At 38.1% G+C, this 144,179-nt stretch overlaps 9 protein-coding genes and 3 pseudogenes across 9 annotated transcripts; 5 read left to right on the top strand and 7 right to left on the bottom strand.

Annotated features, from left to right (window-relative positions):
* Positions 1–3,307: 3,307 nt before the first annotated feature.
* Positions 3,308–4,240, bottom strand: OR10D5 (olfactory receptor family 10 subfamily D member 5). Its single transcript, NM_001388794.1, has one exon. It carries the CDS (start codon positions 4,238–4,240, stop codon positions 3,308–3,310), a length of 933 nt encoding a protein of 310 aa, NP_001375723.1.
* A 9,537-nt stretch (positions 4,241–13,777) lies between these two features.
* OR10D5B (olfactory receptor family 10 subfamily D member 5B) lies at positions 13,778–14,710 on the bottom strand. The gene has a single exon (NM_001388795.1). The coding sequence runs from the start codon at positions 14,708–14,710 to the stop codon at positions 13,778–13,780; it is 933 nt and encodes a 310-aa protein (NP_001375724.1).
* On the top strand, positions 28,683–29,614 carry OR10G7BP (olfactory receptor family 10 subfamily G member 7B, pseudogene; annotated as a pseudogene).
* OR10G9 (olfactory receptor family 10 subfamily G member 9) lies at positions 39,196–40,131 on the bottom strand. The gene has a single exon (NM_001388796.1). It carries the CDS (start codon positions 40,129–40,131, stop codon positions 39,196–39,198), a length of 936 nt encoding a protein of 311 aa, NP_001375725.1.
* A 17,405-nt stretch (positions 40,132–57,536) lies between these two features.
* Positions 57,537–58,472, top strand: OR10G9C (olfactory receptor family 10 subfamily G member 9C). Its single transcript, NM_001388797.1, has one exon. It carries the CDS (start codon positions 57,537–57,539, stop codon positions 58,470–58,472), a length of 936 nt encoding a protein of 311 aa, NP_001375726.1.
* Positions 58,473–68,041: 9,569 nt separating this feature from the next.
* On the bottom strand, positions 68,042–68,977 carry LOC489342 (olfactory receptor 10G7). The gene has a single exon (XM_038535497.1). It carries the CDS (start codon positions 68,975–68,977, stop codon positions 68,042–68,044), a length of 936 nt encoding a protein of 311 aa, XP_038391425.1.
* Positions 68,978–83,455: 14,478 nt separating this feature from the next.
* On the top strand, positions 83,456–84,391 carry OR10G6 (olfactory receptor family 10 subfamily G member 6). The gene has a single exon (NM_001388798.1). It carries the CDS (start codon positions 83,456–83,458, stop codon positions 84,389–84,391), a length of 936 nt encoding a protein of 311 aa, NP_001375727.1.
* Positions 84,392–91,343: 6,952 nt separating this feature from the next.
* Positions 91,344–92,700, bottom strand: LOC610151 (annotated as a pseudogene).
* Positions 92,701–97,511: 4,811 nt separating this feature from the next.
* Positions 97,512–98,540, top strand: OR10S1 (olfactory receptor family 10 subfamily S member 1). Its single transcript, XM_038535568.1, has one exon. The coding sequence runs from the start codon at positions 97,512–97,514 to the stop codon at positions 98,538–98,540; it is 1,029 nt and encodes a 342-aa protein (XP_038391496.1).
* A 15,457-nt stretch (positions 98,541–113,997) lies between these two features.
* On the bottom strand, positions 113,998–114,930 carry OR8B58 (olfactory receptor family 8 subfamily B member 58). The gene is given in 1 exon segment (NM_001388799.1): positions 113,998–114,930. A coding segment is annotated over 1 exon segment (933 nt).
* OR6T1P (olfactory receptor family 6 subfamily T member 1, pseudogene) lies at positions 128,420–129,346 on the top strand (annotated as a pseudogene).
* Positions 134,348–135,293, bottom strand: OR4D5 (olfactory receptor family 4 subfamily D member 5). The gene is given in 2 exon segments (XM_038535498.1): positions 134,348–134,773; positions 134,775–135,293. Coding segments are annotated over 2 exon segments (945 nt in total).
* Positions 135,294–144,179: the final 8,886 nt, after the last annotated feature.

Below are 144,179 nucleotides of genomic sequence, written 5' to 3' on the forward strand. Positions count from 1 at the left end.
CTATGTTTGCCAATAACAGCAAAAGTATAGAGTTAGAGCAAAGCTGTATTGAGGTAAGGAAATGGCTGCAGTTAGTAATTCAAATTCACAGAAACAAATTAAGAGAACAAAAATGACAAGTAAGAAGGTAATTACAACAAAGGCTATAAATATAATATTTGCTTTACTTTCTTCTAGCTTCTTTAAAAGATATGAAATTATATAAAGTAATAATGATAAGGCATTGTTAGATTTGTAACATTCATAAATGTAATATGAATGCTACAATAGTAGCATGAAATGAGGGGAAAGGACTACAACTACATAGAAGTAGTAGTGCTGCTCTGGAATTGTGTATAAATTGTGTATAAATTGAAGCTGATTGTGGCAAATTACCATGTAAGATGGTAAATCCTAGAGCAACCTCTAAGATAACAACTCAAAAAATATAATGAAAAACTCATTAAAGGAATTAAAATGAACATTAGAAATTAATCCAAAAGAAAAAGCAAAGGAGGAATAGAGAAACAAAAACAGACATGACATGAGACCTACAGAAAACTAAAAGTAAAATAGCCCATGTAAATCCAACTGTATCAATGTCAACATTAAAATGTGAATGGATTAAAAATTCAATCAAAAGACAGAAATTGTCAAACTGTGTATGTGTGTGTGTGTGTATCTCCAAATACTCACTATCTATGGGAAACACACTTTAGATTCAAAGATACAAATCAAATGAAAGTAAAGGTGTGGAAAAAGATATTTCACGCAAACAACAACTACAGGAACCTTGAAGTGACTAGACCAACGCACACAAAAAGGACTTTAAAACAAAATGTTGCTAGACATAAAGACATTTTATAATGATAGATGAGTCAATCTATCAAGAAGACATAACAATTACAAGCAAAAATGTGTCTAATAACAATATCAAAATACATGAAGCAAAAACCGGGGGAATGAAGAGAACAGAAAATTCAATGTCTCGCTTTCAATAATGAACAAAATAATTAGGCAGAAGATCAACAAGGAAATAAATGATTTTAGCAACTCTGTATCAACTAGACCCAACAGACATCTATGGAATGCCATCCAACAACGGCAGTTGCTCTCTAGTTCGCATGGAACAGTTTCCAAAATAGACCACATGCTACTCGATAAAATAAAACTCAGTAAATTTAAAAGAATTGAAACATCCAAAATATGTTCTCTAACTGCAATGAAATAAACTTAGAAAACAGCGACAGAAGGAAATTTGGGAAATTCACAAATAAGTGGAAATTAAACAATACACTAAAATAACCAGTATATCAAAGGAAAAAATCAAAATCTAAATTAGAAAATACTTTTGAGATGAATAGAAACAAAAATTCCATATAACAAAACTTATGTGATGCTGCTAAAATAGTACTTAGAGGAAAATTTGTACTTTGAATGCCTATCATAAGACAATTATAAAATCAATAACCTAACTTTTCACCTTAGAATCTGAAAAAGAGCACACTAACTCTAAAAGTAGCGAAATGAAGAAAAATAATACCAATTATGGTGGAAACTGATGAGATAGAGAATAAAAAACAATGAGAAAATCAGTAAAACCAATAGCTGGTTCTTTGAAAGGATCAACAAAATTGACAAACCTTTAGCTGGATTGATTAATTAAATGAAAAGAGAGGACTCAGATTACTAGAATCAGAGCTGAAAGATGGAACATTATTACCAACCTTACAGAAATAGAAAGGATTATAAAAGAATAATAGCAATAACTGTATACCAATAACTTAGATAATTTAGAAGAACAAATTCCTATAAAGATAATAAGCCATCCAAACAGACTCATGAAGAAACTGTATAATCCTATTAAGAAATAAATATTTGAATTAGTAAACAAAAGCCTACCCCAGATAAAAGCCCAGGCTCACATGGCTTCATTACTGAAATCCATGACACATTAAAGGAAGAATTAATTCTAATTCTTCACAAATGCTTCCAAAAATTAGAATAAGGAGAAACTCTTCCTAACTTATTCTGTGAAGCCTGGATGACCCTGATACCAAAACCCAAAGATATCACAAGAAAACAAAACTACAAGACAACATTTCTTATAAATGTGCATATAAAAATCCTCAACAAAATAGTCACCAGCCAAATCCATTAATATACCAAAAGAATTATACAGCGTAACCAAATGGGGATTTATTGCAGGTATGCAAGTGTGCACTGACATCTGAAAACCAATTTGTTTAACACACCGTATTAGAAGAACAAGACAAAAAAACACACACAGAAATCACATAATCATGTCAATAGATGCAGAAAAATCACTTGACAAAAGCAGCACATTTCCATAATAAAAACACTCAACAAGCTAAGAATTGAAGGAAACTTCTCCAATGTGATAAGTGGCATGTATGAAAAACCCACAGCCAACAGTATACTTCATGATAAAATACTAGATACTTCCCCCCCACCCCGTTTGATGAACAAGACAAAGATGCTTACTCTTAGCATTTCTATTCAACATTGTACTAGAATTTCTAGCCAGAGAAATTAGGCAAAAAAAAGAACTAAAACGCATCCATATGAGAAAGGAAAAAGTAAGAGTATCTCTATTTGCAGATGACATGATTGTATAGAAAATACAACAGAATCCACTAAAAACCTATTAGAACTAATAAAAAAGTTCAGTGAGATTGCAGGATAGATCAATATCCAAAATCAACTGTATTTCTATATACTGGCAATGAAAATTCTCAAATGGATATAGAATAAACAATCCTACTTATAATAGCATCCAAAAGAATAAAATACCTTATCATTAATTTAGCCATGGAAGTGAAAGACCTGTATGATGAAAACTAATTGACAAGAAGTTCCTGGAAGAAGTATGTATTTATGCTATAATCCTTTCAATACTGGGCCAGCATTAGCCCAGATTAAGACCATTCCATTCACATCCTAGCTCAGCATAAGTGTCTTAACTTCTCAATGCCTTCATATCCTCTTCAGTCAATGGGGTCATGTTATCTATTCTGAGTGATAATTGTGGTAATTACACATGCCAGTGTTTGGAAAGTGCAAAGAATACTGCTTGACACTTACTAAGCCTCGTAAAACATTTTGTTGAATAATTAATTATTTAAATATATACACACAAATCACACCAGAATCTATCCAACCTCACCTACTTGTGAGGAAAATTTGTACTCTAAATGCCTATCATAAGACATCAAACCCCTACTTGGCAGTCACACCAACTCTAAGGGACTCGTTGTCCCAGATAAAGACAAGGCAATGTTGAAGGGACAGATGATGCCCTAAGAATTTACACCCCACAAGTATGTACTCCTTGGATCAGTGCTTTCCTCAGAGCCAACTTCACATCCTTGTTTCTCAAGGTGTATATCAAAGGATTCAGGGAAGGGGTGACAATATTATTCAACACCTGAACCACAGAATCCAACCAGGGGCTGGAGGCAGGCCGGAGATAAATGAGGACCACCGGTCCATAGAAGAGCAGGATGGAAGTCAGGTGGGCACTGCAGGTTGAAAAAGCTCTTCGCCGGCCTTCTGAGGAGCTAATTTTCAATACAGAGACAACAATGCGAATATAAGAAGTGAGGATAAGAAGAAAACAGATGAGTGCAACAATACCTACATTGGTAAAACTCACTGTCTGAGCTAGAGAGGTGTCTGCACAGGCCAGGGGTAACACCACTGGGATATCACAGAAGAAATTGTCCACCTCATTGGGGCCGCAGAAGGGTAAGTGAAAGATGAGGAATGTGAGTACAGCTGCATGCAGACAGCTCCCCACCCAGGTGCCTAGCGTCATGATGGTGCACACTCTGCGATTCATGATGACTGTGTACTGCAGAGGGTGACAGATGGCCGCAAAGCGGTCATAGGCCATCACGGTGTACAGGAAACACTCAGTGCAGCCCAGGAAGTGGTAAAAGAAGAGCTGACAGGCACAGCCCGGGTAAGAGATGGTCCGGCTTTGCCCCACTAGGGAGAGCATCATTTTGGGGGAGCTCACTGAAGGGAAAAATATATCGAACACAGACAGGTTTCCCAGGAAGAAATACATGGGGGTGTGCAGGTTGGAGGAAGTGAGGATGGCCAGAAGAATGAGCAGGTTCCCCAGAAGAGTGAGAAAGTAGAAGGCCAGAAATAAGACGAAGAGCATGTTTTCCAGCCCTTTTGTGTAAGGGATTCCCATCAGGAGGAACTCGGTTACAGGAGTGTGATTCTTCATCGCCACGTCTAATTAGTCCTGGAAGATCAAAGAATGGCCTTGCTGAGATGAACTTTTCCCAAAATACTGATGTCTTCAGAGAACCCGCTGGAAACTGACAATGCCTCTATAAAGTTCCATAAAGAACTTTATAAAGTTTATAAACTTTTTATAAAGTTTTTTAAAAAATAAAAGTTTTTATAAAGTTTTTATAACTTTTTTATAAGTTCTTTATAAGTTTTTAAAAGTTCTATAAAGAACTCCTGAATAGGAGTCTTTCCAATTTGGTCATTAATTGGTGTGTGACTTTAAGTCATTTGTTTATTTTTCCTCTTTCTTTAGAAAGAAAATAAAGAGATTACACAAGAGGTAGAATGGAATAGAGGGTGGAGCATATAGCTGACAGTTAAGTCTGAGTTTAAATGTCAAATCCACTGCCTGCTCTGTGCCTGTGGATAACTGGAAAAAAAAATTTCTAAATCTCCTGTGTATCTGTATACATAGCATAATGTCTTGCAATTCTTGTGAGGATTCATTCTTTCATATATATAAAATCTCTGTCCTGACCCTACCCACCCTTGTTGAAAAAATTCATTCCAAATAGTAATATTCTGGTTTTAATGAGTCTTTATTCCACATACTCTATCTGTTCAGTTGACTTGCAGAAGTTCTGGGATGACCTTTTGCTGTAAATGATTTACAAAATGCTTTCTCCATCATCAGCCAGACAGCCGAAAACAGAATTGTGTAGTGGGAACACAGTAAAATGGGATGGAAAAGATAATGCTTAATGTAGGGAAAAGTAATAGACTACAAAAAATATTAACAACAACCGTCTTCTTTCAATATGAAATTTAATCTCTGAAAAGCGATTATATCTGCAATATGACAATAATGCAATCACCATTAAGGTTTTAAGGTTGAGCTTCATTAGTCAGGGACTATCTTAAGAAAGTACCATGAAGTCAGCTAAGGCAGTATTAGCCCCAACACCAATAAAGCCAATTCCCACATTCCCACCTTCCTCTGGTGTGTACACCCCAGTAGATGAGAAAAAAAAAAGCACTCTAGAGAGAAAGCACTTACAGACCAGACTGAAGGGAAATAGCCAACTTGAGCTGAAAGCCAGGCCCCACATCCACCCTCTGTTTCGTTGCTTTTAGATGCTGTAGAACATGAGGCCCAGGCTCTGAGGCCAGAAAAGCCAAACTCTCCTCTTTCTCAGCCTTATTCGCTCAGGTGTGAAAATCTAGATGCAATAGCACCTCTGTTCTCTGAGTAAAGGAACAGCATTCACACCCTCCACAGAGAATAAATGTCTCCCATGTTCCTTTGGGACCCTCTTCCCAGTGGGCACTGACTAGAACATCTGTAGGGCAGAGGGAACCATTAAAGTGGGGACTCCTTTCCTCCCTCCCTTTGCTTCTACCTCATTACTTCTTAGATGAGAATGTAATTAGGTAGCGGTGTTTAGTTATATTCTGTTTTTAAATCTCTGATTGGCAGCAGCTCTTGGGTGTATTTTTTCCTCTGGCAGAGAGCCCTCCATTGGGGTCAGAGATTTGAGTTGCCCAGTGACCTTGGGCTTGGAAGATATGAGTTTGAAGAAGGGGCTGTGGGTTAACCAAGGAGCCGCTCAAAGAAAAGAGGCAATAACCCCATTCGGTGTTAAAACAAACACATCCACTGTTTTTTTTCTACATTTAGCTTTTTAATGCCTCATTATTACTTCCTCAACTGCCTGAATTTATAGCTTAACATTTTCTAACAACTCTTCTCTTCATTGTCCTTTAAGACTGCTACCAATGTTAATCTTAGCATACTTTAATTACTGTAGCTTGGTTCAAATAATATATTTTAACCAGGATGTATAAGCTTAATGTAGAACTCCTTAGAATCTTAATTTCCATTAATATTTATTTATTTGTTTGTTTGTTTTAAAATATTTTATTTTTTGTTTGGGAGAGAGAGAGAGAGCATCAGCAGGGGGAGCGGCAAAGGGAGTAGAAGAAGCAGACTCCCCACTGAGAATGGATCTTGACACAGGGCTCCATCCCAGGACCCTGAGATCATGACCTGAACCAAAGGCAGACATTTCACCATCCAGGTGCCCCTCCATGAATTTTTTTTCTTTTCAAAATCTACTTCTCTTGATTTTATTTCTTTTTATTATACATAATAAATATATAATGTATAAATAATTCAATGAATTAATTCTTCAAGGGGTTTATACATCTCATAATTACTATCACTACAACTCATTAAAACAAACACACATAAGGAACATTAGGTTCCTTCTTTTTTTTTTTTTTTAAGTAGTCTCCACATCCAGCATGGATCCCAGTGTGGGCTTCAATACACAACCCTGAGATCAAGACCTGAGCTGATATCAAGAGTTGGACGTGAAACTGACTGAGCCACCCAAACACCCCAAAATATATCCACATTAGGAAAAGATACAACATAATGAGCTTCTGTGTATACCGTCTCATTTTGATTTTGTTTTGACAAAATCTTAAGAGTCATCAAGTAACAAGTAACAAAATAGCCCAAGATTATATCATTCCTTATATTGAAATGTTTTTCCTAAGCTTCCTATATCATTAATTCATTCAACAAGTATCTGTTGCAGAAATTCACTTGTCACCCAGCCAGTCAATGTCATAGGACATTCTCTTTCAAAAGACCACCATACATGTGGCTGATACATGAGTTTATGGATATATGATTTACACATTATATATAAATGTCAATGTATAAATTTACAAGGAGAAATAAAACCCCACGTTTATTGGAAAGTATGTGTTTATGGGTCAGCATATTTGTTTCCAAAGGGTAAAATTTTACATTCAAAACAAAATACTCTCTCAGGAGGATGTTACTAAGTGTAGAGTTAAGTCAGAGTGAACAGGATGATTATAATCAAGTGTTCTGCTAGAGTAATTTGACAAACTTTTATTTACCATATCAGTATGCTTGTCAAGCAGGTGGAAATGTCCCTGTCAGCTGCTTTTTCCTCTCTGCTGGACACAAGAAATATATGATCCATTTGTTCAACATTTACTTCTGCCTTATTTTCAACAGCTTTACCAAGGTTTAATTTATATATTAGAAAATTCAACAGTTTTAAGTGTATGATTTAAATAGTTTTAGTAAATTTATAGAGTTATGCAAATGTCAAAATTTGGAATACTTATATCACCCCCCAAATTTCCCTGGAACCAATGTGCAATCAATTTCTACTCCTATTCCTCTCCCCAGGAAATTAACCACCAATCTGGTTTTTGTTTCTGTAAATTTGTCTTGTTTAGGCCTTTCATGTAAATGGAATGAAATAATAGGTAGCCTCTTGAAGTTGGTTGCTTTTATTAGCCTAATATTGTTAAAGTTCATCCATGATGTAACATGTAAAAATAGTTTGTCCTTTTTATTGCCAAATAATATGCCAGAGTATGAAGATACTACATTTTGTTTATCTTTTCACTAGATGATGGGCCTTTAGGATGTTACCAGAGGTCTTGGTTTTTGTTTTTATTTTTGTTTTTGTTTTAGATTCCAGTTAGTTAGCATACAGTGTAATATTAGTTTCAGGTTTACAATATGGTGATTCAACACCTTCCTTACATCACCCAGTACTCATCACAACAGGTGCACTCCTGAATCCCCATCACCTATTTCAACCCTCTCTCCACCCACCTCCCCTCTGGTAATGATCAGTTTGTTCTCTGTAGTTAAGACTTCTGTTAGTCTGTTTCTTGGTTTTCCTCTCTCTTTTATTCCTCTATGATCATTTGTTTTGTTTCTTAAATTCCATATTTGAGTGAAATCATATGGTATTTGTCTTTCTCTGACTGACTTATTTTGCTTAGCTCTATCTATATCATATATATACATATATATGATGTGATATAAGTTGTGTATATATATACATATATATATGTGTATATGTATATATATATGTATGTATATATACATATATATATATATATACACACTGTGTATATATACACCTTCCTTATCCATTCATCAGTCAATGGACATTTAGGTTCTTTCCATAGTTTGACTATTGTTGATACTGCTGCTAAAACATCAAGGTGCATATATCCCTATGAATTAGTATTTTTGTATCCTTTGTGTAAATACCCAGTAATGCAATTGCTGGATCATAGGATTGTTCTATTTTTAACTTTTTGAGGATCCTCCATACTGTTTTTCAGAATGGCTGCACCGGTTTGCATTCCCAGCAACAGCACAAGAGGGTTCCCCTTTCTCTGCATCCTTGCCAACATCTGTTGTTTCCTGTGTTGTTAATGTTTTGAATACTATGAATAATATCCCTATGGCCAATCCCATACAAATCTTTTTGTGTATCCATTCCCTTTTCATCTATCACCAAAGACTTTAAAACATGTTTTGACATTTTGTTAAAATTATCACAATATCTTCGTTCTGATATTAGTGATAATCCTCATAAAATCACACTAAATTATAGAATAATTTTGATAGACACCCAATCTCACACTCATGTGTTTATTCTTACAGCTTCCTGTTTCAAAGAGGTCTCTTTTCCTGATCCTTCGGATCAGCCTTGTGCAGTATGTTATATACATAGGGCACATATTAGGACTGTCTAATATCTTTCAGACATAAGTTATTTCAAAATAGCTTGAAGCCACAACAGTTTTGGAAGTTGAAATACTTCACTTTGAAATGTTAGCTGTCACTGTGTTGAAATTTGGGGTCTTCTTTGCTCTTCTGCTTGTTTCCTCACACCACAGCAGCAGATGGAGAAGGATGCCTCTGTGCCTCCCTTACTAGTTAATGGTTGAGCTATCATGCCACCACATGTCATAGAAACTGATAATCCCGCTAACAGCTACAGAGGGATGCTTTGCCCATGTCAACATGTAAGGAAATGGGAAACATAAACTAAATTCTCTGAGAAAGATTCCTGAGACAGAAAAAAAAGGGAAACCAAATGCATTCACTGGGGAAAAGATTAAGAAACATATTTGGCCACAGATCTGGGCCATATTTCTTTTTTTATTTTAAGATTTATTTATTTGAGAGAGAGAACATGCACACACATGTGCACATGCACATGGTGGGGGGCAGAAGGAGAGGGAGAAGCAGCCTCCCTACTGGGTTGAGAGCCCTAGGCAGGGCTCAATCCCAGGACCCTAGGATCATGACCTGAGCTGAAGGTATATGCTTAACCGACTGAGCCACTCAGATGCCCTGAGCCATGTTTCTTAATTTGGTAATATAACTTAATTATCAGTAATCAGGTTGCTATTTTGATGTAGTTTAACACCTTCGTCTTTTATCTCAATTGTTTCTGGACTTGGAAGGGAAGTTGAGAGTGTTATAAGTTGGTCCCACCACACATTAATAAGTAGATTACATTCCAGGTTGACAATTGCATAAGAAATGGATAAAAAAAAAAGAAATGGATTAAATTGTGGGTGGTTCAGGGGGAAAAAAATCAATGAGGGTATAAGATGAATTTATGAAAACTTTTGGGTGGCAGTGAGTTGACTATATTGGGCTGATATAAAAGATCATGATTGAGGTGGCAAAAAATGAATGGAGTCTCTAGTCCAGCAGTTGCAGAGGCACCTGTGACATACTTATCCCTTACGGGTTTAAGTGAGCTGAATTTTCCCAAGGGTAAGGGAAATGGTTTTCTAAACTTTGATTCAGAGATAGTAGCTGCTAGCTTTTTCACTGGTTTGAATAGGGATAGAATTTCTAAAGTCTAAAACAGATTGTAGAAAGTACCTACCATGCAAAGAGCACTGTGCAAGGCACAGTAGAGAGATGGAGAAATATTAGGTATAAATTTTTATCTCAGAAAGGTTGGAGACTAGTTGAAAAGGTAGATCATTCATTTAAACTGTTTATTTTCTTTTTTAAAATAATATTTGTTACAAGGAAGTTCCCTGTCAGTGGAGAGCCTTCTTTTTCCTGGAAAACAGGTGCTCCAAGTTACTGATCACCTTGGTACGTAAGGCATTTTGAAAATATTTTGAACAATATTCATAAGACTTCATTTTTTAAAGTGCCATTCCATTCATTGTAAGGGTGCCATTTCAATTTATTTCACAGTGCCAGCTAGGAAGAGCGATAGTGTTCAAGATAGCTAAGTTCAGCATTACAGAAACAGAAATTGGATAATATATAATAATAAAGTTGATGCTCCTTGTCTCCAGGCAAGTGCTGTGGGTTCCCTTTTTTGTTGAATTTTCTATTTTTCTTTCTTCCTTGGTCCTGGTACTTTCATCAAGATCTGAGTTTTCAGTCTCTTCTATTTTTATTAAGAACATTTATTCCAATCATATATTGAGTATTTGCTCCATGTCTGACTTGCCCAATATGTCTTCTGCTCTGTAAGGAAAGAGATCATACCTATCTTGCTAACTACTCCATCCTCTTTGGATAGCACTACATAAATACATACATAGTAAACAGACAATAAATATTTGATGTTACCCTGAGGCCTGTCCTTCTGACTTAATTGTATTCTGGGCTAGTCACTAATTGAAATGTTAAATAATAACTTGTGAATCATGTAACTACCCAAAATGATGATATAAGAACTCTTATAATTTGTATTTCTTAATGACAAGTAAATAATTTCAGCAATAAGTATCAACATCTGGTAAAAAAAAAAAATCATTGCAGAATGGGATGTTTGGAAAGAGTATTATGGAAAGGTTAAGGATGAACAAAAATCCAAAAGATACATGGTTCTCCTAAAGGCAGAAAAAATTATAATGGACATTCTAAACCAAGAAAACTATGTAAAGAAATATATAATGCAGGATATGTCTTCAGCATATGAAGTCATTCTAAGTGAAGAATTACAATAGGAAAAAAAAATTTAAATAAGGTGGACATGTATCTGTGATGGGGTAGATCTTTTGACATTCACTTCAAAAGGTGGCACCCGATTTCTTTCACACTAAGGATGGGCTAAATGTAGTAACTCACTTCTAACAGAAAGAAAATAAAAGCAGGAATGATGGTATATGACTTTGGAGGGTTGGTCGCAAAAGGCTTTGCAACTTCCTGTTTAGACTTTCTCTTGAATTGCTCACTTTGGTAGAAGCCAGTTGCCATGTTGTGAAGACGTGTAGGTGACTATATGTATGACTATATGTAAGAGAGGCCCAGGTACTGAATGAGACTGAGCCTTCTGCCAACAGCCATGTAATGAGCCATCTTGGAAGCATGTCCTGCAGCCCCAATCGTGCCTTCAGATGAAGGCAGCCCTGGCCAAGAGCATGCCTACAACCTCATGAGAGATCCCAAGCCAAGACCACAGACCTAAGCTACTCCAGGATTCTTGACCCTCAGAAACTGTGTGAGACAATAAATAATTTTGTTTTAAACTGCTAAGTGTCAGTTTTTTGTTGTACTATAACACAAATGAATACAATACCAGAGATAGTGCCAAGGATCAAAGACCATTCAAATAAGGTAAATAAGGTGGCCCTTGAATGATAAAGTAGTTATATTAGCAACTATTATAGAAAATCAGCTAGTTGTATATAAATGCTTGATTTATATTATAGGCAGGTAGATGTTGCTCTCACAAATATTCCCTCCCTTTTACTTTTTTGTATAGATAATTTAGTGGATATTGTTCTGATCCCATCTGACAGTAGTCAGATAAACAGTTTTAAGTTAGTCTGTGACTAACTGGCTGAATGGATTATGGTAGAGTTGAAAAGAGTTGAAGTTCTTATTTCCCATCATTTATTTCTTCTTTCTTTCTTCCTTTCTTTTAATTTATTTATGACAGACAGGGAGAGAGAGAGAGAGAGAGAGAGGCAGAGACACATGCAGAGGGAGAAGCAGACTCCGTGCAGGGAGCCCGAGGTGGGACTCGATTCCGGATCACACCATGGGCCGAAGGCAGCGCCAAACCGCTGGACCACCGGGGCTGCCCTCCCATCATTTCTTATTTCAACTTATGTCACCGAGAGTGCTCCTGTTGTTACATCCAATGTCTCACTGTTTTCCTATCCTGAAATTATTTAACATAACTTCCTTGTGTCTCCGTTTTCTCACATATAACTGAAGAGAGTAATTGTTTCCACCTAATAGAGATGCTATTTAGATTACGTTAGTTAATAGGTCCAAAATATTCTATGTCAATGTGCAAATTATTAGAACTGTCGGGCAGCCCAGGGGATTCGGTGGCTTAGCACCGCCTTCAGCCCAGGGTGAGGTCCTGGAGACCCTGGATCGAGTCCCACCTCAGGCTCCCTGCGTGGAGCCTTCTTCTCCCTCTGTCTGTGTCTGTGCCTCTCTCTCTGTGTGTGTCTCTCATGAATAAATAAATAAAATCTTAGGGGAAAAAAAAAGAACTGTCAATGATATATTAAAAGCAAGATATAGGGATAGCTATGATAATACAGAATTTATGATTTTTTAGTTCTTCTTATAAGGCAGTAAAAGTTTAACTCTGGATTCAATTTCCCTCATGTGAATATATCTCTGCCCATAATTCATCTATAAAAGAAGGATATCACGGTATTTACCTCTTAGGATTTTGTGAGTTAATTTAGTCAATACATGCAAAGGGTTAGGATACCATCATACACATAATAAGAAGATTTTAAATGTTAACTATTGTTCTAAGTTGAACTGGATGACTGAGCAGATAGGTGATCAGCCTGAAATTTATTTGACTAAATGTTAAAATGTAAATGTTAAAAGATTACAAAATAAATAGTAAATATTTTTACTGGTTCAATTTCAATTAATTACAGATATATTAGAAACAGAAAATATCTACAGTGTATAGAGAATTCTAGCTCAAAAAGGCTCTCCTCTAAAATTTGCAGGAATCTACTCTCTTGTCTTATAAGAATAGATTAATAGCCAGCTTCTCACTTGAGATATAATGAATAAAGACTAATGCCAGACATCTCTGAAGGCCAAAGGAATAAAGCTCCAAATGGAATTATTCTTTAATAGGAAGATATGATTAAAGCCAAAGTTATAAATTAAGTTTAAACTTAAGCAAACTGTACCACCATCATGCTTTTAAATTTTATAGCGTGTTGACCATGAAAACCAGCTTTGTTAAATGGCCAGAGAGATATTGTAGTAGAATTGAGTAAGGCACACATTTTGGAAGGAAGGAAGGGAAGAAAAGAGGGAGGAGAGAAGGAAGGAAGGAAGAGAAGAACGGGGGGAGAGGAAAGGAAGACAGTCCATGGCTTCTAGAAACTTGAAGCTTTATGGTAATTGGTCAAAACATAGTTCCAACAAGTACAGACTGTGTGAGGCAGAAAAGATACATTGTTTTGGCAAATTAAAAACAGAAAAGGCTGGGTTAATCTGGAAATTTTTCCTGATTAACCCAGTCCTTTCCATGTAGGACTAAATCAGTGGCTCAGCTGACACTTACCACGAGACTATCAGTATTCCTAAGAAACTACTGGTAGTTTGCCCAGCTCACTATTTGGCAACAATCTCATTATAAGAATAGTGGATCTGAAGCAACTCCCCCAAAGAATTTCAGAGAGGAATTGCCCCTATACCTTATACCCCAGAAATGTGGACCATTTGAGTGAATACTTTCCTCAAAGCCAATTTCACATCCTTGTTTCTTAAGGTGTAAATCAAAGGGTTGAGAGAAGGAGTGACAATATTATTCAACACTTGAATAACAGAATCTAGCCAGGGGCTGGAAGCAGGCCTGAGATAGATGAGCATCACCGGCCCATAGAACAAGAAGATTGACATCAGGTGGGCACTGCAGGTTGAAAAAGCTCGGCGCCTGCCTTCCGCAGTGCTGATTTTCAATATAGAAAGGACGATGTGACCATAGGAAGTAAGGATAAGGAAAAAGCATGTAAGCGTCACAACATCCACGTTAGTAAAACTCACTGTCTGAGCTAGAGAGGTGTCTGCACAGGCCAGGGGTAACACCACTGGGATATCACAGAAGAAATTGTCCACCTCATTGGAGCCACAGTAGGGTAACTTAAAGACCAGAAAGGTGAGGATACTTCCATGGAGACAGCCGCCCAGCCAAGTGCCCAATGTCAAGCCAGTGCACACCCTGCGGTTCATGATGACTGTGTATCGCAAAGGGTGACAAATAGCCACAAATCGGTCGTAGGCCATCACGGTGTACAGGAAACACTCAGTGCCACCCAGGAAGTGGTAAAAGAAGAGTTGGCAGGCACAGCCCTGGTATGAGATGGTCCGGCTTTGCCCCATTAGGTAGAGCATCATTTTGGGGGAGCTCACAGAAGGGAAAAATATATCAAAGACAGACAGGTTTCCCAAGAAGAAATACATGGGGGTGTGCAGGTTGGAGGAGACCAGAATGGTGAGGAAAATGAGCAGGTTTCCCAACAAGGTGAAGAGATAGAAGGCCAAAAATAAGACAAACAGCATGTTCTCCAGCCCTTCGGTATTGGGAATTCCCAATAGGATGAACTCCATCACAGAAGTGTAGTTCTGCATGTTCACGCATCAGAGGGTCCCGGAGAAGTAAAGCAATAATCATGATATAAGACCACAAATAACTGCAAAAATATCTTCCAAGTCAAATTATTTATGAGGCACTGGCTACAGGCAGAAGGAGACCAAAAAAAGAGAAAGGAGACCAACACTACATCTGGTCCTGGAGCTAAGTCATGTGTCACATTTGGCTTCCTTTTTCATGTGTTAAATTAAGTAGCAGAGGAATGTTATCTTTATAGTTGGCAAACCTCTTGCAGGAATCAACTCTTATTACCAGTTTTTTGTAGTTTCTCCCAATATGATTTATTGTCACACAAACTGGCACATTTCAGAATCATCTTCTCCATGGAAGATTTGTCATCAGGTGGCAATCTTATTTTAATATCAGCCAAGTCATAATCAGTCGGTGGTAAATAGGCCAACTACCCAAACATATACACATAAAAACGTGAACCTACATAGAAATGATATACACTTAACTACTCATTTTTACTTTCAACAATATTATTTCCATTCTCCAGTGTTTATATTTAACAAATAAGTGTACAATTTATATTTATAACCTACCCACACACTTACAGAAATGGGACTGAACCTAGAAGAAGGCACTAGGTGATAGAAGGTAATAGAAATACTATATCCCACTAGAAACATATCTCTCTACAGATAGATTTTATTTCTATACTATAGAGCTCCAAATCTAAATTCCAATGACATTAATATCATTTAGCTTTATTAATGTACGTTGGTCGATAAACCATAAATAAAACCTCAATTATATTTTCAGAAGGACAATACCTTCTTCTGTTCATTTGTATCCCATTTTATGTTAGCCTTCCATATAAATATTTGTCATCGAATATAACTCTGTGATCAATATTTGTTCATAGGAAATCATCTGATAAATATTTTCATACCAGCTTTAAATGGCTGATCTGTTACTATTTCCTGCATTATTTCCATTTCACAAGGTTAAAGAACTTTGTTATGGATAAAAATCTCAATAAGTAGAATTTCTAGCAAGAATTAAGAAGTAGAGAAAACAGGAGTTTTCAGACCATTCTTGAAATCAATCCATACATGACGTATCAGATAAAGGGCTAGTTTCCAAGATCTATAAAGAACTTATTAAACTCAACACCAAAGATACAAACAATCCAATCATGAAATGGGCAAAAGACATGAAGAGAAATCTCACAGAGGAAGACACAGACATGGCCAACACGCACATGAGAAAATGCTCCACATCACTTGCCATCAGGGAAATACAAATCAAAACCACAATGAGATACCACCTCACACCAGTGAGAATGGGGAAAATTAACAAGGCAGGAAACCACAAATGTTGGAGAGGATGCAGAGAAAAGGGAACCCTCTTGCACTGTTGGTGGGAATGTGAACTGGAGCAGCCTCTCTGGAAAACTGTGTGGAGGTTCCTCAAAGAGTTAAAAATAGACCTGCCCTACGAACCAGCAATTGCACTGTTGGGGATTTACCCCAAAGATACAGATGCAATGAAACGCTGGGATACCTGCACCCCGATGTTTCTAGCAGCAATGTCCACAATAGCCAAACTGTGGAAGGAGCCTTAGTGTCCATCGAAAGATGAATGGATAAAGATGTGGCACATGTATACAATGGAATATTCCTCAGCCATTAGAAACGACAAATACCCACCATTTGCTTCAACGTGGATGGAACTGGAGTGTATTATGCTGAGTGAAATAAGTCAGAGAAGGACAAACATCATATGTTCTCATTCATTTGGGGAATATAAATAATAGTGAAAGGGAATAGAAGGGAAGGGAGAATAAATGGGTAGGAAATATCAGAAAGGGAGACAGAACATGAAGTCTCCTAACTCTGGGAAATGAACTAGGGTGGTAGAAAGGGAGGAGGGCGAGGGGTGGGGGGTGAATGGGTGATGGGCACTGAGGGAGGCACGTGACGGGATGAGCACTGGGTGTTATTCTGTATGTTGGCAAATTGAACACCAATAAAAAATAAATTTATTATAAAAAAAATCATCCATACAACCACACCCCTATATAAAGCTGGCCTTGTTCAAAATGTTTGAATAGACTTTTATCCAAGCAAAGATAGACAGGAAGACAAAAAGACTCTTTTCCAGCCCAAAATATAATTTAAGCATTGAGTTTAGGCCATAGCAAGCAATTTAATCTCACAAATATTTATTTTTTAATCTAACTGATAGAAATATAAAGATGAATAAAATGAAATATTCTTTCTGTAAAACCTAGCTCTAGAGTTATATAAAATGGGTTTATAACCCTGGCCCTATCTCTAATGCTGGAGCCATAAGCAATATACTTAATGTCTCTGGGCCTCATCTTCTGGAAAAAGAGTAATGGGTCATAGTACTATCTGCCTCAGAAGGTCTTTGTGAGGTTTGAGTGAGATAATCAACATGAAATGTTTAGCTCAGTGCTTGGCACTTAGTAGTAAATGTTCAATATTAATTTAGCAACTAACCTCATGCATATAAGACTGTGATAGTGTAGGTGATAACGTAGTAACAACAAAAGAGATGTGATGGAGTTATAATTAGAAATGGATTTGAAAAAGATCTGTGAGATTTGAAAAAGCAGAGAAAGCATAAATATGATCAAATGATCTTTGAAAAAAGAGCAAAGGCAATACAATGGAGAAAAGATAGTCTTCTTAACAAATGTGTTTGAAAAAACAGTACACCCATATGAAAACGAAAAAATCTAGACACAAACTTTACACCCTTCACAAAAATTAACTCAGAATGAATCATGGACATAAATGTGAAATGCAAAAGTATAAAATTCTTAGAAGGTATCATAGGAGAAAAGCTAGATGACCTTAAGTATGTCAATGACCTCTTAGATACAACACCACAGGCACCATCCAGAAAGAAAAAGTTGATAAGCTGAACTTCATTATAATTTTTAAAAATTCTGCTTTGCAAAAGATAGTCAAGAGAATTAGAAGACAAGGCATAGAGTGGGAGAAAATACTTTATAAAAGAATACCAGATAAAGTACCATTATAACTCTTGAAACTCAATAATAAGAAATCAAACAACCCAATTAAAAATTGGGCCAAAGACCTTAACAGACACCTCACCAAAGGAGATGTGCAGATGTCAAATAAGCATATGAAAAGATGTTTTCCATCATTTGCTATCAGGGAAATGCAAAGTAAAACAATGAAATATGCTACAAACCTATCAGGATTGGCTAGAATCCAGAGCACTGGCAACACCAAATACTGGTGAGAATGTGAAGCAATGGGAACTCTCATTCATTTCTGGTGGAGTCACTTTGGAAGACAGTTTGGCGGTTTCTTAAAAATTAAACATATTCTTACCATATGATCCAGCAATCATGCTCTTGGTATTTCCTCAAAGGAGTTGAAAACTTACATCTCTACATAAGACCCTGCACATGGAAGTTTATAGAAGCTTTAGTCATAATTGCCAAAACTTGGAAAGAACTAAGATATCCTTCAGTACATGTATGAGTAAATAAGCTATGGTATATCCAGAAATAGAATATTATTCACCACTAGCAAGAAATGAGCTATCAAGCCATGCAAAGATATGGAGGAAACTTAAATGTGTGTTACTAAGTGAAGGAATCCAATCTGAAAAGGCTACATATATAATTCCAAGTATATGACATTCTGGAGACAGTAAAAAAAAAAATAGTGTTTGCTAGGGTTTGAGGGCAGGGGCAGGATGAATAAGTAGAGCATGGATTTTTAGGGCAGTGAAAATACTCTGTGTGATACTATACTGGTGGATATATGTCATTATATATTTTCCAAACCCATAGAATGTGCAACACTGAGGGTGGACCTTAATATAAACTATGGACTTTGAGTAATTATGATATGTCAATAGAGATTCATCATTTAACAAAGAACCACCTGGTTGGGGGGAATGTTTAATAATGGGGCAGGCCGTACATGTGCAGGCAACTGTGATATAAGGGAAATCTCTATACTCTTTGTTCAATTGTGCTGTGAACTTAAAATTCTTCTTAAAAAAAAAAAATAAAGTCTTTCCTTAAGAAAGAAGAGAGAAAAATACTCAGGTTAGGAAAATGTTATTTTCATTAGACCCACAAGAAAGTATTAAGAAAGTATTAGGTAAATATACCAGCAGAATTAAAAGATCTCTGCATAAACTCTCCCGTTAATCTGAACCTTTCTGTTTCTAGCTCAGCAACCAAATTCACAAAGGTGTCTGGTCCAAGCTTTGCCCTAGGCAAAAGTGTAAATTTCACAAATTACCTTAGATCCAATTTCAAAATATTTCTCAGTCCTCCCCTGCAGTCTGCATTCAATGACTCATCTCCATCCAAACCTATTCTCAAGAAAGAATGTGACATCAGTCCAAAAAAAAAAAAAAAAAAAAGTTTTTCTAAGAACAGATGTTGCATAATCACAAAGTTATTTGGAAAAGTACTGAATTTCCATCGCAGAAGATTTTCAAGCAGAATCTATAGGCTCATGTCTTGGGGAAATGAATGAAGGAATTATCCTCCTGCAAAGGAAGGTAGATGAGATGTTTTCCTCGAACTGGAAATTCTAAAATTTTATATTATTAGCTTTTTATAAATTTTGTGTTTCACTATCACCCCATTCACTAAAATTTGCATTTTAAAGCCTTAGTCTTCAATGAAGGAATGAAAACATGCCTGTAAAAGGAGATTCTCATATTGATAAGAGTGGATTGATACTGATAAGATGTTAAGAGCAGAGATAATTTCTAAATTTTATACCATCCGCAAGACAGAATTCATAAATAAAGACTATCCCCTTCAATTTCACCATCTTCCCCCTACCAGCCACTCTCCTGCTACACAAGCACACTTTAATCCCCTTCATTTCTTTCTGGGTGGAGACTTACTATGGGTCGCTGAACTCAGCCACATATAAGAATTTTCTAAAGTTCCAGGATTTTCCTTCTTCAGTCAGTTGAGCAGGGAAAATGACCAGGACAAATACAAAGAAGAAATAGGGTAGAGAGAGAGGAAGGAGTCATATAAGCAGAACAAAAGTTAAAGAGAAGCAGACAAAGTTTTAGATGGATACCAGCTAATGGAAAACACATCTAACATGAGAGATTTTTCTAGTTTCTAGGCAAGAAGAATGTGTTCTTAAAAATAAAATCTTATTTTGGTGTAAGATGCCATACATAGAGCCAAGGTTTTGCACCATCTGCTCTTAAACCCAAGACACTTAGATTCTACACTCAGCTCTGCTGTGTAGTCTGATCCTGAAATTCAGGATTTATGTTTTCGAATTGGAGAGTTTCTTTTGAGACAATATCCCCAGTGGCCTAATACTCAGACTTATGGATCATGAATGAACAAAGGGAATAATTAAAGGACTTCCTCTCTTCCCTCATACCCCTCTTCCATTATATATCTCATTATTTCATAACAACATATATTCATTAAAAAGTAGCATTGCAACTTTATATGCTATTTGGTAAATTTCCCAAAGGCAAGAAAATATACAGTTGTTCTTCTACCTTAACATTACCAATGTTAACAGTATAGTAGTTTCTTTCCAATCACTGAGCAACATGGTTATGGTATATTTTTAACAACTTACAATCATACCACATATGTAATTTTGTATATTTGTCTTTTAATTTCAATTTTTAAGTTAACAGTTATCTTTATATCCTTATCTTTCCCAAAATAAATAAAGTAGATAGGTAGGTAGATAGATAGGTATATACGTAAAGCACACTGTGATAAACCTCTTAACTCATACAGTTATCCATACTTGAGACCTTATTAAAAATAAGCTAACCTATGGGGTGCCTGCATGGCTCAGTCAGTTAAATGACTGACTATTGGTTTCAGCTCAGGTCACGGTCCCAGGGTTGTAGGATTAAGATCCACACTCAGCTCAGAGTCTGCTTAGGATGGGATTTCTCTTTCTCCTTCTCCCTCTGCCCGGACCCCTGTTTGCACACACTCTCTCTCTCTCTCTGAATAAATAGATAAATTCTCTAGAAAAAAAAGCTAACCTAAATAGAAATGTCATTTATGAATACTTTGGGGGTTTTTTTTGAATACTTTTTTTTTAAGATTATTATCAAATTATTTTATTTTGTTGGGAGTAATGCTTAGGAGAGCCAGTTTCACCAGCATTTTGCAATAACATTTAGAAGTTGCAAAAGATGTATCATAAGCAATTGACAACCCACTGTTTATTAATATTCATTTTTGGTAACTCCTAACACTCAAGGGTAACAAATTAAGAATGTAGATTGGTCAGTAAATACTTTTTATGCACATTTTTAAAATTTAAATTAAATTAATTAACATATAACATATTATTGGTTTCCGAGGTAGAGCTCAGTGATTCATCAGGCTTATGTAATACCCAGTGCTCATTACATCATGTGCCCTCCTTAATGACCATCAACCAGTTACCTCATCTCTCCACCACTTCCCCTCCAATGACCCTCAGTTTCCTTCCTGTGATTAAGAGTCTCTTACGGTTTGTCTCCCTCTCTGATTTCATCTTGTTTTATTTTTTCCTCTCTTCCCTTATGATTCTCTCTTTTGTTTCCTAAATTCCACATTTGAGTGAGATCATATGATAATGGCCGTTCTCTGATCAACTTATTTCACTTGGCATAATATCCTCTAGTTCCATCCATGTTATGGCAAATGGCAAGATTTCATTTTTTGTAATGGCTGAGCAGAATTCCATTGTATGTATATAATACAGTTTCTGTTTTCATTCCTCTGTTGATGGATATCTAGACTCTTTCCATGGTCTGGCTATTGTGGACATTGCTCCTATAAACATTGGGGTGCAGATGTCCCTTTGGATCACTACATTTGTATCTTTGGGGCAAATACCCAGTAGTGCAATTGCTGGGTAGCTCTATCTTCAATTTTTTGAGGAACCACCATACTATTTTCCAAAGTGGCTGCACCAGCTTGCATTCTTGCCAACAGTGATGAGGGTTCTCCTTTCTCCACATCCTTGTCAACATCTGTTGTTTCCTGACTTGTTCATTTTTAGCCATTCTGACTGGTGTGAGATGGTATCTCACTGCCATTTTGATTTGTATTTCCCTAATGTCAAATGATGTTGAGCATATTTTCATGTGTCCGTTGGCCATTTGTATGTCTTCTTTGGAGAAATGTCTGTTCATGTCTTCAGTCCATTTCTTTTTTTTTTTTTAATTTATTTTTTATTGGTGTTCAATTTACTAACATACAGAATAACCCCCAGTGCCCGTCATTATTTGTTATTTGGGTGTTGAGTTTGATAAGTTCTTTACAGATTTTGGATGCTAACCCTTTATCTGATGTGTCATTTGCAAATATCTTCTCCCATTCTGTCGGTTGCCTTTTGGTTTTGTTGCCTGTTTGGCTATGCAAAAGCTTTTTATCTTGATGAAGTCCCAACAGTTCATTTTTGCCTTTGTTTCCCTTGCCTTTGGAGATGTGTCTAGCAAGAAATTGCTGCTGTTGAGGTCACAGAGGTTGCTGCCTGTGTTCTCCTCTAGGATTCTGATGGATTCCTGTCTCACATTTAGGTCTTTCATCCATTCTGAGTCTATTTTTTGTGTCTGATGTGAGGAAATTGTCCAATTTTATTCTTCTGCATGTGACTGTTCGATTTTCCCAACACCATTTATTGAAGAGATTGTCTTTTTTTCCATTGGATACTTTTTCCTGGTTTGTCAAAGATTAGGTGGCCATAGTAAGTATATTTTAAAAACAAGAAATCCAACTTTAAAACAGGTAAATGACTTGACCAGTCTTCACTAAAGAAGAAATACAAATAACCAATAAACAACAAAATATCTGCTCCATCACCTGAAGAAATAGGAAATGAAAATTAAAATTGTAATAAAATTTGCTTAAACTAGATGCCCAAATCATCAAGTACTAGAACTTTCACATTGCTAAAGGGAGTATAAATTTATAAAACCACTTTAGAAAATAGTTATCATTTTTGTATAAAGTGGAAGATATTTTACCTATAATACAGAAATTTCTCTGTAGAAACCCAAGCACATGTGGATCAAAATAATGCATGAGTATTCAAGGCAGAATTTTTGCTATAGCTAAAATTTAAACACACAAATATCTACCAAGAGTATGTTTTACAATGGAATAATACACATTAATATAAAGAATGAATTTACAGCTATGCATATCAAAATGTACATTTCATTCAAACACAATTTTAAATAATAGAAACTAGAAATTAAGTAGTAGTACATGATCCCATGAATATGAATTTTAAAAAGACAAAGTTATGCAACTGTCTAGTTGTAACTTCAAAATTAATAAGAAATTAGAATTCCTGTAAAAATCATGATAGTTGAATGGAGTGGATTGGCTTCAAGGAAGGGATATGTGAGGGCTTCTAGGTTGCGACCAACAGTTAATTTCTTAATTTGGGTTGTGGTGACATAGTGTTTGCTTTACAATAAATTCTAACTGTACATTTATGCCTATGTGCCTTTATATATGTAAGTCATATTTCACAACACTAGCAAATGACTAAATTAGAAATTAAATAAAATTTTTTAATTTTATAAAATTTTAAATAAATTAAAAATAAAAACTGTTGAACTAGGATTTTCTATTCTGGCCTATGATAAGATAATAGGGGCTGTATTTATTCTTCAGCAATAAATATAAAGCTAAATCAAAAAATATGAAAACAGGTATTTTCACCTATTAGACAACAGTCAATAAGACTGTAACTCCTGACAGAGGAAAAACAAATGCAATGAGCACTTCTGCTAGGAGACACCTACCGGACCACGATACATGAAGGGGATACTCACATTGAATGCCAATTGTCTTTCAGAAAATTGATTAAGTGACAAACTTTCCGACACATCCTATGATTCCAGCATTACCTTGATACAAAAACTAGTCAAAGACATTGCAAGAGGGCAGCCTGGGTGGCTCAGCGGTTTAGCGCCTGCCTTCGGCCCAGGGCGAGATCCTGGAGACCCGCGATCAAGTCCCACATCAGGCTCCCTGCGTGGGGCCTGCTTCTCTCTCTGCCTGTGTCTCTGCCTCTCCCATTCTCTCTTTCTCTCTCTCTCTGTCTGTGTGTCTCTCATGAATAAATAAATAAAATCTTAAAAAAAAGACATTGCAAGAATAAAGGTACTAATTAATATCCTTTATAAGCATAGATACAAAAATTCTTTTTTTTTAAAGATTTTATTTATTTATTCATGAGAAACACACACACAGAGAGGCAGAGACATAGGCAGATGGAGAAGCAGGCTCCCTGCAAGGAGCCCAACTTGGGACTCCATCTTGGGCTGAGCCACCCAGCCGTTCCTAGATACAAAAATTCTTAACAAAATTTTATCAAATTAAGTCCTTTATATATGAAAAACAACCATACATCATGATCAAGTAGGGTTGATTCCAGGAACATAGGCTTGGTTTTACATTTAAAACTCAAGCAATATAATTCACCATATTAACTTGTGATCATCACAATAGTTGCAGAAAATACATTTGACAAATTCTAAAATACATCCTTGATTTAAAAAAAAAAAACCTGTAGCTAATTAAGAATAGAAGGTATCATTTTCAACTTATTAAAGAGAAAAAACTGAAAAACTACATAAACTCACACCTTCCATCATACTCCATGTTTAAAAAAAACATTTTATGCTTAAGATCAGGAGCAAGACAAGGACGTTCACACTCACCATTTCTATTCAACATTATATTAGAGTTTCTAGATGGAACAATTAGGCAAGAAAGAGAAATAAATGTCATCCAGATTATAAAGGAGAAGTAAACAGTCTTACATGTGTAGACAACAGGATCATCTATATACTAAACCTGATGGAATATCTGAAAAAGGTACAAGAACAAATAAATGAGTTCAGACAAGTTGTAGGATATAAATATTATACAGAATCAACTGTATTTTTATTTGTTAGCAATGAATAATTAGACATTGGAAGTGTTAAAACCATTGAAAATAGCATCAAAATAGAATATAGTGATAAGTCTGACAAAAGATGTACTAGACCCAGAACAGGAAGGTGATATGACTTGAGAGAAAGGGAAGAGATACCCAGTATTCATGGTCAGATACTGCTAAGATGTCAATTCTCTCAAATTGATCTATAGATTCAATGCAATTCAAATGAAAATGTCAGTGGGCTTTATATGTACACATTGATAAGATTATTCTAAAATTTATACAGACATACAAAAGACCTTGAACAGCAAAGACATTTTTTTATAAATAATGATGTTGGAGAAGTAGTTCATTGGCAGCACAGGCCCAGTGAAGAAGAGGGGTGGCAAACACAAGTGCATGGGGCTCCGCCTTTTCCTAGTCTTTGTTAAAATATTAACAGAAGTCCCAAGAATGTGTGGGTGGTCTCAGCTGTGAATTTTCCTGTGTGCAAAAGACTATCAGTGCAGAATTTTCAATGATATTGGAAGTTCTGGCTCATTTATCACCTAGAACACTATTGGGTTTCAGTGAAATATAATCCAGAAAGGTAGATCACTCCTTTCTCATTCCTGAAGAAGGTAAAAGTCAACAAATGTCATTACTTCCTGAAGGAATAGGGACTGAACAAATTGTACAGTTACACATCTAGTTTAGCACATCTAGCTAAGTAATACCTGAGCAATAAAAGCTGGGCAACAATAGTGGTTTTGACCAATGCAGTAAGATAGAAAAAAATTAATGGGTGTCTACTTTTGGAAAGGAAAAGAAAATTCATATTTTATAAAAATATGATTGTATGTCCATATAGCTAGAGAGAATCAAATAGAAATTAATAGCTTTCATAAAAACATATAAAAGAAATTGATGAGTTTAAAGTAATAAAATTATTGGTATGTATTTTATAAGGTGACTGTAGAATATATTAACTGGAGCTAAATTGCAAATAATTCTTGAAGTAGCCATTCAAGATAGCATTGTGACTTCACGGTGATTATATATGCCTCATACAAAGTGATTAATCAATATGAGAAAATTGTGTAATGTGATAGGCTACCTGATAGAAATATTAATTTGGAGGACTTCAATTCTTCAAAATCCATCCTACGAAGGGTGATATCCTCTACACATGGGTGAGCTATTCTAGCAACAAAAGGCTAGCAAAGCTACAACTTTCTTTCTCCAAAACCAGCAGTGCTTTGGGCTTCTGCTGCATTAGATCAGGTTTTCTTTGTTTCATAAAGCCCTTTTCCTGCGAGGACATACATTAATTGTAGAAGAAAAGTGTATTTCCCCCTCTTCAGTTATATTGATTCAAGTTTAAAAACATCAACTTTCACAGAGAATCTAAACATGTTCTAAGAAGGAACAAAGGCAGGAGTCCCTGAAAAAAGAAAATCTCTGAATCAGACAAGATGAAGTGGCATATATTCCTGATTAGAAACTTGCACTGTCTCAAGGCCTGGAGGGAGAAAGTTTAATTAGTAAAATGTTTATCTAGGAGGAGTAATACTCTGATCATCCCTGGAGCAAAAAAGCTCCAGAGCTCTGGTTCATACTGGCCACAATCACCAGAAAGTAAAGATTCATCAAGGAGACTATGAACCTCATTAGAGAATTGTCCCTTTGGGGATGAAGGCCCATATTTTCTACCTTGAATTTAAAGAAGAAATGTTCTTCCTTAAATGTTCTTCTGTTCTTTACTCTGAAAGAAAAACAACAACAACAACAAAAAACCGTAATTGTATCATCATCAGGATAAGGCATTTTGGTTAGAAAATGTGTCAGGGTCACAGAGTGTCAGGGTTTTTTATTTAGGAATTAATTTTTGGCTAAATAAAATGTTTTCTGGAATGGTGGCCCATCATATATAAAATCAAGTTAAACAAAGGCATTTGGAAAAAATTCTGAGTATTTATCATGATAGGGAAGCATTATCCTCATCCATGAAGACTCAGGGGTCAAGGCAGTATCTTCTGAAACATTAAATCAATTTTAAGCTCTGTTATTTAAAATGTTTGTCTCTATCGATTATTCTTCCTGAGGTTTTATCTATGCAAGAAAAAGAAGCATCCTACTCATCAAAGACTGAGAGTTGCTTTAAATTTTGAATTTTGGCTTATGATCCAAAACTTAGTTGTACAATTGCTATGTAGCAAAAATTGCTAACCTTAAACCAAAAATTGGCTAACCCTCAGCACTTTTTATTGTTGAGAATTTTGTGGTAATTATGATGCATTTATATTCATAATTTTGCTCTTAAAAATTTTTTTGCTTTTCTTTTTCTGTTTTGGCTTATATTGCTTGGTTGTGGTGGCAGGACCAGGTTTGCAGTTTAATAAAACACGCAAAATTCTCTAAAATCATGGTCAATAGAGTGCTTTCTCTATAAAACAGCATTACATCTGTGAAAAAGTTGTAATTACAACATTACAACAGGAAAAGTCTGTTTTTATCAGATGCACCAGAATGGAGACATGTTTCTGACTTGACTTTGTATGGCAGAAGCACCTTAAAAATTAGTAAACAAATGCTCTTTTGGGACGTCTGAGTGGCTCAGCGGTTGAGTGTCTGCCTTCGGCTCAGGGCGTGATCCTGGAGTCTTGGGATCAAGTCCCACATCGGGCTCCCTGCAGGAAGCAGGGAAAAAATCCCTCTGCCTGTGTCTCTGTCTCTGTCTCTGTCTCTCTCTCTGTCTCTCTCTCTCTCTCTCTCTGTGTCTGTGTGTGTGTCTCATGAATAAATAAATAAAATCTTTAAAAAAATGCTCTTTTGCTATCAGAGAGTTCCAAGTGTGGAATCAGATTTCTCTTCACTTCTTCATCCCTCTTTGTTTTCTCTTTGGACATATAATTTCAAGGACTTTCAGATCACTCAAAAGAAAGAAACTATGGAAGAAATAAAGGAAGGAAGGAAGGAAGGAAGGAAGGAAGGAAGGAAGGAAGGAAGGAAGGAAGGAAGGAAGGAAGGAAAGAAGGAAGGAAGGAAGGAAGGAAGGAAGGGAGGGAGGGAGGAAACCTGCAGTCTGAGCTGTGGAATAACACTACATACTTTTCCTTTATTTTTGAAAGAACATTGGTGTCTGTCTTACAGTAAACATAAATATTTGGTCTTGGAATTCAAAACTCAAATATGCGGTGTGGTCCTCTTTACTAATTAAGCAGACCTAATGCTTCATGGACACCTCAAAATATACTCTGAGAAGATCTGATGACACTCCAGAAGGAGGATGATTGATTGCTTAAAGATCTGGAGAGAGAAATAATAAAAATTTATAAATAGAAATAAACATAGGATAAGAGGAGGTGGGGAAGGTGATGGTACTCTGACCGCTACTGCATCAAGTAGGGGTCAGACTTCACAACTAATTAGGGGGTTATGATCATGGCTCAGCGTAGGACTGATGAACCTGTGATGCTAAAACCTTGCTAGGGTCCTGCCCTGACACATCTGCTGCTGACCAGAGAGCTTTAGGAGGGAAGTTTTCTCAGCCACTATGGATGAAGCTTTCTTTAGAAATCTGTACTTATAGTGGAAATTCTCTGATGAGAAGAGATTAAATCTGTATATATGCCAGTGTGTGTACATGTTCACGTGTGTATTTATGTGTATTTTCTAGCGGGGGGTGCTGATGGTTAGAAAGGAAAAGAGAGAGAGAGAGAGAGAGACACCTGGATAAAGACTTATCCATGAGAGAGCATGCCAACTCTGGAAAGTTGTTGGTTTGGGTATAGCTTTTCTAATTCTACAGAAAATAAAAAACACAATTTACCTCTCTTTTCTATTTGGCTGATTTGGGTACCGTAATAAGGAAGTGACCAAATCTCCTCAAAGCCCCATGTAAAGTAAAAATGCCATATAACACATAAATGACAATACATCTTGTGTTTTTCCATCAGCAAAAATGTAGTTGCCATAAAATATGATCTCAGTAAATGTTGAATTTGCTTTCCTTCCAATAGGGACAGAACTCCATATGTGAGAAGAAATGACAAACATGAGTGTAGTGACAATGTTCATCCTCATGGGCCTTCCCCATGCACCAGCCCTGGACATCCCCTTCTTCACAATCTTCTTAGTGATTTATGTACTCACCGTGATGGGGAACCTCCTCATCCTGCTGGTGATCAGGGTGGATTCTCACCTCCACACCCCCATGTACTACTTCCTGACCAACCTGTCCTTCATTGACATGTGGTTCTCCACAGTCACTGTGCCCAAAATGCTGATGACCTTGGGGTCTCCAGGAGGCAGGATGATCTCCTTTCACAGCTGCATGGCCCAGCTCTACTGCTTCCACTTCCTGGGCAGCACCGAGTGTTTCCTCTACACAGTCATGTCCTATGACCGCTACCTGGCCATCAGTCACCCACTCAGGTACGCCAGCATGATGAGGGGGAGAACGTGTGCCCTCCTGGCCACCGGCACGTGGCTCAGTGGCTCTCTGCACTCTGCTGTCCAGACCACGCTGACATTCCGTTTGCCCTACTGTGGTCCCGGCCAGATCCAGCATTACTTCTGTGATGCCCCTCCCATCCTCAGGCTGGCCTGTGCAGACACCTCTGTGAACGAGATGGTGATCTTTGTCAACATTGGGGTGGTGGCCTCGGGCTGCTTCCTCCTCATAGTGTTGTCCTATGTGTCCATCGTCTGTTCCATCCTGAAATCCGCACCTCAGAGGAGAGGCATAGAGCCTCTCAGACCTGTGCCTCCCACTGCATTGTGGTCCTTTGTTTCTTTGGCCCTGGTCTTTTCATTTACCTGAGGCCAGGCTCCAGGGATGCTGTGGATGGGGTTGTGGTCTTCTACACGGTGCTGACACCCCTTCTAATCCCTGTGGTGTACACCCTGAGGAACAAGGAAGTGAAGAAAGCTGTGCTCAAGGTGGGCAGAAAGTCAGTGTTGGGTCAATGTGAATAAAGAAGAAAGGCCAGATATGACTAGCTTCTCTTTTATTTATTTAGAATTAAATTGAACCACCAACCTGAACATTATACTTGTAAGGAACATTTCAATTATCCAATCTTAATTTTTTAATTAAAATTTAATGCATGTTTAATTTTTACTTCTGCATTGCTTGCCAGAACTCCAGTAGAAGCAGCCATTTATGGTGATAGGTAAAGACTCTGAACAGTTCCAAGACTGTAAGGATGTCTGATGTGAGGATGTTTAGCTAATATATATATTGGCCACTCAATAAAGCTATCAAATATTAGTAGTTTAATTGATAGAGGGTTGGATAAAACAACTTTGGATTTGTTTTAACCAGACCACTAACATTTTTTATGTTCTTTTTTTCTCTCTCCTGCTGAAATCCACCTACTTATCCATTCAACATATAAATATGTGTTAAGTCCTACACACCACAGATACAAAGATTACAGAGACAAAGACATCCCTTCAAGGAGCTTATAGCCCCAATATAAAAGATGCATAGGGGCATAAGAAAAGGAGTCAGAAAAATTAGACAATAAGAAAAGGACTTTCATCTTGCACATTCTGGAAAGTTATTAAAATACACAAATGTGACAGCAATATGATGGCATTTCCATTTAGAGACATAATAGCAACAAGGAAGATAGTTTAGAGGAAGGCAAGCTCTAGGGGAGAAACATTGAGAGAGCCTTTCCAGCTGCATCTCAGAAAAGAAGAAACACACACTCATGATGATCCAGGTGAGGCAGTAGCAGCAGACATTGAGAGTGGTGCAGCAGGTGGCATGTGGTAGCCAAGTGTGTGAGGAGGTCGAGTTGGTGGGGAAGTTAGTATGCTCTGACAGCTGTGACATAACTCGAGAGTAGAGAAAGTAACAAAGGTGAGTTCTGGGGGTAGAATGAAAGTCTCATTTTGGAACTGTTTGGGCTAAGTACCTGAACGGGCTTCAGGTGAAATTATCTGGCTGACAGTGTAACTTAGGAGACAAGACAGGTAAAGCCCATGAGGTTAAGTAAGCAAGAGGACTGGTCACTACATTCTCTGGTCTGTTCTGGCCTTAAACATCTGTTTCCTCCTCCCATTCAATGAGTGGCATGAGGAGGGTCCGTATAAGGAAAGGGTAACCTCCAGCTTTCTTACTTTTCCAAGTAAGCCCAAGAAGCACAGTCTTTGGGAGATTTGCTCAAATCTGTTGCTGAACCTTACAGAACTGTTTGTCACAATAACACCCAAAGACTTTTATAGAGACTGTAAATTTAAAGAGCCCCAGAGATAGTGCTTCTAGGAGCATCTACGTCTTGATAACATGGCCCTGTGAGATACCAAGGGATGGAAGGCCCAAACTTCAACCCCAAAAGGTGTAAAGATATCCCACAAGTCAATAACCAAAAACAAATGACTCATGAGAAACAGGCATAAAACTTGGCCACACACTTCACAAAGAAAATATGTGAGTGGCCAACAGGAAGATGAATAAGTACTCAACGTTATTAATAAACAGTGAAATCTAAAGTAAACTGTAGTAAGATACTACCACACATAATCAAGGGGCTAAAATTTAAAAATTGACAACATCAAATATGCATAAAATGCAGAGCAGTTGGAACTCTTGTCTTGCTAGTGGAGATATAGAAGGTACAATCAATTTGCAGAACAATCAGATAGTTTCTTAAGGAATTAAACATGCACTTGTAACTTGACTTATCATTTCACTTAGCAGTTCCACCATCTGATATTTACTCAAGAGAATTGAAAACATATGTCCACACAAATTTTGCAAATGATTCTACATAACATCTTTATAAATAATATGCCCAGACTGGAAACAAGACAAATGTTAAGCAATGGGTGATAAATTGTGACATATTTACACCATAGACTACATTCAATGAGAAATGAATTATTGATAGGCACAAACACAGATGAGGGAGAAGAAGATGGATGAGTGAAAGAAGCTGGTCACAGAAGTGTAAGTACTCTCTGATTCTATTGTTGGAAACTCCAAAAACACAGGTATCATCTGCAGTGAGAGAAAGTAGATCAGTCTGCATCTCAGACTGGTGAAGAACAACAGAAAGGACACAGGGATTCCATTGGGATGATGGAAAGATTTTTATCTTGATTGTGGAAGTAACCAACATTTGTTAAAGCATCAAAGTGGGCACCTACAATGGGTACTTTCAGCATATGCAAATTATACCTTTGTAAGGTTGCTTTTTCAAAGCAGGCAAGCAAATAAGTCAATTTCTAAATTAAGGGACACCTGGGTGGCTCAATGGTTGGGAACCTGTTTCTGGCTCAGGTCATGATCTAGGGGTCCTGTGATGGAGTCCCACATCGGGCTCCCTGCAAGGAGCCTGCTTCAACCTCTGCCTCTCTCTCTGTTTCTCATGAATAAATAAATAAAATCTTTAAAAAAAATTCCAAATTAAAAACAAAAAGAAAGCCATTATTTTTATACAAGCGTAACAAAGTAGCTGTCAGATATAACCTACCTCTGAAAAAGAATGAACTGCATAATAAAATATATCCCTGAACTATAAAAATTACTAAAAGAAATTCCAAAATTGAATAAAATGATCCTAGATCAGGGTACAAGAAGGAATAAACAGGATCAGAAGGGAAATTATAGGTAAATATAAAAACATTATTGCACATTAATAATAAAAATGAATTAAATAATAAAGCACCAATAATAATGTCCTTTGAGGTTTATAAGATAATTAGAAATAAAATACAGGACAAAATATAAAAATATTTAAGATATTACATGGAGTTAAATGATTGTAAGTGTCTTGGATTATTTAGGATTTGATGAAAGTACTAATGTAAGTAAGTTATAATATTAAAAATTATATTGAATATCATAAAAAGATAATGGAATCATGAGAATAGTTAAATAACAACAAAATAAAATGATGAACTCTTGTTTAATATTAAATACTTTATTAATACACGGCAAACAGAAAAAGCACAGGAATAAAGAAAAGAGAATTTTTAATGTATTTTTTTATTGGAGTTCAATTTGCCAACATATAGCATAACACCCAGTGCTCATCCCATCAAGTGCCCCCCTCAATGACCCGTCACCCAGTCACCCCCACCCCCCGCCCACCCTCATTTCCACCACCCCTAGTTCATTTCCCAGAGTTAGGAGTCTCTCATGTTCTGTCTCCCTTTCTGATATTTCCCACTCATTTAAGAAAAAAGAATTTAAGGTAGAATGAAAACAAGTAGCAAAATATTCAATTTAAATCTAACTGTATCAGCAATTACAGATGCAGTAATCACCTCAAATAAAATAAAAGTATTACAGACAGACTTAAAAATTCCTAATTATCTATCGCTTCTCGGCCTTTTGGCTAAGATCAAGTGTAAAATTCTTAATTATCTACTTGAAAAGAAACTGTATTAGATACAAAGAATGGAAACTTGGAAACTTAAAAATGGAAACTAACAGTGGAAAACATATGTCACAAAAACACCAGGAGAAAACCCAAGTCTATATACATCAAATAAAGTGATTTTTAAGGTTGGAAGTAAGAAGCATAAAGTTATTTTTTTTATTTTTATTGAAGTCTAATTGACCTACAATATTATATTAGTTATAGTAATGTGACAATAGTCTGCATTAGGAAATGTAGGATAGGTGTAGTCACCATCTGTCACTACAGAAAATTATGTATTTGCTGTATTTTAATCCCCATGACTTATTATTTGAGAACAGGAAGTTTTTATCTCTTTATTTCTTTCACCTACTTTGCTCATCCTCTTTTGACACCATTAGTTAGTTCTCTATTTAAGCCAATTTGCTCTTTGTAGAGCCTGCTTCTCTTTTATTATTTGCTTGTTTGTTCTTTTGTTGTTTAGATTCCACATGTAAGTGAAATCATATAGTATTTGTCTTCCTCTGTCTGACTTAGCATAATGCCCTCTAGGTCCATCTATGTTGTTACAAATGCAAAATTTCATTTGTTTTGTGGCTGAGTATAAGGCGCATTTTATAAAGATAAAAGAGTCAACTTAAGAGGAAGATATTAAATTCCCAAACTCTACTGTATTAGCAGAACAGCTTCAAAATATATGACTTGTGAAAATTGCTATTAGTAAGTTATTCTTCAGTGAAATATTTTAACAGCTGACAGAGCCTCAGCAATGATACAAATTGACAAATATTGACATAAAGTGCAAAGAGTGTGAGAAGATAAATGTCAATCAAGAATGTTCTGCTAATAAATACAGAGAACAAACTGGAGTCTGCCAGAGGGGCAGGGCTGGGAAGGGGGTGAAGTGAGCAAAGGGGACCCGGAGGTTCAGGCTTCCAGGTATGGAATGAATGAGCCATGGGAGGAAAGGCACAGCATAGGAGGTACAGTCAGTGATATTGTAACAGGGTTGTAGGCGACAGAGGAAGCTACACTTGTGGTGAGCAGAACATAATGCATAGACTTGTGGAATAATATATGTTGTACATCTGAAATTATTATACATTGTGTGTCAACTATACTTCAATAAACATAAATACAATTCAGTGTTGAGCAACTATCAAATATGAGTGAAATAATGATATTTGGAGACGTTAAAAAATGGAAAGATTTTACCACTACTACAACCATATCTAGTAACTTAAATATATATAACATAATAATAAAATTAATCCTGAAAGGAGTATTTGAGCTATAGGAAGGATCAGAAAGTTTAAAAACTCAGACATATAAACAAATCTGCATAAATACTACATTGTTAAAAATGTTCAGTTGTTGAGCTTAAGAAGTTATGATTTGTGACTTCTAGTTTTATCTCTAGTATTAGAAAAGGCTTGGAAGCTGTCCCTTGCCTTCTTAAAACAAGACAAATTGGGACATATTGAACATCAAGGCTTTCCTTGGACCCAGCAGAGAGCTGAGGTCACAGGGCAAATTGGCCCATGTCAGTGATGGATTAATTAACGTGGCAGGCTGCCCATTGTACTAATTACTCTTCTGTGTTGATTTTACAGTTTGTTCACCTATGAATGGTTGGTCACATTTCATTAATGATTTTAAATACTTTCATATCACATCGACACATGTGTGAATATACAGCCTGCAGGCACCTTTTAGAGGACAACTAATTAGAAATTCTTGCATGTCTTACCTAATAATATCTCACTCCACAAGAGCCCTTGCCATCTACTTGTATCTAATGATCATTAGTGCTATCATTAGGGCATCTGACTCCCTGAGACTCGCTGCACAAATTTCCATATTTTCAAAATTCTACTATGGCTTTCCACAGCCCCTGCTCTGACTATGGGTGGACTGGAGGAATAGAGTGATACCGAATCTGTAAGGTTTCACCAATGTCTTTTCTGATCTAATATGTACATCCCCCAGTCACTTCGATAGTATGAGTATCCAAATATGAGAACAAGGTCTTTGAAAATACTTGATAGTGACAACTTTTGAATAAGGATATGACCCTCCCATTCCACCAAGGAGGATAAGATATGCATTTGTCTTAATTTTACCCACAGTGAGAAGAATAGGATCAGACTGCAAATATTTGAATTAGACCTTAGTCTTGCTTAGTGAAGCCCACCTAACACATCCTTGTCTCTACCACAGGGACATGGCAGGATTATACATTCTGGCCTTCCTGTGGTTGAGAGCGGGCAGGTCGTGGTCAATACATGAGCATGGTCTGGATGTAAAGATTGTCAGGCAATAAAAATAAATGTGAAATGCCTTGGGTTTAATCTCTTGGGTCCCAATTCTCTACTTGTTAGAACTAAAAGAGTCAACATGCATTATGACTTGGCCTGGAAAACAGAAGCTCTGTGAATGTGGAGCAGACTCCAAAACACATAGACTGAAATCATTTTTGTATTACTCATACTCTGTATGGACTAATTATTATGAGTTATGTGGTTGAAGTAAGCATTAGTTATCTGTAAATATTATTTTCTTTATTTTCAGGGAGTAATTCACTGTACTACCTCATCTCTGTTAGATGTCATGATGTTTTCTGTAGCACCCCATATATACTCTAGGACGCTAGTAGATTCTTTTGTCTATTTATGTGTCTCCAATTGGGATCTGGAGGTCTGGAGCACAGATAATATCCTGACGCCCTGTGTTCCTTGTATATTAAATAGGGGTCACCTAATTTAAATTGTTGAAAGGATTATTGCATTGATGATTATTTCGGATAGCATGAGTGAATGAACAAGTATCAGCATTGGGATCATTATAAATTTCCCTTGTCATTCTGGTTTTGAGCCTGATTTTTCCCATATTAGTCATCTACTTCTTATAATTCAGCCACTACCATTTTCAACCACTAGTGAACTCAGAAGATAAAGCTTCAAGAAATCAATCAGACACATCATGCTATTACCAAACAATATTTTAAAAGTTCAGGTTAAAGTGGAATAGCACCACTAATAACGAGCCTCAGGGGACAAGTTCAATACTCCAGGTCTGCTATTTTGAGGAGAAACCCAGGAGAATACATCAAAATGTGGCACAATGTGATGAGACATTTGCTCAGATTTCACCGTTCCTTACGTGGGATGCAAACATCAGTTCTCCACTATTTTATTTCTTTTTATTTTCCTCTTCTGAAAAACTTCTAATGGCTCTGGAAACATACCAACAACACAATGGAGTATTTACAAAATAAGCTTTTCCCAACCATTATTTGATAGTGTAAAACATTTATTATTGAAGAATTAAAATTATCCAACATTTTTCTTTATTTTCTGGAATTTCTTCATGCCATCTTGCCTCTGTCCTCTTTCCCTATTTCTTCTCTTAACCCTTTTTAATTGCACAAAGAAGAAATATGTGAGCTGAGACTATAGGAAGACCTTCGGAGTTTCAGAGTAAATTTTGTCAGGCCAATCATATCCCTAGAGAGACAAATGTGGAAGAAGAAGGAAAAAAAGTTTTGGTTTAGACGAAGTTTGATGTGATAGCTTTATCTTCAAATGGAAATATCAAAAGAACTCAAGTCATCAGGGACTTGAACAAAGAAGATAAGAGCAGCATGGAGAAAAAAAAAAGATGGCCTCTGTGTAGGAATGATATCTAATATTATTGAGTGTGGATTAGAAGTTGAGTCCCTCAAAAAGTAAATATTTGGAAATATAAAAGGTCTGTAGCAGGGAGAACATTCTAAATACATCAGACCAATATAAATGTAGTGGATTAGTACAGCCCTATGACAGTATTTTTCCCAGAGGAACCACAGTTTAATGTGGAACACATAAGTAAACAGATGGGATGATACTGTGTGATGACACATTTGCAATATCAGTTAGTGGAGGTAGAGAAGGCACTTTTCATAATCTATGGGGAGAATATGTAGTTTCTAAAAAAATCCTACATTTTGTTTATAAAATACACATAACTATTCAAAAACCTATGTTTTTGTTACTGCAATAGTTAGTGATATCCATTGATACTGCTCTGCTTCCTCCAAAATGAAACTTTCTTGAAATTAGTGATGATAATGTACAGTAGGTTTTAAAACCATGGGCTTTGGTGTCACATAGCCTGAAATTAAACCTTGATCATATTCCTTACTCTTGCATAAATTTTTCAAGTTATCTAACCTGCCTTCATTTTCTAATTTTTTTATAACAACAGAAACTATCTTATAGGGTTCTTGCAATGATTAAATTATAAATTGCCTAGCATATCCCAAGCTTAATAATGTAACTTTTTGTCTCATAATTAATCTATAATAATTTAATTCATAATAATTTTAATGTTCCAGGTATTTTCTTATAGTTAAATTCCTTGAAAGCTAGGAAATACAAGGGTAGCAAATATATTAAAATATTTAATGAATCAGGATGATTTCAATGTCCATAATAAACTAGAGTGATTTATTATCTATAATTTAAGGTGATTTTTTTTAAAAAAGCACACATTCATGCATCTTCAAAAATGCAGTTCAGTTGCTGGGAATCATTGACATAATGTGCGAAGGGAAGGATTCGGAGAATCAGGCTAATGACTGGTGGCCCCAGGATTGAACTTTAAAACTTAATTAAGAATTTATTATAGGGACACCGAGGTGGCTCAGTGGTTGAGTGCCTGTCTTGCGCTCAGAACATGATCTCGGGGTCTGGGGATCCAGTCCCACATCGGAATCCCTCCAGGGAGCCTGCTTCTCCCTCTACCTATGTATCTGCTTCTCCTTCTCTGTCTCTCATGAATAAATAAATAAAATATTTTTAAAAAAGAATTCATTGTGATTCAAACCACTTGTATACATCCTTTTGATCCTCATAACAGTATTTTGAGAGAGGGTAATTTTTTGAGATGGAAAATTGAGGTACTGAGTATAAAATTATTATCAAAGGATTTGAGCCAATATTTGTTTTGTTTGGATGCAAGTATAGCATTTCATCCATTACATGTGGGTGCCCACAAGTATGAGCAAGGTAGTCATTACATAGGTATTTTCAGGGTGTTTTGTCCTGGCTAGGGTTTTTTTCTGATTTGCAAAAGAAATATGTGGAAATCTCATGTTGACACATTACTTAAATATCTTTTCAATTTTTATCTTTCACGTAGGAAACATCATTGGTCCCAGCCTGCAATGTGGGGTGCTCTTGTCCCAGAGCAGGTTGTAGTTTGGGGCAGCTGAATTTCTAAGACCCTAAGATGGTGGGAGCAGGGGGACCTGGCCAGATGACCAGCTGCCACCAGCTGTGGCACAGCATCCAGCATGGAAAGGTTTGGTACCAACCGGGGACATCTGTCAGGTAGCACAGGAGACCCAGGTCAGAATATGTGATGGAGACTAGTGGTTTCTGCCCTTACCTTCCTGCTGCTCCGCCTCACCCAACCTGGGAACCTACAGGGCTCTGGCAAGATGGCGGATGTTGGCAGTTCCTGAGAGGAACGTGTCAGCACCACAGCCTGTCTTGGCTGACCCCCCAGAGCAATAAGGAGCTGCTCACAGCTTAGAACTCATTCAGTGTGGGAGCAATGAACATGATCACGATGTGCCATGAAGACGAGTGGTCACACGGGGACCCAAACACACACACACACACACATACACACACAAAGCCATACACTGCCATTGATAAACTGAGAAGGTAGTCACATAGTTACAATCATGAGTAAGTGACACTGATATTTGCTGTTGTCCTTGGACACTATGACTAGGAGTGTAAATTCCCAAGTTGTGTACATAAGCTTTAAGAAAAACTTAGCTATTAAAACTTAGCTATATGAAAAATACAACCCTTGTGTCAGAGATCCAACCAGAATACTTATTTTTAAGAAGGCAAAACAATGGTATATGTCAATTGTAGCTCCATAAGGTGGAAAAAATTAAAATAAAACTTTCACAAAGAAATAATTTATAGATCAAAATATAAGCAAGCTCAACATCAATAAAACTTTACTTCTGGTGTAAAAATTCCTAAGACCAATATGTGAAACAAATATTCATGAGTGGATGGTTGTGGACAACATTACCACGGAGAACTACACATGTAATATATTGCATGTTGATGACTGAATATATCACTTTTTTTAATGAGCACATCTACTTTCCAGTGTTTATTTGCTCTGAGACTGTGTTATTTTGTCTTTAAGCTTCAACAGAGCTTTCTTCACTTCCTTGTTCCTCAGGGTATACACCACAGGGTTTAGAAGGGGTGTCAGCACCGTGTAGAAGACTGCCACGACCCCATCCACAGCATCCCTGGAGCCTGGCCTCAGGTAGATGAAAACACAGGGAACAAAGAAACAAAGGACCACAATGCAGTGGGAGGCACAGGTCTGAAAGGCTCTGTGCCTCCCCTCTGAGGTGCGGATCTTCAGGATGGAACAGACAATGGACACATAGGACAACACTATGAGGAGGAAGCAGCCCGAGGCCACCACCCCAATGTTGACAAAGATCACTATCTCATTCACGGAGGTGTCTGCACAGGCCAGCCTGAGGATGGGAGGGGCATCACAGAAGTAATGCTGGATCTGGCTGGGCCCACAGTAGGGCAAACGGAACGTCAGCGTGGTCTGGACAGCAGAGTGCAGAGAGCCACTGAGCCACGTGCTGGTGGCCAGGAGGGCACACGTTCTCCCCCTCATCATGCTGGCGTACCTGAGTGGGTGACTGATGGCCAGGTAGCGGTCATAAGACATGACTGTGTAGAGGAAACACTCGGTGCTGCCCAGGAAGTGGAAGCAGTAGAGCTGGGCCATGCAGCTGTGAAAGGAGATCATTCTGCCTCCTGGAGACCCCAAGGTCATCAGCATTTTGGGCACAGTGACTGTGGAGAACCACATGTCAATGAAGGACAGGTTGGTCAGGAAGTAGTACATGGGGGTGTGGAGGTGAGAATCTACCATGATCACCAGCAGGATGAGGAGGTTCCCCATCACGGTGAGTACATAAATCACTAAGAAGATTGTGAAGAGGGGGATGTCCAGGGCTGGTGCATGGGGAAGGCCTATGAGGATGAATGTTGTTACGAGGCTCCTGTTTGTCATTTTCCACAGCTTTGGTGTCTCTCCCTATGGGAATAGAGAGGGTACTCAGCATTTAACTGAAAACTTAAAATCCATTTTCATGTGGCAAGTACATCATCCATGGTAGATAATTCTAGAATTTAACTCAATTGTCTTCATCATCATCCTCTCTCTCTCTTCCTCTCTCTCTTTTTCTCTCTTTGCACACAGAGAAACACAGGCACACACAAATATATGCACACACAGCTACATGTAGAAGAAAGTTTGAAATCCATTATATTAATCTCTGGTATATATCATGAATGAACACAAGCTTAGCAGCATAAAACAACACAAATTTCCATTCTTACAGTGTTGAGTCAGGTAAACTGGGTGTTCTGCTCAAGGTTCAAATCAAGATGTCAACTGTGTCTGGAATCCCATCTGAGGTCTGGAATCTTCTTCTAAGTCTCTGGATATCATTAGCAGAATTCAGTTCCTTGCAACTTAGGACAGAGGTGTCTGACTGTCTTGCTGGCTCGTAGCAGGGTTCATTAGTCAGCTTTAGAGCCCACCTTCAAGTCCTAACCATCTGGCCACCCGATTAAGTGGCAGTAAGCTCCTTCAAAACCAATAGGAGAACCTCTCTCCAGTTTGCTGTGACAAATTGTGATGTAAGAGAATACATCAAGAGTGTTATGCCAGGACAGTCTCAAGGGGAGACGATTCAGCCAGGAGTGTACACTAAGGGGCAGCAATGGGGTGGGGGTGGGGGGCTTTTGCAATCATCTTTTCTTTCCAGTTCATGGGGAAATTAAAAAAAAAATCAAGAATTTAATGGTTGATAGCACTGCACATTTCAAAAGTCTACAGTACTCCTGAATAATGTTCTCGGGTCCTCATATGCAATTCAGCAGTAGTAATGCCAGCTGAGATATAAGTTAAATAAGACAGTAGTTGTAAAATCCTTAATAAAGTCTGGTACTTGAGAGATACTCAAGAAATGATAATGAATCATACAAAATTGTTGCCTTGTGATACAGATCTACCTGCCTATCTATATCTACCAATCTGTCTATCTACCAATCTATCAGACTGGGAATGGATGGGAGAATAAATTTTCTTTGTGCTGTAGAGGCTTCTCAGTTTCAAAGCTAGATGTTTGAGGAGCCCTTCATCACTGTATTGGGACCGGTATCACACTACAATCACTAATTGGTTAAAAAGGAACTTCTATCAAAAGAGGTTGAGAAACTCAACTCCATGACATGATCCTTGTAATCTTCCATATGATCCAGAAAATTCCAAGCCTTGTACATTGCTGGCTCCGTGCTTCTCTTACACTAGGCTATCCTTTCTGAGGCTCCAGGAACATAAAATTCATATGTGTCCTCCCAAACACAATCCACTGGCAGTTTTCTACTTATATCCTTCCATCCTAAATATCTGGATATTTTCTAATTTGCCATATCTTGAGATAATATCCGTCTATCCACCGTCCACTCCTCATATTCATAAATTCAGGCAATGCCCTTCTAAAAGAAGACCTCTCCATCAAGTGTATGGCTCTTATTTATAACCTACTACCTGAGACAGGAAAAACAGAACCAACTCCAGAGGAAAGGATGCATGTCAGCTTGATGGCAAGAAATGTTGGGACTCTGTACAATGAAAGGTCAGACAATATTGATATTTTTATTTAATCCAAATTTGTCTTGAGTGCAGGATTCTTATTATTATTGCTGTTATTGTTATTATTTTTTGAAGGAAGACTATGTAACTGGCTCCACAATATGAGAGAAGCCATGACCTCTGTTTTCAGCAAAGCTTAGGCAAAATATCTCCTGTGTTTAGACAATGTGGCTTAAGCTACATCAAAGCTACAATTTTCGTGGGTGAAAAAGAGTGGGAGATTCAGGCTTCCAGGTGTGGAATGAAGAAGTCATGGGAATAAAAGGCACAGCATAGAAAGTACAGTTGATGGTATTGCAACAGCTTTGTATGGTAACCCATGATAGTTATGTTTGTGGTGAGCATAGCATAAAGTACAGAGAAGTTGAATCACTATCTTGTATACCTAAGAATAGTGTAATATGGTATCAATTATACACATGAAAACATTTTGAAACCAGATATTTCAAATCAGAGAATAACAGAGCCAGAATTATCATAATCACCCATATGGATATCAGAATTCAAAAAATGGTGCAAATGTATCTGAAATTTCTTCTTTACCAGTGGGATCCCCTACTCAGGATAACTTCACAATCAGATTAGATGAAATAGGAAACTTTTCATTGGGTAAATTGCAAAGTAGCCTAAAACTTAACACAGACTTTCAATCACATGTGTCAATGTGCGTGTGTGTGTGTGTGTGTGCGTGTGTATGAAGACAGAGAGGGAAACACACAGAGAAAGGGAAAGAGAAACTCAGTAACCCACTGTGGAAGGAGGTCTAACAATGCCCAAGCATCTTATCTCTCAGTGGAAGTTCAGAAGGGAAAGTAGGAAGACTAAGAGAAATCTACTATTTTAAGAACTCACCTTACAGTATATGATTCATTTCTGTATAAAACTCATCTGTGTTTTTTCTTTCTTTCTTTCAATTTTTCACTGTCAAGGCAGTAGGTCACAAGTTATTACTCAAAGAACCAGTACACCTATGATTCTTTGGTGAGAAAGAATGGCTCATATCTATTCAAGATTCAGCTAGTAGAAGTGCAAGGAATGGAAACTAAGATGGCTAGATAGGCGGGAACTTAACTTCATTTAGTGTCTAAGGGAATGGATTCCTCTTGGGTCTTCAGATTCCCTTGATGAGCAGAAAAACAACAAGAAGAGACTAATGAAAGGTTTCTGATAATCATGAATATTTTACCCACTGTGTTTGCTTTTTGAACCCTCCTGAGAAGAGTTCATTTCTTTCTGAAACTGATATTTATACCTAAGTAGAGGGAAGGAGGGCCTTTTCCCCCAACAGGGATACAGATAAACACATAAGTGGTGTCTCTCAACTTAATATTGTCCAGAATCCATAAAAGGTCATCATCTGTTCCCAAGCTCCATTTCAATGCAACTCTCTCTTCCACCATCTTTTTAAGGTGTGATAAAACATCTAAATTTCCAAACTTGTTTTTTGTTGTTTAGAGTTTTAGAGTGTGTTCACTGAAGGAAATACCTAAGGACACATAACTATTTCCCAGTTGTATAAGTAATAGAGTGCATTGATGTCTCAACTTTTATGTTCTTATAAGCATGTGTAAACACTTGATATATTAAAGTAGTTCTTAATTTGTAAGTAAGCTTTTTATGAACTTTATTGATTTCTTTGTTTTGAGGCAACAGTCTTTTTCTTATCGGTTTGTCAGAACTTTTACAAAAAATATAACTAATTTAAGTTACTAATATCAACGCTGTTGCTGGCTTGGATACAGTGAAAAGCTTCATCCTACTAATATTGGTACAAATCTATACAGTTACAGAGCCTTCTTTAGGAAAGCAATATGACAGTAGTTATTGATGTTTAGAGTTCATATGCTCTTAATTCCAATAATTCAACTTTAGGAATCTATTCATTGGTAAAAAAAAAACAAAACACTAATCAGAAGTGGCCTATTTCAAACAATTGTGTTGGATATCCTTGCTGGCTCAATCAGAAAAGCCTCGGACTCAACCTGGGGTCATGAGTTCAAGCCCCACTTTGGATGTAGAGATTACTTAAAAAAATAAAAAATTTAAAAGTGTGTGTTCATACATGATTTCTAGTGATGAAACAACTGAAAACCAAGTGAATATCCTTAAAGAGAAATTGCTGAATAAAGTGTGGTACTGCTACATCATAAATATTAAGCAGTACCTGAAAGATTATAACTACACCAGTTAACTCTGTGTGGCTTTCATGAGATATTTTCAATAATGCACAGTAGTGTTGTTAGCACTGTACCATCTTTTTAAGGAAAACAATGACAATTTGTATATCGTAGGAGATAGATAAAGGAGCAGAAGGATAAAAATGAGATTATTGATCTGCAGTTAAGAGGTGATGTTGAAAAAAAAAAGACAAAAGGATTTTAAAGATGGGAGCAATAATATATCATATATGATACAATCTAATTAATTTAAATTAGGTACATTGTTATGTGCCTAAAGACACCAGAAAATTAAAGATTTGGAAATTGATCAGTTGACTTGCAGTGATGGTCACAATATATATTTTAAGTGTAAAAAGTAAGCTAAACTAAAATTTATACTTCACTTGAAATACATTCTTTCCCTCTCCCCACGACCCACACACACTCATGTAACAAACCCCTAGAAAAGCCAAGTTTGATTAAACTTGGAAAAGGAACAGGAAACAGGAAAACCAGGAAGAATTATTTCAGAATTGTGCCTAATAAGTTTGTGGTGATGGTCCACTGACATTTCCATGGAGAGTTCCTGTCCACGGGGGCTTACCCCCACCACAAGCATGAACATGCTGCAGGATGTTGTCACCCTGCCTTTCAAATCTCTATGCTGCTAATCCTGTCATGGTCATCACCCAAATCATCCTCTCTTGCATGTGCCTTTAATTGCCCTTTCTTCTGACCCAAAATTTAGGTTAATATATCTTATTGGTCAGTCCAGATCCCATGACCATGTTCCATATTTAGTAGAGGGAATGGGAAAGTATCTGGTATTGCTGTTTCTGTAGCAAAATGCAGGCCCACTTACTGCAAGAGTGTTTAAATGATACATAGCCAAAGTGTATGAACAAATAAGTGTGCCAATAAAGATCCATGCCTGACCATGGCACTGACTGCACACCATCTGTATACATCCTCTCCTGCCTACTTACATGCACACAATGTCAACACCTGCTACAAAGCAGTTGTATTCCTCACATCATTCCCTTCACATAGGGAGCCATTCTGATACATCACCATTTATTCCATCCAGATCCAGATCTGAGTGATGTCAATTCCATCTCTAGTCTGAAACAACTCTAACTCAACACGGTGTGCCTTATGGACAAACTAGTAAAATTTCTGTGAACACATCTTAGATAAAATAATGGACTGCATAGAGAAGAGGAATGAAGCTCTGTAAACACATACATGCCAAAGTAATGTAGAAATATATGTAGAAGTACAAGACTTATTTTGCAACTGGTTATGAGGAAATAGCTAACATTAAGGACATCTGTCTTCTTCAACACATCCTCTTATAAGGAAACTCAGCATGTCAATGTTGCCGATGGGGTGAATCATGCCATTGTTTCTGCAAGACACAACCATGTTTTGATCTTGCCAATTTATGCTGCAGTCATTTATGATTAACTTTTACGTCTGGATGTAGTTATATGCAGGGGCTTCCCATGGAATTACCTAGCTTCACTGCCCGCGTCAGGAAGAAAGCAAAGTAGACAAATTACTGCCTTACATGTTTGCCCAAATATTTTTTCAGCCGGGGGATAAATGCCAGCAATTCTACATTTTATGTCAGATGACAGGGCAGATATTTTTCATCATGTAATGGGCCAAGAAAATGAAACCTTGGAGAGCCCCGCCATGTGGAAATAGGAATAGCAAGGGAAGTCGTGTCCTTCATCCTACGTCAGTACATCACATAGATCCTTGAAACTACGTATTTGGTATTTCAGGAGTAAAATGAAATAGAAGAAACTGGAGCATAGTACAAGCTGACATTGCTGAACATTATCAAACTGGACCGGATATTGTGGACTAGCCTAACTCATCCCAAGACAACTAGATGACCCCAACTGTCATTGAGGTGGCAGTTTGTTTCTGTAGGTTTTACTCCCTCAAAGCAGTACAGATATGAATTTGCAGGTCATCTTGGTTATCTTCTATTTCCTGCACACCAGCTCCTATTAGTGTTATGTCACCAGTATAGTTAACTGACATAATATTCTGTGTGTCCATAAGTGCATGAGTCACTACAGCTAAATCTTTACCCAACATAACCAAAACTGTACCTGCCATATATGTGATAAAATCCATTCTCCAGTCAACGGACGTTTGGGCCCTTTCCATAATTTGGCTATTGTTGATAGTTCTTCTATAAACATGGGGTACATGTGCCCCTTTGAACTAGTATTGTTGAATCCCTTGGGTAAATACCTAGTAGAGTGATTGCTGGAACGTAAGGTGGTGAGTATTCAGGTGTGCACTTTTGATGAGCCCCAGGTGTTGTATTTAATGCTGAATCACTAAATTGTACACTTGAAACTAATATTACACTGTATGTTAACTAACTGGAATTTAGATAACAACTTTTAAAAAGACACACAAAAAGTTAAGTAGGAATTCTTAATTTTGATAAGGATGAATTATCAAAAACATTCTAAAGATAGAGCAAGGGGTAAGTTACACCTTGAGAGAACATGCTTACTACACATAAACTAAAGAGAAAAGAAAAAGTATTAGTTGTAATATAGAAAAATATTTAAATCAAGAAGTAAAAGAAAAACAAATATAATAGGCAAAAGTCACATATAGACTTTACAGAGAAATAGGAAATAAGAAAGGTTGAAAAAGCAAAGAAATCATGCTCAACTTCCTTAGTAATCATATAAATGCATATTAAAACTACAATAATAGAGTCACCTCGGTGGCACAGTCAGTTAAGCATCCAACTCTTGGTTTTGACTCAGGTCATGATCTCAGGGTCATGAGATCAAGGCCCTCATCAAGCCCCATGCTCATTGTGGAGTCTGCTTGAGTTTCTATCCCTCCCTCTGCTCTGGTCCTCCTCTCTACCCTCTCTCTTTCTCAAATAAGTAAATAAATCTTTTTAAAAACCTACAACAATATGTAAATCTATGCTTTTAAGATTGGTGGAAAAAAATGTGTCATCTGCGAATATACCAAGTACTAGCAAGAATGTGGACCACAAGAGCTTATATATAGATATATACATATATCTATATATATGTATATATATGAATATTGCTCAGCAATTAAAAAAAGAATGAAATCTTGCTGTTTGCTATGATGTGAATGCAACTAGAGGATATTATGCTAAGTGAAATAAGTCAGTCAGAGAAAAATAAATACCATATGATTTCACTCTTATGTAGAATTTAAGAAACTAACAAAAGCAAAGGGGAAAAAGAGGGAGAGAGAGAGAGAAACCAAGAAACAGATGCTTAACTGTAGAGAACAAACTGATGGTTACTAGAGGAGAGGTCAGTAAGGGGATGAGTTAAATGGGTGATGGGAATGAAGGGGTGCACTTGTTGTGATGAGCATGGTGTGATGAATAGAATTGCTGAATCACTATATTGTACACCTGACACTAATATTCCAGTTAACTAACTGGAATTTAAATAAAAATCTTTAAAAAAATAGTCCCTCCTTACCCCAGCATCAGGAAGCCTATCTGGAGATTCTCTCAGTTGCTGAGAACACCAATTCCACCCTCACACTTGTGAACAAGGAAATAATTGCAGGGTAATTTCACATTCTGCTAAGGTGGACTTGATTCAGATCAATGTTTTTATATATTATAATGTCCCTCACATTACTTGTAGATATGTATCCTTGATATTTCAACCAATTCAGTTTAGATCTCTCTTCACATCTAGTGAAAATTGTTTTTTTTTTTAAAGAACAAGCAGTAACAGGTGTTATCAGATGTAGAGAAACTTAAATCTCTTTACATTGCTTCTAAAAAAGCAAAAACGTATAGCCACTTTGGAAAAAAATTTGGCACTGTCTCAAATAATTTCACTTGAATTTACCATATGATCTAGTATTTCCATTTTTACAAATCTTCACAAGAGAAATGAAAATTTATGTCCATAGAAACATGAATTCATAGCAGAATTATTCATAATAGCCAAAGCATGGAAACAATTAAGTCTGTTATTCATTGACTGGTAAATGGATTTAAAAAGAGAGCATATTCAAACCTTGAAATAGCATTCAGCAATAAAAAAAGAAAAAAAAAAAAACACTAATGCAGTTTATAAAATGGATGGAACTCAAAAACAGTGTGCTAAGTGAAAGAAGCAGACAGAAGCCAGACACAAAAAGTCACATATTGTATGCTTCCTTTATGATGACAATCTATAAAGAGAAAATGTAGATTACTGGGTGCCTGGGACCCAGCTAAGACAGGAAATGACTACAAATGGTCAAACAGTTCTTCCTGAAGTGATGGAAATGTTCTAAAATTCAACTGTGGTAATAGTTGCACAACTTTGTAAATTCACTAAGCATCATTGAATTGTATACTTAAACAAGCAAATTTTATGGTATGCAATATATACTTTAATAAGCTGCTGAAAAGAAAGAAATCTAAAGAAGGAAAGTCAACGGAGTGACAAAAAACAGCATTTAAGTAAATGGAAAGATAATGTTTGCTCAAGAATGAGTATAATAAAACATTTAAATTTCTCCTGAGTTTTACAAATTTTTATTTTGAAATGTTAAATTTACAAGAAAGTTTTAAAAATACATGTCATGAAAATAAAAGGCACAGCATAGGGAATATAGTCAGTGGTACTGTAATAGTGTTTATGGTGACAGATGGTAGGTATACTTGTGAGCATAGCATCACGGGTAAACTTGTAGAATCACTATGGTGTACACATGAAACTAATGTAACATATTATGTCCACTATATTCAAATAAAATTTTTCAAAAAGAGTAGAATCACATATAGTTGGAGCCACCTTCCTCTAATGTTAACAATTTATAAGCCAGAATAAAAGTACAAAAATCAGGAAATTGACAGTATCATATTATAAACTCAACTACACACCATGTTGAAACATTACGAGTTTTCCCCCAATATTCTTCTTCTACTCCAGAGTCAAGCACAGGATCTTAGTCATTTCCAATCTGTGACAGTCCTCATTCATCCATTGTAGTTAATGAGCTTTACCATTGTTTCTTTTGTTTTGTTTTGTTTTGTTTTGTTTTGTTTATAGCTTTACCATTTTGATGAGTACGGGTCAATTATTTTATACAACGTCTCTCATGTTGGGTATGCATGATGCTTTTTCCTGGGTAGATTGAGCCTATGCATTTGGGGCAATAATACCACAGAAATAATTTTATATCCCTTCTAGGGCATCATTTCAGGGCATACATGATGTCAATATGTCGTATTATTGGTTATGTGAAATGTCTTGGGGTGAGATACTTTGAGGCTATGCTTAAATTCCATGTCCTGCCAAACTATCACTCACTGATTTTAGAATTCATTCCTGTATTTTGCCTAAAAATATTATTACTTTGTTGATTTGTCTAGTGGTGACTTTAAAGAAATTTTCATTTGATCTTCTACATTATTAATTGGAATTTTTGTATGGAATAACTGGTTCTTGTTCCCCAGTTATTTATTCAATTATTTATATAGGTAAGGATTCATGCATATTTGATTCTGAGATTAAATAAAATCCAATATGATAATTATTTATGTTGTTATTCAATTGTACTCACTTTGGTTATTTGGAGATCCTCAGTTTGTCACCTCTATCTTCTTGACATGTTCCATTTTTTTCAAAGACTTCCTTATTTCCTAACACAACAAGATATTCCAGGATCCTCTTGTAATAAAAAATATATATATATATATTGGACATCTGGGTGGCTTAATTGGTTAAGCATCCAACTCTTGATTTTGGCTCAGATCATGATCTCGGGTCATGAGATCAAGCTCTACATTGGGCAATGTGCTGGCATGGAGCCTGCTTGAGATTCTCCCTCCCGCTGCCCCACTTCCTCCCCTGAATGCTGTCACTCCCTCATTCTCTTTTTTTTTAAAAAAAAAAAAACTACAAATATTGGAAAAAATGGTGGAGAAAATGGAGCTTTCATAGATTGTGGGTGTAACTGTAAAATGGTGCAGATACTTGGGAAAACAGTTTGGAATCTCTCCAACAAGTTACCATAAGGCCATTAAGGAGGGCACTTGAAGTAATGAGCACTGAGTGTTGTATGCAATTGATGAAATACTGAATTCCACCTCTGAAAGTAATATACAGTATATGTTAATTAAATTTAAATTTAAAAAAAATTAAATTACCATATGACATGGCAATTCCTCTCCTAGTTAGATACCAGTATTCTCATGAAACATGTTCCAGGGCAGCCCCGGTGGCGCAGCGGTTGAGTGCTGCCTGCAGCCCAGAGCGTGATCCTGGAGACTCTGGATCGAGTCCCACATCAGGCTCTCTGCATGGAGCCTGCTCCTCCCTCTGCCTGTTTCTCTGCCTCTCTCTCTCTGTCTCTATGAATAAATAAATAAAATCTTTAAAAAAGTTCCATTGAAACGTATCTATGATGGGACGCCTGGGTGGCTCAGTGGTTTAGCCTCTGCCTGTAGCTCAGGGCATGATCCGGAGATCCTAGGATTGAGTCCCACATCAGGCGCCCCGCAGGGAGTTAGCTGGACTTGGGTTTACAACCTATCATCATCATCACGGTAGCCTTTACTCTATGACATGTGACATAGCACAATACCCTCACTTTTTCTGAACTGGTTCCCCAACCCAACAATTTCTCCATGACCCTTTCCATATGAGATATTACTACTTCAGAGAAAAACCTATTACACAACTGGACAGTTCATATATATTAGAATATTCTTTACATGCAGTTTAAATCAAGATACCTCATTTCCATCATTTGGTTCTATCATGGCCCTTTGCATATCAAACTATGCAATAAATGCAAACAGAAACCAATTTTTTATAAAATTGTCCATAGTATATTTTATCACTTCTGGCATATGAAGAAATCTGGCTAGTAACTGTCAATCTCTCATATTTCTATGTGATTCCTCTTTTCCTATCTCTCGTCAAGGAACATTGCCTGCATATGCCAATTTTCATGAGCAATTAATAGAAGCCCTGGGAATAGAGGAATGATAGACCTTTCGAATATCAAAATAAAGAATAGCATAGAGATCGTGTTGCTTAACTTTATTTTACAGGTAATAAAAATGAGTTCTAGAGAGATTAAGTGAAAGAGGGGTAAAGTGAAATGTTCTCTAGGAACTTAGAAGTAAGGATAATCAATTTCTTGCTGAATATTAAAATTAAGAAATCATGGGGATCCCTGGGTGGCTCAGTGGTTTAGCTTCTGTCTTTGGCCCAGGTCATGATCCTGGAGTCCCGGGATCGAGTCCCACGTCAGGCTCCCTGCATGGAGCCTGCTTCTCCCTCTGCCTGCGTCTCTGCCTCTCTTTCTCTCTCTCTCTCTCTTTCTCTCTCTGTTTCTCATGAATAAATAAATCTTTTTAAAAAATTTAAAAATTACTACATAAGTGATAAACAGAAATATAGAAACATAACTTAGTTAAAATGACTATTAGGTCATGACAGCAAAACATATAAGTCAATGCATTTACAATAACATAATATACACTATAAAACACAAGATATAAATAACATATTTAATAATACAGAATATTTGTATATCCACTGAAATAAATCTGAGAAAATGCTGGAAGTATTCTAAGCATGAATAGAAAACAGTTCTACTAGATATTTAAAAGTATTTTTTAAATGCAGCTATTTAGGGATCCCTGGGTGGCGCAGCGGTTTGGCGCCTGCCTTAAGCCCAGGGTGCGATCCTGGAGACCCGGATCGAGTCCCGCGTCGGGCCCCTGGTGCATGGAGCCTGCTTCTCCCTCTGCCTGTGTCTCTGCCCCTCTCTCTCTCTCTCTCTCTCTGTGACTATCATAAATAAATAAAAATTTAAAAAATAAATAAATGCAGCTATTTAAAAGTTTGTGCTAACAGACATATATTAATGAAATTTGTATTTATTCGTACCTATATATAAAGGATATGCATATATAGTACATATTATATAAAGGATATCTGAAATAAGATTAGATACATGTATGAATTTAGTACGTTTGGAAGGTAGCATATTCAGCAAGCATACGTGTGTGTGACAAGTATTTAATAAGGGAATGTGACAATTAGTCATTTGGGATAAAAGTTAAATTCCCAATCTGCTTCGTTCTCTAATATAAAATTCTAATTGGATCAATTATTTAAATTTTAAAATATGAAGCCAGAGAGTTACTTGAATTTTAAAATATGAAGTCAAAGGTAGAAGGAAGCCAAAGCATAATGAATATTCAAACTCTAAGCAGTGGTATGTTCTGAGTTTCCATTTTTAACGCTGGAGAAACATTCAGGCTGGTACTTTCCCTCCACTTTATTTATTCCCACTCCCAAGCCTAGATAACCTCAAAACAAACTTGAAAACAAAACACCCTCCCAAGAGGTGAAGTTCCATAGGAAACATTACTCCCCGTGGTTCCTTCTAGTGAAGAGTTCAAACTCTAGACTCAGACTTAGGTTCACCCATCAGCTCTGCTGCGGCTGTAACTGTGGTTGGAGGCTACAGTAAAATTTGTTGTGTTATGTTTTTAGATGTCTTTTTTTAAATTGAAGAAACATATATTTCTCTGTTAAAAGTCAAACAACAAATGGAATTTTTGATGTAAGCCTTCAGTTTTGTGGATGATGTGTCATCAGCCTTAGTGGGAAGAGAAGTCCTTATGTTTGCTTTCATCCAACTTTTGGTGGTCTGTTCTGGCCCAGAGGCTTATTCAATTCAGCCTCCTCTTGGACTGTGGGATGTTGAGGTGCCCATGACACCCGAGTTTGTTTGTGTGCCAAGTAGAGTTTGTAACTGCTTTTTCCTAGCCCCAGGGCTTCTCCTCCTAAAATAGTTAACTAGACTTTTCTAGAACAATTCTCTTAGGATTATCCTTAGGGGATTTTTGTTTTTCCCTTCACACAAAAACTTCTATCTATTCTTTTCTTCTGAGTAGATCTTTCAAGACCTTCAAACCATAATGCCTGCTTTACAAAATCTAGACCCAATGCCCTTTCTTTGTCCCCTTTTCCTGAACTACTACGTACTTATTGTACATCTCTGCCCCCTTTTCCTGAACTGTACCAGTTGTTTCTTACTCATTATCTTGTCATAAATTTTATCTCTATGCTCAGATACAAATGCATTTCCTTCTCATAAGACTATAAACTCATTTGAAACAACAATGTCACACTTTGTAAGTTACACTGAATACATTTCTGTTGAGTTGAACTGGCTTGCCTCCTCACGCATAGTTAGGTGTGCAAGCTTGCATCCCTGCTCTTACAGCAGACAGCAAGAAAAGCCACTGACCATAGAAATTTCATCTCTGAGAGTTTCTGCTCCATAGTTCTTACTCATTATCATAGTTTTTTTTTTTAAACAATTGGAATTGGTTTTAGAGACTATAGTGATCCTTTCTGGATTGCACTCTCTCACCACATACATCCGAAACAATGAAACCATGTCTTGCAGCCTGTAACCCATAACATAGGAATGAAGGGCTTCCACTACATACTAGCAATATTGTCACAAGGAAAACCAACAGGACTGGCTTCAGATCATCATCTCGCAACCAGGTCTATGCCCCACGCCATCCTGCTCCTCATTCATGCTCAACAGTTGTGGGAAAATGCCGGAATGCGGTAGCACATACATTCTCACACCACCTCATATGATCTGTTTCACTGCTGTCCATGGAAACACCAGGGGATCTGGTCTATGTTTGTGGAGAGATAAGCTTATCCTTGACATACTTCCCTCAGTTTTACCAAAGTGGAGCCCTGTACAACCCACGAAGGCTAGAACTGGTGAGGTAGTGATGCAGTGCACACAAATGGCTCCCTCACAGTGTGGTGGAATTGCCTCCTCAAGTTTAAGTTCATCAACCACTTTTGTTAAGGTAACAGGTTGAGAACAGGAAATATGAAAAAACCACTCCATCCCCTGGCTTCAGTTTCCCGCAGCTACGCAGCTACGTTACAAAATAAGATACACTTCAATATGTCATGTGTTCATACATGCTTATAAGACCATAAGAGTTATGACAGCAATGCAATCTAATATTATACAACTAGGGATAATTATGTATCCTTAGATATTTCCTTCAGCAAAGATATTCTAAATCTCTAAACGACAAAAACAAGTTTGGAAATTTAGATATTTTAAACAAACTTTAAAAGATGGTGGAAGAGAGAGTTGCTTTAAAATGGAACTTGGGAACAGGTGGTGACCATTTATGGATTCTGGAAAATTTTAAGTTGAGAGTCACCAGTTGTATGTTTATCTGCATTAACATTGAAGAAAAAGGGTTACTGGGTCCTACTTTCTTTTTCTTACATATAAACATTAGTTTCAGAAAGACATGAGCTCTTCTCAGGAGGGTTCAAAAAGCAAACACGGTGGGTAATATATGCATGATTATCAAAAACCTGTCATTAGTCTCTTCTTGTTTTTCTGCTCATCAAGGGAATCTGAAGACCCAAGAGGAATTCCATCTCCTGAGACACTTTATCAAGTTAAACTCCTGTCTATCTAGCCATCTTAGTTTCCATTCCTTGCACTTCAACTAGCTGAGTCTTGAATAGAAAAGAGTCATTCTTTTTCACCAAAGAATCATAGGCGTACTGGTTTTTTGAGTAATAACTTGTGAACTACTTCCTTGACAGTGAAAAATTGAAAGAAAAAACTAAGCTGAGTTTTATGCAGAAATGAATCATATACTGTAAGGTGAGTTCTTAAAATAGTAGATTTCTCTTAGTCTTCCTACTTTCCCTTCTGAACTTCTACTGAGATAAAAGATGCTTGGGCATTGTTAGACCTCCTTCCACATTGAGTACCAAGTCTCACTTTGCCACTGTCTCTGTCTGTATCTCTCTGTTCTCTCTCTGTCTCCTCTCTTTGTCTTCTCTTTGGCTCTCTCTCTCTCTCTCTCTCTCTCTCTCTTTCTCCCCCCACACACTCAAAACTATTAAATAAAAACCTACAGATAGAGATTAAATTGCTGCATCATGGGCAAACAAGTCAAACGCTGATAGCTCTAATTGATACTCCTGCCTTAAATCTGAGGCTATTTGCCATTCACATGATGAAAGGTTCCTATGTGATCTAATCTGAATATGGTGTTATCTTGGGAATGGGATACTACAAGTCAAGTAGAAATGTCAGATACATTTATACAAGTTTTTGAATTCTGATATCCATTAGGTGATTATAATAATTTTGACTCTTATTTACTCTCTGATTTAAAAAATATGCGTTTAAAAACTTTTTTGTATATATACTTCACATAATGTCACACTAGATTTAGATGTACAACATAGTGATTCAACTTCTCTGTGCTTTATGCTATGCTCACCACAAACGTCGCTACCATGAGTCACCATACAACGCTATTGCAATACCATCAACTGTACTTCCTATGCTGTGCCTTTTATTCCCATGACTTCTTCATTCCACACCTGGAAGCCTGAATCTCCCACTCTTTTTCACCCATGAAAATTGTAGCTTTGATTAGCTTAAGCCACATTGTCTAAACACAGGATGCATTTTTTCTAAGCTTTGCTGAGAACAGAAATCATGGCTTCTCTCATATTGTGGAGCCAGTTACATAGTCTTCCCTCAAAAAAATAATAACAATGACAGCAATAATAATAAGAATCCTGCACTCAAGACAAGTTTGTATTAAATAAAAAATATCAGTATTGTCTGACCTTTCATTGTACAGAGTCCCAGCATTTCTTGACATCAAGCTGGCATACATCCATTCCTCTGGAATTGGTTCTGTTCCTCCTGTCTCAGGTAGTAGGTTATAAATAAAAGCCATACACTTGATGGAGAGGTCTTCTTTTACAAGGGCATTGCCTAGGGGGGATCCCTGGGTGGCTCAGGGGTTTAGCACCACCTTGGGCCTGGGGCGTGATCCTGGAGACACGGGATGGGGTCCCATGTCGGGCTCCCTGCGTGAAGCCTGCTTCTCCCTCTGCTTGTGTCTCTGCCTCTCTTTCTCTCTGTATCTCTCTCATGAATAAATAAATAATCTTTAAAAAGTAGAAGGGCATTGCCTGAATTTATGAATATGAGGAGTGGACGGTGGATAGAGGGATATTATCTCAAGAGATGGCAAATTAGAAAATATCCAGATATTTAGGATGGAAGGATATAAGTAGAAAACTGCCAGTGGATTGTGTTTGGGAGGACACATATGAATTTTATGTTCCTGGAGCCTCAGAAAGGATAGCCTAGTGTAAGAGAAGCACGGAGCCAGCAATGTACAAGGCTTGGAATTTTCTGGATCATATGGAAGATTACAAGGATCATGTCATGGAGTTGAGTTTCTCAACCTCTTCTGATAGAATTTCCTTTTTAACCAATTGGTGATTGTAGTGTGATACTAGTCCCAATACCAGTGATGAAGGGCTCCTCAAAGATCTAGCTTTGAAACTGAGAACTCCTTACATACAAAGAAAATTTATCCTCTCACGCATTTCCCCAATCTGATAGATGGTTAGATATAGATAGGCAGGCAGATCTGTATCACAAGGCTCAATTTTCTATGATTCATTATCATTTCTTGAGCAGTTCTCAAGTGCCAGACATTGTACTAAGGATTTTACAGCTACTATCCTATTTAACTTACCATTTCTCAGCTGGTATTACTACTGCTGAATTACATATGAGGACCCGAGATAAAATTCAGTACTGTAGACTTTTGAAGTGTGTAGTGCTATCAACATTAAATTCTTGGTTTTTTAAATTGAACACCAATAAAAAATAAATTTATTTAAAAAATAAATAAATAAATTCTTGGTTTTTCAAGTTATCACATGAACTTAGGAGAGAAAATAGAATTCTAATAGCCCCCCTGATAGTTACCCACTTATGTCTAATTCTTGTTGAATGTCTTAATCATGGGTAACATCTGAGACTGTGATGGGTTAACACTCTTGATGCATCTGCTACATCACACTTTTTCAGAACAAACTGGAGAGAGGTTCTACTGGCTTTGAAGGAGATAGTCAAGCGGTTAGGACTTGAGGGTGGGTTCTAAACCTGAGAATGATGATCCCTACTAACAGTCAGCAAGACAGACACCTCAGTCCTAAACTGCAAGGAACTAAATTCTGCCAATGATCTCCGCAGGCTTGGAAGAGGATCCCAGCTTCAGATGAAATTCCATTCTCAGCTGTCATCTGGTTTTCAGCCTTGAGCAGAGCATCCAGCTCACCTGACTCCAACACTGTAAGAATGGAAATTTGCATTGTTTTATGTTGCTACATTTGCGGTCACTTATAATGCATAACAGAAGACTAATACAGTGGATACCTAGCATTTTCTACTGCATAGATCTGTGTGTTCCTCAGATTGTGTGTGCATGCTGTTGTGTGTGTGTGCAAGACGGAGACAGTACATGCAGGAGAATGATGATGATAATTCTATCATCTTTACCAAAAACTTTTGTAAGAAACAAAGTTGAATTAACTCTAGAATTATCTACCAAGGATGATGTACTTGCCACATGAAAATGGATTTCAGGTTTTCAATTAATGCTGGGTGCCCTCTCTATTCCCATAGGAAGAGACACCAAAGCTGTGGAAAATGACAAACAGGAGCTTTGTAACTACATTCATCCTCATGGGCCTTCCCCATGCACCAGCCCTGGACATCCCCCTCTTCACAATCTTCTTAGTGATTTATGTACTCACCGTGATGGGGAACCTCCTCATCCTGCTGGTGATCAGGGTGGATTCTCACCTCCACACCCCCATGTACTACTTCCTGACCAACCTGTCCTTCATTGACATGTGGTTCTCCACAGTCACTGTGCCCAAAATGCTGATGACCTTGGGGTCTCCAGGAGGCAGGATGATCTCCTTTCACAGCTGCATGGCTCAGCTCTACTGCTTCCACTTCCTGGGCAGCACCGAGTGTTTCCTCTACACAGTCATGTCCTATGACCGCTACCTGGCCATCAGTCACCCACTCAGGTACACCAGCATGATGAGGGGGAGAACGTGTGCCCTCCTGGCCACCGGCACGTGGCTCAGTGGCTCTCTGCACTCTGCTGTCCAGACCACGCTGACATTCCGTTTGCCCTACTGTGGGCCCAGCCAGATCCAGCATTACTTCTGTGATGGACCTCCCATCCTCAGGCTGGCCTGTGCAGACACCTCCGTGAACGAGATGGTGATCTTTGTCAACATTGGGGTGGTGGCCTCGGGCTGCTTCCTCCTCATAGTGTTGTCCTATGTGTCCATCGTCTGTTCCATCCTGAAGATCCGCACCTCAGAGGGGAGGCATAGAGCCTTTCAGACCTGCACCTCCCACTGCATTGTGGTCCTTTGCTTCTTTGTTCCCTGTGTTTTCATCTACCTGAGGCCAGGCTCCAGGGATGCTGTGGATGGGGTCGTGGCAGTCTTCTACACGGTGCTGACACCCCTTCTAAACCCTGTGGTGTACACCCTGAGGAACAAGGAAGTGAAGAAAGCTCTGTTGAAGCTTAAAGACAAAATAACACAGTCCCAGAGCAAATAAACACTGGAAAGTAGATGTGCTCATAAAATAAAAAAGTGATATATTCAGTTATCAACATGCAATATTATTACATGTATAGTTCTACATGGTAATGTTGTTCAAAATCAGCCACTCACGAATATTTGTTGCACAAAGTGGTTTGAGGATTTTTTATATCAGAAGTAAAGCTTTTGGGGCAGCCTGGGGTGGCTCAGCAGTTTAGTGCCACCTTCAGCCCAGGGTCCAAACCTGGAGTCCCAGGATTAAGTCCCACGTCTGGCTCCCTGCATGGAGCCTGCTTCTCTCTCTGCCTGTGTCTCTGCCTCTCTCTCTCTCTCTCTCTCTCTCTCCCCCTCTGTCTCTCTGTGTGTCTCATAAATAAATAAATAAAATCTTAAAAAAAAGAAGTAAAGTTTTAGTGATGTTGAGCTTGCTTATATTCTGATTTATCTATTGCTCTATGAATGGTTTATTTTGTTTTCTTCCACCTTATTGAGCTACAATTGACATATACCATTGTTTTGCCTTCTTAAAAATAAGTATTCTGGTTGGAGCTCCGACACAAAGGGTTGTATTTTTCATATAGCTAAGTTTATAATATATCTTTTTTTTCTTAAAGCGTATCTACCCAACTTGGGAATTTACACTCCTAGTCACAGTGTCCAAGGACAACAGCAGATATCAGTGTCGCTTACTCATGATTGTAACTGTGTGACTACCTTCTCAGTTTATCAATGGCAGTGTATGGCTTTGTGTGTGTGTGTGTGTGTGTGTGTGTCCCCGTGTGACCACTCGTCTTCATGGCACATCCTGATCATGTTCATTGCTCCCACACTGAATGAGTTCTAAGCTGTGAGCAGCTCCTTATTGCTCTGGGGGGTCAGCCAAGACAGGCTGTGGTGCTGACACGTTCCTCTCAGGAACTGCCAACATCCACCATCTTGCCAGAGCCCTGCAGGTTCCCAGGTTGGGTGAGGCGGAGCAGCAGGAAGGTAAGGGCAGAAACCACTAGTCTCCATCACATATTCTGACCTGGGTCTCCTGTGCTACCTGACAGATGTCCCCGGTTGGTACCAAACCTTTCCATGCTGGATGCTGTGCCACAGCTGGTGGCGGCTGGTCATCTGGCCAGGTCCCCCTGCTCTCACCATCTTAGGGTCTTAGAAATTCAGTTGCCCCAAACTACAACCTGCTCTGGGACAAGAGCACCCCACATTGCAGGCTGGGACCAATGATGTTTCCTACGTGAAAGATAAAAATTGAAAAGATATTTAAGTAATGTGTCAACATGAGATTTCCACATATTTCTTTTGCAAATCAGAAAAAAACCCTAGCCAGGACAAAACACCCTGAAAATACCGCCACCGTGCAGTCTGCCTGCACAGTACCAACAGATGTGGATAAGTGGTTCCATCACCAGAAAAACTAAGGAATCTTCTCTGGAATACAAGCTGATATTCCTCCATCCTATTCATCTGGAGAATTAGATGCAAAAGTAGTAGCTTTTCAGAATTCATAGAACTAATCTAACTAAAGCAAATTCTGCTGTGACCAATATATTCAGGATGTTATATATCTAAAAGCATTTTTCATATCTCATCTAAGATAACTGTTGGTACACTCTTCAATATCAAAGCAGTTGTAATTTGGAAGTCATTTGTGAATAAATGTGCAAGATGAGTGCATATTGGATGTATATGTTTACCATGTGTTAGAAAATAAAATTATTTTGCTGAAATTGCAAAAAAAAAAAGCTATTTAGTAGCTACCTTGCCCCTACTTGCGGGCATCCACATGTAATAGATGAAATGCTATACTTGCATCCAAACAAAACAAATATTGGCTCAAATCCTTTGATAATAATTTTATACTCAGTACCTCAATTTTCCATCTCAAAAAATGACCCTCTCTCAAAAAACTGTTATGAGGATCAGATGGATGTATACAATTGTTTTGAGTGATACTGATTCATTATAAATTCTTAATTAAACTTCTAAAGTTCAAACCTGGGGCCATCTGTCAGGTAGCCTGATTCTCAGAATATTTGCCTTCAAACATTATGTCAATGATTCCCAGTAACCAAAAATAGCATTTTGAATGCATGATTGTTGCTTTTTTAAAAATCATCTTAAATTATAGATAATAAATTACTCTAGCTAATTATAGGCAATGTAATCATTCTGGTTCATTAATTATTTTGATAAATTTGCTACATCTATATTTACTGGTTTTCAAGGAATTTCACCTTAAAAAATACCTGAAGCATTAAAATTATAATGAATTAAATAATTGTAGAATAATTCAGAGGCAAAATAATAACATTATTGAGCTTGGAACATGCCAAACACTTCCTAAATTAATCATTATAAGAGCCCTATAAAATAGCTTTTGCTATTATAAAACATGAGAAAATGAAGGCATTCCACATAGGGAACGATGAAATCTGAGCAAATGTCTCATCACATAGTGCAAGATTTTGATGTATTCTCCTGGGTTTCTTCTCAAAATAGCAGCCCTGGTGTATTGAACTTGTCCCCTGAGGCTTGTTATTACTGGTGCCATTCCATTTTTAAGCTGAACTTTAAAATATTGTCTGGTAATACTATGATGCATCTGATCGGCTCCTTGAAGCTTTATCTTCTGAGTTCACTAGTAGTTAACAATGGTCTGTTTTATAAAAGTAGTAAGTGAATTATAAGGAGTAAATAACTAATTTAGGAAAAATCAGGCTCAAATCCAGAATGAAGAGGGGGACTTTATAATGATCCCAATGCTGATACTTGTTCATTGACTCCTGCTACCTCAAATAAATCATCAATGCAATAATACCTTCAACAACTGAAATTAGATGACCCCTCTATTTAAGATACAGGAAACACAGGGCATGAAGACAGTATATGTTCTCCAGACCTCCAGACTCCAATGGGAGACACATAAGTAGATAAAAAGAATCTTCTAGTGTCCTAGAGTATATATTGGGTGCTACAGAAAACATCATGACATCTAACATAGATGAGGTAGTACAGTGAATTACACCCAGAAATAAAGAAAATAGCATATACAGATAACTAACGCTTGCTTCAACCACATAACTCATAATAATTAGTCCATACAGAGTATGAGTAATACAAAGATGATTTCAGTCTATGTGTTTTGGAGTCTGCTCCACATTCACAGAGCTTCTGTTTTCCAGGCCAAGTCATAATGCATGTTGATTCTTTTAGTTCTAACAAGTAGAGAATTGGGACCCAAGAGATTAAACCCAAGGCATTTCACATTTATTTTTATTGCTTGACAATCTTTACATCCAGACCATGCACATGTATTGACCACAACCTGCCCACTCTCAACCACAGGAAGGCCAGAAGGTATATTCCTGCCATGTCCCTCTGGTAGAGATGAGGATGTGTTAGGTGGACTTCATTAAGCAAGACTAAGGTCTAACTCAAATATTTGCAGTCTGATCCTATTCTTCTCACTGTGGGTAAAATTAAGACAAATTCATATCTTTTCCTCCTTAGTGGAATGAGAGGGTCATATCCTTAATCAAAGTTGTCAGTATCAAGTATTTTCAGAGACCTTGTTCTCATATTTGGATATTCATACTATCGAAGTGACCAGGGAGGGGGTGTACATATTAGATCAGAAAAGACATTGGTGAAACCTTACAGATTCGGTATCACTCTATTCCTCCAGTCCACCCATAGTCAGAGCAGGGGCTGTGGAAAGCCATAGTAGAATTTTGAAAATATGGAAATTTGTGCAGCGAGTCTCAGGGAGTCAGATGCCCTAATGATAGCACTAATGATCATTAGATACAAGTAGATGGCAAGGGCTCTTGTGGAGTGAGATATTATTAGGTAAGACATGCAAGAATTTCTAGTTAGTTGTCCTCTAAAAGGTGCCTGCAGGCTGTATATTCACACATGTGTCGATGTGATATGAAAGTATTTAAAATCATTAATGAAATGTGACCAACCATTCATAGGTGAACAAACCATAAAATCAACACAGAAGAGTAATGTACAATGGGCAGCCTGCCACGTTAATTAATCCATCACTGACATGGGCCAATTTGCCCTGTGACCTCAGCTTTCTGCTGGGTCCAAGGAAAGCCTTGATTTTCAATATGTCCCAATTTGTCTTGTTTTAAGGAAGGCAAGGGACAGCTTCCAAGCCTTTTCTAATACTAGAGATAAAACCAGAAGTCACTAATCACAACTTCTTAAGCTCAACAACTGAACATTTTTAATGATATAATATTTATTCAGATTTGTTTATATGTCTGAGTTTTTAAACTTTCTGATCCTTCCTATAGCTCAAATACTCCTTTCAGGATTAATTTTATTATTATGTTATATATATTTAAGTTACTAGATATGGTTGTAGTAGTGGTAAAAACTTTCCATTTTTTTAACATCTCCAAATATCATTATTTCACACATAGTTTATAGTTGCTCAACCCTGAATTGTATCTATGTTTATTGAAGTATAGTTGACACATAATGTATAATAATTCAGATGTCCAATATATATTATTCCACAAGTCTATGCATTACGCTCTGCTCACCACAAGTGTAGCTTCCTCTGTCGCCTACAACCCTGTTACAATATCACTGACTGTACCTCCTATGCTGTGCCTTTCCTCCCATGACTCACTCAGTCCATACCTGGAAGCCTGAACCTCCAGGTCCCCTTCGCTCACTTCGCCCCCTTCCCAGCCCTGCCCCTCTGGCAGCCACCAGTTTGTTCTCTGTATTTATTAGCATAAAATTCTTGATTGGCATTTATCTTCTCACACTCTTTGCACTTTATGTCAATATTTGTCAATTTGTATCATTGCTAAGGCTCTGTCAGCTGTTAAAATATTTCACTGAAGAATAACTTACTAATAGCAATTTTCACAAGTCATATATTTTTAAACTGTTTTGCTACTACAAAAAATCTGGGATTTTAATATCTTCCTGTTAAATTGATTCTTTTTTTTTGAGAGAGAGAGAGAGAGAAAGGGTGTATGCTGGGGAAGGGGCAGTGGGAGAAAGGGACAATCCAAAGTAGGCTTCACTTTGTGCAGGGCCCTATGCAGAGCTAGACCTCATGCCCTGAAATCGTGACCTGATTAGAAATCATGAGTGGATACTTAACTGACTGAATCATCCTACCACAGCAAATTGATTCTGTTATCTTTATAAAATAAGCTTAATACTCACCGACAAAAACAAAGGTAATCTTGCATTCGTGACAACATGGTTGGACCTCGAAAGTGATAACAAGTGTAGTTAAGTGATATAAGTCACAGAAAGAAAAATAGCATATGATTTCACTTACACATAGAATCTAAACAACAAACAAACAAATAAGCAAACAATAAAACAGAAACAGGCTTAACAAATACAGAACCAAGGGCAGTGCCAAATTAGGTGCAAGAAATAAAGGTAAAATTTTCCAGTTATCAAATAATAAGTCACAGGAATTAGAAGTACAGAAAATACATAATTTTTTGTGATGAGAGATGGTGACTACACTTATCCTACATTTCCTCATGTAGATCATTGTCGAATCACCATGACTAATATAATACTGTAAATCAACTAGACTTCAATAGAAAAAAATTTAAATATGTCTACACTTCTTACCTCCTACCTTAAAGTTCACTTTTTTTTTATATGAATATAGACTTGGGTTTTTTCCTGGTGTTTTTGCATATATTTTCCACTCTGTTTCCATTTGTAAGTTTCCATTCTTTGTATTTAATGAAGCTCCTTATAAACTAGATAATTAAGAATTTTTATGTCTGTTTGCAACATTTTAATGTTATTTGAGATGGTTAATATATCTGATTTGCTGATATAGTTGGATTTAAATTGAACATTTTGCTATTTGTTTTCAATGCATACCTTAAACTTTTTTTCTTTATTCCTGTGCTTCTTCTGTCTGCCTTGTATTAATCAAAGTATTTAATGTATAAAACAAGAGTCCATCATTATATTTTTTGTTATTTAACTTATCTCATTATTCCATTATCTTTTTATGATATTCAATATAATTTTTAGTATTATAACTTACTTACATTAGTACTTTTACCAAATCCTAAAAATCCAAGACTCTTACAATCATTTAACTCCATGTAACAGCTAATATATTTTTATATTTTGTCCTATATTTTATTTCTATGTATGTTATAAACCTCAAAGGATATTATTATTGGTGCTTTAAATGGTCAACACTGCTAAAAAGTGAACAGTGTTTTATATTTACCTATAATTTCCCTTTCCAGTCCTATTTATTCCTTCTTGTACTTAGATCCTTCTCACCTGCTTTAGATATGCTTATGATGCTATTTACATGTAATCTCTATAGCAGAATAGTTCAATAGCATTAGCAAACTGGAAGAACAGCAATTTGGGACCTTCAATGCCTTGGTATCTCCCAGGACCATGCTATTAAGAAGTAGCTGCTCTTAGAAGCACTGTCTCTGGGGCTCTTTAAATTTACAATCTCTATAAAAGTCTTTGGGTGTTATTGTGACAAACAGTTCTGTAAGGTTCAGCAACAGATTTGAGCAAATCCCCCAAAGACTGTGCTTCTTGGGCTTACTTGGAAAAGTAAGAAAGCTGGAGGTTACCCTTTCCTTATACGGACCCTCCTTATGCCACTCATTGAATGGGAGGAGGAAACAGATGTTTAAGGCCAGAACAGACCAGAGAATGTAGTGACCAGTCCTCTTGCTTACTTAACCTCATGGGCTTTACTTGTCTTTTCTCCTAAGTTACACTGTCAGCCAGATAATTTCACCTGAAGCCCCTTCAGGTACTTAGCCCAAACAGTTCCAAAATGAGACTTTCATTCTACCCCCAGAACTCACCTTTGTTACTTTCTCTACTCTCGAGTTATGTCACAGCTGTCAGAGCATACTAACTTCCCCACCAACTCGACCTCCTCACACACTTGGCTACCACATGCCACCTGCTACACCACTCTCAGTGTCTGCTGTTATTGCCTCACCTGGATCATCATGAGTGTGTGTTTCTTCTTTTCTGAGATGCAGTTGAAAAGGCTCTCTCGATGTTTCTCCCCTAAAGCTTGCCTTCCTCTAAACTATCTTCCTTGTTGCTATTATGTCTCAAAATGGAAATGCCATCATATTGTTGTCACATTTGTGTATTTTAATAACTTTCCAGAATGTGCAAGATGAAAGTCCTTTTCTTATTGTCTAATTTTTCCTACTCCTCTTCTTATGCCTCTATGCATTTTTATATTGGGGCTATAAGCTCCTTGAAGGGATGTGTGTGACTCTGTAATCTTTATGCCTATGGTGTCTAGGATTTAATACATATTTGTATATTGAATGGATAAGTGGGTGGATTTAGGCAGGAAAGAGGAAAAAGAGAACAAAAAATGTTAGAGGGTGGTAAAACAACTTTTGATTTGTTTATCTAGCCCTTCAACAATTAAACGACTAATAATTGATAGCTTTGTTCAGAGGTAATATTTATGTTAGCTAAAAATCCTCACAGAAGACATCCTTACAGTCTTGCAACTGTTCAGAATCTTTACTGTGGTGATGGATACCCAAAACCACACAGGTATTAATACACACCTATGCACACATACAACACATGTACAAATAAAATTGGGCAAATTTGAATACAAATTGTGTATCAAATCAATACCAATATCTACTATAGTTTTACAAATTGTTGCCATTGGGGGAAACTCCATGTATTTATGCAGTGGATGTCTTCACTTTATTGGTTAAACTTTATATGATTCTACAATTATTTTAATAATATTTTCAACCAAAAAATGACACTGATATTTATCTTACATATCTTCATTAAACATTTAATTACTTTCAACATGGTTTGTTTAACATATATTATTACAGAATTTTTAATCGTTTACCATATTTCCACTTTAAAACTATTAATAGGTCTCTCCTTAGGCACTATACTTACCACAACGTACCCTGGATGATACTATACTTGTTTTTCTCCCTCTCCAGGTAACAACCTTCGTGAATACAGAATCCATCTATTCTTTTGGTATATCTATTGCTTATCACATGACTTAACATTCAGTAAATGTCCCATAATATTTTGTGCTAGTATGAATAAGTAAAATAGTAGGATGTTACAAGAAACTTGGAAGAATCTAAGTGACCCCAGTGGCTAAGTAATTTTGTTCTAACTTGTCCTCAATTTTCTCCTTTATAAATTGAATAAGGTTATAGACAAGGCCATATCAGTCTGGTTTATTGAAATGAACACCGTAACTGACCTCTTAAATGGATCACGGTATCATGGTTTATATTGATCATGCCTTTATAGATGGTGCAATTTTCTCCCTAGCTTAGTTTCATAACTTACTTAGAGCAAGATATACATCCTAGCACAGATGGGTTGTCTTGCTAATGGGTCCCTGGAAGGCAGATGCTGTAAGTCTGAGGAGTCTGACAAGTAATCTCCAGTTCTAACAGGAATCTGCCAGGTTTCTCTTCTTTCTTGGTACGCTAGGTGGCATTGGCATTTATTGCATTAACAGGATACAGGTGAGACTCAAACCATTTGTTTTCTGAAAAATTACTTTAAGCACTAACAGTATAGGTACATATTTGAATGACTTCTTTGAGGTTCATGGCCGAAACCTTATCTCCCAATTATGGGATCCAAGTCCATTTTACATTTTAAGTCAAACAAACATGACCCACAGACAACAATAAGTCCATGTAAGTAACACTTAGAATCTGCTTCTAAAATTGGTAGAGACTTTCAATATTTATTGGTAGCATATTTTTGTATCTAAGATTATTTTCTTATTTTTCATATATTTTCTATTCATCCCTTATTTACTCACAAAACTAATTTTGAGATTGCAGAAATTAGGAACTTTGCATTTAAGATAAAAGGAGCTCTTTAAATATTTAACAACAATCTAAATAGTCATTTCTGTGACCAATTCAGTACAAATATTGCATAAAGTACAAAGGTAGACAAATATGTACTTTAAAAAATCTTGGAAAAAAAATCTTGGAAGTCAAAGTGAAAAAATTAAAGAGTTCTACTTTGTAATTATCTCATAAATTTGAATAAAGCCATTCTTGACAATCAAGTATTTTTGGTGTGATATTGTATAATGTAAAATTTCATCTTTTAGGTACTATATTATAAAGTGAATTGCAATTATTACATGTGATGTTTTACAATATAAAGATTTAAAAATTGAAAGAGATTTTTAGATTGTTTAATTTAAATTGACAAAATAAAATATAGATATATTGTACTGAAGAGTAATTCTGGAAAATACTCATCAGAGTATAGGAGCAACCACTTTTCTGATGATTTACTTGGTAGAACATAAAAGGGAAGAAATAAGTCATCATCCTTTCTTAGATTGTCACCATAAATGACTGCTTATACTGGGGTTCTGGCAAGCAGTTAAGAGGGAAAATTAAATATGTATTAAATTTTAATTTAAAAATTAAGACTGGATAATTGAAATGTTCCTTACAAGTATAATGTTCAAGGTTGGTGGTTCAATTTAGTTCTAAATAAGTAAAAGAGAAGCTAGCCACATCTGGTCTTTCTTCTTTATTTACATTGGGTGAATATTGACTTACTGCCCACGTTGAGCAGAGCTTTCTTCACTTCCTTGTTCCTCAGGGTGTACACCACAGGGTTTAGAAGGGGTGTCAGCACCGTGTAGAAGACTGCCACGACCCCATCCACAGCATCCCTGGAGCCTGGCCTCAGGTAGATGAAAAGACCAGGGCCAAAGAAACAAAGGACCACAATGCAGTGGGAGGCACAGGTCTGAAAGGCTCTGTGCCTCCCCTCTGAGGTGCGGATCTTCAGGATGGAACAGACGATGGACACGTAGGACAACACTATGAGGAGGAAGCAGCCCGAGGCCACCACCCTGATGTTGACAAAGATCACCATCTCGTTCACGGAGGTGTCTGCACAGGCCAGCCTGAGGATGGGAGGGGCATCACAGAAGTAATGCTGGATCTGGCTGGGCCCACAGTAGGGCAAACGGAACGTCAGCGTGGTCTGGACAGCAGAGTGCAGAGAGCCACTGAGCCACGTGCTGGTGGCCAGGAGGGCACACGTTCTCCCCCTCATCATGCTGGCATACCTGAGTGGGTGACTGATGGCCAGGTAGCGGTCATAGGACATGACTGTGTAGAGGAAACACTCGGTGCTGCCCAGGAAGTGGAAGCAGTAGAGCTGGGCCATGCAGCTGTGAAAGGAGATCATCCTGCCTCCTGGAGACCCGAAGGTCATCAGCATTTTGGGCACAGTGACTGTGGAGAACCACATGTCAATGAAGGACAGGTTGGTCAGGAAGTAGTACATGGGGGTGTGGAGGTGAGAATCCACCCTGATCACCAGCAGGATGAGGAGGTTCCCCATCATGGTGAGTACATAAATCACTAAGAAGATTGTGAAGAGGGGGATGTCCAGGGCTGGTGCATGGGGAATGCCCATGAGGATGAATGTACTTACAAAGCTCATGTTTGTCATTTTCCAGGGCCTTGATGTCTCTCCCTATGGGAATTGAGAGGACACCCAGCATTAATTAAAAACTTGAAATCCATTTTCATGTGGCAAGTGCATCATCCTTGGTAGATAATTCTAGACTCAACTTTGCTTCTTACAAAAGTTTTTGGTAAAGATGATAGAATTATCATCATCATTCTCCCGCATGTACTGTCTCTGTCTTGCACATACACACAAAGGCATGCACACAGAAACTGAGGAACACTCAGATCTATGTGGTAGAAAATCCTAGGTATCCACTGTTTTAATCTCCTGTTATGCATTATAAGTGACCACAAATGTAGCAACATAAAACAATGCAAATTTCCATTCTTACAGTATTTGAGTCAGGTGAGCTCGGTGTTCTGCTCAAGGCTGAAACCAGATGTCAGCTGAGTCTGGAATCTCATGGGAGACTTGGGGTCTGCTTCCAAGCCTGTGGAGATCATTGGCAGAATTCAGTTCCTTGCAGTTTAGGACTGAGGTGTCTGTATGTCTTGCTGACTGTTAGCAGGGATCATCATTCTCAGCTTTAGAACCCACCCTCAAGTCCTAACCACTTGACCATCTGATAACACAGCAGCGTACTGCTTCAAAGCCAGTAGGAGAACCTCTCTTCAGTTTGCTGTACAAAGTGTGATGTAAAAGAATGCCTCCCGAGTGTTTTCCCATCATATTCTCAGGTCTCACCTGAATTCAAGGGGAGAAGATTTAACAGAGTGTACACTACAGGGTAGCGGCAGGGGTGGGGGGGGGTGGAGGGACTTTTGGAATTCTGTTGTCTCTCCAAAATTCATATGGTAACTTAAAGAATCAAGAATTTAATTGTGATACCACTGCACACTTTAAATGTACAGTACACCTGAATAATTTTGGGTGGTCGTCATATATAACTTGGCAGCAGTAATACAGGTTAAAAAAAACTATAAGTATTAAATAAGGCAAGAGATGGGTCCTTAATAAAGGGTCTGGCACTTGAGAACTGCTTGAGAAATTATAATGAATCATACAAAATTGTTGCCTTGTGATATAAAATTCCCTCTCTATATACTTACCTATCTAGTCTCCTATATACCAATCTATCTATAGAGAGGGAGGAATGAGAGGAGAATAAATTCTCTTTGTGCTGTAGAGATTTCTCAGTTTCAAAGCTAGATCTTTGAGGAGCCCTTCATCACTGGTATTGGGACTTGTGTCTCACTATAATCACCAGCTACTTATAAAGGGACCTCCTTTAGAGGAAGTTGAGAAACTCAACTCCATGACATGGTCCCTGTAATCTTCCATATGATCCAGAAAATTCCAAGACTTGTATACTGCTGGCTCCATGCTTATCCATGCTTATCCTTCCTAGGTTCTAAGAACGTAAAATTCATGTGTTCTCCCGAACACAATCCACTGGCAGTTTTCTACTTATATCTTTCCATCCTAAATATCTGGATATTTTCTAATTTGCCATATCTTGAGATAATATCCCTCCATCCACCGTCCACTCCTCATATTCATAAATTCAGGCAATGTCCTTCTAAAAGAAGACCTCCCCATCAAATGTATGGCTTTTATTTATGACCTACTACCTGAGACAGGAAGAACAGAACCAACTCCAGAGGAAAGAATGTGTGCCAGATTGATGTCAAGAAATGTTGGGACTCTGTATAATAAAAAGTGAGGCAGAATTGATATTTTTTATTTAACCCAAATTAGTCTTGAGTTAAGGATTGTTATTATTGTTATTGTTATTGTTATTATTATTTGAGGGAAGACTATGTAACTGGCTCCACAGTATGAGAGAACATGAGGATCTCTGTTCTCGGCAAAGCTTAGACAAAATGTATCCCGTGTCTAGACAATGTGGCTCAAGCTACACCAAGCTATAATTTTCATGGGTAAAGGGAGTGGGAGGCTCAGGCTTCCAGGTATGGAATGAATAAGTCATGGGAATAAAAGCACGACAGAGAGGGGCACCTGGGTGGCTCAGGAAATTGTGCATCTGCCTTTGGTTCAGGTCAAGATCCCAAGGTCTTAGGATCAAGCCCTGAGTCTAGCTCCCTGCTCAGCAGGAGTCTGTTTCTGTCTCTCTCTCTCTCTCTCTCTGTAAAATAAATAAACAAATAAAATCTTTAAAAAAAAAAGCACAGCATAGGAAGTACAGTTTGTATTGCAACAGCATTGTATGGTGACCCATGGTAGCTATGCTTGTGGTGAGCAGGGCATAAAGTACAGAGAAATTGAGTCACTATGTTGTACACCTAAACCTAGTGTAGCATTGTGTCAACTATACACCCAAAAAGATTTTGGAAGCATATTTTTCAAATCAGAGAATATATAACAGAGACAAAATTATTATAATCACCTATATTGATATCAGAATTCAAAAACTTGAATAAATGCATCTGACATTTCTACTTGACCAGGAGTATCCCATACCCAGGATAACTTCATATTCAGATTAGATCAAATAGGAACCTTTCATAATATGAATTGCAAATAGCTTGAGATTTAAGGCAGGACTATCAATTAGAGCTGTCAGTTGTCAGCTGTCAGTTCTTTGCCCATGATGCAGCAACTTAGTCTCTATTTGTAGGCCTTTAATTAATAATTTTGAGTGTATGTGTGTGGAGAGAGAGAGAAAAAAAAAGGGAGAAAGAGGAGACAGACAAAGAGAGGAGACAGAGAGAACAGAGAGAATAGACAGAGACAGTGGCAAAGTGAGACTTGGTATCCAAGGTGAAAGGAGGTCTGACAGTGCCCAAGCATCCTATCTCTCAGTGGAAGTTCAAGAGGGAGAGCAAGGACACTAAGAGAAATCTACCATTTTACGAACTCACCTTACAGTATGTGCTTCATTTTGGTATAAAACTCATCTGTGTTTTCTTTCTTCCAGTTTTTCACTATCATTATTGAGACTGTACTTTGCATTTACTATGATTCTTTGGTGATTCAAGACCCAACTCGTTGAACTGCAGGGAATGGAAACTAATGTAGGCTAGATGAATAGGAACTTAACTTGATTTAGTGTCTCAGGGGATGGGATTCCTCTTGGGTCTTCAGATTCCCTTGATAAGCAGAAAAACAGGAAGAAGAGACTGATCAAAGGTTTTTAATAATGCATATATTTCCCACTGTATTTGCTTTTTGAACCCTCTTGAGAAGAAGTCACATCTTTCTGAAAGTAGTATTTATACCTTGGAGGAAGGAGTGCTCGCTTCGAGCATTATACTATATACTATATAGTATACTATACCTAGTGTATACCATATACTATACCTAGGAGGAAGGAAAGAGGACCCAGTCACCATTTTCCCTCAACAGTAATGTATATAAACACATAACCAGGACTCTTAACTCAAAATTGTCCAGAATCCATAAATGGTCTCAACTGGTCCCACTCTCTATCTCATGCCACTCTCTTGCCTACTATCTTTTTAAGGTGTGTTTAAAACATAAGTCTTAAATTTTTTAGGTTGTTCAGAGTCTTAGAGCAGCTTTTCTGAAAGAAGTACCTAAGGATACTTAACTATTTCCCAGTTGTATATGTAGTAGATTGCATTGCTGTCATAATTTTTATGCTCTGTGTGTAAACACTTGACATATAGAAGTGGATCTTCATTTGTAAATAAGCTTTTCATGAATTGTATTGATTTCTTGATTTAAGGTAATAGTCTTTTGCTTATTAGCATTTTGAACTTTTACATATTAAGATAACTAATTCAAGTTACTAATATCAACATCTATTGCTGGCTTGGATGAAGGAAAAAGCTTCATCATCCCACAGAGTGTTGGTACAAATCTGTATAGTTACAGCACCTTCTTTAGAAAAGCAATATAACAGTAGTTATTGGGTTTAAATTATGTACACTTTATTTCCAGTAATTCCATTCCAGGAACATATTCACATTTATAAAAAGCACCAGGGTAAAGGGTCTTTATTCAAATATGTGTTGACACGTGGTTTTTAGTGGCAACACAATTGAAAACCAAGTGAATAACCCTAGAGAAAATAAATTATGCAGTTGGAACATCATGAAATCTTAAGCAGCTACTAAAAGATTGAATTATAACCACACCAGTTACCTCTGAGAGACTTTCATGGGATATTGTCAATGGGGAGACAGAAGTATGGTCAGCATTGTGCCATTTTTATAAAGCAAATAATCACAAACTCTATATTACAGGAATATAAGAAAGGAGTAGAAGGATATAGATGAGGTTATTAATCTGGAGTGGAAAAGTGGTGGTGAGAAAAACAGACAAAATATATTTTAAAAATGAGAATAATAATATAACATGATGTAATCTAATTACTTTAAAATTTTATTTGTTATTGTATGCCTAAAAAACCAGAAATAAAAGAATTGGATCTTGATCTTCTGACCTGTACAGGAACAGCAACATTATATATTTTAAGTAAAAAAGCAAGCTAAACAAAACTTTATATTTCAATTGAAACACATTCCCCCCACACACACACAAAAAAAGGAAACACATTTCCCCGCACACACACCAACATGAACTCTAGTAAAGAACACCTACAAAAAACAAAAGAATCAAACTTGGAAAAGAACAGGAAATAGGAAAAAGTAGAATTATTCAAAGATCATGCCTAATAAATAAGTGGTGAAGGTCCACTGACCATCAATGTGTGGTGAAATCCACTGGGGCTTACCATCACCACCACAGGGGCTACTAACACCACCATGTGTTAAGGGGCATGAACCCCTTAACACACTGCAGGATGCTATCACCCTACCTTTCTTTCTTTTTTTTTTTTTAATTTATTTATGATAGGCACAGAGAGAGAGAGAGAGAGAGAGAGAGAGAGAGAGAGAGTAAGCGGGCTCCATGCACCAGGAGCCCGACGTGGGATTCGATCCTGGGTCTCCAGGATCGCGCCCTGGGCCAAAGGCAGGCGCCAAACCGCTGTGCCACCCAGGGATCCCTCACCCTACCTTTCAAATCTCTATGCTGCTAATCCTGTCATGGTCATCACCCAAATCATCCTCTCTTGCATGTGCCTTTAATTGCCCTTACTTCTGACTCAAAATCTAGGTTGATATATCTTATTGGTCAGTCCAGATCCCATGACCATGTTCCATATTTACTAGAGGGAATGGGAAAGTATCTGGTATTGCTGTTTCTGTAGCAAAATGCAGGCCCACTTACTGCAAGAGGGTTTAAATGATACATAAGCAAAGTATATGAACAAATAAGAGTGCCAATAAAGATCCATGCCTGACCACGGCACTGACTGCACACCATCTGTATACATCCTCTCCTGCCTATTTACATGCACACAATGTCAGCACCTGCTACAGAGCAGCTGTATTCTTCATGTCACTTCCTTCACACAAAGAGCCATTCTGATACATCCCCATTTATTCCATCCAGATCCAAACCTGGAATCTCTGAGTAAAGTCAGTTCCATCTCTAGTCTGAGACAATTCTAACTCAACACCATGTGCCTTATGGACAAACTAGTAAAATTCCATGAACACAATTTCCATAAGAAAATCCAATAAATAAAGGGAGGAAAGTAAAAAAATGGCAGTACATACATGCCAAAGTAATGCAGATATATATTTAGAAAATACAAGACTTACTTTGCAACTGGTTATGAGGAAATAGCTAGCATTAAAGACTTCTGTCTTCTTCAACACATCCTCTTATCAGGAAACTCAGAATATCAATGTTACCGATGGGGTGAATCACACCATTTTTTCTGCAAGGCACAACTATGTTTTGATCTTGCCAAATTTTGATCTTGCAATATATGCTGCAGTCATTTATGATTAATTTTTATGTCTGGATGTAGTTATATGCAGGGGCTTCCCATAGAATCACCTAACTTCACTGCCTGCATCAGGAAGAAAGCAAAGTAGACAAATTACTGCCTTACATGTTTGCCCAAATACTTTTTTCAGCAGGGGGATAAATGCCAGCAATTCTACATTTTATGTCATATGACAGGGCAAATATTTTTCGTCACATAGTGGGCCAAGAAAATGAAACCTTGGAGAGCCCCTCCATGTGGAAATAGGAATAGCAAGGGAAGTCGTGTCCTTCATCCTATGTCAGTACATCACATAGATCCTTGGAACTACTTATTTGGTATTTCAGGAGTAAAATGAAATAGAAGAAACTAGAGCATAGTACAAGCTGACATTGCTGAACATTATCAAATTGGACTGGATTTTGTTGACTAGTCTAACGTATCCCAACAGAACTGTCACTGAAATGGTAGTTTGTTTCTGTAGGTTTTATTCCCACAATGCAGTACACATATGAATTTGCAGGGCATCTGAGTTATCTTCTCGAAATTTCCTGCACACCAGCTCCTATTAGTGTGATGTCACCAGTATAGTTAACTGACATAATATCCTGACTGTTGGTGAGCATACAAGTCACTATAGTTAAATCATTATACAAAAAGCATGATCTCAAACTATACCTGTCACATATGAAATAAAAATTACCTTTCAATAAAAAAATGAAAGGTGTAAAGAAGGCTTTCTCTTTAAAAGGCACAAAATCGGGCAGCCCGGGTGGCTCAGCAGTTTAGTGCCACCTTCAGCCCAGGGCCTGATCCTGGAGACCCGGGATCTAGTCTCACGTCAGGCTCCCTCCGTGGAGCCTGCTTCTCCCTCTGCCTGTGTCTGTCTCTCTCTCTCTCTCTGTCTCTCTCATGAATAAATAAAATCTTTAAAAAAAATAAAATAAAATAAAAATAAAAGGCACAAAATGAATTAAGTAGAAATTCTCAAATTTGGTATAGTTGAATTATCAAAAGACATTCTAAAGGTAGAGAAAAGGTTAAGTTATACATTGAGAAAAGGTATTTAATATACATAAAATAAATGGAAAGCAAAAAGTATTAGTAGTTTTAATATAGAAAAAATATTAAATCAGGAAGTAAAGAAAACAAACATAATAGGCAAAAGTCATACACAGACTTTTCAATGGAAAAACAAATGGAAATGGAAATGGAAAACAAGAAACGTTGAAAAACCAAAGAAAACATGCTCAAAATCCTTAGTAATCACAGAAATGCATATTTAAACTACAATAGTATATAAATTTATGTTTTCAAGTTCAGATTAAGAAAAATGCCATCTCTGATATACGAAGTACTAGCAAGACCGTAGACTGTAAGAGCCCTTAAGCTCCTAGTTAATGTGAATATCAGTGTGAACACGAGATCTCCAATACAGTTACAGATCTGCATACTGTGTGGTCCAGCAGAATCTTCTCCAGGGACCTAATAGATTTTGTACATCTGTTTTCCTACCATATATAAATATATCCTTAGCAGCTCTGCTTGCGGGCAGCAAAAAATGTTCATAGCTCAAATGTTGTTTGGAAAGAGAACATTGTGAAAAGAGAGAGAGAGATGAAAAATATGCTTTTTTCACAAAAATGATACCACAGAGGTTTTAAAAAAAAAAAGTGAATTAACCACAGCCATGAAGATCAGTGAGTCTCAAAACACACCTTTTAGGTAAGAATACTGCAGTATGATGCCCTTTATATAAAGTTCAAAATAGAAATGAACACATATTTGGTAAACTGACAAAAGAAAATCAAGGAAAGAAATAACAAATTTCAGGATATTCTCTTTCTTATCTGTCGTAGGAGGAGTGGAGGATGCCATGGAAGAAAAGCACAAAGACGATGCAGTGGTTCTTGTAACATTTTATTCTTAAATTCGATCATGGTTACACATATTGTTTTATAAGTATTTATTCATGTGTATTTTGTATGCATCATATGAATCTAGTTTGTAAAAGTTTCCGAATACATAGGTGTACATTAAAACTTTCAACATACAAAAATGTGGAACATATTTGGAAACAGTTACAAATCAGATGTATTTATCAGTTGGAGACACTGATGTGCTGATGGCTGTGCTGATATATCCTAACAAGACCACATCTAGATCTGGAGCTGTGATATTACTCAATACTTCGTTAAGCTTGAAATTTTGTTGGTTCAGAGAACTGTTTATCACCTAACGAGGCAAAGTTCAATAAATGTGTTGGTCTGATTATTTTTTCCTGCGTAGTTCCTGTACGGAATACAGGTCCATTTGGAGAAAGATAGCAAGAATATGCACAGTATATACTTATGTTGTAACTGCAGGGAAATTTGTGTCTTTCCTTCTCCAAAGTGGCATTAAATCAGTGAACTGGCTCAACCAGGAATTGGGTAAGAGCATTTATACCTGTGGTGGCTCAATTTTGGCCTCTCTTTATGTGGGTTTTGTTATGTTAATAAGAATAGACTTCTTGGGCTGGCTAAATACCACCACCCCACCACCCCCACCTCTCATCTGTGAGTTAAGACCCACTGCTTATGATCCTTAAAAATACTGTAAAAATTAAAAGCTCATTTCAATCACAATAATTCCAGCCAGTATCTGGCTCCTGATCATATCCTGTATCAATGTCATTCTTAGAGTCTTGTTAAAGGGAATATCTTCTTGGCCCTTTCAGGGGATATTGTTTACACATGAGTTGGCAAGTTGAAGGTATGATAAATCCACTTCCATATTGCCAGTTTCTCAAGTCATTAGATTCCTTTCCCTGTATTATTATTTAGCATAAGCCACTGTTGAGTCCAACTGTCAGCCAACCAATCAGTAAGAAGAAAGAGTAAGGCTACTGTCGTCTGATGAAACTGGCACGATGGCTGCAGAACTTCTGGAAGGCTCATCATGGTCATTTACCCAGATATTGCAGGGCAGTCTTTTCTCCTCAGTCAAATTCTTTTGGAATTCATGTTCACCTGACTAAAACTAATGCTGATGGTGGTGGACTGGGGAGGGAGAAAGGGCACTTGAGGTGTGTGACTGAGCAAAACTTCCCTCCTCCTAAAAGAGAGGCCTCGTGGATTTCCAAGCAAAGCAAGAACAGCCTCATCAGATGGAGCAGGAGGGCTTGATTCTTCTCAGTAGGGAGGTTCGGTGTGGGATTGGAGATTCAGGCATGACCTCCTCCAAATCCTACCACCAGTTCCCAGTTCATCTCTTAGACCTCTGTTCTTTCTAGTCATTCCCTAATTTTACATGACAGCACTAGCAAGCAAGGAAGTTCATCTGATATTCTAGCTAAAAATCCACCATCAACGTATGTGGGGTTTTGTTTTTGTTTTCCACTATTTCATCCCTGCTCCATGACAAAATAAAGTATTATTTATAATAGAAGGCTACTGGGCTTCAGTATGTTCTTTATTTGAACTGATGCAGATTGGAGATTCTCAGACCCTCCCTGTAAGTTGTCACTTACGTGAGAAATTCCTACCTCCCTCCCAGAGACCTTCCATGGCCCCATCCATAAAGAAACTCAAATGGGAGGCAAAGGGAGCTCTAGAATAGAAAAACAGCCACGTAGGCTCCCTAAACATGGATAAAAGGTCTTTCCTGACATTCCAAGGCCAAGAATCCACATCCGAATTAGAACCAAAGCCCCAGTTAGTAATCAAGTATTCTTTTGCCTGGTATTATTCTAGGTAAATATTTATTCCCATCAGGGATACCACAAAGTTTAAAATCCCTCTATGACAGAGGAATGAGGTGTCTGGAGTCTAGTTCCTTCCATCTTTCTTTCTACATGTAGAATTCTCTCAGCAGAACCCTAAATCTCACTTAAAATCTATATCATGAGGAAGTATAGAAAACTAGGGAATCGTGTCCTTATACTAAGGGAATGTACTAATCAACTGATGCTGATTTTCTTAAGTGGAGAATGGCTCAGTCAAAAAATAAAGCAATTGCAAAGTTGTGTCTCACAGCATGTTACATTAAAATTACGCACCAACAATGGTTCAAAGTAAATAATTAAAACATGCTAAGAAACAAAAACTTTTTCAACTAATTTTTATTGATCTATAGTTTGACCAGTACTATTCCAGAACTACACGTTCCTCTCTTCTCACAGATATAGTCCTTATTATATATCTACATAGACTTAGAGGAGATTGTATCTACTACATACACAGTACAATCTTTCACTTATGAACCTATTCTCTTTATTTTATTTTTTCTCTTTTTTTAAGATAGATTTATTTATTTATTTATTTATTTATTTATTTATTTATTTATGATAGACATAGAGAGAGAGAGAGAGAGAGAGAGAGAGAGGCAGAGACACAGGCAGAGGGAGAAGCAGGCTCCATGCCGGGAGCCCGACATGGGACTTGATCCCGGGACTCCAGGATTATGCTCTGGGTCAAAGGTAGGCACTAAACCTTTGAGCCACCCAGGGATCCCCTATTTAGAACTGTTTTTTTTTTTCAAGTGTAAAATAGGGGTGTGCTCTAGATCATTTCTCCAAAGGGCCTTCCAGCTCTAAGTGTGTTTCACTTTTAAGGGATTGCCAAAATTTCATACTCCATCTACCTTGGTCTCTTATTTGCATATTGGATGATCAAGACATTTCTGCTTGAAACAGTATTGTCTGTCTTAAGAATTTACCCTTTGAATTTGAGTGGAATTCAAAGGGCACTTTTAGGTGATTAGTGTATGGCACTCATGTAGCATCTTCCGCTTTAAAGTTCTTTCATATTCCCTCCCCCACTTTTATGGGATAAACAGATAAGGCAACATTAGCTCCAATTTAGATAGAGGAGTGATCCTCCCTGACTCCTGATCAAATGAATGGTCTTAGCAGGATCCTATGCTTCAGGAACTCTACTAAATAAACTTCCTGGATTTGCCCTAGCTCACATATTGCTGCTAATAAAGCCCACTGCAACTTGTTTTCATGCAAGTTAATTGCCCCTGAAGGATGAAGCAGAAGTGATGTCAGCCTCGGCCCCCACCCCATGGGGACCACAGGAAGGAAGAAGCTACTGGCCAGAAAGTGAGACTCCAGAGCTCAAAGCCCAGAGACATCACTGCCAACACTTTCAAAAAGGCCACAAAGAGGAGGGACATGCTCAGAGAAGTGTACAGAAGGAATACAGTGACAAAATCAAGCTCGGGCATGTCAGAGGAGCCCAAGGACCCTGTCCAACTCAGAAAGGGACTTCCACAAGAAACAGCAAAGAGCAAGGAGCTGAAGCAAGCAGCAGGCCATGGTCTCATGGCAGACTCACAGCCAGGTAGAGGCCCTCAGCAGAGAAGACTCCAGAAGGCAGGCAGGGGTGTAGCGATGGAAGTTCTTCTGACACACATATTTATTAGAAGTATGTGAGAGGTGCTGGGAACAGCCAGGACAGCCAAGATCTCCTAACAGCATATGCTTTACAAATACACAGGGGTGGGGGTGGGGGTGGAGGTAACTTTATGCTCTGCTCACCACCTCTCAGAATTTTCTGAGCTACATGAGTTTCGGGGCCTACCTCAAGCCTAGTTCAGCTCATTCAGGATTTGAAATGGCCAAAGAATGCTAGTATATGGGTACTGGTGTCCTTTATCCCAGGACTGATTGTGGAGACTGCTTCTTTTTCTCAACACAAAGATGAGTATATCATATGTTGATAAGATCGTGTGACCCAGATTAAACTGTATACACCATGCAACTGGAGCAGTTTTAGTTTCTAATGGGTAAAGGAGGGTATTTCTTGGTTCTCCTAGGGGAGAAATTATAATTTCTGTGTAGAGAGAACAAGATATTATAAAAATGAATGAAAATGGAGATGGCAGGGCAGCAGGGAGACAAGAGAAAAAGTACAATACAAAAGAGAATTGGGGCTAGCAGGAAAATTGATCATCTATATGTAGAAACTAAATTTAAAATTGTAATTTATATGGATGCAGGAGAGATTGTGATTTCTTTTTGGGAGGCAGGAGTCACCTCCTCTCTCTCTCTCTCTCTCTCTCTCTCTCCTTTTTAACAAAAGAGAAACTGAGATTAAAAATATTAAGTGATTTGTTCAAAATAATGTAACTAGGAAGTAGGGACACTCGACACTCTAATTCTTATGATCTCAGGATTAAGAACTACCCAATATTATCCTGGATTCAGTATTTAGACAACAGGGACAACCAGACAGAGGAGAATGAATTTATTCAATAGGATTTAAGAATCTCAGTGCAAGGGGTGCATGGGGACTTTAGTCAGTTAAGTGTCCAACTCTTGGTTTTGGCTCAGGTCATGATCTCAGGGTCATGACCAGCAAGGTAGGGCTCTACATTCTGTGTGGAGTCTGCTTGGGTTTCTCTCTCCCTCCCTCCCTTCTTTTCATTCTCTATAAAATAAATAAATAAATGTTAAAAAAAAAAAAAAAAAAGGAAGAAGAAGAAGAAGAAGAATCTTCCAGTGCAAGATATGCCACAAACATGGGATGAAAAGAAAATGAGACAAAGTCCCTTTGGAGCTCACAGTCTAATAGGGGAATTCAGGCACTCAGAAGGGTAAATTGCAGCATGCTTCGTGAGCCCATAGAAACGTGAAGGATTGTGGAGGCTACATAGATAGAGTGACCATCTGGGGAAAAGGGAAGAAAGGATTTCCTTAGTAGATCACACATGAATGAGACTTGGAAGATTACCAGAAAATGTGGGGGCATCTAGAACAAGGCCTTCTGGATTAAAGAGATTGATGTTTAAGGAAACAGGAAAGAATGTTTGGCTATAGCATAAATTAGCGGGATGGAGCAGAAAAGGGAGGCTAGGGAAGTAAATCAACACCATATCATGAAGCTCCTTGTTCTCTAGGCCATGCTAGTAATTTTGCACTTGCCCTTGGGTGCTTTGGTGCCAGTAAGGCTGGTAAGCAAAGAAATGTCTAAGAAATCTCTAAGAACTCCTTCTGAAATTCTTTCAGAATAGATTCTCTACCTCTATGGTAAGAGATTATTTAGTTTCTCTGTGATTTAGACCCTTCCTGAGGGTGACCACCTGTCTCAGTTTGTTCTGGACTCTTCTAGGTTTAACAAGGAAATTTTCATGACAGAAAATTTCTCAGCCCGCAAAAACCTGTTTGCACTGTAAGAGTAGTCTCTGTGACACTGAAGAAGATGAGGAGGGCTAAGATTCTGGATACATAATGATTCACATTATAGGAGAGAGGAAGTAGCCAGATGGCAGCCATAGTTACAGTGTTGGGTCTTCTACCCTTTTAGAGTCCAACTGGAAACCAAATTTCATTCCACACCCACTGAAGCCTTCTGAATGATTCTGGAAGGTACCACATCATTTTGAATGCTTGCCTCCACTTGGTAAACAGATTATTAAAGCAAAACTGCATAGAAAGAAGGTGATACTAGGAAGGATCCCCTCACATAAGCCCTCAGCATCTGAAAGAGCTCTGGTCATGTCCCTGATTTCTACCTTTCGCTGTGGCTGGTGCCAATCACCAGTAGTACTACGATAAAAGGTTCTTTGTCATGCTGCTTCAAATCTGGGGACTCAAATCTGCTATGGGACAACCCACAGGAAGCTACAGGTCCACTTCAGACCTCAAGCACAAATGCAATGACTGAATTTGCCTAATAATGAGGACCATGCCATATAGTGGATGGAAGATAATAGCTAATGTTGATGGAGAGCTGCTATAGATTATGTGATTTTATTTAATCCTTACAACAATCCCATGAAATGAGCACAATGAATGTTCCCACTTATAGAATTAAGCAAGGAAAGGGGAAGTGGCATTTCCAAATTTACCAATATATGAGTATAAGTGGAAGAGCTAGGATTTTTAATTCTGGTCTGACCTCTGAGGGCATGCTCTTCCGATATAATACATTCTTCCTTAGTGAATGGATGGATGGATGGATGGATGGATGGATGGATGGATGGATGGACTGGCAGACTGCATTTATCAAGAAGCAGAGAGAAAAGATGACAATAGGTGTCTTGTGAATGTGATTTTGTATTGCTTCACTATCTTGAAAGATTTAAAATGACATGTATGATTTTGAGATGCACTTCATGAAAATGGTAATTTCTACTTACAACTTCATTCAATGTGCAGCCCAAATAATGCATGTTTAAAAGTTTATGCTGATTTTTATTGGGCACACCTACATTAGGAAATATAATACCAACTCTCATGTTGTTAAAAAAAATGAATAAGTTGTTACTTATCTTTCTGCTATATTGATTAGCGATCAAAGTGAAGGAAAACAATGAAATGGCTATTTTTTCATGGATTGATTTAGGTTTTATATGACTGCTTCTTTCTGACGTGAAGACCTCTGTATATGGTCTTTCTTTCAGTGCCCTCAATTACATACACATAATCTGTTCCATAGGTTTTAATCTTGGACAAAACAATTTCTTCCTGGAATCAAGCAGAATCCCAAAATCAAGGGTTGGGCAGGTGGGTGGGGATGAGGGGAGGTTGGGTGTGAGGGTGGCGGAATGATTAAGGATGAGAGCTAGAGCATGATCTCTCTTTCTGAGACACTTCTGTCCATGTTTGAGGATGACACAGAATATATGTTCTATGCCTAGAGAGTTTAAAGGGCCTTGAGCTTTCCCTTCTGCTACTTCTTCTGGCAGATGTGAACAGCAAGGAAATGCACAGTGGAAACCAGACTTCTGTGTCCCATTTCATTTTGGTGGGCCTGCACCACCCGCCACAGCTGGGGGTGCCACTCTTCCTGGCTTTCCTTGTCATCTATGCCCTCACTGTCTCTGGCAATGGGCTCATCATCCTCACCGTCTTGGTGGACACCCGGCTCCACCGCCCCATGTACTGGTTCCTGTGTCACCTCTCTTTCTTGGACATGACCATTTCTTCTGCCATTGTCCCCAAGATGCTAGCTGGCTTTCTCCAGGATAGCAGGGTTATCTCCTTTGGAGGCTGTGTAATCCAACTTTTTTCTTTCCATTTCCTGGGCTGTACTGAATGCTTCCTTTACACACTTATGGCTTATGATCGTTTCCTGGCCATTTGTAAGCCTTTACATTATGCCACTATTATGACCCGTAACATCTGTAACTTCCTGGCTTTGGGTACCTGGCTGGGAGGCACCCTCCACTCACTTTTCCAAACCAGCTTCATATTCCGCCTGCCTTTCTGTGGCCCAAACCGAGTAGACTACTTCTTCTGTGACATTCCTGCCATGCTGCGTCTAGCCTGTGCTGACACCACCATCAATGAGCTGGTCACCTTTGTAGATATTGGATTTCTGGCCCTCACCTGCTTTATGCTTATCCTTACTTCCTATGGTTATATAGTGGCTGCCATTCTGCGAATCCAGTCAGTTGATGGGCGTCGCAATGCCTTCTCCACCTGTGCTGCCCACCTGACCGTTGTCATTGTTTACTATGTGCCCTGCACCTTCATTTACCTCCGTCCTGGCTCTCAGGAACCTCTGGATGGAGTGGTTGCTGTCTTCTACACTGTCATCACTCCCTTGCTTAACCCCATCATCTACACACTCCGCAACAAAGAGATGAAAGCAGCACTGTGGAGGCTGGGAGGCCGCAAGGATGTGCAGCCTCACTGACTCATGTATTGCAGACATGCAGAAGACACTAAAATTTAGGACACCAAATGGGACACGAATAACTGGGGAGATTTAAAACAGAAAGGAAAGAAGGATCCATGCAGACGCTAGAAGACTCCTAGGGGCAGAGATAGATATTCTGGATTATTTCCTGCTTTCAAAACAATTTTTTCCATATTTCTTCCTTGAAATCTAATGAGAATCAAGCAAAGCAGCTTAGCAAGGATGGAAGCTTGCAGAAAATATCCAAGAAAAGTAAACATACACATAAAAAGTCTGTTTCTCTCTGGCATCAATCTACATGTTATTATTGCTTCTAATCCTTGAGCTGATTGCCATGTTGCTTTTTACATGTTATAAATAACCTTCATGCAAAACATGAAGATTGACATTGACATCAATTATATGAGGTAGGTATTATTATTATCCCCATGTAGCTGTGGGAAACTGAAGCCAGGGGATGGAGTGGTTTTTTCATATTTCCTGTTCTCAGCCTTTTACTTTAACAAAAATGGTTGATGAACTTGAACTTGAGGAGGCAATTCCACCACACTGTGAGGGAGCCATTTGTGTGCACTGCATCACTACCTCACCAGTTCTAGCCTTCGTGGGTTGTACAGGGCTCCACTTTGGTAAAACTGAGGGAAGTATGTCAAGGATAAGCTTATCTCTCCACAAACATAGACCAGATCCCCTGGTGTTTCCATGGACAACAGTGAAACAGATCATATGAGGTGGTGTGAGAATGTATGTGCTACCGCATTCCGGCATTTTCCCACAACTGTTGAGCATGAATGAGGAGCAGGATGGCGTGGGGCATAGACCTGGTTGCGAGATGATGATCTGAAGCCAGTCCTGTTGGTTTTCCTTGTGACAATATTGCTAGTATGTAGTGGAAGCCCTTCATTCCTATGTTATGGGTTACAGGCTGCAAGACATGGTTTCATTGTTTCGGATGTATGTGAGAGAGTGCAACCCAGAAAGGATCACTATAGTCTCTAAAACCAATTCCAATTGTTAAAAAAAAAAAAAAAAAAAAACTATGATAATGAGTAAGAATTAAAGAGCAGAAACTCTCAGAGATGAAATTTCTATGGTCAGTGGCTTTTCTTGCTGTCTGCTGTAAGAGCAGGGATGCAAGCTTGCACACCTAACTATGCGTGAGGAGGCAAGCCAGTTCAACTCAACAGGAATGTATTCAGTGTAACTTACAAAATGTGACATTGTCGTCTGTTTCAAATGAGTTTATAGTCTTATGAATAAGAAATGCATTTGTATCTGAGCATAGAAATAAAATTTATGACAAGAAAATGAATAAGGAACAACTGGTACAGTTCAGGAAAAGGGGGCAGAGATGTACAATAAGTACGTAGTAGTTCAGGAAAAGGGGACAAAGAAAGGGCATTGGGTCTAGATTTTGTAAAGCAGGCATTATGGTTTGAAGGTCTTGAAAAATCTACTCAGTTAGAAGAAAAGAATAGATAGAAGTTTTTGTGTGAAGGGAAAAACAAAAATCCCCTAAGGATAATCCTAAGAGAATTGTTCTAGAAAAGTCTAGTTACCTATTTTAGGAGGAGAAGCCCTGGGGCTAGGAAAAGCAGTTACAAATTCTACTTGGCACACAAACAAACTCGGGTGTCATGGGCACCTCAACATCCCACAGTCCAAGAGGAGGCTGAATTGAATAAGCCTCTGGGCCAGAACAGACCACCTAGAAGTTGGATGAAAGCAAACATAAGGACTTCTCTTCCCGTTAAGGCGGATGACACATCATCCACAAAACTGAAGGCTTACATCAAAAATTCCATTTGTTGTTTGACTTTTAACAGAGAAATATATGTTTCTTCAATTTAAAAAAAGACGTCTAAAAACATAACACAACAAATTTTACTGTAGCCTCCAACCACAGTTACAGCCGCAGCAGAGCTGATGGGTGAACTTAAGTCTGAGTCTAGAGTTTGAACTCTTCACTAGAAGGAACCACGGGGAGTAATGTTTCCTATGGAACTTCACCTCTTGGGAGGGTGTTTTGTTTTCAAGTTTGTTTTGAGGTTATCTAGGCTTGGGAGTGGGAATAAATAAAGTGGAGGGAAAGTACCGGCCTGAATGTTTCTCCAGCGTTAAAAATGGAAACTCAGAACATACCACTGCTTAGAGTTTGAATATTCAGTATGCCTTGGCTTCCTTCTAAATTTGGCTCATATTTTAAAATTCAAGAAACTCTCTGGCTTCATATTTTAAAGTTTTAGTAATTTATCCACGTAGGGTTTTATATTAGAGAAAGATGCAAATTAGAAAATTGTGTTAGCTTTCATTCCCAAATGACTAGCTAATTGTCACATGACACTTATTAAATATTTGTCACACATACACATATCCTTAATATGCTACCTTTTAAATATACTAGATTCTTACAATTATTTGATCTTATTTCACAATATCCTTTATATATATGTATGCGTACACACACACAAAATGCAGATTCCATTAATATGTCTCTTAGCACAAACTTTTTGAATAGCTGCATTTTAAAAATATTTTGAAATACCCAGTAGGACTACTCTCCCATCTTTTCTATTCATGTTTGGATTATATCCAGCTTATAGTTATTTAGGTGGACTTATACATATTTTATAATTTATATTTTCTGTATTATGGTGTAGTATATATTATATTATTTAGAAATGTCTTGATTTATATGTTTTGCTGTAATGATCTAATAGTCACTCTAGGTTGTGTTTGTATATATCTGTTAAAATCACTTATGTAGCAATTTTTTAATTTAATATTCCACAAGAAATCTGATTGTGCTTACTTTTAAATTCCTAGAGAACATTTCAATTTACCCATTTCACTTCACCTTTCTAGAACTCATTTTCTTCATCATTTAGTTTTAAAATAAAGTTAAGCAACATACAATCTCTAAGCTACCTTCTGTTTTGATATTCAAAAGATCTCTAATTGTCCCATTACCACTGTTACCATGAAATATTTTTAAAGTTGGTGTATGTAGGAAATGTTCTTGAGAGAGAGATAGGAAAAGAAGAATCATAAAGTATCAAAGACTGACAGCCACTGGCCTGATTTTTTTTTCAGTCGTCATTTATATGCCAGAAGTAACAAAATATAGTATGGACAATTTTATCAAAACTTTGTTTCTGTTTTCACTTACTGCATAATTTGACTATTTCATTGCATTCAAAGGGTCAGGGTAGAGCTAACTGATGGAAATGAGGTATCTTAATTTAAACTGCATGTAAAGAATATTCTAATATATATGAACTGTCCAACAGTGTAATGGGCTTTTCTGTGAAGTAGTATATTATCATATGGAAAGGGTCATGGAGATATTGGTGGGTTGGTCCAGTAAAAGTGAGGATGTTGTGCTATGTCACATGTCCCACAGTTAATGGCTACTGTTAACAGAATACTCATTATGTATAAGTATTTTAGAGAAGTGGAGTTGACATACTGAGCGTGAGGTGAGAAACTGAGCCATCTGGCCAGTAAGTGATGTTGATAGATTGTAAACTCAAATCCATGTAACTCCAAAGTTCAGGCTCCTTGTGCTATACTCTCTCAAAGATGCTCACAGGAAGCACAAAAATCCATAGCACAGCACTTCTTCCTAGAGGGCTCTGATGCATGCACAGAGAAGGGTGAAGTAGTCCACTAAGCCAGTTTTAGAATAGGATCCCCAACACAATACACAGTCATTGCACCTGGAGTTCACAGAGGAGCCAGGACACTCTTAGACAGAGTAGGAAAATCTTCTGGAGGAGAAAATCTCGATCTTAAGCTCCAATAGTGGTATAGATTCTTGCTTCTCAAAGTGCAACCAACCCATGGACTAGCAGCATGGGCATCACAGGGGAGGATTAAGAAAGGCAGCATGGGCATCACAGGGGAGGATTAAGGTGTGGGCCCTACTCCACACCTGCTGAATTAGATTCTGTATATGAAGATTCTCAGGGGATTCACATGCACATGTGAAGGTCTAAGGAGCTTTGGAGATATTCTCAGATGAAAATGAGAGTCGATTTCTTCAAGGTGGACTAGAGCAGAGTGAGGAGAACAGGAGGAAATTGTGATTAGGAGACGTGAGGAAATCTACCTGAATAGAGAAGTCTACTGAATAGAGGAAGGGTGGAGGAAAAAAGAATAAAGAGACAATAGTCAGATTTTAGATAGTCTTGAATTGTGAAGTGAAAACATTATGGAGCACAGCAAGGAAGCATGTGGGGGTGTAGTGGTTCACATTTCAAGGGGGAGCAGTGAGATACCCCTGGCTGGGATTTGATCTGGCAGTGACATGCGGGGTGGAGTGACTCATTCAAGGGGAGAGGTGACGATTGAGGAAACCTTGTAGGCGACTATTCTCATCATCCAGTGAGGATGAAATAAAAGAATAACGGTAAATGTTGTAAAAATTAAGAGGCAGATACAGATGGAGAGACATTAGGCTAGTTAGACTGAAATGAAAATAAAAACTCAAAGAGAACTTTGTATTGGGCTTGATCATTGAAGAGACTGACAAGGGGTGTGCAGAAAGACAATTTCTGAAAACCTGAAGAGACAAAATCCATAGAAGAGCATACCATGAACCACGGGAATTGACTCTCTGATCATTCAGTGAATACACAATCCCAAGCTTTGGGAGAGTCTGTACAGCTTGAGCTACAAAGAGCTCACTCTGATTGTGTACAAATTGGGATCATTATGTTTCTCCCAACGTAATAAAATGCAGACTCCAAGCAATAGTTTATACAAGTTTAATAAACTTTTCCATGCCTCTGAGAAATAAGGCCTTAGCCCATCACATCTGCAGTCTAAAAACCTTTTAAAAAGCAAGAGAGGGGTGCCTAGGTGGCTCAGTTGGTTAAGCTTCGAACTCCTGGATTTCAGCTCAGGTCATTATCTCGGGGTCATGAGATCAAACTCTGCCCTGGGCTTGGAGCCTGCTTGAGATTCTTTTTCTCCCTCTGCCCCTTCACCCCCACTCCGCTCTCCTCACATGGACACATACACTCTCTCTAACAATAACAATAAAAAGGCAGGATAGTAAAAGTCTGGAAGAAATCAAGTTTTGCCCCACCTTCAGTAGAAGTTGGATTTTCCAGGCTTTCTTGGAGATAATGCATTTACTCAGATAGGACGTTAGTCCTTTCTCCACCTGGCTATACTCTGTGTGTGGAATGCAATGAGCAATTTCTCTACTGAGGGATTCATACAGACAGGAAGCAGCCAATAATAAAGTTCTCTGACTTTTAAGGACCTGCAGAGTTATATGTTTTTACATGTCCCATGAAGGAAATGGCACTTGGAGGTGACCTCTTTAAAAAAACAAATGTTAAAATGCAAAATTTGGACACAGGTGGGTAAAAAGAGGAGCAAGTAACCAGCTACCCCAAGTGAAAAGATGGTCATGGGGATGAATGGTACAACTACAAGCAGGTGAATCCTTCCTCTTGAGCAGCACATCCAGTGTCACTGTGATTGAGAAGCTCTCATGCTAATGACTGTGGGCTCATTATAAAGCTCACCTTATCCCCTGAATCTCTTCTTGTATCACTGCTGTAAGCATAGCATCTGTTAGGCGTTGCTAAACTATTTTTATCAAGTATCTAAAATATAAAAGACATATATTGCTAGGCCCCTCAGGAGATACACATAGATCCAGATGCAGCATAAAGCACTAACAAGAGGAATTGGCTATTCACACAGAAGGAAAATGCTAGGTTGACAGAGACAGACCTCGGCTGCCTTGAAAAGTGTCGATTGTGCTTCAGATGGTGCAATCTCCACTGTTTAAGTGGAGAATCAAGAATGGTCAGTGCAAAAGCATCATATGGAAATATTGAGAGGAGTGTGAGATACTAAGTGTGACCAATTAGTAGAAATGAAAATATATCAAGTGTGAGTATTTACATTATTAACCGAAGTGTTTTTAGAGAAAATAGAAAGGTACATAGTAGAGCTAATTCAAAGATGGGCATGAAGTCTTAGAATATTAGATGCAGAATTATAAATAGTGACCCATTAGTGAGCAAATTATTCAGCAGTTGCTATAGCACACCTAGAAACCTTGTATAACCTTACGGCTTAAGTATTTTTTTTATCAATTTACATTTGAGGAAACTAAGTTTCAAAAACTTCAAGGGACTTCACAACAAGCTACTCTGCTTGCATGGATTTGAACACAAGTCTATTTCTTTCCAGAACACACACTCATTCACTGCATCCGAGTGCCTTGGGGAGCATCAGCTATAATCCCTTTGTTACATGGGATGCCATCTCATTCAGAAGATTTCATGTCGTGTTCTTCTTTTTTAAAAAGAGATTATTGAGTGAAATTTACTCATTTTAGGCATATAATTCAATTTTTTTAAGTCTACACGAGTTGTGCATTCTAATTTTACAGCGTTTCTATTACTTTATTCCTATTTGCGATGAGTCCGTTCCCACCTGCAGCCTTGAGTTTCCACTAAATCTACTTTCTGCCTTGTTCATTTCACATACATGTCATAATAGAATATGTGATCTTTTGTGTCTGACTTCCTTTTAGTTAGCATGCTTTTGAGGTCCATTCACATTCACAGTCATACTCTTTTTTGGGCTCATTATTTTAACAATAGTTACTATCCACATATGAAGCATATCGGTACTTCATTCCTTTTTATACTGAATAGTATTACATACTGTACATATTTCATGTTTTGTTTATCCAGTCAATGGACTTTTTTTTAAGGCAGGGAATAGTTTATTTAAACCCATCAGAGAAATGGACAGCTTGGGTCTGTAACAAAGCGTTGTGTTTTAAAGCATAGGTCAGTAATTGTATATGAGAGTATACACTGCTACATACAAATTAACTGATCAGAGCACAACTTTTCAATGTTCAAAACAGAATAAGCTTCCCTGTAAAAACAGCACCTTTATGACATTTTTGACTTTAGTATTCCTCTTCTTCTTCTTCTTCACCCTCTCCTTCAACAGAATCCACACCAACCTCTTCATAATCCTTCTCCAGGGCAGCCATGTCCTCACAGGCCTCAGAAAACTCTCCTTCCTCCATGCTCTCACCCACATACCAGTGAACAAAGGCACGCTTGGCATATATCAGATCAAACTTGTGGTCCAGGCGAGCCCAGGCCTCAGCAATGGCTGTGGTGTTGCTCAACATGCACACAGCTCGCTGTACTTTGGCCAGGTCTCCATCGGGTACCACAGTGGGAGGCTGGTAATTAATGCCTACTTTGAAGCCAGTGGGGCTCCAGTCCACAAACTGGGTGGTACGCTTGATCTTAATGGTAGCAATGGCAGCATTGACATCTTTGGGAACCACGTCGCCACGGTACAACAGACAGCAAGCCACGTATTTACCATGGCGAGGGTCACATTTCACCATCTGGTTGGCTGGCTCAAAGCATGCATTGGTGATCTCTGCTACAGAAAGCTGTTCATGGTAGGCTTTCTCAGCAGAGATGACAGGGGCATATGTGGCCAGAGGGAAGTGAATGCGGGGATAGGGCACCAGTTGGTCTGGAACTCCGTCAGATCCACATTCAGGGCTCCATCAAATCTGAGGGAAGCAGTGATGGAAGACACAATTTGACCTATCAACCTGTTTAAATTAGTGTAGGTTGGGGGCTCAATATCGAGGTTTCTACGACAGATGTCATAGATGGCCTCGTTGTCTACCATGAAGGCACAATCAGAGTGCTCCAGGGTGGTGTGGGTGGTGAGGATGGAGTTGTAGGGCTCTACTACAGCTGTGGACACCTTGGGGGCAGGGTAGATGGAGAACTCTAGCTTGGACTTTTTGCCATAATCGACAGAGAGACGTTCCATCAGCAGGGAGGTGAAGCCAGAACCGGTTCCCCCTCCAAAGCTGTGGAAAAACCAAGAAGCCCTGAAGACCCGTGCACTGGTCAGCCAGTTTCCAAATTCGGTCCAAGACAAGGTCAATGATCTCCTTGCCAATGGTGTAGTGCCCTCGGACATAGTTATTGGCAGCATCTTCCTTGCCTGTGATGAGCTGCTCAGGGTGGAAGAGCTGGGGGTAGGTGCCAGTGCGAACTTCATCAATGACTGTGGGCTTCAGGTCTACAAACACTGCTCTGGGCGTATGCTTGCCAGCGCCGGTCTCACTGAAGAAGGTGTTGAAGGAGTCATCTCCTCCCCCAGTGGTCTTGTCACTTGGCATCTGGCCATCGGGCTGAATGCCGTGTTCCAGGCAATAGAACTCCAGCTGGCATTGCCGATCGGACACCTGCCTGGCCAACGTGGATCGAGATACACTCACGCATGGTTGCTGCTTGGCGGCTGCCGGGTGGGTGGCGGAGAAGAGGAGAGGTTGTTGCTTCTTACAGCGTGACTCTTAGGCAGTTGATGTAAGAGAACCTGCCCAGTCAATGGACTTTTGAATTGGGTCTATGTTTCAGCTATTATGAGAAGTGCTGCCAAGAATATTTGTATGTAAGTTTTCATGAGACCATGTTTCAGTTCTCTCAGGTATATAACTAGAAATGGAATCATTGTGTCATATGGTAACTCTCTATATTTTTTTCTCTATGTTTTCCTCTCAATTTTGAGGAAATTGCAAACTATTTTCCATAGTAGCTGCACCAATTTACATTCCCACCAACAATGCATGAGGATTCCAATTTTTCTACCATTCTTGCCAATGTTTGTGCTTCCTTTTTTCTTTTTCTTTTCCTTTCTTTCTTCTCTCTCTCTCTTTCTTTTTTGTGCAAAAGGATCCTGAAACATCTGTTGTGCCAGAAAATAAGGAAGTATATGAAAAAGATGGAGCATGTCAAAAAGACACAGGCGGCAAAGTAAAGAATCTCCAAATAACCAAAGCAACTACAATTTGAATACCAAAATAAGTAACTACTGTATTGGGTTATAGTTAATCTCATAACCAAATATATATCCATGAGTCCCTACCAATATAAATAATTAAATAAATAAATAAGTGGGGAAGAAGAAACAGTTTTTCTTTACAGAAATCCCAAATAATATTGTAAAAGATCAAAGGTGGGTTTTTTAATCACCATTAGACAAACCACAAATAATCATATTTTCAGGAAAAATACATGAATATATTCTAAAATCAGTGAGTAAAAAATTGACAAGAAATAGAATTTAAGCATAGTTTCAAATATCTCCCTCCACCCCAAGACATTTCACATTACCAATAATGAGACATTGATGTCACTTATACCCTGAAATAGTGCCCTGAAAATATACAACATCATTTCTGTGTCATTATTGCCAAAAATGCATAGGCTCAAACTACTCAGGAGAAAGCAATATACATACCCAAAGTGAGAGACATTGTATAAAATAATTGGCAAGTACTCATCAAAATGGTAAAGCTTATCAACTACAATGAAAGAATAAGGACTATATTGGAAAAGACTTGAGAAGATAAAAATCCTGTGCTGGGTCCTGGAGTAGAAAAAGGAAACTGGGGGAAAACTGATGACATTTCAGTATAACCTGAGGTTGAGTTTATAGTATAAGACTGGCAATTTCCTGATTTTTATAATTTTACTACAGCTCATAAATTGTTAACATTAGGGGACATTGGCTCAAAGTATAAGAGAGCTCTATTCTATTTTTTTTTTATTTGAGTATAGTTGATACAATATGTTACATTAGTTTCAGGTGTACAACATAGTGATTCAAGGAGTTGATCTGTTGATTCTATGCTCACAAGTATAGCTACCATCTGTCACCATAAACACTATAAACACTGACTATATTCCCTATGCTGTGCCTTTTATTACTATGTCATCCAGTTTTTTAAACTTTTCTGCAAATTTAACATTTCAAAATAAAGTTTTAAAAATTAGAAAGAATGTAAATATTTTTATGATACTCATCCTTGAGCAGTGTCTCTCCATTTATTTAAATCATGTTTTGACTCAACAAATTTTTCCTTTTTAAAAAATATTTCTTTTTTTCAACAGCTTACTAAAATATATGTTGCAACCATTAAATTAACCTAAGTACACAATTCAATGATGGCTAGTAAATTTACAAAGTTGCACAACTATTACCACAATTCAATTTTAGAACATTTCCATCACTTCAGGAAGAACTTTCTAACCATTTGTAGTCATTCTCTGTCTCAGCTGGGTCCCAGCCACCCACTAATCTATTTTTTTGCTTTATAGACTTGTCTTCACAGGATGTGTCATCAAAATGGAAGCATCTAATATGTGACCTTTTGTGTCTTGCTTCTCTCACTTAGAACACTGGTTTTTGTTTGTTTTGTTTTTTTAGTGAAAGGGAGAGAGGCAAGGGAGGAACAGAGAAAGGGAGAGAGAAGGAGAGAGAGAGAGAGAGAGAAAGAATCTCTGCCCAGCACAGAGCCTGATGCAGGGCTTGATCTCAGAGCCCTGAGGTTATGACCTGAGCCAAAATCAAGAGTCAGACACTCATCTGACTGAGCTGAACCACCCCTAGCACACTCTTTTTGAGGTCTAACCATTTTATGAACTACATTAGTATTTTGTTCCTTTTTATTGCTGAATTATATTTCATTGTTTGAATATACTCTCTTTTTTTCAATCTATTCATGAGTCATTGAACAACAAACATGATTGTTTCCAAGGCTTTGGCTATTACAAGTAATTCTTCTATAATCATTCACATTGATATGGACATAAGTTTTCATTTCCCCTGTGTAGATTCCTAAAAATGGAAATGCCAAATCTTTAGGTAAATTCATGTTTAACTTTTTCAGTAACTGCCAAACTGTTTTCCAAAGTGACTAGACCACTTTGCATTTTCTCCAGCAATGTATACAGATTTCAGTTTCTCTACATTCAATAATACTTGTTACCATTTGTCTTTTTTTCTTTATATCACATCCATTCAAGTGGGTGTGAAGAGAGAAATTCTAAACTAAATTCACTGAGCTATCAGGGATACACAGATATAAAGGACATTATGGTATATTGATTCACCCAGCATTGAAATGAACTTTCTTGTGAAGTAGGATTAATTACTCCATTACTGAATTTGTCCAAACAGATGCTATATCATTTTTTGTTAGAAGCATCATGGGAAATATTATTGCATTGAATAAATTAGTGCATGTGAAGAAATATAAGGCCATATGTTATGTGTCCTGCTGCATTCTAAGTAAAATAATAATTACCGCAGATGATGATAACCCCATTTTAAAAATATTTTATTTATTTATTCATGAAAGACACACAGAGAGAGACAGAGACATAGGCAAAGGGAGAAGCAAGCTCCCTGTGGGGAGCCCAATGAGGGATTCGGTCCCTGGACCCCGGGATCACTCCTTGAGCCAAAGGAAGACACTCAACCACTGAGCCACCCGGATGTTCCAATAGTCTCCTTTTTTATTTGACAAATGGAGGAACAGAGAAACAAAGCACCATGATCCCTCTCCTTCAGCTAATAAGTGCCTGACCAGGGATTTAAACTTAAGTTTATAAAAATCGAAATAAACTTGGCTCCTAAATATTTCTACTGTTTCCCAAAATGTTCTTGGGAAACTAGAGAAGGCACAAGATATTTTCCCTGTGTTCTTCTTGGGAAGACATGACATATGCACATGGAACGCTAAAGTAGTCAAGACCTACCTGCTTAGGTATTAGTTCATAATTATCATGAAGACCGTAGGTATTAGAAATGAATAAAGGACTTATGGAGGAATTAATGTTCAAACTTAACTATAGAGAGTAGATTTGTGAGAGATTAAATGAATTTCATTCATGTTCAATAATGGAATGCAGTGATGAGATCAGGGAGAGATTATGGCAAATTGCAGAGAAGATGAGGCAAAGCCATCCCTAGATAAGAGAGATTTCTTTAGGGGGTTGCAGGAGATAAAGATTTTGTGATAATAATTGAAACAATGTATAGATAATTCTGAATATCAGACAAGAATGCAATTTATGCCTTAGGCAGTGGAGAACCATAAAGTACAGAGATAAGTTAAACAATGTTGCTATAAGAAGATTGACAAAGAAGCTGAATACAGAACCATTTGATACATTCAGGAAGAGAGAGAGAGAGATGGAACATAAAACCATTGTGAAAAGGTAGGTATAAAATATGCAAGTGAAAAAAAATATGCAAGTGCAGGGTTAGGTCCATGGGAATTGAAGATACAATAGAAATCAGGAGGTGTTTGTTTGGTTTTAGTTTATTTATTTATTTATTTATTTGAGAGAGAGAGAGCACAGAGGGAGGGGCAGACTCCACACTGAGCAGGGAGCCGGAAGTGAGGCTTGATCCCAGGACCCCGGGACCATGACCTAAACTGAATGTGGATACTTAACCAACTGAGCCATCCAGAGGCCCCTAGAAATTAGGAGTTTAAGGAAAATTTTCATATAATGCAACATCTAATTAGATTTAGGAGGTAAAGGATGGAAAGAATCAAAGAAAATTCTTAGATTTCAATTCCACCTCAACAATCAAAGCACAGGAAAACATCTCCCAAAAGGTTGAAACAAAGATTTACAGGAAGAGCAAGAAATGTACTTAACAATTTGTCCTTGTAATTATTCAGTCAATTCTCTAAGGCTTCATTGTCATACACCAGGAGAGTTGGTTATGGGTAGTTGCTAATTCCAAAGAATTCCCTCTGGGTGAGGGAAGGATGGAACTGCTGGGTTCCCAGCTGACTAAACAGTACCCAAACTCTGGGCAAGCCTCCCCAGAAGATGGGATACAATTCCCTGGTGGCACATGGCAATAAAAGCCTGCTTATTCATATCTGCATTATGGCAGAGTAAATTAGGAGATTGAAGGCATCACAATTCTGGAATATTTGCAAAAAAGAGATGGTCCCTGAGAGTAAGACTCCCAATCCATAGTTCTATTGCTGTTATTTAGGGAATGCATTTCTCCAAACAATTGTTATAGGCCTTTATGTGCTTCTAGAAAGATTGTGGATCCCTCCTATTGAAAGATTTATTTTTGAAACAGTAGTAAGAAAACACTAGAACAGGTCAAAGAGTGAAATGAATCTGTATATCTTTCTCCCATTTATGGGGCAAGACCAAGCTGGCTGGCATAGCCCAGTGACCAATGACATTTCAGCAAAGAGGAATGACTGTTTATTATGTTTGTTGATGTCAGTTTTGCTGCAAAGGGGATAACTAACCGCTCTGGGTGTGAGCAGACGGCCATGGAGACGGAGGACCCCAACCAGACTGTGGTGAGCCACTTCTTCCTGGAGGGGCTGATGTACACAGCTGAACAACCTAGCCTCTTCTTCCTCCTCTTCCTCCTCACCTACAGCATCACCTTGACTGGGAATCTCCTCATCCTCCTGACTGTGGGCTCTGATCCTCACCTCTGCTCCCCTATGTACCACTTCCTGGGGCACCTCTCCTTCCTGGATGCCTGTTTGTCTACAGTGACGGTGCCCAAGGTCATGGCAGGCCTCCTGACCGTGGATGGGAAGGTGATCTCCTTGGAGGGCTGTGCTCTACAGCTTTACTGCTTCCATCTCCTGGCCAGCACTGAGTGCTTCCTATACACGGTCATGGCCTACGACCGCTACCTAGCTATCTGCCAACCCCTGCGCTACCCAGTGGCCATGAACAGCCGGATGTGTGTGGGGCTGGCTGGCACCACCTGGGCCGTAGGTGCTGTGCATTCGGCGATCCACACCTCCCTCACCTTCCACCTGCCCTACTGCGGTCCTCACCACATTGCCTACTTCTTCTGCGACATCCCCCCGGTGCTGAAGCTGGCCTGCGCCGACACCTCCGTTAATGAGCTTGTCATGCTTGCCAACATTGGCGTCGTGGCCGCAGGTTGCTTGATCCTCATCGTCGTATCCTATGTCTTCATCGTGGCGGCGGTGCTGCGGATCCGCACCGCCCGGGGCCGGCGGAGGGCCTTCTCCACCTGCACCTCTCACCTCACCGTGGTGCTGCTGTACTACGTGCCACCTGTCTGCATCTACCTGCAGCCTCGCTCCGGGGGGGCAGGAGCGGGGGTCCCTGCGGTCTTCTACACAATCGTCACTCCCATGCTCAACCCTTTCATCTACACTCTGCGCAACAAGGAGGTCAAGCGGGCTCTGCAAAGACTTTTGAGCCGAGGCCCGCGGGAGTCCCCGGCAGGCAGCCCGCCCCCCTGACCTGCGCTGGGACTCTTGATTTGCCTGCCAAGAAAGCAACCGGTCCCACAGCAAAATGGGGAGAGGGAAATCATTCCAGTGGGAGTCATTGCAACCGAGCTTCAGCTCAGCCAACAACTCTTCCCCTTCCCTTTGGCCAAGTGGCATTTCTCAAGGTCTCAGTCACAAACTCATCTATCAAATGGAAACACTGCTTTGGTGACTTCAAAGAGTAGCTTCAAGATCTAAGTTCTATGGCTCAGAGGTATGTGAAGTGCTGTTCATACCCTCGTTTGTTTTAGTAAATGATTTATTTTCATTTTATATGTAATAATCTGGTTAAGTATAAAGCACATGTTGAAGAATACCGATAAAAGAAATGTAATGAGCAAACAATAAATGAAACTTTACTTGTGTATCACCTAACTTAAGAGAGCAAATCACATTTTTAAGATGATAAAATACAACTACAAAGAGAAAAGTGACTTGCTCAGGGTCACTTAGAAAATGTCATTATCTTTATTCTTGCACTCAAGATGGAATATAATGAAGTAGTAGAAATAAGGTGGATTTTGAAGCCAGTTAGACCTATGTATATTCTAATCTTGACCCCACCAGTCAGTAGATGGAGACTCTTGTGCATATTTTATAATACTTGGGGTCTCAATGTCTTCTATTAATAATAAGGTTAAAAATAACTACTTTGTAGGATTTTATGAGGGCTAAATGATATAATAATGTTAAATGCCTAGTGCAAAATAAATGTTCCTGTTTCTTACCAAGCAGGCCAAGGATAGAGCTTATTATACAAGCTAAGATTCAAAGTATCTCTGAAGAATCGGCAGGGTTTTGACATCTTCGTTGAACACAGAGGAAGCAACCACAAAATATATCTATATTTCTGGACTCCAAGGTAACAGTAAGTCAAGGCTTTAGTTAGAGCACCTTTCCATATAAGTGGGTGGAGCCATGCCGTGTTCAAAAAAGTGTGTAAATGACCTGGAACTACTCTATGGACTGAAAAGGGCCTTGAATGTCAAACTAAAGAGTTTGGATTATACGCCAGTTCTTTATTTCTCCTGTTCTTCTATAGGAAGAAGAAGCAGTCACATTCTTAAATGCTAAAATGTGGGATAAGTGAGAAGAGAGAGGAAAAGAGACAAATGGTAGAATGACCTGTTAATAGCTCATTATAACATCCTAGACATGAGAGAAATGGTATTTAACTTGAGTGTTATCATTGGAGAAGAAGAGGCATTTTACAGAATGATGGTAGAGGTATTGTAAAGGGAACAAACTGAAAGGTGTTAGAATTGGAATGATAACCATAATCATTTCGAGCACATGTATGTACAAGGCACTGTGCCTGTTACTTTATATTATTCCTCCTTAGAATTATATTTTAAGACATTGTTATAGATCACATTATACAGATAAGGAAACTGAAACTGAAGGAGGTGACATAACTTTTCCAAGGTCACAGAACCAATAATAGTTGAAGCCAGGATTTCAACTCACATCTGTATGGCTTCTGAGACTGTACATTTCAATTATACCAAAATACCTTAGAGAAAATTAAATCTAGCCTTTGGTACTTATGAAATCCCAATTACATCAGAGGTCTCGACGTCATGTTAGACCTTTAACCAAGGGCAGTTCTCTTTGATGTAAGAATTTCCTTACCTTTAAATAGTGCCTGGTCTGCCATAAAGGCAAGGTCTGAAACTGGCATATCTGGAAGGGAAAAAATACACACATACACACACACACACACACACACACACACACAGGAAAGACAAAAGGAAGAGAGAGAGAAAGAAATGATGAGAGAAATGAGAGAAAGAAGATACAGCACTCAGTCAAAATTCAGAGTTAATTTCCTTTGTTACTAATATATCTGTGGGAAGGCCAAAAGGAGCTCAGATAAATTCATTATTCCCACAGAGTAAGTTTTAAGCATAAGTAGAATAGAGGGAGAGCCAAACATAGAATGGGAGGCAGTGCAAAAAAACAAGCCATGGTCCTGTTCTAAAGCATTCCTCTATCCCTTCAAATGGCTGCTTTGTTGAAGTAGGATAAATCACAGAAGAAGACTGTACCTATGCCATTCCAGTCCCTTCTCAACTTTGGCTCTAACCATGTTATTCCTGTCTACCCGATGAGCATCCTTTACTCTCTCAAACTCTACTCTTCCATCTTCATATCTGACCTGGTCAGCATGGATTCTTCATCACATTGATCTATTATAACTTTCATAATGGCACTAAAGCTATCCTGTCTTACATAGTTATTGAATGTGTCACATGTATAACTAGACTATAAGAACTTTAAGAACATATAAAGTTCTTATACCTCTTGTATGTCCCAAAAATCAACTATAAAATATTGGTTCAACTCAATATTCAAGATCTGAAAATCCAAGACACTCTCCGTTCTTCATAATAAATGTGTCAAGTCAGAACATTGGTTTTTTTTCATCCAGTGGGGAAAGGAGACAATTTGTTCCTCCTGATTGTTTTCTCCTTTTAGGTATTTTGATCTTTAGGTTTCATTTTTAGATTTAGGAGACTTGGTGTATTAATAATATCATTTATAATATTACAGGTTCACTTGAAATTTAAGGGAAACAGACTAGAGAATTACTGAGTATTAACGAAAGTGAAAACAATACTTCACAAAAGGAGGACGACTCCATAAGGTTATCATTCTCCCAGGCTCCCTGCAATGCAAATAGGGCACAGACTGATTTTTTTGTTTGTTTTTTAATGAATATGGCAAAGGGACAGGAAACAAAAGCATTATGTAGGCAGGATAATTGACAGAGAAAGACATGCTACAAGAGTGACTAAGAATTCTTATTATTGGTCATCTATGGCATGGAGCTTCTGAGGAAGAAGTTCACCAGTACTCCTGAAGGTAGAACGTGCAAAGGAAATTGTGAACCATGTGATCAGGTGACCTAAGGAGTCCCATAGAATGAAGGGCTTGCACAGCAGCAGTGACATTCAGGTAATGAAAATGCAAGTGATATATGATTTCAATAATGTTGTTTCAATAATGTGAAAATCTGGGGCGCATGGGTGGCTCAATTGGTTAAGGGTCTGCCTTTGGCTCTTGTGGTCCTGGGATCAAGCTTCACGTTGTCAGGAGTCTGCTTGTCCCTCTCCCTTTGCCGCTCCCCCTGCTTGTGTTCTCTCTCTCTTTCTCTCTTTCTCTCTCTGTCAAATAAATAAATAAAATCTTTTTTTAAAATAATGTGAAAATATGTAAAACATATAATTGTGTCCCCCTCACCGGCAGTAGTGGAATTGAATAAAATAACATTTCTTTCAAAATAGTTTGTTACTTATTTTATTTTATTTATTGCCAAGTTTAAATTCACTTCCCATTTTAATGATTGCTAAAAGTTCTACTATGTAATAGGGTAAATATCTGAAAATATTAAAACTAGGGGAGCACAGACTTAGAGAAGCTATGACAAGGTAATGTTTGCCCAGAATGTTGTAGAAATGTGTAAGCTTAGGAGTCAGATGTTCAAGAACTGGTTTTACCACTCTTTAATTAAGGGGAGTTCACTTTGAGATAAGGATTACCCAAAGTTTGAGTAGCATTCCTTAAACTTAGATCATTCTCTCTCATTCTTTCTCTCTCTCTCTCTCTCTCTCTCTCTCAGCTTCTCTCTCTTTTTCTCCCCCAAACCTTTCAACAAAGGTTTACTAAATTCTAACATATTGGGGCAGACTGTATTTTTCCAAAGATGACCACAACAGCATTATCCATTCCAAATATTCTTCCTGAAAAGAAATGATAACACTTTCCCATCAAGAGGTAGTACGTCCATTCATTCCCCTCCCCTCTGAATTTGGAAGATGCTAGATGACTTCACAGGCTGGATCACTGTAGGCAATGCAATCTCACCCTGGCTTTCGAAGGCATTTACTCTTGGAACTACTCATGGTCCTCTGAGGAAGGGCAGACAGCCATGGACCATGTGGGGAGAGGCCCACATGAAGAGGTGTTAAGCCCTGGGCCCTGGGCAGCTAAGTTCTCAGAGACAGCCATGAGTATGGGCTTACCAGCCGTATGACTGAGCCATCTAACTTCAGGCTGCCCCGGAGAATACCAGTGAAGAAGAGATGAGCCTTTCTCACCATATCTGGCACAAATTCCAGACTTGCAACCAAATCAATGATTGCTGTTTTAAGATACTAAATTTTGTAATGTTTTGTTGCATAGAAAAGAATTAACAGAACACAATCTATATACATGGTTGCTGCCACTAACATGGGTATAGTATCATCCCTAAGTATCCCTCAGGAAACATTACTTCCAAATAATTTACCTATTGTTCTTTATATTCTGTTCCCTCATACATCTAGTAATAATAGAGCAAATAATAGAACAAACGAATTCCAAAGTTAGCAGAAGTAGGGATATAATAAAAATTGGAGTAGAAATAAAAGAAATAGAAAACAGGGAAACAATAGGAAAAAATCTACAAAACTAACAGTTTTTTTGTTTTTTTTGTTTTTTTTTTTTTTAGATAAACAAAATTGACAAACCTCTAGCTAGACTAAGGGAAAAAAGAGAGAGAATACTCAAAGAAATAGAATCAGAAATAGAATAATAGACTTTAAAACTGATGGCCAGAAATAAGAAAGATCATGAGAAACTATTATGAACAAAATAGATTCGCAAATTTTGCAATGTAGAATAAATGGATAAATTCCAAGAAACATAAAACTTACCAAGACTTAATCATGAAGAAGTAGAAAATCTGAATACATCTATTAATAAATATGCAGATTAAATAAGTACTCAAAATCCTCCCAACAAAGAAAAGCCGGACCAGAAGTCTTTACAGATTAATTCTACCAAACATTTTAAGAAAAATTAATACCAATATTTCTTAAACTCTTGGGTAAATCAATAGCAGATGGTAGGAATCAGGTATCTTGCTATGAAAATTGGCAGCTTACAAACAAGCAAGGAGAGAAAGCAAGTGGTAATGGATTAGAATTGGAGTCATCAGTATGGATTCATGTTTGACTTAATATAGCTACAGATTATTACATATGGAGATATTTATAAATATGTGTATATACATTATTTCCTTGTTCTGTCAGCTTAAAGGGCCCAGAAACAATGATACCCTAGAAGCACCAAATATACTACATGCCCAGATGTTGGTTTCTCATTATGTTATCAATTGAAAGAAGCTAGGAAAAGAACTTGGGCAGGAAAGCTAAGCCTGAAGCATCTTGTGGTGCCAGAGGCAAAGAAGTGCTGAATTACACACACACACACACACACACACACACACACACACACAGGGTTATATCAAAAAGACACAAGGGCTGGGGCACCTGGGTGGCTCAGTGGGTTAAGTGTCTGACTCTTGATTTTGGCTCAGGTCATGATCTCAGGGTCATGGAATCGAGCCCTGTGTGGGGCTCCACACCCAGCTGGGAGTCTGCTTGAGATTCTCTCCCTCTGCTCCCTCCCTCTCTTTTCTCAAATAAATAAATATTTAAAAAAGAAAGAAAGAAGAAAAAGAAAGAAAGAAAGAAAGAAAGAAAGGAAGAAAGAAAGAAAGAAAGAAAGAAAGAAAGAAAGAAAGAAAGAAAAAGAAAGAAAGAAAGAAAGAAAGAAAGAAAGAAAGAAAGAAAGAAGAAAGAAAGAAAGAAAGAAAGAAAGAAAGAAAGAAAGAAAGAAACAGAAGAGCCAATTTGAAGGGTTCTCAATGCTGAAACTTGAATAATTTGAGTAACAAAAGAAATAAAGCAGTAATGGATTATAATTTAAAATACAGGGATCCCTGGGTGGCTCAGCGGTTTCACGCCTACCTTTGGCCCAGGGTGTGATCCTGAAGTCTCAGGATCGAGTCCCGCATCGGGCTCCTTGCATGGAGCCTGCTTCTCCCTCTGCCTGTGTCTCTGCCTCTCTCTCTCTCTATGTCTTTCATAAATAAACAAAAATAAATCATTAAAAAAATAAAATAAAATACAAAATAAAAAATATATAAAAATAATAAAAATAATAAAATACAAAATAAATGTCCATCGTCCATCATGATATAAATGAATGATGGAATGAATGAATAAAAAATAAATAAGGAGAATGGACAAATCCTTGTTGCAGAAGTCCAAAGAAAACAGAAAAAAAAAAAAAAAAAACCTGCCTCTCTCCTGTGTGTGTGTGTATGTGTGTGTGTCATGAATAAATAAATAAAATATTTAAAAAAGAGATGTCTGGGTAGCTCAGTGGTTGAGCATCTGCCTTCAGCTCAGGGCATGATCCAAGAGTACCAGGATCAAGTCCCACATTGGGCTCTCTGCATGGAGTCTGCTTCTCCCTCTGCCTATGTCTCTATCTCTGTCTCTGTGTCTCTCATGAATAAATAAATAAAATCTTAAAAAGAAAAAAAAGGGATGCCTGGGTGGCTCAGCAGTTGAGCATCTGCCTTTGGCTCAGGGCGTGATCCCAGGGATCATGAGTCTCACATCAGTCTCCTTTCAGGAAGCCTGCTTCTCCCTCTGCCTGTGTCTCTGCCTCTCTCTCTGTGTCTCTCATGAATAAATAAATAAAATCTTAAAAAAAAAAAACAGAAAAAAAGAAATAACAAAGATAAGAGCAAAAATATATAAACCATGGACAATATTTGTAATCCACACACCCAACAAAGGACTTCCTGGAATGCATCTAGAATGTATTTTTAAAAAGAGAAAGAGGGACATCTGAGTGGCTTAGTGGTTGAGCATCTGCCTTCGTTCAGTTTAGGGCACGATCCCGACCTGGGGACTGAGTCCCACATCAGACTCCCTGCGAGGAGCCTGCTTCTCCCTCTGTCTGGCTCTCTGCCTCTCTATGTGTCTGAAAGAAAGAAAGAAAGAAAAAGAAGAAAGAAAGAAAGAAAGAAAGAAAGAAAGAAAGAAAGAAAGAAAGAAAGAAAGAAAGAAGAAAGAAAGAAAGAAAGAAAGAAAGAAAGAAAGAAAGAAAGAAAGAAAGAAAGAAAGAAAACCCAACAGGAAGGAAGGAAGAAAAAGAGAAAGAAGGAAAGAAAAGAAAGAAGAAAGAAAAGAAAGAAAGAAAGAAAGAAAGAAAGAAAGAAAGAAAGAAAAGAAGAAAGAAAGAAAGAGAAGAAGAAAGAAAGAAAGAGAAGAAGAAAGAAAGAAAGAAAGAAAGAAAGAAAGAAAGAAGAAAGAAAGAAAGAAAAGAAAGAAAGAAAGAAAGAAAGAAAGAAAGAAAGAAAGAATTCTCAAAACTGTGGTCAAAACAGCAACAACAAAACAGTCCTTTTAGAAAATGGGCAAAAGATATGAAGAGGCGGGTCACTGGAGGTATTATGGTCACATGAAAATATGCTCAGTATCATCAGGAATGAAAGTAATAAAAATTAAAACCACAATGAGATATCATTTCACATCCATCAGAATGACCAAAATAATATATAGTGACGAAATGATGGCACAGGTGTGGGAAAACTGGATCATTCATATATTGCTGGAGGGAATGTAAAAATGGTAATTCATTTTCTTTTCTTTTTTTTTAATTGAGATATAGCTAACATATAACATTGTGAAAGTTTTTAAGTGTATAATGTGTTAATTTGGTACATTTATAATTGTGATATGATTACCACCATAGCATTAGCAAACACCTCTGTCATATCACATAATTCTTTTGGTGTGTGTGATGAGATTAATTAAAATCTAATGTCTTGGGCAGCCCGGGTGGCTCAGAGGTGTAGCGCCACCTTCAGCCCAGGGCCTGATCCTGGAGACCCGGGATCGAGTCCCACATCAGGCTCCCTGCATGGAGTCTGTTTCTCCCTCTGCCTGTGTCTTTCCCTCTCTCTCTCTCTCCTCTCTGTGTTTCCCATGAATAAATAAATAAAATTTAAAAAAAAAATCTAACCTCTTAGCAACTTTGGAGTTTATAATAGAATTGCTGACTATAATCACTATGCTGTGCATTAGCTCTCCAAGATTTATTTATTAGTTGGAAGTTTGTACCCTTAAACAATGTCTGCCCAATTCCTCCATCCCTTAGGCCCTGGTAACCACCATTTTACTCTGTTTTTATTAGCTTGGCTTTTTTAGATTCTACATAAAAGTCATGTCACGTGGTGTTTGTCTTTCTCTGATTTGTCTCACTTAGCATGATGCCCTCAAAGTCCATCTATGTCAAAATTGCAAAATTTTTTTTCTTTCTCAAAGTGCTTAAACATGCAACTAACACTCAACCCAGCAATTGCACTCCTGAGCATTTATCCTAGAAATGTCCATACAACAACTGGTGCACAAATGTTATAGCATCTTTTTCCATAACAGCCAAAAACTGGAAACAGCTGGGATTTCCTTTCCAGTGTGAATGGTCAAATTATTGTGTTTACATATTATGGAATACTATCCCGTAATAAAGAGGCAAACTATTAATACTTGCAACAATTTGGATGATATTCAGAAAACTACAAGGAGTGAAAAAAATAATGTTCAAAGGTTACCTACTATATGATTCCACTTATGTGACATTCTGGAAATGACAAAATTGTATAAATAACAACAAATTCATGATTGATAGGTGTCGAGAAAGAGGGGAGATTGAGAGAGAAGTGAGTATAACTATAGAAAGGTAATGTTAAGATCCTAGTTGTGATATGTAATGCTGTTTTGCAGGATGTTACCATGGGGAAGAAACTGGGGAGATGATACATCAGACCTCTCTTTATTACTTCTTACAGTTGCATATGGATTTATAATCATATCAAAATAAAAACTTTAATCAAAAAAGACTGAGGGGGGAAAAAAGGACTGTAATTTCAGTTATGTATCAATATCGTATTTAATATAGTTGATTAGGGCACCTGGGTGGCACAGTTGGTTGAGTGTGAGACTCTTGGTTTCAGTCATACTTTCAGGGTCGTGAGATGGAGGCCCGGTTAGCTCTGCACTCAGCACAGAGTCTGCTTAAGACTCTCTCTCCCTCTGCCCCTCCTTCCCCATGCCTTCTCTCTCTCTAAAATACATAAATAAACTTTTAAAAAATTAAAAAATAAAAGAGTTGATTAAATATGTTAACCTAGGGCAGCCCGGGTGGCTCAGTGGTATAGCACTGCCTTCAGCCTGGGGTGTGATCCTGGAGACCCGGGATCAAGTCCCACATCAGGCTCCCTGTATGGAACCTGCTTCTTCCTTCTGCCTGTATCTCTGTCTCTGTCTCTGTCTCTCTCTCTCTCTCTCTCTCGAATAAATAAATAAATAAAATCTTAAAAAATATATATCTTAACCTAATAAATGTCAGCTAGTGTCACTAATGTTTTGAACTTGATATATCTGAATTGCTTCTTTAAAAACAAATTATATTTTATTTTAAAAAGATGAGAAATTTTACTAAAATTAACAATAAATGAAATAAAAAACTCACAGAATGGACTTCAGAGTAGATTAAAGCAACAGAGGAAAGAAACAGTGGACTCAAATGTGAATCAAGAGAGATTATATGATGTGAATAACAGAAAAAAAATAGACTAGACAAAAGTAAGCAGAGCCTCAGGGACCTATGGAACAATAACAAATATTGTTGTCTTTGGAGTCACGGAACGAAAAGAAGTGGAGAGTAACACAGAAAACGATATTCAAAGACATAGTGGCTTACCCAAAGGGTACAAGAATATTAATTTGAAAGGGCACATGCACCTCAATGTTTACATATAGAATGGAATATTACTCAGCAATCAAAAAGAGTATCTTGCCATTTGCAATGACATGGTTGGAGCTAGAATGTATTATGCTAAGTGAAATAATTCAGAGAAAGACAAATAGCATGTGATTTCACTCATATGGGCAATTTAAGAATCAAAACAAATGAACATAGGGTGAAAAGAGAGAGGCAAACCGTAAAACATACTCTTAACTAGAGAGAACAAACTAGGGGTTGCTGGAGAAGAAGTAGGGGGCGATGGATTAATGGGTGATGGAGATTACGGAGGGCACTTGTTGTGATGGGCACTAGGTGTTATATGTAAGTGGTGAATCACTAAATTCTACTCCTGAAACCAATTTTACACTATATGTTAACTAACTAGAATTTAAATAAAAACTTGAAACAAATAAACAAAAATTAACAGACATAGTGGCTAAAATTTTCTCAAAATCAACAGAAGTTCAAGAGCTGTGCAAACCTTAGACAGAATAAATCCAAAGAAATCCATGTCATGGCTCATCATAGTCAAATTTTTAAAAACTGAAAACAAAACAAAATCTTCCATGAAGGTAGAGAGAAGTGACAAATAACCTACAGAGATATAATGATTAAGATGACAGCCAACCGAAATAATGAAGAAGAATGGGGTTTCAGCATAAAGGAACTACCAATTTTGAATTCTTTTTTTTTCAAGTTTCTATTTAAATTCCAGTTAGCATACAGTGTAATATTATTTTCGGGTGCAGAATTTAGTGATTCAACACTTACATACAACACTAAGTGCTCATTACAAGTGCCCTTCTTACTCCCCATCACCCATTTCACCTATTCCACCATTCATCTCCCCTCCAGAAACTCTCAGTTTATTCTCTATAGTTTAGAGTCTGTTTTCTGATTTGCCTCTCTTTTTTTTCCCCACTATGTTCATTGTTTTGTATCTACAATGAGTTCCACATATGAGTGAGATCATATGGCTTTTGTCTTTCTCTGATTTATTTTGTTTCACATAGTATACTCTAGCTTACCCACATCACTGCAAATGGCAAGAATTTATTCTTTTTATGGCTGAGTAATATTTCACTATATTTCACTATATATAGTGAATATATAGAGAGTAATATTTCACTATATATATATATTAATTACATATTCTTTATTCATTCATCAGTTGATGGGCATTTAAGCTCTTTCCATAATTTGGCTATTGTTGATAATGCTGCTATAAATATCAGGGTGTGTGTATATCCCTTTAAATCAGTGTTTTTGTATCTTTTAGGTAAATACCTATTAGTGCAATTGCTGTATTGTAGGGTAGTCTATTTTTATCTTTTTGAGGAACCTCCATACTCTTTTCCAGACTGTCTGTACCCATTTGCATTTCCAACCAACAGTGCAAGAGGGTTCCCCTTCCTCCACATCCTTGTCAACATCCGTTGTTTCCTGTGTTGTTAATTTTAGCTATTCTGACTGGCATGAGGTAATATTTCACTCTAGTTTTGACTTACATTTCCCAGATGATAAATGATGTTGAGCGTCTTTAATGTGTCTGTTAGTCATCTGTATGTCCTCTTTAGAGAAATGTTTATTCATGTCTTCTGCCCATTTTTAAACTGGATTGTTTTTTGGTGTTGAGTTTTTGTTTTTGTTTTGAGAGAGAGAGATAGCGTGTACGTTTGAGCAGAGGTAGGTGCAGAGGGAGAAAGAAAATCCCAAGCAGGCTCCACACCCAGCTCAGACCCCAAGGCCAGGCTAGATCTCAGGACCCTGAGATTCTGACCTGAGCCAAAATCAAGTGTTGGAAATGGTTAACTGATTGAGCCACCCAGGCACCCCAAGTGTTGAGCTTTATAAGTTTTATAAGTTGAGTTTTATAAAAGAATATTCAATGAAAAAAAGACAGTCTCTTCAACAAACAATGTTGGGAAAACTGCACAGCAATATGCAAAAGAATGAAATTGGACCACTTTCTTATACCACACACAAAAACAAATTCAAAATGGATGAAAGACCTAAATGTGAGGCAGGAAATTATCAAAATCCTAGAGGATAACACAGGCAGCAACTTCTTGATCTCAGCCAGAGCAACTTCTTACTAGATATATATCCTGAGGCAGGGAAAACAAGCAAAAATGAGCTATTGGGACTTCATCAAGATAAAAAGCTTCTGCACAGTGAAGGAAACAACCAACATAGCCTAAAGACAACTTTTGGAATGGGAGAAGATATTTGCAAATGACCTAATAAAAGGTTAGTATCCAAAATCTATAAAGAATTTCTCAAACTCAACATCAATATTGAATTCTATATCCACTAACAATATCCTTCAGGAATAAAGGGGAAATAAATACCTATGCAGATGAAGGAAATGTAACATAATTTGTCAAGATACTGACCCTTTCAGAATGGTTCAAAAGTATATGAAACAGAAAGGAATGATCTCAGGATGAAGCCTGAAACTCCAGGAAGGAAGAACTATTGACTATGGAAAAATAGAGATAAATAAGACTATCTTCATGATTTTTTAGAACAATTTTTTGACATTTGAAGCTAAAGTAATTACACCATCTGACGTGACACTCTATGTAGAAAAAAATACTAAAGACAATTTTTTTTAAAGATTGATTTATTTATTTATTTATTTATTTATTTATTTATTTATTTATTTATTCAGAGGGAGAGAAAGAGGCAGAGACACAGGCAGAGGGACTCGATCCGGGCTCCCAGGATCACACCCCAGGCTGCAGGGAGCGCTAAACCGCTGCACCACCAGGGCTGCCCTAAAGACAGTTTTTTTTTTTTTTTTTTTTAATGGAAAAGAGTAAAGGGAAGTAAATAGAAGCAAGTTTTCTACACTTTATTCCAGGTCATAAAATGTCAATACCACTAGACCATATAAGTTACATATATGTACTATATGTAACATAGTATACTGTGCTATCTAGAGTATATAGACAGAGATATTTCCTCCAATCACTAAGTATAAATCAAAGTTGAATTCTGAGAGAGGTCAAATAATTGATAGGAAGGCAAGAAAAGCGGAGAAACAAGAAACAGTGGAAACAAAGAGAAAATAACGCAATATTAGAGTCAGCCCTCAGACATCAAGAGATCAGTAATAGTCTAAACAAATTACATGGAGAGGCCAATTAAAAAGCAGAGATTTTCAAGGTTCATTTAAAAACTCAACTACATGCTACCTAAAAGAAACTTGCTTCAAATATAACAATGAAAGTAGGTTGAAAGTAAAAGAATGAAAAATAATAAACCATAGAACTAATAAGAGTTGTTTATATTTTCTTAACACAAGTCAATTATCAAATATATACATCCTTGGTTTATGATTTGACTTTTCATTTTCTTAACTGTGTCTTACAGTTTAATATTGAATAGAGAAATAACCTAATCAGAAAAACTCACAGACATGAAAAGAATAGCATAGGGGATATAGTCAATAATATTGTTAACAACATTGTATGGTTCCAGATGGTACCTATATTTACCATGATGATCATTTCATCATCATAGAATTATCAATTCATTACATTGTACACCTAAAATTAATATAAAACTCTATATCACCTACATTTCAATTAGAAAAAAGAAAATAGACACAATATTTAAACTGATATTTCAAAGAAGGTATACAATTGGCTAATAAGCATATGAAAAAATGCTCAGTGTTATTCATTAAGGATGTGCAAATTAAAACCAAAATGAGGGCAGCCCGGGTGGCTGAGCAGTTTAGCGCCGCCTTCAGCCCTGGGTGTGATCCCGAAGACTCAGGATCCAGTACTGCGACAGGTTGCCAGCATGGAGCCTTCTTCTCCCTCTGCCTGTGGCTCTGCCTCTCTCTCTCTCCCTCTCTCTCTCTCTCTCTCTCTCTGTCTCTCATGAATAAATAAATAATATTTTTTAAAAAATGAAATACTACTGCACCACCTGGACGGCTATGATTAAGAAGACAGACATTACCAAGTGTTGGCAAAAAATATGGAAAAAATTGTCAAATATTGCTAGTGGGAATATAATAATAGTAGAGTCTCTTTTGAAAACAATTGAGCAGTTTCATAAAAAGTTAAACATAGACTTTCCATTCGCCCAGTAATTCCCTTCCCAAACTTTTATTTAATGCACTCAGAAGCACAAAGGCATTCATCAGTACCTAGCAGCGCCAGAGCCACACATTTCCCCTTCTCCACTACTACCTCTGGATCCAAATATCTTTGTTGACTTGAGTCTGAACTATTTTTCAACTAAGGATGCTGGGATAATTAGATATCCATATGCAAAAACATTTACTCCGATCAACAGCCCACACCATATAGAAAAAGTAATTCAAAACAGATCATGGACTTAAATGCCATACTACTTAGAGAAGTAAACATAACAGAGAAATCCTTGGAACTCTAGGATAAGCAAAAGACCTGTTAAATATGACCCCAAACGTTCAAGCCATAATAAAAATTGAGACATTAGAATTCATCAAAATTAAGATTTTCTGCTTTTTGAAAGATAATATTAAGAGAATGAAAAGAGGAACACCTGGGTGACTCAGTGGTTGAGCACCTGCTTTCAGCTCAGGTCAAGATCCCGGGGTCCTGGAATCTAGTCTCACATCAGGTTCCCCACAGGGAGCCTGCTTCTCCCTCTGCCAATGTCTCTGCCCCTCTCTCATGTCTCTCATGAATAAATAAACAAAATCTTTTTAAAAAAAAAGAGAATGAAAAGACAAGATAAGTTAGGAGAAAATATTTAAACCACATGTCTGATATACTTTGCATTCAGAATATATCAAGAAATCTCAAAACTCAAGACTGAGAAAACAACTCTATCTGCCCTGTGAGAGCACAGACATTGCATGTCTTACTTACCACTATATCCACGATGTTTAACAACAGAGCTTGTCTAGGATAGGTGCTCAGAATCTATTTGTTGATGAAATTACTGTATTGTTTGTGCCATTAAACTTCTGAGACAAAAGGGACAGTGGAAATAATAAAGGGAAAATGCTGATTGCTAAAAGGATTTAAGATTTTTAGGACTATTTGCGAAAAGGACAAAAATTCTTCTACTAATACAGCCTCTCCCATTATCTATATTTCCTGCCCTGAAATCCCAAGAGGCAAAACCCAGTGTTCCTTTTATTCCTGATAGCTCTAAAAAGTTACCTTAATTTCTTGTCCTTAGGATCTAGGATCAGAAGGAAATCTCCCTTTACCACACTCCCTTGAGACCAGAGACCAGAGGGAAAAGGGAATCTTTCTATTTTTATCTTCTTTGGGGAAACAAAAGAATCTCCCTAAACAAAATGTCCTACAGCAGTCTAATAGACAACTCTCACTCCCCCACAGCCTTTTTTTTCACCCCCAATGAAGGTTTATTAAATGAATGAATAAAAACCAAATCTCAAGTCCACCAAAGTCTATATATCCATGACAAAGCTTCACAGGAATTCCAAGCATGCCTCAGCCAAAAATCTCAGAATTTACCATTTCTGGATTTACCAACGTACAACCCTTTATACTTAAAACTTAATGACTTCTGAAAATAAGCAGAAGAATGACAAGTGAACTCCTTTTTACCTTCTATGAAAAGATAAAGGACTGATCCCTCTTCTTTATATTGTTTGTGTGCAGTGATTTATAAATAATTAATTTACCCTATTATTTGAATCATTTGCATTTCTACTTTGACTTCTTACTGTTCCCTCCATAGCTTCATACACTGTATGCCCTTGCTAGGATTTGGAATCTGGAACTAAGACAGTTTCCATTTATGAGAACACCCTTTTCTTCAAAGTCTTACTCAGTGCAATTTTAACATCTTTGTTCCTTAGACTGTAAATAAAAGGATTCATCATTGGCCCCACGATGGTATAAAAAACTGTGGATACTTTATCTCGATCCAGAGACCCAGCAGGAGAGGGCTTAAGGTACATGAATGCCGATGCTCCAAAGAAGAGAGAAACAGTAACTATGTGAGAGCTACAGGTACTGAAGGCTTTGGACCTGCCCTCTGTAGAACGGATATGGAATATGTTGGAGAGGATCAAGGTGTAAGAAATGGAGATAGTGAGACTGGGCACTATTACATTGATGCCCACCACAATGAAAACCATAACCTCATTGATATACGTGCTTGTGCAAGAGAGCTGGAGAAGAGGAGGTATGTCACACATGTAATGATTGACGATGTTGCCATCACAGAAGCTGAGTCTCAGCATACAACCGGTGTGGGCAATGGCACCCACAAACCCCATCACATATGTTCCCACCATCAGCATGAGGCAGACCTGATGGGACATGGTGACCTTGTAGAGCAGGGGCTTACAGATGGCCACATACCGGTCATAGGCCATTGATGTCAAAACATAGCACTCATCGATAACAAAGAAAGAGAAGAAACAGAGCTGTGTCATGCACTCTGCATAAGAGATGATGTTCTCCTTTACAAAACTCATCAGCATTCTAGGGATTATGACAGACGAGTAGCAGAAATCAATGAAGGAAAGGTTGAAGAGAAAGTAGTACATGGGAGTGTGCAGGTGAGGGTTCAGACCAATCAGAAAAATCAAGCCCATGTTCCCCACCATGGTGACTACATAGAATCCTAAGAAAATGAAGAAGAGAGGCAGCTGGAGTTCTGGCTGTTGTGTTAAACCCAGCAGGATAAACTCGGTCACTGAAGAGTCATTTCCTATGGCCATTCTTCCCGAGGGCGTATCTGTGAGAACAGGACAAACGGTGACATTAAAATGAGTACCCGGCTGTCTCTCCCTAATTCCTCCATAATGAGACTGAGACCCAGAATGAAAGAATGAACTCAAACCCACCCTGCTGTGTGCCTTGGTCGTCTCCACTGTATAAAGGCTGAGCGACTGTTTAAAGATGTATATCAAAAACACTAACAGGCTAGTGCTGTAGGGGTAAGACTGAGTTATCCTGTGGCCAATCAAGACGACATTATTTCTGCTCCACTTCTGCTTTGACAGGTCTACCAGCCCCATTTGATGACCAATGGCTGTCTCAGCAGAGAGGAGATAATAATGCCACTCCAGATCTTCAGCTTCCTCAGGGTTGGGAGGAAGAAGAACAGGACAGATAAAATTCAATACTCACCCTTCTGCCCTGGGACTTCAATACTGGGCCTTGCTCATTTTTCTCCCTTCTCAAAGAGGCACAAGTGGCTGTGATGAATTTTAGAGGGGAGCAGCCAAGAACAGATATTCTTCATTACAGTTTTTGTTTTGAGTGAGTTTTGGACCAAGGGAACCAGAGCACAGACCTCTGAGGAGCCACGACTTGCAGAACATGATTTCTGATAGTGGCTTTGCCAAAAGTGTTTTTCTCCAGACTAGGGGGTAGGTAGTAAATATCATCTTCTGGTGCCAAAAGAGCCCCCATGCTAATATGATCCCAGGGGTTTTCATGAGTTAGGAAATACTAGGGACCTGATTAAAAACTGGAAGACCTGTTCTCCCAGTGTTTTCCCCAGAGATCAGGCTTTATAGCAAAAATAAATTACCTACTCTGCATTTATAGCCTAGTTCATTATAGTAACAGTGACATATTGGAAAATACCATTATAACACCTTTTGGTGTGTTGTCAAATAAGGCAACATCCCCAAACAGAAAAGCAGATGATCTTTCCTGCATCCATAGCACCCACTGCCATACGAAATACTATACATTGTTTGTTCACTGTGTCTTCCTACAACACATACACACACATTAATACACTCACGTACATTTGAATTTAAGTTCTAAAGGGACACGGATTATGTCTGTTTTCTTCAGCACTATTTCTGTAGCAGCTTCGTAATTTGACACATATACAGTCAGTACTGACTAGATATTTTTTTAATTAGATAAATGAATGAGAATCCTTTTTCCATCTTTCCTGGGAACTATACTAGTTACTAAATGCAACAGAGGTCTTGTTCTATAGGCAAAGCCTTGCGTAATGTCAATGTTTTTCTTCACACCCTGAGTGTGGAACAAAAAAAAATACCAGTGAAGTATGTGAAGGCCACTGCTGAACTCCTGGTGGTCATGGAGGAGCACTTCAGATCAAAGTTACTGAACTCAGAGAAAGAATATCATTTTCCTCCTCTTAGTGTCACATTGAGGACTTCCACAGGCACTCAGAGGGCCCAAAGTCTCCCTCCAGGGACTGCAGCACAGACTCAGATCAAAAGACAGATTTGGATCTAGTTTAGGAAGCACTAAAATGCCCAACTCCAGGTCAGCTCACCATGGGAGGCCAATGGGAACTGTTCAGGGTTTTTATTGCTTTTTTGGCACAGGATTGAAATAATCAAAATGCGGACTCAGGAATATTAACATGGTGCACACCAGCAAGATGGACTGGTATAAGATGGAGTGAAGGCAGGGTCAAGCTTTGGGAGGCAATCACAACATCCACTGACTGTGGATAATTTTTAAATGCCCTGAAATAATAGTGCTGCTGTGAGTAATTCCAAGAAACAAATATATTCAAGAGACATTGCAAAGGAAGAGTCAGCAGTTCTTCTAACAAAGAAGATAGAAAGAAATAGACAAAAAAAAAAAATCCAAAGGACACCAGCTTAGGTGTTTTGCTAACTTATGCTGTTACTACAAACAGAAGGAACTCAAAAAGATTGGAAATATTTATGAGAAGTATACATTCAGTGTTGAACATGGTGAGATTGTTGCAGGACATCCAAGCAGAAGTACGCATTAGGAAAATGTCCAATGAAGGCTAAATAAATATAAGGAGGAAGGTCAGTACATGCGAAAGAGATTTGGGCATCGTTTCCTTTGAGGCTAAAGCCATGAGATTAGGTAAACTCAGGGAGAGAAAAGAAAGAGAAAAAAAGAGCAGAAGGGCAAGAAAAGAATTTGAGAAATCTTCCAATTGTGGATTTTATATTTAAGAAAATTTTAAACCAAACCATTACTGAAATGAATCCCAATTATTTTTCTCAGACCCCTCAAAATTACTAGGCAGCTAAGAATGCCTCAGGCCAAATTTGAATAGTGTCCCAACTGGATAGACATTCCTTAGGCTACAACAGTGATGAGTACCTGGGAGGGTCCATAAAATGTGTTTTCTTTTTCTGATTTGTTTTTTTTGTTTGTTTTTTGTTTTTTTTTGGAGAGACAGAGCACAATGTGGGACTAGAGCTCATGACCCTGAGATCATGACCTGAGATGAAATCAAGAGTCAGGTGCTTAACTGACCAAGCCAACCACCCAGGCGACCCCAGAAAAGGTGTTCTCTATGAAAAGTTACAAACTCTTACTTAGCTGATACAATAACTAGAAATACTCCCTCTAAACATATCAAATCACATTGCAAGAAGGATCTTATGCTAAGGCTCTAAGCTACAGCTGAAAGTCATTCTTTCATCTTTAATATAAACCGCATAAATATGGGCAAATGTGGAATGAAGATAGGGAGGTTCTGGCTTATCCTTACATTGCAAAACCCTCATTCCCTCCCTTCCTTTCTCCCATTCTACATAATGGTCACCTTAGCCTAATTCAGTTATAACATTAAATGGTCTTGTTTTCTCTGACATACATCAGCACTTCTTGCTCATACCTGACTCCTTTTTATTTTTTTAAGATTTTATTTATATATTCATGAAGACACAGAGAGAGGCAGAAACAGGCAGAGGGAGAAGCAGGCTGTGGGACATGATCCCAGGACCCCGGGAATCAGGACATGAGCCAAATGCAGATGCTCAACCACTGAGCCCCCCCCAGGTACCCCACCTCACTCCTTTTTAAGTAACTCAAGTTCAGTATATTCTAACTTGTCAAAGTCAGTGGTAATTAAAGCTTTATGTGATGCTATATTTTCTAAAGATGCAAGAAATCATGTATTTTAACCCGGGGCCTGATGTTTTGATATATGCATACATTGTAAAATGATCATCACATTCAAGCTATTTAACATATTCATTACCTCACATAATTATGAATTCTCTGTGATGAGAACACTTACAATCAACTGTTACCAAATTTCAAGGATATATTAAAGTATTATTAATTATAGTTACAATGTTGTACATCAAATTTCCATAACTTATGCATCTTGCAGAACTGTAACATTTTTCCCTTTAGAGAGTATCTCCTTTTGCTCACTCCCCAGCCCTTGACAACTATCATTCTACTCTAGGCTTTCATGAGTTTGACATGTTTAGATTACATATATAAGTGAAATCATGCAGTATTGGTCTTTTTATGTCTGCCCTATTTCACTTAGCATACTGTCCTCCAAGTCCACCTAGGTTGTCCCAAATGCAGAATTTTCTTTTTTTAAAGGCTGACTAAAAATCTTAAGCAATTTTTTTAGAAGTTGTTAGTTCATCTTAAGATTAATTCTTCTTCTCTAAGTTCTAATCAGTAAAGAATATGCACAAAGGCCTCTGGTCAAATAAGATACAAACCAGCTGTAGCAATGGCAAGGGGGTCATTATCTGTAGAAAGCAGAACTCTCTAGTAAATATTAGATTGGAAAAATCTTTAATCTTAAAGCCAAATGAGGCTTCCTACTTATTCTCTCTGGCCCTAAATCAACAAAAGGAAAATTGTGGACATTCCTCACCAGCAGAAAAGCGATTCTATGTATCAGTCTATTTACTTTGCAGGAGTAAGGGTGACGAGATGATGCCAAAAAGAGTCATTTTTCTATTAATAAATGAACTGGTCCAAAGAAAAGGATGGAGTTGCCTTCTTGCTTTTGAAGCATGATAGCTCCACCTACTGGTAAAGGTATGGCCCAAAGAATTTTAGACTCCAGATGAAAGGCTCCTCTTCTGTTAGGAAATCAGGTAAAACGGGAAAAATCCAAGATTTCCAGAATGTGGAGAAGAAAGGAAGTCCTTTCCTCCATGGAAATGTGAGAGGAAAGAATAAATATTTCTGAAGTGGTAGGAAACAGGGTCTGGCACAAACTGGGTGCTCCATAAATATCAGTGATGGATGCTGCCATCAGATTATATTCGTCTGGTATTTGTGAAATAATCACACATGTGTAATAAAGTGGGTAGGAGCCTGGATCCTGGGGCAAATGACCATATTTAAATCTTCTGTCGTCTTGTTAGCTGGCTGACCTTAGGCAAGCAGATTTCTCTACAACTCAATTTCCTAATCTATAAAATAGAGACAAAGTAGTTCCTGCCTCATAGCAGTGTTGAGGATTAAAGAAGATTCTGCTGGCACAAGTAGTTGGTTTACAAAGAAAGGACTCCTCAAATGTCATTATTACTGTATTGAGCTGTTGGGAGATTGGAGTATGTTAATGAATATAAATAATTTAGTATACTTACTGAAACTTAGATAAATATGCACTGGCATAATAATGATGTTATTACTATTATATTAATAATAATAGGTTAACAATTAATATCAATATTCCTAATATTATTGTTATTAAATTATTATTCTATGTATTACCTTCCTGTTTTCCTCAAAATATAAAAGCACAATTCATCTCTAGATGACATATTCTCCCTGAATTCAAATTAAGTCTCTCTCAGTTTCTACTTGTAATTAAATTAAAATTTTATTAATAAGTTAAAATATTTATCATTTGAGTTGTTGGTTTTGAGGCACAACCCAGTCACCACACAGATATCCCCACAGTGTAGGATGTTCTTTCATTCATTTTTGAAGCTGCCTGAAACTTCACCAATCTGGTACTCTTTTAGGCTAATCTCTGAATTTTTTTTTATGCTAGTAACTCTGGAATTGAAATAGCGCAGTCAGTAATCCACTGCTCTTGTGTACATATATATATATATATATCTTTCTCGCATACGCTTTACTAAGATAACAAGTGAGGGTGAATTTGTATGGCAAAGGACAAAAAGTACCCCTACAAGAGTATTCAAATAGCCAATAAAAGATTTTGTTGAGGAGGAAGACGATCAGATTCCAGAAAAGGATTTGGAAAGTATCAAAGACAACCTTCACATACTTCACACATATTTTCAACTTGGGCAATTTCTCATATAATTTAATGTTATTATGGAGTAGTTTCTGAGCTAACTCAGCCAATAGACATTTCAATTTTCCCTAATCATTTGCATTGATTCACCAGAGTAAGCAGGTATAAGGGAAGAAAAAAAAGAAAAGAGAAGAGGACATGCCCATTTTTGGGGAAAAGATAGCAGTTATGTAATCTCCCCTCAGAATAATATTCCATCTTTATTCTAAGATGAAATATTATCATAAGGACCTTTTTTTCTCAGAATGAACATAGATATCACCAGGTGTGTTATTGAACAACCCACTTGGATTCATTTCTTGTTTCTTGGCCTGTTCTTATGACACTTGGCTTTGGGGTCAAGTAGGGCACAAAACACCCTTGGAGGAAGGTGATTATCTGCCAAGCTTTATAGAAGTCCCACTCTAACTAGAATTTCTAACAGTTAAGTTTCAGTGAAGGAAACAAACTATTCAAGGATTTTTAAGCAAAGAGGATTAAAGGGAATTAAGTGCTTACAAAATCATCAGCTGTGCTTAGGAAATGGATCCTAGACTGGGATTCCAGGATGGACTCCTAGTTCTCTGCAGGTCCAGATCCAACCCACTGAGGAGATTAGAATGAAGGTGGGAACAGCTCACCCACAGTAACCACCATAGCATTCAACACTCAAGCACACTTCCTCTGATTCTTGAAAATCAAAGCAAGTCTGGCTCCTCACTTTCCCATAGCAAAACTAGATGGCTTTATAGGGGCACCTGGTGCCTCCGTCAGTTAAGTGTCTGCTTTTGCCTCTGGTCATGATCTTGAGATCCTGGGATCCAGCCCTGCTTCAGGCTTCCTGGTCAGTGGGAAGTCTACTTCTCTCTCTCTCTGTCCCTCCCCCTGCTTGTGCTCTATCCCTCTTCTCTAGACAGACAACTATGATCAGTGCCAAATTATCTTTTATCCATTGTATATTTTAAACTATATTTTATTTAGCCTGTGAATCCCTAAGAGTATCATAGAATATCTTCCCATTTTCAAGAAGAGAGGAAAAAAAAAAAAACCACAATTAGCTACAAATAAAAATCCCGAGGGGATCCCTGGGTGGCTCAGCAGTTTAGCGCCTGCCTTCGGCCCAGGGCATGATCCTGGAGACCCGGGATAAAGTCCCACATCGGGCTCCCTGCATGGAGCCTGCTTCTCCCTCTGCCTGTGTCTCTGCCTCTTTCTCTGTGCATTTCTCATGAATAAATAAATAAAATCTTAAAAAAAAATCCCAATGCACAGTCTGACATGACTATATTTCCTAATTCCAACCAAGGTTGGACAACCATCATAGAATTTTTAAATATGTTCTTTTGATTTTATCATATCTCTGCTAAACCAATAGTATTCACAATTCACTTCGTGCTCCAGAGTATGCAAAATTTTTCAGTAGAACAACATCTAAAAAGAGGCAGGCTCTTGATGACAGTTCACAGTCATTTTAAGGGACTTGAAGTTCAACATTCATTCAGGGGATGGGGGTAGAGTAAGCAGAGAAAAATGGATACTCTGAGCTTATAGAAATTATATAAATGAGAAGAGAATTTTTATTCTGCTGGATAATGAGATAAAAATTCAAGTGATTTGGGCAGGCCCAGGGGCTCAGCAGTTTAGCGCCGCCTTCAACCCAGGGCATAATTCTGGAGACCTGGGATCGAGTCCCACGTCAGGCTCCCTGCTTGGAGCCTGCTTCTCCCTCTGCCTGGGTCTCTGCCTCTCTCTCTCTCTCTCTCTCTCTCTCTGTCTCTCGTAAATAAAATAACTGAAATCTTTAAAAAAAATTTAAGTGATTTTTCTAATCTTTATTGATTATCTTAGTGCAAATTATATACAACCCATTCCCTTGAAAGTCCTGTGCAACTCATTTTCCAGGTGAGGAAACGGACACTCAGAGAATTTAATAACATATTCAAGTTCATGCCACAAATTGTGTCACAACTAGTATGTGAGTCGATATCTAGTATTTATTAAAAATAGGTTTATTTTGTTATTAGTGCTGATAATATATAGATATTTAATTTTTATAATTTCATTACATTATTAAGATAGCCAAGACCTCACTGAGTCACTACCAAGTTCAAAAGTATTTCCTGAAGTTTGAATATAGTGGCAAATTTTCTTCTACCCTGTACTCAAGAAATAGCTTTATTTTTCTTTTTAAAGAAGTATGCTGCCACTCTATGACAAAACTCAAACAACTTACTTCCCGTAGCCTCAAAGGACTAATTACATTGTTTATTTTTAACAAGTTGGGTCAAAGTTGTTCCCTTTTGGGGTTTCAAAGCAAGTTTAAAGCAAGTTAAAGTAAATTTTAATTGATCAGTTATGGCAAGAATTAATCATGCGAAGTTAAAGGAACTTTTCTTTCAACACCACAGTGGAGTTTTGCTTAGTATCACTGGGAGCAAACAGGTGTCAATACAAGAAGCCTTCTGTGTGTTTCAATGACCATGAACAGGAGGAGCCCTATAGATCCTCTGACTTTACATTCTTCAAATTGGCCAGGAGAAGAAGCCTAAGAAGTGCAGTACTAGAACAGGTACAAGCCAATTTATATCAGCCTCTTCTCTCAGGCAACTTTGTATGCTCAGAATTTATTCTTACTCTGACTTAGAAAGGAGCTTGTTAGAATTAAGTCTTGTGTATACAGAAGTTAAGGCTTATAGTTTTAGAGTACTACAAATATGGCATATTTCATTGCACACAGTAAAACAATTTGTTTCTCTGAAGGAAGAGAGGAATGAGAACTCTCCATTGCTACTTTTGGCTGTTGAGTTCTACACACATAGCCAATAAAGTAAGGTACTATGGGAAGCTTTGATATTTGTGTTTTGAATAACGAGTTAATTAGACTAACAACTTTCTCTTTTATTAAGGCCTCAAACACCATACCTCCAGCTTTTGGAAAACTTTGTCCTTATTCTTACTGAAGTCTCATGTAAAGATCAAGTTTTGCATGTAGAGAAGTAATGGGTAACCTATCGTATGTAGGATAGCACAAGACAAAGTACCCTGCCCAACATAGCATAATTTCCGGGAAATTTTTCATTCAACAGTTACTGTGTTAGTCATTCTAACTTCAAACCTTTGAGAACTAAATTATTTCTATCAAGAAGTAACTGAGGACACCTGGATGGGTCAGTGGTTGAGCATCTGTCTTCAACTCAAGGCATGATCCTGGGGTCCTGGGATCAAGTTCCAAGATGGGCTCCCCACAGGGAGCCTGCTTCTCCCTCTGCCTATGTCTTTGCCTCTCTTCTGTGTGTCTCTCATGAATAAATAAATAAAATCTTTTTTTAAAAAAAGAAGTAACCCAAAATAGTCACATTTCTTTTTAAATTAACACATTAATGATTATTTGATAATTACCTAAAAGCAAGAATACTGTGTAATAAGTATATAAAGGCCTACTAGCAGAGATGGGAAGGATCCAATTAAATTTCATCTGTCTCAAGAGCCAGTTTATGTTCCTAGAGCCTTTAAGTCCATCAGGTTTGAGTCATTCTTCATCCAAGAAATAGTATGCCCTGGTCTTGCTATTTTTAAGAAGAAATATACTTACATAATAATTATAAGTGTATTTTAAACCGTAGTTTGATAATAAAAAAAATGAATAATCTTTATAATCTCATTTTCCTATTGAAAAACTCAAAAGTTGGTATTTTGGGTTACTTTAAACCTGGAAGACTCATATCCTTTCTGGATCTACAATTCCTCCTTAAGTGTTTGGTTAAATGTTATTAACCTTTTAAGTATTCCATGCTGCTCCATACACAAAATTTGTTCCTTTCTTTTCTCTGCCCCTACATGACTTTGATTTTACTTTTATCACAGCCTTAAATGAATTCTAATGCAATTTACAATTTGCAATCAATATATCTAACCCTTACTACACTATGGCTCCGTAGCAATTCAACTTTTATCTCCAGTACCTGATAAAATACCTGGCACAAAGTGTTCAAGGTTGTATCTAGTCTCATATGTATGGGGGTACTCGTATGGGGTACTTGGTTAGCCCAGGCCTGAAAGGAATAATCCCCTCATATTTGTGGGCACACTGGGGCATGGGTTAGCCATCTGAAGTGTTGTAAGAATTAATAGCCTGGATTTATGGCTTCTCTGGGTCATCTGTAAAGTTAGCTTTCCACCACATTGGTGATGATTTTAGTTTAGAAAACTATGCCTGTCATTTCTGGGCTCTTCTATTCCATACCTACTACTTAGTCTCCTCTTAATATCTCAGCCCTTTTTCCTAACCTTGCTCAAAAAGCCCAACTCTCTTCTTTCTCTCTAAATCCAGCATTTAGTCTCCTCTTAATATCTCAGCCCTTTTTCCTAACCTTGCTCAAAAAGCCCAACTCTCTTCTTTCTCTCTAAATCCAGCATTTCTCAAACTCTAAGGTAAATAAGAATAACCCAGATAAATTGTTAAAAATCTGTATTCCTCGGCCCTATCCCCAGAGGATGATTGCATTTTTACAGGTAGAGCCTAGAAATCAGTATTTTTAATCAACAAACTAGATGATTCTGGCGCAAGTTTTCCATGCTCAGAGGAAATAATTCAATAAACCTAGATTCTCCCTTGACTAATAAAGTATAAAATGTATTCAAACCTCAAGATACCAGGAGTATACCTAAAGAGGAAAAAAAGAGAAACTAGCTATGCAAATGTGTTGCCAGTGGAAATGAGAAGGATTTGGCTAAGGGAAACAGGAGAGGAGCTCTGAATGGATTGCCGGAGGACTAAACAGAGACGTGGACATACATCCTGGAAATGGGAAATTTGCAAGACCAAATGGTCCATGTGGGTGAAAGGATTGAGAAAGGATCTCAGGGACACCAGGGTGGTTCAAGCATTTAACTCTTGATTTCAGCTCACATCATGATCTCAGGCTCATAAGATACAGCCTCAATTTGGGCTCCACACTGAGTGTGGATCCTGCTTAAGATTCTCTCTGCCCCTCTCTCTCTGCCCCTACCCACCCCCTCCAGCTCACATGCTTTCTCTCTCTAAAGACAAAGAGAAAAAAAAAAAGAAAGAAAAGGTCTCATAGCCTAAGTTTATGGTAAATTCTGGCAGGAGGGTCCTATATTTCAGAAGGGAGATGGGAGAGTTTTGATGATTCCAACCAGATTTAGAATAATAAGCCATATAATAAATGTGTAATGCCATGAAGGAGTCCTTATTGGGAATGGGAAAGTAGCTAAGTACCTGTATGTGATTCTAGATCTATAAGCAACCCAAGCAGAATGCTCTGCTTTCTACATGATATAGATCCAGCATACCCTGTAATAGAACTTGAAAGACAAGGAGGACAAGTTTCTAGGATATACTCAGGTAAGGGAGTCCTTCTGGGGATGGAGAGTAGTGATTGGGGCCAGAACACCCAATCTCACTTCTCTGTAGAAGCTGAAAGCCTCCGAGATAAGGCTCAGTCTAGCACACATTCTGAGGGATAGTTTTATTTTTTTAGGACCAAAGCTTTAAACTACAATAACTAATTTCCATATGCACAATTCTTATCATTAACCCACAAATGAAGCAAGGTGACAATTGGAAGTTGACGTCAAATCAAATTTATAGTCACGAACTCTCTCCCGCCTAAGATATTATGGCTGAGCAGTTACAAGTGCAGTCTCTAAAGTCAAACTTCCTAAAATTCCAGTCCCTAACTTTTCTACTCGCTAGATACGGGTCCTTACTTTCTACATAATTCCTTTGCCTGTAGAATGGAAGTAATCCTTAGCTTGCCTGGTTGCTGAAACATTGAACAATGAAATGAATGAAAAATTCCTTTCCTAATATATTACAGCTACTCAGTAAATGCTGTTATTATTATGAGGCATTATTATATTACAGCACTTCAAATCAATGTCCTTTTTCCCTCTGGCAGGTTCAAATTTCAAGTAAAAATAGTTATATTTAGTAGTGCCATGGTCTGACATCAGGGTTGGATCATCTTAAATGTTCATCTTAGCTCTACCTCTGAAGTTTTTTTAACCTGATGTGCTCCAATTTGCTCAGTTATAAAGTGGACAACAACAGTAGCTACCTAATTGTGTAGATTAAGTTATAGTGCAGATAGAATTGAAAATGTGTGTACATGTGTGTCCTTCATAGCTCTAATTCCCTCCATTGGCTCTCACCTTGCCAAACACTATTTTTAGTGTGAAGTAGATGGGAACAAGAAATCATTTCCAATAATGTTAACAACTTCTAACTATGAGTTTATGCAAGACTTCTTAGACATTAGGCTAACTAACCAACAACATTATTTGGAGGTTCAAAATGAGAAAAAAAAATTTAAGATTTTATTTATTTATTTGAGACAGACAGAGAGCATGAGTGGTGGGGAGGGGGAGAGAGAGAGGGAGAAGCAGACTCCCAGCTAAGTGCAGAGCCTGAAATGGGGCTGGATACCAAGACCCTGGGAACACGACCTGAGCCAAAGTCAGACACAACTGACTGAGTCACCCAGCATCCCCCAAATGACAAAATTTTAAACACATATATATAGGGATTATATTTTTATTATGTGGAATAATAAGAACGACAGCCAGCCAACTGGAAATTACTCAGAAACTTGCAAGTAGCGAGTAGGTTAACTGCCAATGGAATGCTGTATAATAGACTTTAGTATATGTGTTTTATAATAGTAGATAAAAGCTAATATTAAAAATTTGCCAGCTAGGCTTTATAAGCTATTTTTAAACACAATATTTACCCAATACTTTGGGAAAAGCCATAGTTAACATATTTTCCTTATCTGAAATGATTATGTCATCCCTAAATACTCTAACATCCTTTTCTGAGTTTTATTGAGGTATTTAATTGACTTTGGAGGTATAAAGCTTTACTATTAGCTAGCTACTTAATCCCAGGATTTACTTCTTACTGACATAACCAGAACTTGCCCTGAAGGTCTTTCTTTCAGCCTTGGAACCAAGATTCTCTGCCTCTGCTGATAATTTTTCTTAAGACTTCTCCAGACAGACTTGAGAAAATATTTATGTTCCCCATCTTTAATGCTGGAAGTCTGGAGTAATAGATGTTCCTGGATTAAACTTTGCAAAAGCTCTCAACACTTCATTCTTCGTCAATTAAACAACTTGATGGTAATTTGCATTCTTTCTGTCTTAGAATGTTTTCCAACATTTTCAGACAATGAAATTGACAGGCAAAATCTATGAAATTCTGCATATTTGGTGCTGGATGTGACAAAAGGATCCTAGAACCAAGATGTCTAGTGAAACTGAACTGTGCAAAACTTATGGATAAATTTCATAAGTTCGAAAGTTCTAAAGACAAGATGAACATATCTCCAAATGAAGGTAATAGTTGAAGAGGCAAATTGCTACAACCTATCTCCTTGGGTAAGCTTCCTTCCCCCTCTTCACCTTATGCCACAAACACGTTGGGAGAGCTGAGGATGAGAGGAAGCTAGTCACCTGGAAGAGGGATTTCCCATAACCCAGAGAAGGAAGAGTTGGTAAAAACAACAAACCAGAAAGGACTTGGACTCTCCACAGTTTCATCACCTGTGACACTCTGGCTGATTAAGAAAAATAAAATCTCTAAAGACACTGAAAGCCGTGATTTTTATTGTTATCTTGTGTTAAGCCAGGACATAGAAGGACCACAAGCACTGAGAGTTCTTGATCCCAATATGATTTTGCTCATAGTTCATTTATTCTGTAAAGTCTTCTCTGACCCCTCCACTCTTCTGGACCCCACTCATGTGATACCCAGCCTAAGTGAAACAGAAAGAAGTATGTGCATGGGAGCCCCAGAAATCTGGTTTGAAATCCTGCCTCTACCACCTGCTCCCTATTTGATCATTGAAAAGTTCCTTGAACTTCTTCAGTCATCCTTTCTTTACCTAGAAGAGAGAATAGTTATATTTATCTTTAAGAGCCACTGTGAGAGGAGATACTGCATCCAAATTTCCTAATACATAATTAATGTTCAATATCATAATATCATCCATGTTATTGCTGATATACAGCTTGCTATCATATCTTATTTCTCTTTTTTTGTAAGTCACTCCTAAGCAGAAAGATGAATATAATCTCAGGATGTAAGGAAGCACCAGGTGCTTATTATTCTGTTGATCCATTAAATGATAATTTATGGCTATGGAACCAGTTACAAAATTCTGTTTCATTTCTCCTCCAGGTCACTGGAGATGAGTCTGGAAAACTGGACTCAGGTGACAGAGTTTGTCCTTTTGGGTTTCCCCAGAAGCCACATCCTACAGTCTCTGCTGTTCCTGGGGTTGATGGTGACCTACATTGTAACGGCCTCAGGCAACCTACTCATTATTGGGCTCAGCTGGGTGAGCAGACGCCTACACACACAGATGTACTTCTTCCTGAGGAACCTGTCCTTTCTGGAGCTGTTGCTTGTGTCTGTTGTGGTTCCGAAAATGCTTGTCATCATTCTCACAGGGGATCACTCCATCTCATTTGCCAGTTGCATCCTCCAATCCTACCTCTACTTCCTCCTTGGCACCACCGACTTCTTCCTCTTAGCTGTCATGTCTCTGGATCGTTACTTGGCAATCTGCTGCCCCCTCCACTATGAGACTCTGATGAGCGGTCGTGTCTGTTCCCAATTAGTTCTGGCCTCCTGGCTAGCTGGATTCCTCTGGGTGCTCTGTCCCACCATCCTCATGGCCAGCCTACCTTTCTGTGGCCCCCGTGGTATTGACCACTTTTTCTGTGACAGCTGGCCTTTGCTGAGGCTCTCTTGTGGAGACACCCGCCTACTGGAGCTGGTGGCATTTGTGCTCTCCACGGCAGTGTTACTGGGGTCACTGGCGGTGACCTTGGTTTCCTATGCCTGCATTCTTGCCACAGTTTTCAGGGCCCCCACAGCTGCCGAGCGGAAGAAGGCATTCTCCACTTGTGTCTCACATCTTACTGTGGTGGTCATCGTCTATGGCAGCTCCATTTTTCTCTACATCCGTGTGTCGGAGGCTCAGTCCTCACTGCTCAACAAAGGTGCCTCAGTCCTGAGCTGTATCATCACACCCCTCCTGAACCCATTCATCTTCAGTCTCCGCAATGATAAGGTGAAGCAGGCCCTGAGAGATGCCCTGAGGTGGCACTGAATCATGGCAATGAGAGACTATGAGGATCACAAGTAAAATATATATATATTAGATTAGGAGATTAAAAATTTATGCAAATATTTTTAAGATTTTGTGTATTTATTCATGAGAGACACACAGAGAGAGGAGCAGAGACACAGACAGAGGGAGAAGCAGGCTTCATGCAGGGAGCCCGATGTGGGACTCGATCTTGGGTCTCCAGGATCACACCCTGGGCTGAATGCAGGTGTTAAACCACTGAGCCACAAAGATGTCCCAATTCATGCAATTTTTAAGACTGGGTTTGAAGTTCAAATCACTCAAGCAACACCCTGCACTTTTGTCAGACAATTAAAAAATAGTCTTCATATGGAGCACCCCAGTGGCTCAGTCAGTTAGGCATCTGACTCTTGATTTCAGCTCAGGTCATGATCTTGGGATGGTGGGATTGAGCCCCAAGTCAGGCTGTGCAAGGAGTCTGCTCAGAATTCTCTCTCTTTCTTCTGCCCCTCCTGCATACATGCACGTGTGCTCTCTCTCTCTAAAACAAATAAAATCTAAAAAAAGTCTTCATAAATATACAATATAAAATAGGGAGCAAGCCTTCATTTTCCTTCCCCCTATCTTCCTGATGCCTCCCCTTCTCGATCCCTCCTAGAGAAGGCTGATCCAATTGGTCAAGTTTCAAAATTCTGGTTAGGACACATTTACTTTGGGGCAGGTAAGGATGTGGCCTTTATGCAGGGAGACCGCTACTCTTCTTCCTCACCTGTGTTCAGCACACTTATTACAGCTTCAGGATCCTATATCATGAAGCCAACCAGCAGATGCTAAACATGGAGATTCAGATAAGGAGCTTACAGGGGAAGGAGTAAGAAGCTTTCTGCAGCCTTCCACCTAGACTGAGTATTACAAACAAGATTAACCAGAACCTGTATACAGAAAATTAAATTTTGGCTGTGGTAATAAATGGTTCTTGGATTTTCAATTGCTATTGCTCTTTATGTGACTTGCAGCTCCAATAGGGATCGCATAAAGGAAGAATGCTGTGACCATCAAATTATTTGGATATCCCAAATTCCCAAGTCTAAATACAAGGACAATTATTCAATCATTCCTTTAAGAAATATTATTAAATACCTAGTATGTTTAAGGCACTGAGCCAGGCAGGGATGAGACTAGGGTAATGTCTTGGGCCAATGGAGATGTGTGGGGCACAAATTTTAAAGAGACGTACACCAAAAAAATAAAAAATAAAAATAAAATAAAAAAAAATAAAGAGACGTACACCCTCTTGGTTATGCTGTTGGTCATGCAAGAGCAGGGTAGGGCTATGCACAAACCTGGGAGTGAATGCCTCCTCAATTCTACACCCGAGGCTGCTTTTTTGTTGCTTGTGAATCTACTAGTCTAGTAGTAAACAAAGTAGACATAGCCCTCACTTTTACAATATCCTACTTATAGTATAGTTGGGATTGGTGCCCCAAAAAAACAAACCAACAAAAAAACAAACAAGAAAACCTAAATACACATCTTAGTATGTAGCTGCAATTTGTGATAAATGTTTTTGAGAAAAGAGTTGAGTTTTGTTAGAGGAGCTAATAAGGAAAAATAATTTAGATTAAAGACTCAGGAACATACCTCTGGAGAAATGAGCTTTAAATTGAGGCCTCGGACTGAGGAGCAGTTATCCAGGCAAAAAGTAGAGGAGGAGCATTCCAGAAAGAGCAAGTAGCATTTGCCAGGTCCCAGAGTAAGACAAGATGGACTGGGAGAAACAAATGTACAAGAGGCCTCGAAGTGGAGAGGTGGGCTGAGGTCGGTTCAGACAGGACCTTATCTATAAGCTTTATGTGGATCTTTCTTCCTTTGTAAAGGCAATGTAAAGATTTTGAAGGGTTTTAAGTGAGGAAATGATCTAATTGTATTTTTAAAAATCAATCAGCTGTTGTGGGGACAACTGGTTAGAAAGAAGAGTGAATTTTAAAGGATCAAGTAGGAAGCTACTGCATGGTCTAGGGGACAGATGTGCTAGTTATGACTTTACAACTGGCAGTGGAGGCTGAGAAAAATGGACAATATGTAGTTTGGAAACAAGCTTGATAAGACGAACCCTCTACCTACCTACATAGATCTTACAGCCTAGGAAAGAGTCAGGCTAGTAAAGGGTCAAGCTAGAAAGAGGGAAACAGCAGACTCCTAAGGGAGACTGTGGTATTTTCTGAAGGGAATGACGACCTACATAAGGGGACTATGTGCATTTTTCTGAATAGAAGTAAGTGTACTAGGGGTATCTGGGTGGCTTAGTGGTTGAGCATCTGCCTTTGACTCAGGACATGATCCCAGGGTCCTGGGATCGAGTCCCACATCAGGCTCCCTGCATGGAGCCTGCTTCTCCCTCTGCCTGTGTCTCTGCCTCTCTCTGTGTGTCTCTCATGAATAAATAAATAAAAATCTTAAAAAAAAAAAAAAAGTAAGTGTACTAGATCTGCCTAAACTTGAGCTCTTTTCTCTTCCTATCCAGCAATATGGCAATTAGAAGGAAAATCATTTTGGTTATTGAAAAATAAAGAAGCTGCATATTATTTGCACATATATGTCCTCTTCAGTGTATTTGCACTATGACTTGTATAAATAAACATGCTACCCTTCTACAAGTCCAAAGTATAGTGGCTAGAGAATTACACTCTTGCTACTAAACCAAACCACATGGAAAGAGAACCCTGACTTAATTCTTCTGATTCCAAAATTATCTTCCCACTAAAATATACTCTTTTCAAATAGCTTACATGTTTCCTCTATGCTGTCTTATCTGCTCTTCCAAAGCCTTCCAGCTCCCTTTTCCCTAAACCTAAGCCTTTCCTCTTTCCAGTTTGACCCACGCTCTAAGCCCTGTATACTACACATTCCCTCTCAACCGGCTACTATTATGGAAAGGAACTTCACTTATACTAACTTACTTACTAAGATATAAGTGATGAGTAATGACTTAATGCTAAGATTGCAAATACATTTGTTAAATATCATCCTCTTTCCATCCCACATCCATGGTAGGGATCACCGATTGATTAAATAACATTTAACATAAATAAACAAAACATTGCTTTGTTTTTATTTTAAAATAGATTCTTAGGTATGAGAGTGAAGATAAAAAAAGGTGCAGGTCCTATGATAAAAATAAGAAGCCAAATGGTTGACTTGGTGGTAGGAGACGCAAGAATGTGGATCAGAGAGTTAAACTGTGAGGGAGTATTAGAGAGATGATGTAAGAAAAGACCATGAGCATCTCTCCATTCCCTCTTAAATTGCAGTAGAGCTTCTAGGGGTACTGATGTTACCACTTCAGGTATTTGTGGCAGTTGTACCACTCCTTATTTAGGGGCCAGCAAGTAATCTATTTTTCCACATTAAACCCAATTCTGGGGGGATCCCTGTATGGCTCAGCGGTTTAATGCCTGCCTTCAGCCCAGGGTGTGCTCCTGGAGTCCTGGGATCGAGTCCTGGGATTGAGTCCTGAATCGGGCTCCCTGTCTCTGCCTCTCTCTCTCTCTCTCTCTCTCTCTAGATCTCTCATGAATAAATAAATAAAATCTTAAAAAAAAACAATTATGCCTTTTCCATTGGGTTCAGTTGTCAACAAATTATCTTTTTACTCCATCTCCCCACATTCCAAAATCCAGTCCATTTCACTCCCTCGTCTACACTAGACCAAGACCAAGTTAGAATGTATTATCTCTACCCATAATGCCAGTTTAACTTGCACAAACTCACAAAAACAGAGTGACCCTTAGTAGGAATTTGAGATATGACCAAGAATTTGCCTTCTAAAGTTAAACAGATCTGGGTTGGATTCCAGAAACAAGCTCTAAAGACTTAAATAATTTAATGTCTCTCAGTTGCCACTGATTCATCATTAAAATGAAGATGATACCTACCTTGTAAGAATGTTGAGAGAATTAAAATAAATAGTAAATGTAAATGACTTGGGACCATGCCTGGTACATGGTAAGCTCTTAACAAATTATTATTTAGATCATGATGATGGTGGGATGCCAGGGTGGCTCAGTGGTTGAGTGTCTGCCTTTGGCTCAGGACATGCCCCCTAGGTCCTAGGATCAAATTCTGCATCAGGCTCTCAACAGGGAGTCTGCTTCTCCCTCTGCCTCTGTCTCTGTCTCTCTCTCTGTGTCTCTCATGAATAAATAAATAAAATCTTAAAAAAAAAAAAAAAAGATCATGATGATGGTGAGTGCCTTAAGAAATTACAAGAAGGAAGTAATTTTCCCAAAACAAGTCCATTTCTCTTTGTTGACATTAAATTCAATCAGCCTTTCAAAATCAGAACTTAGTGTCCCACATTTAGATTAACCTCTAGATCACTCCTATCTCCAGGAAGTTTATAGTTATTTTGAGCTCGTCATATATATTTTGTGTCCAAGAAGAAATATCAGAAAAGAAACACCAGATGTACCATCTCCATGCATACTGCAGCTGGAACTTTCTTAGTAGAGCCAACATCATCACATAGGCAAGGACTACCTAAGCCAAAAACCATTTCTGCATAGCACCTAAGACCTTTTCTCTAAGAGACACTTGGGAGAAGTTCTAGGATACTCATTTCATTTTCTTTTTATTTTTTTTAATATTTTATTTATTCATTCATAAGAGAGACATGGAAAGAGGGAGAGGCAGAGACACAGGCAGAGGGAGAAGCAGGCTCCATGCAGGGAGCCAGATGTGGGACTCGATCCTGGGTCTCCAGGAGCATGCCCTGGGCTGAAGGCAGGTGCTAAACCACTGAGCCACCCAGGAATCCCCTGCTCATTTCATTTTCTGTGTTAAAAGTTCAGGTCACCAGAACTTGACTGAGGCTAAGAACAATAGAGAAGCAAGTAGTAGAGCAAGTATTAGAATAGACAAGTAGTTTGGGCTACTTTGTAGGTCTTCTCAATCAGGCTGCTACACTGAAGCAGCTCTCAGATTCTCAGGCTCTGCCCCTGCTAATCTGGGGGGGCAGGGAGGTCAGTGCTCCAGGGGACCCAGAAGGTCTTTTTGCCTTCTCCACAGCTTCTTCATGGCCATGATCACTTCCTTGTTTCTCAGGGTATAGATGGCAGGATTCAGCATGGGAGTGACCATCGTGTACAGCACAGAGACCACCTTGTCCATAGGGAAGGTGCGAAATGGCCTTGCATAGATGTAGACACAAGGTACAAAGATTAAGGTCACTACGGCAATATGAGAAGCACAAGTGGATAGGGCTTTGCTGCGGCCCTCCCTGGAGTGGCCTCGGAGCATGACCAGCAGTGCCGTGTAGGATCCCAGGAGCACCAGAAAACACATCAGGGTCACCAGGCCGTTGTTAGACACCATCAGAAGCTCTAAGACAAAGGTATCTGTGCAGGCCAATTTGATCAGCTGAGGCACATCACAGTAAAAGTTGTCCAGCCTTGTCAGGCCCACAGAATGGCAGCTGGATAGTCAGTCCAACCTGTACAATGGAGTGGATGAAGCCCCCCACCCAGGAGGCTACCACGAGGAGCCCACAGACTGTTCTATTCATAATAATCCTGTAGCGCAAGGGCTGGGAGATGGCAATATAGCGGTCAAACGCCATCACAGTCAGCAGGAAGATCTTGATGCCTCCAATGAAATGGAAGAAAAAGAGCTGAGTCAGGCAGCTACCAAAGGAAATGATGGGGTTGCCTGAGAGCAAGTCAACCAGCATCCTAGGTGCCGTGATGGTAGAGTAGCAAAAGTCTAGGAAAGAAAGATTGCCTAAGAGAAAATACATGGTTGTGTGGAGGCGTGGGTCAGAGGTCACTATGGCCACAATAAGGAGATTTCCCATTACAGTCATAAGATACACAGCTGAGAAGACAATGAAGAAGAAGAACCGGAGCTCCCATACCTGAGAGAGCCCCAGGAGGACAAAGCCTGTCACCTGGGTATGATTTGTTGGATTCATCTGCTTGATATGACCTGGTAAGTGAACCTGCTGAGGAAAGCGGACATATTCATCATGGGATCCATCAGCTTCTCTGCAATAATTTCCCCTACCCTGTCTGGGAAATTCTCCCCATCTCATTTAGTATAAGACAAATGTTTTAAGTAGTTCTATAGGAAACCAAGTACTTGGACATCATATACTGGTGCAATCAAAGTCCAAGAATATAAAACTCAGAGTAACACTGATACTATTTATAATTCATGAAAATCAAAAATAGTCCTCAAAAGTGGAGAACTGATATGCAGAGAAAAAAAAAACAAAACAAAACTTCTACCCTGGGAGTGACTCTCACTTCTCCCAGTAGCCAGCTAGCTGCACAAACAGGGACAATCTTTGAAAATTCTCTAAGACTCATACTCATTTCCCTCATCTAGGATGTACACTAGCCAAAATGCCTGCAAGGTCTCCTGTAGTCTAATATTTTATAACTATAGGTGACCTTTATTAAGAAAACACAAAAAAATCCCACTGGCCAAATATTTGGACATAATAAGGGTTGTGAACTACTGTTTCTCTAAAGCCAGATAAGAAAACATGTGGTACAAGGAGCTTCGTATCCAGTGGCTGCAAGAAACCCAAAGAAACTACAGTCCCCGGGGAAATACAGGGAATGGCAACTAAAATATTGAACCCCCCCCCCCTGAGAAGTTTGCATGTCACTGCTAATTTGGGGGATATCATCCAAAGACTAATTTCTTATTCATATGAGAAGCAGCAAGAGAAGGCCATAAATATTAACTGAAGGTAAAAAAAATCACTAGTTAAATGCAAAACCTGCCTCAACCTTTGAAAACCTTAAAAATAGAAAGGATGTTTTTATAGAGTTAAGTATTTTTCAAAGATACTGAGAAAGCTGGCTATTTGTAAGAATTCTATAATTAATCTCTTCATACTGTTTAAGAGAAATGTGAAGTATCATTCCACACTTAATTTTAAGTATGACTTTTCAATTATATTTTCCTTCCTTAGTTCTTTCTTCATTCAATATGCTTTTATTAAGCATCTTCTATTTACTAAGCACTACATTAAACACTAAGGATCTTAAAAAATAAGACACAAGTGATCTAATGTGTCATACTCTGCATAGGACCTTCACCCTGACACCTGCCCACCCTCCCCCCGTTTTGTCATTTTGTATGTAGCACCCCCACACACACACTATGATCTAGCATACCGAGCTACTTCAAGTTACTCAAACTTGCCAGGTTCACCCCATGCTTCCCTGATTTTCTTTATTAATCTCCATTTTATCTTATTTTAATGAGATCTTTTTATTTTATCTTAATTGTAATGATTTTATCTTATCTTATTTTTGTTGATTTTATCATCATTTTATCTCATCCTCATGTTAATCAAATGTCTCAAATACACAAAGTTGGGATTTCCGGTTGTACCTAAAACATATGAAGAACTTGGAAATCAATATTCTTACCCTTGAAGCAAGAAAAAGCCAAGCAAAATGAAAGGCGATGACTCTTCTCGGAGCCATTAGAGAACAGAAGGTCACAAGGCAAAACACTCCCTCAAAACCTGGAGACACAAGGGAAGCAAGGGAGAATCATAGCAAAGACTTGCCTACCTGACGCAGGACTGCTGGAGTCAAACACTGGCAAGAGCCCTTAAATAGCAATTTTGACAAATTGCTGGAATCTGAGTGTAGACTAGCATGGTAGCCCAAGACTCCTGGGAGCTGCATTCCTAGGGAAACCTCACACTTTCAAGGGCTCTATCTCCACAGTGAAGAGTGAAAAGAGATACTCTCCTGGCACTAGCAGTGTGGAACTGGCCTAGGTGATTTTCCATAAAATATTCTTATTCTTGGGGTGCCTAGGTGGCACAATTGCTCAAAGCGTCTGCCTTTGGCTCCAGTCATGATCCTAGGGTCCTGGGATGGAGCCCCAGGTCCAGCTCCCTGCTCAGCAGGGAGTCTGCTTCTCCCTCTCCCTCTGCTGCTCCCCCTGCTTGTGCTCTCTCTCTCTCTCTGTCAAATAAATAAATAAAATCTTTTTAAAAAATACCTATTCTCTAGGATAGTAGATATTACTAGAGCCATCTCCCACTTGGGAAAAGGACATTTCTCCCACTTTAGCACCCTATAGCCTTGCTGTGTTGAGTAAGTGACAGGCAGGGCTAGGTAGGGAGAGATAGATAGGGGCTATGTGGTCAGGCTCACAGAAATTCCCAAAATGAGCAGGTGAAGGAAACCAGAGATGAGGGAACACACCAGACCACCTTGGCCTAGGTGTGTGTGGGAGGAGGAAGGTGTCTTTTTTTATGACAGTGCCCTGTGACCAACAAAGGATAACCAGACTCCAAAAAGAAGTAGGCCATTAAAGATGTTATCACCTAGTCATTACTCAAACCAAGATTATCACAAGAATGATAAGGCCACAAGCTCCCTGGTCAGTTCTAAATAAAAGACTGCCAGTGGAGCTCCTGTAGGCAATGCTGTCGGGACCCTTCTCACTTCTGAGAGCTTTTCTTGTATCCTGGCTTAATAATCTTCCATCACTTTACTCTCATTTGTCTACAAGATTCATTCTTCAACTCCATGAAACAAGAACCTAGCTCTCTCGCTTCAGTGTCAACCTAAGGGTGTGAGTGTAGGACACAAGCCCACTAAAGACTAAAGTTTAATCACAAGATTATAGAATGCTTCCCTCCCTCCGGGACCTCACCTCCACTGTCAACCGGGCTCCAGTGTTGATGAGGGAGCAGAAGGCAAGCTGAAGACAAAGCACAGGCTGACACCTGCAACCTTTCACCCCCACCCCAATTCCTGGATGGGATAGTGAGGTGGCATTCCTCCAGGAAGCTCCCAACTGTCTTAATGTTAATGCCTTGCTAGAGGACAAAACAGCCTTAATTTGACAATGGCAAGGCTGGTCTCCTGTGAGTCTTCTTTAACATATGAAAATCCTTCTGAAACCTCTGTTTTCGTTACCTCCTCCAAATATATAATCAGTCACCCCCACAACACTAGCACAGCAACCCTTCTGCCCACAGGTCCTGTCTCTGTGCTTTAATAAAACCATCTCTTTGTGCCAAAGACATCTCAAGAAGTCTTTCTTGGTCATGGACCCCGGACCTTATCCCACCAAATCTCACCTGCGTTCCAAAATGACATCAGTGTGATAACAGTGGGTTACAGCTACCGCAGCCACAAGGTACAGACTCTCTAAGAACAAGTACTTAAGGATGCCTAAAGGCAATGTGGGAGACCACAGGGTAACTTGAAATCTTGACTCCTGCAACCACTAGCCAGATTCACATAAATTCTCATATTAAGATTTCTTTACCTCAGTTCCTATTATTATTATTATTATTATTCCTATATTCTATGCTTGGTTTTCAACAAAAAAGTCACAAGGATGTAAAATCAAGCAAAAGCACAGTCTGAAGAGACATAGTAAGCACTAGACTCCCCTGTCACACAGATAGTAGAATTAACTGAGTAAAGAAGTTGAAACAGCTATGATTAATATGTTACAGGCCCCAACAGAGAGAGTGAGCTACCTGCGAGAACATGTTGGTTATGTAAGGAGAGTGATGGAAATTTTATAAAATTATGAAAGTGAAATGCTGGAAGTCCAAAACACTGTAACAGAAATAAAGAAAGGCTGTGATGGGCTCATCAGTAGGAGGGACACAGCCAAGGAAAATACAAGCAAGCTTAAAGATAGGTCAGCTGAAATGCAAGCAGAAAGGCAAACGATTGAAATGGCAGAGATAAACAGAACAGAGCATCCAAAAACTTTGGGATATAGTTCTAAATGGTGCAATATACACACAATTAAAATACCACAAGGAGCAACAAAATGAAGTATAAGAAGTCCCCGAAATAAAAATAGGTGAGAATATTCTAAAAATCATGATATATACGAAGCCACAGATCCAGGGAGGTCACAGCACACCAAACAGAATACCAAAAATGCTTAAAACTATACCTACGTATGATGTAGGAAAGATATTAGGGTTTGAAGCCAATGGCCCAGAAAAAATTCTTGAAATGTCTCTGGTGCAAAAAGGTGGTTTTATTAAAGCACGGGGATGGACTGGAGGGCAGAAAGAGCTGCACCAGAGTCATGAGGAGTGGCCCATTATATACTTTCAAGTTGGGAGGGGGTTAGGGAGAGCATAAGTCTCTAAAAAATTTTGGAAGCAAGGTGTCCAGGACCATAAGGGGACTAGCTGTTGTTGGGAAGAGGTCATTTATTACTGTCTAATCAAATTTTAGTATGAAAACTTTCATATGCATGTCAGTGGGTCATATGCTTGGGGAATGATTGCCAACATGTATCTTGAGAGGGTAGAGATAAAGGAAGTTTCCAAAGGAATTTTTATATGTTAAAGTAGACAGACTCACAAGATCCTGGGGGTTGGGCTAAGATTGTCTTTTGCCCTTAGCAAAGTATGAACATCAAGCAGTTGAGTCCCTAGAGGAAGGTCACTCTGCCTGTTTCAAGGACTTATAATTGACTTATAATTGACTATAGGTTGTAAGGAAATTTAATTTTTCTTTTGCCTTTGTTTCCCACATCAGGTACATCATAGTCAACAACAGAAAACCAAAGACAAGGAGAAAAATCTTGAAAGCAGTCAGAAGGAAAAATTTCTCAACAAGACAGGAACAAAAATTAAGAATTAGAGTGCAAGCCTTGTCAGAAACCAAGAAAGCAGGAAATAAGTAGGCTGATTGATACATCTAAACAAGTATTGAAAGAGACAAAAAGAGCACCAGCCTAGAATTCTAAATCCAGCAAAATTATCCGTTAAGCATTAAAGAAATACAGACGTTCCTCCAGCAAATTCCAGCTGAAAGAATTCATCATTAGCAGACCTGCCTGACAAGGAATGTTAAAAAGAAGTTCTTTAGGGAGAATGAAAATGATGTTGATCGGAAACTTGCATAGACATAAAAAAAAAAAAAAAAAAAAAAAGGAAGAGTGTTAGAGAAAGAATAAATGAAGATAAAATAACTTTTTAAAATGTTTCTTATTCTTAAGGGAAAACTAATAATGCATTGGGTGATGGATAATTAAGTTAGGAGTCAGTAAAAGGAATGGTATCAATGTCATAAGAGATGGGATTGTGTTCACTCGCTAGGGCTGCCTTAACAAAGCACCCCAAATTAAGTGTCTTAAACAGCAAAAATGTATTGTCTCAGTTCTGGAGGATGAAGTTTCAAGATCAAGGTATTGGCAGGATTGGTTCATTCTGAAAGACGTGAGGAAGAATTTGTTTCTTGCTTCTCACCTCACTTCTGGTGGATTGCTGCCAATCTTTGGTGTACCTTAGCTTGTAGAACCATCACCTACATCCCTGCCTTCATCTTCACACTCCATTTTCTGCATGTGTGTGCTTCAGATTTTCCCTTTTGTAAAGACACCAGTCATTGCAATAAGGTCAATCCTAAAGATCTCATTTCAGGTTAATTTCCTCTGTAAAGGAGCTGTGTTAAAATACAGTCACATCTGAGACATTAAGGGTTAGAACTTTAACATAGGATGGGGAGAAGGGGTTAAAAATACAATCCAAACCAAGAGAGAGGAATTGGGAATACTCTTGATGAGAAGGACAAAGGCAAAAGAAATGTAGATAACATTGAATTTCCTCAAACCCTGCATCCCACTGATAAATTCCCGAGATATGCAGAGTGTGATATTCCTCCAGAAACTCATTGCTGCCTTAATGGTAATACCTTGCTAGAGGGACAAAGCAACCTTAGTTTGACAATAGCCAAATCTCCAGGATCCTGTAAATCCTTTTTTAGCATGTGAAAATCCCTTTAGAGGGCACCCAGGTGGCTCAGTGGTTGAGTGTGGGCCTTTGGCTCAGGTCACAATGGGGGTGGGGTGGGGGCCTGGGATCAAGTTCCGCATAAGGCTCCCTGCAGGGAGCCTGCTTCTCCCTCTGCCTATGTCTCTACCTCTCTCTGTGTCTCTCATGAATAAATAAATAAAAGCTTTTTTTAAAAAAAGAAAAGAAAATCCCTTTAAAAACTTTCTTATCTAAATAAATAAATAAATAAATAAATAAATAAATAAATAAATAAATAATAAAATAAAAACTTCCTTATCTCTACTACCACTACCACCACCCGCAACATAAAAATATATAATCAATCACTACTCACAATCACAGTGCAGCTGTTTCTGCCCCCTGGTCCTGTCCTTGTGCTTTAATAAAAACACCCTTTTGCATTGAAAAGGTCTCAGGAATTCTTTCTTGACCATTTCCACCGTGGCGCCACAGCACTCTGACCTATAGATGCAATACAATCTCAACCAACATCCTGGCAAGCTATTTTATAGATATCAACAAGCTGATCCTAAAATTTATGTGAAAAGCAAAAAGCTTAGAACAACCAACAGAATATTGAAGAAAAACAATGTTGCATGACTGACACTAACTGATCTCGATACTTACTATAAAGTTACCATAATCTGGGATCCCTGGGTGGCGCAGCCGTTTGGCGCCTGCCTTTGGCCCAGGGCGCGATCGATCCTGGAGACCCGGGATCGAATCCCACGTCGGGCTCCCGGTGCATGGAGCCTGCTTCTCCTTCTGCCTATGTCTCTGCCTCTCTCTCTCTCTGTGTGTGACTATCATAAATAAATAAAAATTAAAAAAAAAAGTTACCATAATCAAGGCAGCATGATATTAAATATAGAGAAAAATAGAAATATAGGTCAATAGATTATGATTGTCCAGAAAAAAATAGACAACTGATATTTGTCAAAGAAGCAAAGGAAACTCAGTGGGGAAAAGGTTGTCTTTGCAATAAATGATGCTGGAACAATTGTATATCCATATGCACAATGAAATTGTACACAGATTTCATACCTTTCATGAAAATTAACTCAAAATGAGACATAGGCCTAAATGTAAAATTCACGCTGTAATATTTCTACCCTTCAAAAAAAGGAAATTTACTTAATTTTGAGTTTGGTGATCAGTTTTTACATGCAACAGCAAAAATATAATCCATAAAAGAAAAAAGTTATAAATTAGACTTTCTTAAAATTAAAGACTTCTGCTCTACAAAAGACACTGTGAAGAAAATCAGAAGACAAGCTCTAGCTGGAATAAAATATTTGCAAAACATGTATATGGTAAAAGATTCGAACCCAAAATATACACAGAGCTCATATAGTCAACAATAGGAAAGTAAACAATCCAATGAAATGGGCAAAAGATCTGAACAGCTGTCTCACCAAAGAAGATATACAGGTTGCATAAAAGCATATTAAAAGATGCTAACCATGATTTGTCATTAGGAAATTAAAAATTAAAACAATAACCAAAAAATACACCTACACACATCTACTAAAATCACTAATATTTTTTAAGTTGATAATATCAAATGCTGTTTATGATGCAGAACAACAGGAAGCCCCATTTGTCGCTGGTAGGAATGCAAAAGGACACAGCTACTTAGGAAGGTAGTTTGGCATTTTCTTCCAAAGCTAAACATTGTCTTGCCATACAATTCAAGGGTTGAACTCTTTGGTATTTATCCAACTGATTAGAAAATTTATGTACACACATAAATATCTATAGCGGCTGTATTCAAAATCACCAAAATCTGGAAGCAAAGGAGCTCTCCTTCAAGGAATGAATAGATAAACAAACCAAGTTGCATCTGTATAATGAAATATTATTATTCATTGATAAGAGGAAAGGAGCTGTCAAACCACCCAAAAAAAAGAAAGGATGAATCCGAAGTGCATGTTACTAAGTGAAAAAATCTGGTCTGAAAAAGCCAGAGATTGTGATTCCAATTATATAATAATCTGGAAAAGGTAAAACTATAGATAGAGATGATAAAACGCTCAGTAGTTGCCATGCTTGTGGGGAGAGGATGTTGAATAGGTGAAGTACAGGGGGGCATTTAGGACAGTGAATCCACTGTTTGATATGTGTTAGTGGATACAGAATACTCTGCATTTGTTAAAACCCATAAACCTTTAGATTATAAAAAATGAACCTTAATGTATGCGAATATTTTTTTAAAAAATTTTAGGAGGTCATGGGATCCCAGGGTGAAAAGCACAATGTTACAAGACAATCTAATTGTATTGCAAATGTATGAAACAATCTCACTGAGGAGGGTGAGAGGAAAAAGTACTGATCTAAGTGATTTTGGAAATAGGTATAGTCAGTAGGGCTAAAGAGCATTGTACTCTAGGTGATAAGAGTAGTTTTCCATGGAGATAAGAATGACAATTCTGGTAGCACTATACATGTATATAGGAGCTGAACAACTAAGCAAATGAATGACAATGCAAAGAGCCAAGTTTCTCACTGTTGGAGTATAAACTTACAGATAGGCAAGAAAAAAAAAAGCCTAGAATGATCCATGTTATAATGGACTAGAGTTGGAGGCATCAGGCATCAGTGTAACTCATGCTTATCTAATAAAGATTAAGATGGTTACATATCAAAATATTTATACACACACACACACACACACACATATACACGGGTAAGTAAACACATATATATATATCCTTGGTCTGTCAGCATAAAATACCTGAAAGGGATGACATCCCATTACGAAAGCACGCATAGCACTCACATCTTGGTTTCTATTGCAGTCACTATTAAAATGAACCAGGACTTCTTAGAGAAATAGTGGATTCTGGGACTAGAGGAGGAAAATGCAAGAGGAGCCTGGAACACTAGTAAAAGAAAGTATGGAAGCACTCAAAAAAATCGATGAGATATGTGAAAAGGACACAGGAGTAAAATAAACAAGCTCTCAGTGGCCAAAGCTGAAACAATTCCTGCAACAAAATAAAGTAGCATTGGATTATAATCTAAGGCATAAGATAAATATCC

This window comes from Canis lupus, chromosome 5 (assembly GCF_011100685.1).
Source record: "Canis lupus familiaris isolate Mischka breed German Shepherd chromosome 5, alternate assembly UU_Cfam_GSD_1.0, whole genome shotgun sequence".
In the NCBI taxonomy this organism is placed as follows: domain Eukaryota; kingdom Metazoa; phylum Chordata; class Mammalia; order Carnivora; family Canidae; genus Canis; species Canis lupus.

What these genes read in the sequence shown, in the direction of transcription:
- OR10D5 (NM_001388794.1), bottom strand. Translation starts at nt 4,240, where the DNA reads ATGAAGAATCACACTCCTGTAACCGAGTTCCTCCTGATGGGAATCCCT.
- OR10D5B (NM_001388795.1), bottom strand. Translation starts at nt 14,710, where the DNA reads ATGCAGAACTACACTTCTGTGATGGAGTTCATCCTATTGGGAATTCCC.
- OR10G9 (NM_001388796.1), bottom strand. Translation starts at nt 40,131, where the DNA reads ATGACAAACAGGAGCCTCGTAACAACATTCATCCTCATAGGCCTTCCC.
- OR10G9C (NM_001388797.1), top strand. Translation starts at nt 57,537, where the DNA reads ATGACAAACAGGAGCTTTGTAACTACATTCATCCTCATGGGCCTTCCC.
- LOC489342 (XM_038535497.1), bottom strand. Translation starts at nt 68,977, where the DNA reads ATGACAAACATGAGCTTTGTAAGTACATTCATCCTCATGGGCATTCCC.
- OR10G6 (NM_001388798.1), top strand. Translation starts at nt 83,456, where the DNA reads ATGCACAGTGGAAACCAGACTTCTGTGTCCCATTTCATTTTGGTGGGC.
- OR10S1 (XM_038535568.1), top strand. Translation starts at nt 97,512, where the DNA reads ATGTTTGTTGATGTCAGTTTTGCTGCAAAGGGGATAACTAACCGCTCT.